This window comes from Sinohyriopsis cumingii, chromosome 17 (genome assembly GCF_028554795.1).
Source record: "Sinohyriopsis cumingii isolate HCF-2022 chromosome 17, ASM2855479v2, whole genome shotgun sequence".
In the NCBI taxonomy this organism is placed as follows: Eukaryota; Metazoa; Mollusca; class Bivalvia; order Unionida; family Unionidae; genus Sinohyriopsis; species Sinohyriopsis cumingii.
The window spans coordinates 61,871,038-62,015,216 of NC_142977.1; the positions used below are offsets into that span (position 1 = coordinate 61,871,038).

The 144,179-nt window shown below is 36.8% G+C and overlaps 2 protein-coding genes across 3 annotated transcripts; both read left to right on the forward strand.

The window, feature by feature from the left end:
• The first annotated feature begins 2,540 nt into the window (after positions 1-2,540).
• Positions 2,541-81,371, forward strand: LOC149779078 (ral guanine nucleotide dissociation stimulator-like 1). Its single transcript, XM_089939630.1, has 16 exons — positions 2,541-2,691; positions 6,207-6,299; positions 12,585-12,790; positions 15,757-15,819; positions 26,907-27,091; positions 31,572-31,702; positions 32,371-32,592; positions 34,978-35,081; positions 39,834-39,918; positions 45,577-45,666; positions 50,998-51,239; positions 56,534-56,602; positions 58,355-58,493; positions 60,899-61,042; positions 62,192-62,300; positions 71,518-81,371. Exons 1-16 carry the CDS (start codon positions 2,665-2,667, stop codon positions 71,664-71,666), a joined length of 2,058 nt encoding a protein of 685 aa, XP_089795756.1. The 5' UTR covers positions 2,541-2,664; the 3' UTR covers positions 71,667-81,371.
• Positions 81,372-111,798: 30,427 nt separating this feature from the next.
• On the forward strand, positions 111,799-122,304 carry LOC149779079 (uncharacterized). Of its 2 annotated transcripts, XM_089938557.1 has the most exons (6): positions 111,799-111,969; positions 113,148-113,200; positions 114,864-115,036; positions 115,654-115,713; positions 120,414-120,596; positions 121,994-122,304. In XM_089938557.1, the coding sequence occupies exons 3-6, from the start codon at positions 114,877-114,879 to the stop codon at positions 122,221-122,223; spliced, it is 633 nt and encodes a 210-aa protein (XP_089794683.1). In that variant the 5' UTR covers positions 111,799-111,969; positions 113,148-113,200; positions 114,864-114,876; the 3' UTR covers positions 122,224-122,304. The 2 variants fall into 2 exon arrangements, with proteins under 2 accessions (XP_089794683.1, XP_089794684.1); XM_089938558.1 differs by lacking the exon at positions 113,148-113,200.
• Positions 122,305-144,179: the final 21,875 nt, after the last annotated feature.

Consider the following 144,179-nt stretch of genomic DNA (forward strand, 5'->3'; position numbering starts at 1 on the left):
TTTTTTGTTTTCCAGCATCTTTTCGTTGTGTTGGTATATTTATTTTTGTGACCGCGCTAATGGGTTTCATGTTGGTTGTTCGTGTGATCTCATTATTTAATGCAGCTATCACGCCTGGTAATCTTGCAACCCATTCGCGAGATCTTTTATCCTGAATAAATTCCCTCGCGTATTGATATCCAAATAACCGTTCAGCAAGTGTTCGATTAAATCGCTCAACAATTGCTTGATCACGGTGAATTGCAGTATGACCTCGTCGTATTTTGGTATTATGTTGTTTCATCAACGATGATACTGGACCAAGAAATTCCTTACCAGGATCAACCTGTAGTAGCTGTGGCCATCGCAGACCACCTTGTGGTCCAAGTCCTCGTTGATAAATTCGTTCAAACGCATCGGCTACTTCAGATGATGTTTTCGCTGATAGCGGTTCTGCTTCTTTATATCTACTTGCAACATCAACTACGGTTAGCGCGTACTTGTACGTTTTTCCACGCACAGTATCATGCGGTAAAAACAGAATATCAGCTTGATGAACTTCATTAGGAACACTGACATCGAAATACGCGTACTGAATTTGTTTAGGACGTGGTAGATAAATTTGCCATATTGCCTGCCTGGACAACCACGCGCTAGCAGTAGAATGTTTAACCGATGCTGCATCAGCGAGTTTACCAATTGCTGCTTTGCCTCTCCAGTATCCTCTCGGTGAATAATAAATTGATTCCATTATTAATTACCAGCCCCAATCGCTAATTTACCTTTCATCGAGGATCTTACTAACCAATTAGCTAATGATTCTCTAATATTTTTATTTTTTATAGAATTTAATGAATGAATTAATTTTACATCTGCAATATGCCTATCTTGTAGATTTTGACTTTTATAAGCTACATCATGAGCATGACAAGCTCGATCAATAGCATTTATTGGTTCCTCGCCTGGTTTTGGTTGATCTTGATTATCGAGCCTGATATCGAGTCGAGTACCAGGACCGCAATAATTATATCCTGGTAGATGTTTTTCTCCGCTGTATTTAGCCCATGGAGCACCTGGAAACTTTGACATCAAATTAGCAATATCACCACCGCGCTTATTAGGTAAAAATGAAAATTTCTTTCTACAGCACATAGAACATTTTCCACCGTACGCTATTTTTTTGTTTTTTGTTGTAACTGTAGCTAAATCAATAGTTGGAGTTTTAACTCTACAGCGTAAACAATATAAATTCATGTTATAACATATATGGATATAATTGATTTCTCAGCAACTCGGCAGCGAGAACCAGTTAAGCATCATCCTGCGCTACCGAACTCCATCAGAATGATTATCATAGGACCATCTGGATCGGGTAAGACGCAATTATTACTTAATCTGATAATGAGATGGTTGAAATGGGATAAGTTGTATTTAGTAGCACCATCCGTTGATGATCAACGATGTTATGATGTACTTAAAGATTTCAATGAAAACGCGCGATTACTGGATGAAGATAATGATGTTATAGAGTTTATAACCGATATTGATGAAGCACCATCCGTAGATTCCATAGAAGGATTTATTAATAATTTAGTTGTATACGACGATGTGATGCTAGATAAACAATCAAATCCAGCCAGAATATTTTCCCGAGGGAGACATAAAAATACAGACGTGATCTATGTTACTCAACGATATACACAAATACCAAAAGTGATCAGAGACAACTGCAACATTTTAGTTGTGTTTAATGGCGTAGACACACACACGTTGCGAAATATTCATCAAACCTGGTGTGGTGGTGACATGGATATAATTAAATTCAAAAATTTCTTCTCACGAGCGCAAGCTACCCCGCATGGATTTATAACAATAAATTTACATGATCCAAGAACAAGATATCGTGTGGGTATTGATAAAATATTTGGGTAACAGGGGTGATGATAAAATTAAATTGAATTAAACAGATATCATTAATATAATGAACAACTGTGCGTGGTTACGTCAAGGAACCACTAACAATTGTAATAAAAAATGCCGTGGAGAATATTGCAAGAAACATAATTATCTTATAAAGAAAAATCCTCATGCTGGTCCACGAGGTTGTGTTGGTTGTAACAACGGTGTTAGAGGATTATATCAGATTTGTAAAAATTGCGGTGGAGATCGATACAGAAGTTTGATGAACTATTACAGAAAAAGAAAAAACATAAATCCCAAAATAGAAAAACCACCATCAGAACTTGAATATTACTTGAAACATAGAACAAATTCCGAAGATTCAGATGAAGATGAAACAGATGAAGATTCCCATGATTCAGATGATGATTCCCAATATTGATAGCAGCAGAGAGGGGCGTCTACAATTCTGTTTGGGACAAACAATAATCGTAGACGTGGTAATTGACCTCTATGAGTGGTCACTATTTTTTTTGGTAAAACACAAGGGTGACCATTCCCCTAAGTGGTCTGTTCACCCTCTCTGCTGCTAGAGAGTACGCCATTACGGACTGTGATATTTGGGCGGAAATTGTCGAATTGGTCCGAAAACTGACGTTTGCATCTGATTGATGGTGGACCGGAAATAGGCTGATAAAATGTTATCTTGATATTTATGAGAATGAGAAGTGTTTTGTTGTGTTATTGTATATCTGGTAGAAAACAAAATGCGATAATGTTGAAGGAATGGAATTAGGTCGTCAGGACAGTCAGGTAAAGTTGTCAATACTGCTGACTTCGAGTTTATTTATCGACAATATAGGACTACACATTCAATATTGAACTTGACCCACTAAGTATAGATGCATCGACTCGCTATAGCATAGCATAGGCCCCAACAGATCACGATGGCCTCGATAAATTAAAGAGAAATGAGCAATATTTTTAAAATAAACCTCTGTGTGAATTGCCATCTTGCATTCAAAGGTGTAAAACTGGTGTAATAAAAGAAACTGAGTCTCACATAATAACCATCGCTTTTACAAATTACATGCTAACGATCCTGTTGTTGTTATCGGTTTAACGCCATGTTTTTGGCGCGTGAGAGGCTATACATAGCGGCCATTATACCTGAGAGAAAAATGAACCGGCAAAATCCCCGGTAGAAACCACCGACCTACACAAAGCTTCTGGCAAGCTTTCTCACATATCCACATTGGCCCGAGACTCGAACCCATGAGGACATATGTGGGACGGCAGTGATTGGTAACGGCGAGCACTTTAGACCACTCCACCACCCGAATACTCGGACAGAATGTAAAATAAGCTTGGCGCTCAGCATTACGAGGTTAGTGTTAGGACTGGTTGGCCCAGTGTCAAGATAATGTGACTGAGTGCGACATCATGCCACATGTCTGTGACATGATGCCCCAGTGCTAGACATCACTATAATCTGCAGACATAGCGATATGACTGAAAAATTGTTAAAAGCTACAGAGTCTGTTTCATTGATAAATGACTTAAGTTGTGGTGACTTGCGACTCTGTTTTGCTAATTTCAAAGGCTGTTTATGTGATATACAACTATGTTTCAGTGATTTTATAATCAGTTTATGTGATACACAAGTCTGTCAGTGAATTCAGAGTCAATTTATGTGATATCCAACTCTTTCTCAGTGATTTCAGAGCTTTCATAGTTGATACACAATTCTTCTCTGTTAATTAAAGAACATTTAAGAAGAAACTCATTGTCAACATCTTTTAACCTGTCAAGTTATCTATAGTATATTCCTCTCATATACAGTAGAACTTTGATTATCTGGCACCCAGTTAACCATCGGTCTCTGGTAACCATCAGGGTATTGTATGTCAAAATATTAAAAACAGGTACATGTATGTATGTAGACATTATGATTTTTTTATGACCCAGTCTATTATATAATACTTTTAATGTCCATATTATATTATTCATCTATTCTTATATCCATCATGGTCTCAGTCCCATACCCTGATGGATCATTGATGTTCTACTGTAGTAATATAACACACAAAATAGGAAAGATAAATTATGTTACCCAAAGACTTTAAGGATCAGGCATCTTCTGCATTTCCTTCACATAACATTTTCTTCTTTTTAGATTCATGTAATGGCACTCATTATTATATGCTCATTTTTTGCCCCGTTAACTTTACATTGTCAGAATCATTCAGTATTACCCGATGCTGAACTCGCACGGCAATACACATATAGCATTCACTTGCATAAAGGAACTACTTTCTATTGTAAACAAACAATGGACGCAGACGCCAGCACTTTTGATTTGTACACAAATCATGTGCACTCGTGTAAGATGCTCTTTACGTTGTGGTTGTTTAAATTTGTTTCTGAATGAACTAAAACATGTTTCATGGACTGCCACATACCAGCTGCTTTGGCACATTCCACGTTGATACAATGTTATGGATTTAGGCTAGCTACATTATATAACAAAATGCAAGATAAGGTCCTTACAAATAAGATACAAGTGACAAGTCATATACTGTCTTCTTTAGCTGGTGATAAGAATGGCAAAATAAAATATACTTACAGTTTTACATCCTGAATTTCCTCAAAATGTATTTTCTTAATTCTGCAAATCCGAATTACATGAGCCATTCATAGGTTTTCAATCTGGATTACACATTTCGAAATTGTGCTGTAATTTCGATGATAAGTGCAATTGTATCCTCCTTACTGCACTCAAAATGAAATAAGCATTAAATTCCATAGCGTCTTTTTGATAATTGCAATTGAAAGACTTCATATTTTTCCCACATTAAGATTTCAAACATTCAGTGACAGAAACAGAAATACATTTTCAGATGTCAACATGCTTCTCCCTAGCTTATTAAATCTCATGTATTTCATGTGGAATCATCACATTCAAATCCAGTCAATAATCACGAAATTTCCTAGAATCAAGAACAATACCAAAATCTATTCATTCCAGATCAAATGGAAAAGTCGTTGCAATGCACATTCATTCACAATATGACTCCAAATTTCAATTTTAACTAGACACACCATTTTCTTTCGAAAGTTATGTCGAGCGTGCGACTAAGTTTAAATTTATCTGGGTGGAGTTATGTGTGCAGTAATAATGTTGATTTGTGTAATGATGAATATGCGCTTGTGTATTTAGTTTGGAATTCGGCATACATTCATTTACGTTGTTTCTTGTAGTGTATTGTGTTCATATAATTAAACCTTAGGTAGAATAAAAAAAATGAGCATATAATAAAAAGGTTACTGCATTTGTATGGGAAAATATGAACTCATTTTGTTGGAAGGATATACTGCACTTCCAAGGTCTTTCAGTATTCCATCCCAAAACTCGTTCATATTTTCCCATACAAATGCAGTAACCTATAAATACATCCTCACACCTCTCTTAAATTCATATAATAGTACTCAGTGCATCCTCCCTTCTCTTAGATTCATATAATAATAGTGTATCCTCCCTCTCATTTAGATTCATATAATAGTACTCAATATATCCTCCCTTTCTTTTAGAGTCATATAATAGTTCTCAGTGCATATTCCCATCTTTTTTTGATTCATATGATATTGCTAATTGCTTCCTTCCACCTATCTTAGACTTATATACTATTACTCATTGCTTCCTCGCACCTCTTTTAGATTCATATAATAGTACTCAATGCATCCTCCTGTTTCTCCTTTAGATTCACTTGATTACTCATTGCTTCCTCCCACCTTTTTAAGATTCATATAATAGTATTCATTCATCCTCCTACCTCTTTTAGATTCATATATAATAGTGCTAAATATATCCTCCTACCTCTCTTTTAGATTCATATACAATAGTGCCTAATGTATCCTCCTACCTCTCTTTTAGTTTCATATAATAGTAGTCAGTGTATCCTCCCACCTCTCTTAGTTTCATATAATAGTACTCAGTGTATCCTCCCACCTCTTAGTTTCATATAATAGTACTCAATGCATATGCTCACCCCTCTTTTAGATTCATATAATAGTACTCATTGCATCTTTAATAGGTAATTAATAGAAGTGGGAGCCATGGAGTCTTGGTGGTGAGCATGCTCGATGGGTGACCAAAAGTGTCCAGGTTCAGATTCTACTAATGGATCAGCCCAGATAGGCTACCATGGTCTGACCTTGGGCCAGACACTTTACTCCATTTGCCTTGGCAGTAAATAACCTGCTTATTATACTGCTGTGCCATTTAGCACCCGACATATCTTCATCTAATAGCATTTGTTATGTTACAGGATGATGTCACAAGATTTTGGCGAGAGGAACGAGAAGAGGGAGCTGTGTACCATGTTTACCTGAAGAAAGTTACTTATCACACCTTAGTACAGGTATGTACTGCTTACTGGAAGAAAGTTACTTGTCACACCTTAGGACAAGTACATACTCCCTACCTAAAGAAAGCTACTTATCACACCTTAGCACACATACATATATATATATATATATATATATATATATATATATATATATATATATATATATATATATATATATATATATTACTTACCTGAGGAAAGTTACTTATCACACCTTAGCACAGGTATATATTGCTTTCTTAAAGAAAAGTTATTCATCATCCCTTGGCACAGGTATACATTATTTATCTGAAGAAAGTTACTTATCATACTATATCTTAAGTGTACAATACTTACCTGAAGAAATTTACTTTTCACCTTAGTACAGGTATACAGCATTTACCTGAAGAAAGTTACAACACAATAATATCCTTTAGTATACAATACTTACTTAAAATGTGTTATGTATTACACCCTAGCACAGGTATAGAGAGCTCTCACATTATTACAACACTCATGGGAATCATACAAGTGACCCAATTTTAGTTGAATCTCATTATACTAAGCATGTCAGTGATGGTGGCTAACATGCAGATATGCAGATATTGAAGCTTAATAAATTTAAATTAACAACATCAATTCTGTAAAGCTGCAATAATTAAGTTTCAGTCTATAATTATCATCATGTGACACTAATTAAGCAGCAGTCAATAAAAGTGTAATAATTGTAATGGGGTTGGTGTCTGTATTGACTTAAAAGAGGGAGTTTTGCATACTGAGTTGCTTAATAGGAGAACAGTATACTGAAGTATCTTGTACTAAGGGACTGTAATATTCCAAGGTGTGTTATAGAGGAATAGCATTATAATGTGCTTTATTGTGAGGGATGACAGTATATTAAGGAGCATTATAGTGAAGGGACATCAGTATACAAGTATGCTTTATAATGAAGAACAGTAATGTATTAGGTTGCTTTATAGTGAGGGACATCAACATACAAACATGCTTTATAATGAGGAATAGTAATATATTAAGGTGCTTTTTAGTGAGGGATATAACAAGCTTGCTTCATAATGATGAACAGTAGTAAATTAAGGTACTTTAGAGCAAAGGGACATCAACATACAAACATGCTTTACAATGAAGAACATTGATACATTAAGGTGCTATATAGTAAGTAAGGGATGCCAGTATAAAAACATGCTTTATAATGAGAAACAGTAATATATTGAGGTGCTGTATAGTGAGGGACATCAGTTTGCAAATATGCTTTATAATGAGGAACAGTAATATATTAAGGTGCTATATAGTGAGGGACCAGTATACAGACATGCTTATAATGACGAATAATAATATATTGAGGTGCTGTATAGTGAGGAACATCAGTGTTAAAACATACTTTATAATAAGGAACATTAGTATATTAAGGTGTTGTATAGTGAGGGATGTCAGTGTTAAAACATGATTTACAATTAGGAAAAATTAATATATTAAGGTGCTGTATAGTGAGGGACATCAGTGTGGAAACATGCTTTATAATGAGGAACAGTTATATATAAGGTTGCTTTATATGAGGAACATCAGTATACATCCATTTTTTCTAATGAAGATAGTAATATATTTAGGTGTTTTTCAGTGAGAGATATCTCATACAAACATGCTTTATAATGAGGAAGAATTATGTATTAAGGTGCTTTATAGTGAGGGACATCAGCATACAAACATCCTTTAAAATGAGGAACAGTAGTAATACAAGGAGGTGCATTATAGTGAAGAACTATATTTGGATGTATTATGGTGAGGGAAAAGAGTTTAATCATGTGCTTTATAGCAAGGGACCAATTACCTTCATTATTTGGACTTGTCGAGCCCCTATGTCATAACCGTTTACCTAACACTTTGAGTAACATAATTTTGCTTCAGACAGGGAAATATTACTTGGAATAAACAATTGCAGGCTTTTGATTGGTCAGAATATTTCTGAGTAACATTTGGGGTGGAGTAATGTTTTATGATGAAGGGGCTTTTAGACAACGTCCTAGATGTAATGATTTATAATCCATATTATGGTGATAAAGTCGGGTCTCTGTGTGGATGTGTGTGATTTGGAGTTTTAACGTAGCTTTAACAATTTTTCAGTCACATTGTTATGAGGTATGCTGTGTGGCAGTTTATTGTGATGTCTAGCACTGGGGCATCATGTTGTAGACATGTATCATGATGTCCCACCCAGTCACATTTTCCTGACACCAGGCCAACCATTCCTAACACTAACCTCACAATGCTGAGCACCTAGCGAGGCAGCTGTTAGTACCATTTTCATAAGCCTTTGTTATGACTCAGCCGGGGTTCGAACTCACGACCTCCCGCATCCTAGGCAGATGCTCTTACCACTAGGCCACAGCAGCAGTGTTATCTTCAATGCAACCATCAGTTTATCTTGTATCATTTGAGAATGTACAAGAGCTTTCCAAAACATGTTCTAATCCTACACATTTATCGAGACCCATGAACCATAGAGATGTGTCCCCTTTTTCAACCGCGACCAACCATATCCAAGGTGGATGCTCTAACCACTAAGCAACCGGAGCAGTCAAAGTCAGCTGTAACAAGCCAGTCCTGGTTACATTGACTCATGGGTTGATAATTGATGTGGGCAAGCTATATTTTGAAACTGGATTTGTTTGGCAATTTTTATATTGTTTATTTCTCTCTGGTAGTTGTGGCTGCATAAACCATTAAAAAATGTATGCTTTATTCATAGCAATTTTTCTTGGCGTCTGTCTTTAAGTGCTTTATTGATTATCTTTATAATTTATGAGTATTACAGGGCCTCCCTTGTAGATATTTTCTTTGTGAGTTGAAGTTTATCAAATTGGAAAATTTGGAGCCACTTTTCAGCCAAACAAGCCATTTTATGCCATGACACAGGGACTTACATTTATGTGTAATATTATATTGACCCTTTTTTGCCTCTATTAACATGACAATAAAACATGTTTTGCATGTTTTTATTACATTGCAGACCACAAGAATATTATTAATAAATATAACAATACCATTATATACATGTGAAGTTCAATGTAGAGCATATGAAAAGCAAGAATGAATAAGAATGTTTCAAGAATGAATTTATAAATGATAATACAAAATATTGCTTAGTCTTTATGAACAATGTCACTGACACTTAATCAATGTCTGCCTCATTTGTTTAAAAGACCCTTTCTTAAATGCTTTCCTGAAATAAAAATTCTCAACACTGGGCCCATCAGTAGAAATTCTCATTCAATTTTTCAGAGTATATATACAATGCTGTCGGGCATTTCTGCACACCTAATGTTTCCATCACCAGTATTGAAGCGAAACGAATACCGAATTCAACCAGTTTATGCAAATAAAATACTGCAATGCTTACCATTTGAAAAGAGGCAGTTGTCACTAGAATATTCTGGTCAAAATAATATTAATTTTGGACACATGGGATATCACTTCATTGTTTTCATGACATGCAATATGTCGGCCTATTTTGCACACATCTTGGAAAAGATGTAATGTTTATCCATCGGGCTATAGCAATGAAATACATTACTTTGGACTGTTTCTGTCAGCAGTTCAGTTGAGTAATTAGGTCAGGTTTGTTACTCAGGTCAGCTCAGACCACAAAAACTTGTTATCTAAGTAAATAATCCCTAAGCACTAAGCAGTCTAAAGTGTGTCTCACACTCTCATTTGCAATAAACATTAACAACATGTGCAAATGACACTGAATCTTTTTACCGACCTATTCAACAATAGAATATATCCCCCGGCCATTCCTTATTTACTATTAATCACATTTAATTGCTTCTCAAAACTGACGGCTTGCAGTTAGCTGCAATCATGATCGAATAACGTCATAGGTGGCGCTCCACAGTTTCACATTTTGCATAGGGTTAGAATTTTAAAGAAAAAGAATTTCCCTGACTTTCCTCACTGGTTATACTGGCTATTTAAAAAATACCTTGTATATCTTAGGTGTAATTCAAAGAACCTTTAATTCTCTTTATTTTGGTGTATGATTTATGGGTGTAATATGGGTTATAGAGTATACAGCTTGGCCTTACTCCAGATGTGCACCTTTCAAAAAAAGTGCTAGCTCCACTTGGTCATTTTCACTTCCTGAACTTCAGAGGTAAATTGTATAAAAAAGAGCTGATAACTTTTTTACATTTTTTATATTTGGTAATTCACTAATTGCACTTTCAGAAGCTGGTATTGTCTAGTCTGGCAAAATTCATTTTCCCTATTTTAATAGCTGCTATGGATAGTGTATTTAGACTAATTCAGGCTTATTTTTTAGCACAAGGGAGTAGTCATTTTAGTTAGCAGTGTGTTTAGATCATGTATAATTTCCAGAAGTACAATATCCAAAGAAATATCCACGTTACATTAATGTAGTATAGAGGTATGCCAACATTCTCTCCATTGTGCATGTTTTAAATGCAAACAACTTCACCTTACATACGTCACTCTCTCAAAAGTACATAATAACTGGTGAGCGCCCCCTTATTCATCATCTACTGACATGATCCACTGACTGCCGCAGATAGCAAAAACAGGTATTAAGTGATCTGAGTTGTTTATATCAATGAAAAATGAAAAATTTACATTATAAAAATTTGTAGCCTTCACCTTTCACTACTCAGTAAAAAATAGCCCCACTTTAAAAATTCTTTTGCATTTGGTGACAAATGCTATGCCTAGCAGAGGGCATGTATTATAGTGTGTATATTTGTTTATAAATTAAGTGGAATCCAGTTACAGACTGTATGGACCTAGATCAGCCATCAATAAATGAATAATGTGCCAACAGATCTTCTATGCAGTATGTTAGGTGCATCATAGATCCTGATCTGCCAGTGCATTATGCAACATGAGATCATGGTCTGTATTGTTTGCAGTTGGACTTGATCTATGTGCAGTATACATTTATGATTCAGATATATATTTTATATACCTCACACAAAGTTTGTTTGCTGATTATTTCTCAATAACAAGATTGTGCAATAATAGTTTATGGATCTTAAAAATGTAAAAGCAGTAAAGAAGTATCTACAGTTCAGCTTAGTCTATTGTCATATATATTTAGATAAGTATCACTAATTTGGGAAAGTTTTGAAAGTGCAGTGGCAGCTCTGCTGACACATTATGTGGTGGCAGATCTGCTGGCTCATTATGTAGTGGCAGATCTGCTGCCACTTGATGTAGTGACAGATCTGCTGACACTTTTTGTAGTGGCAGCTCTGCTGGCACATTAATTAGCAGCACATTATGTAGTGACAGATCTGCTGGCACGTTATGTAGTTGCAGATCTACTGGCACATTATATAGTGGCAGATCTGCTGGCACATAATGTAGGTGCAGATCTGCTAGCACATAATGTAGGTGCAGATCTACTGGCACATTATTTAGTGGCAGATCTGCTGCCATATTATGTAGTTGCAGATCAACTGGCACATTATGTAGCAGCAGGTCTGCTGGCACATTATGTTGCAGCAGATCTGTTGACACATTATGTAGTGGGAGATCTGTTGGCACATTATATAGTGGCAGATCTGCTGGCACATAATGTAGGTGCAGATCTACTGGCACATTATATAGTGGCAGAACTGTTGACACATTATGTAGTGGGAGATCTGCTGGCATATTATGTAGCAGCAGATCTGTTGACACTTTATGTAGTGGGAGATCTTTTGGCACATTATATAGTGGCAGATCTGCTGGCACATAATGTAGGTGCAGATCTACTGGCACATTATATAGTGGCAGAACTGTTGACACATTATGTAGTGGGAGATCTTTCTGTTGGCACATTATATAGTGGCAGAACTGTTGACACATTATGTAGTGGGAGATCTGCTGGCGTATTATGCATCGACAGATCTGCTGTCATATTATGTAGCAGCAGATCTGCTGGCACATATTTTAGTGACAGATCTGCTGGCACATTATGTAGGTGCAGATCTATTGGCGCATTATGTAGTGGCAGATCTGCTGGCACATTATGTAATGGCAGATCTGCTGGCACATTATGTAGGTGCAGATCTATTGGCGCATTATGTAGTGGCAGATCTGCTGGCACATTATGTAGGTGCAGATCTAATGGCACATTATGTAGTGGCAGATCTGTTGGCACATTATGTAGTAGCAGATCTGTTGGCACATTATGTAGCAGCAGATCGGTGCAGCTTGCAGCTGGACATTATCAGTGGTATATATCATTTCAATAATCTGTTGCATTTACTCATCTGAAATCCTTGTGTTATTTTGCTTTTGTAGCCTGAGTGTGCAGAAGGTAATGAATTCTCTCGTCTGATGTGGGAGACTCAAAAAATAAGAGTGATAAAAGCTGGAAACTTAGAGAGACTGACTGAAAGTCTGATCACAGTCAAGGGGGAGTTGGACTCCACCTATGTAAATGTATTCTTTGCTACATACCGAACTTACACCACCCCAGAAAAAGTTCTACAACTCTTAACTGAAAGGTTAGTATCAATCATATCATGTTGAAACCTGCCTTACCATGATGGAGGACACCTGCTTAGAAAACAAACCATTTTCTTTACTTCCTTACATATATAAGTTCAGTATATAAAAGAAATTGTCTACAAAGGTTGGTTCATTGATTGGCTCTGAAAACATGTTCAACACATTATTGCTATGTCACACAAAGGAAATGGGCACAAAGTGCTTTTACCAAGTTCACCCCATGGAAGCCAGCCCTGAATAGGTGGGTATTGAACCCGTAATTGTTTCTTTATGAGTCCAGTGTTCCACTAACTGAGAACCCTGGCTCCATAGAGTCCAATGCTCCACCAGATGAGCTTCCTTGCTCCATGAAGGGCAAAATGTTTGTCCCTTAAATAACTTTTATTGCAGGGCTGAGCAAAATTTTTTTTCAACCACTAGTCCAGGACAAGTGGTTTCAGAAAATTCACTAGTCCCACCTTTCTCTTCACTAGTCCCACCTTACTCTTCACTAGTCCCACCTTACTTTTCACTGGTTGCAAAATGGTAATCACTTGCCAAGATTTGATGAGACGTATGTACTTAATCCATAGAAAAAAACAAACGAATAATATACAACATAATTATTTCTTAAAAGAATTTGATTTTTCAAAAGCATTGGTTGTTATACATTTGGCTTCTTCAGTTTCATGAAAATATTGTATGTGCATAAAGGTAAAAACCTGCTTTATACTACTCACGTGAGCCAAGGGCATGTCAAGTATATCTGAAATTGCCTTCACTTCTCGTCGTCTCTTGGGGCTGTAGTGATAAAACAGGAAAATCCCCTTTACAGTCTCCTCAGACTTTTTCAGATATAAACTAGCTTTGGCGGCATCCAGAGCTGCAAGTTCTAACTTATGAGCAACACAATGCATAGGAAATATCCATGGAGCACAGTCTAATAAATATTTCATAGTTACACTTTTTAATCCCTGCATCACATTGGCACCGTCAAAATTGGCACATACAGTGGTTGGTTTCCGGCTAGTAACATTACTAAGATCGGCCAAAGTAAGACCCACTTTCTCCAAACCCATTTCAGTGCCTTCCTTTACTCCCAAGGCATCAGCTGATTTCAACCCCTCATTGCTGACAAATGAGGTTTTCAGTTTTCCATTGTCCAGGTATCTTACATGCACAATTTCTTGCTCTGATATGGTATCATCACTACTTCCGTCAGCAAGAATGGAAAGCAAGAATGGAAAGGAATTTACTGGAATTCAGTATTTCCCTAACTTCTTCTCTCAAGACTTGACTGATTGATAGAACAAAGTCTCATGCCCTGAATCTGTTCTTATAATTGACACCAAGTTCAACACCATTATTCTCCTGGAGTGCACACATCATTTCCATATCAGAAAATGGTTTTCCATAACGGGCTAGGATGTAGGATGTGTTAAAGAGAGCTCTCATTTTTTCCATTTCAGTCTCATTTAATTTTGAAAGGGCCTTTCCTAGTGGAGTGTCAGCAACTCTGACTTTACTGATTTTATGCACATGCTGGATAGTGTCATGCATATATTGTGCTACACAGGCCTTGTGGGGTCCAGACATGTCATGAGACTTGATTTGTTCAATCCCGAAATTGTCACTTCCACTGACAAATACACTGGGTTAATTTTCTAGTTGTGCCATTTTGGGATATTGTTTGCAGTAACTGCAAAACATCTTTCCTTCCGAGCCAGGGATAACAATCAACCCAATGCGGCTGAAAATTTCTGTCTCTTAGTAGTGTCATATTTTACATTTTTTGCTGTCACGGATTGTTGCTTATGTTTTGAAGATACTGCACACTCAGTATCCATCTTACGTTATATCCCCCCATTTTCAAACAAATTTACCTTCTCCGAATCGCCATTATTACCTTCCTTGCGAAAATAGTTTAGCAAACTCATTTTATCCACAGAGTAACTATCAGCTTGCTTGACAACTACTTCTAAAGTGATCATAACATCAATTTTCTCTTTTAAATATGAACTGAAACAGCTCATTAATTAGTGTAATTGTTTCGCTTCAAACATGATGATGTCGGTAAAGTACCTTTCATTAATTTAATTACACTGACTCGCTGGATTAAACTCATAGTGAGCCGCTCGTTATGATCTAGATTGAGTAAACTCATTGCAACAAAACCGCTTACAACACTGCTAATTGATCATACTGGCTTTCTTTTGTTTTGCGTGTTTTGATTTGCCGATAATTTGGTCGCTTAGCCCAATATGCAGTCAAGCGGTAACAGGATGTAAATGTATACATGAAGAGGGATAGAATCAAGTATTCAGTACACCTGGAGGGTATGATTGGCCAAATAAAAGTTGATATAGTGATTAAAGCATGAAAATAATGACTAGCCCGACTTTTTTTAAAAGCACTTTTCCCGGACTAGTGACTTGGGTAATTTTACTTGCCCGACTTCAGAAATGACTAGTCCAGGATGTCGGGCTATGGGATTTGCTCAGCCCTGTATTGGCAGGTTTCATTCAACATATTATGCGTTCATAAATCTGAATTTTTAAAAAAATATTTCCTAATCAGCTAATAGCTGTATGACACATAACTTATACTTAGTTTGGTATAATCTGTCTTCATTTGCTATACTGCACTGTATAACTTTGCATTGATGCATCATCATGAAAGTGGAAGGGACATAATATTGTGTTACGGAAGTCCCTCATTATAATGCTGTCTATGGGAGCAATTGATTATGCCACCTTATAGTGAGACTGCCTTTAATGAAGTACATATAATTTTACTGCTACATATTAAAACCGGATCCAAGACAATACCCACTTATAATGTGCTACAGTGAAGGGCCTTATAGCGAGAGTGTGCTTTACTTTATCAGCTGATATATCTGCATTGTTGAGTTTTGCAGTTAGGTTTCTGTGGTGGTACATTCATGTTCTCTGAGTGAATTTCTAGTCAGTATTTTTCTTTGCAGATACAAGTCTTTGAAAAATGGCAAGAAAGATGCTGACTCTGAGTTGAATGCCATTCGACAAAGGTACATAGTCATATTTTGTCTGTATGCTGTGGCCAGTGAACATTGGTTTCACATTTCCATAGCAGTATTGTCAGCTCATTTCAGAGTTGGATTTAATATGTATAACTAGATAAATCATCTCCCCCAAACTGGTACTGATACTGTTAGATGGTTTTTGCTTCTGAGCTCTCCAGTTCATTAAATTGTGCAATTTGTGCAGACAGATGTGTACGTTTTAGAAACTTGATAGTATATCTTGCTGCTGTTGAGTTACAGTCAGTTGAAGGTCCTTTCAATGATATGTGCAGAAAATTTCCGGGTTTTATCCTGTGTTTAACAACTTGTAAATCCATACAATTTATGGCTACACACTGTTCTATCAGATACAGCAAAAGGTTGCATGCGACTTAAGCTGTTATACTCATTTGAATGTTTTTGTTTCTTTGGTCATGTGACTTGACCTGAGTGTCCTGGTTTGGGGACTGATTTATCAGCTATGTTATGGGTACAGCATGGCAAACACAATGTTTTGTGGTACTCATGTTTTTCATATAGGAGGAGCACATAACATCATGGTACGATGAACTGGCAAGACACTCTGCTGCAGAAACCTTTTTTCCTTCAAATATGTTAGCTGATCACATTAGGGATATGACCCTACTACCTCCCGATTCCAGCCCATCAAAAAAAAAGTTTGTTGTTTCTGTCCCTCATATAGACAAAGGGCAATAACTCTTGCACTTTACCTCCCCTTGCCACCACCAAGTATCACTAGTTTTTAAACTTCATTTCAGTACATCAACATTGTACAAAACACCCATAAATCCGAGGTCAAATTTGTGATAAATTTGAATGATCCATACAGGGTTTTGGTTTTATATGGATTAATATTCACTCCTAAAAAGGTGGTAAATATTATTTTTAAATTTTGCGAATATTTTCGGTACAAAACACTATCATTGATGCATGTTGCTATTCTTGGTTTCGTGCACACTACCTATTGCTCGCTCACCCAATTAGTAACAGGTGTCATTTTAGTGACTTAATAACATGCTGAATCATTAATATATATATTTTTGTTGTGTATTCTTTTATCTTGTAGTTTCAGTAAAGCCTGTCATTGAAGTTTAATAAATGTAACAAGTTTGAAGCCATGAAAGACACCCATGAGTCTGTCTACAAATCGTACTTCGCTGGTACCATGCAGTGTGTGCAGCATACAGACCAAGAGTGTGTAGGCTACTTTTTTGCAAAACTTGACCAAGGCAAAGAAAGAGTGTGACATTGATGCAAAATTTAAAATTCCACAAGTCATTATGATACCTTTGGGAAGTGTATCCCAATTTTTTTTTTATGGCAGCACTTCATGGCATAAGTGCCCACTGTATGTTGTAGCATGACCTTCAGGCCTTTAAGTCTATGCATGGGGATAAATGGATCCAACAGATCTACTGTTACATGTATCTTCGTCATGTGTATTTTGTTTACAATATAGTTTTTATTAGAGTAATTTATTTAATGACATATGTAATTCTAAGATCCTATGAATGGCTTATGTACTATAAGATGAGTACATGTATAATATATGTACTATTTTCGTTCATGAAATTTCAAGGTCAAAGTACCAGGTTCAACTAAACACCATCACTTGGTCCAGATAGGTTGTTAGGTGAATTGATGTCAAAATAAAATCACATGATCTTAGGAGGGCATTGGTACTGTAGGTAGGTCAGATTGCCCTAGTTTGTGACTGGATAAAACTTTAACAGCAGTTGTTGACTTAGTCATTCAAAAAGTATTTTACTAAACGATTAATTCGGGAAATTCCAAGTATTGTTTTTCTACTGTGTATTAGGTGGTTGTTTTAAGTGATTTGTTTGCAGCATTGTTCATTTTTAGCATAACATCTGACCTGGAAGAAATAGTTGGGAAGTTTGAATTGTTTATTGGAATTAATTCAGTTTTGATGAAATTGAGTGCAGAAAATAAAAATTTATTTAAAGACTGGGAAATTAATAGCTGAACAGAATTATATCTGAAAAGGATTTAATGTGAAATATTCAGAAACATTGTTTGGACTTGTATTCTAAAAGATCTAACCAGACACAATTATTCAAAGATACTTTTGAAATTTTAAAGCATAGTGATTACTTGTGTAGTTTTGGTATATAAGCATACTGACCACAGTTATCATTTGGAATATCTTTTGACTAATACATATTACTTGGAATTGATAGAACATTTAGAAATTTTAGGAATTCACACCCAACTGTAAGTTATTTTTAAAAAAATTCACTTGTATTTTAGGGAAATAGATTTATCTTTTAAATTATCTTTTAAATTATAGAATACCTTTTTGTTTGCTCTTTCTTGTTACATAGTTTAAGCCCCGAGGATGTAAGACTATCTTTAACTACAATATAGCCATTTGAAGCCATCCACTATCATCCAGTCAGAGCTGGCCATCCAACCATTCCAGCCATCTCAATCAGCAGATAATAGTACTGAAAGATCCATCCATGTCAACAGGCCTGTTACAGAGATCTTAATCATAGATTTTCCATCCTAACATGCATATAATTATATGCAGTTACAGTTACTGTCTCGCTGGGTATACAGTTTCATCTCTGGACAGTTACATTCTTGATGATAGATTTGTCTATCCTAATGTGCATATGGCCTCAATAACATTTTCATATTTCTACAATTAAGGAGATCTTAGTGATAAATCCATATGTCTCCACAGGTCTATGGCTTCATATGTCTACAATTAAGGAGATCTTAGTGATAGATCAGTCTGTCTCCACAGGTCTATGCCTTAAAATGTCTACAATTAAGGAGATCTTAGTGATAGATCCATCTGTCTCCACAGGTCTGTGCCTTCATATGTCTACAATTAAGGAGATTTTAGTGATAGATCAGTCTGTCTCCACAGGTCTATGGCTTCATATGTCTACAATTAAGGAGATCTTAGTGATAAATCCATATGTCTCCACAGGTCTATGGCTTCATATGTCTACAATTAAGGAGATCTTAGTGATAGATCAGTCTGTCTCCACAGGTCTATGCCTTAAAATGTCTACAATTAAGGAGATCTTAGTGATAGATCCATCTGTCTCCACAGGTCTATGCCTTAAAATGTCTACAGTTAAGGAGATTTTAGTGATAGATCCATGTCTCCACAGGTCTATGGCTTCATATGTCTACAATTAAGGAAATCTTAGTGATAGATCAGTCTGTCTCCACAGGTCTACATCTTGGCAGGTCTGAAATTAAGGAGATCTTAGTGATAAATCCATATATCTCCACAGGTCTACGCCTTAAAATGTCTACAATTAAGGAGATCTTAGTGATAGATCCGTCTGTCTTCACAGGTCTATGGCTTCATATGTCTACAATTAAGGAGATCTTAGTGATAGATCCATCTGTCTCCATAGTTCTATGCCTTCATATGTCTACAATTAAGGAGATCTTAGTGATAGATCTGTCTGTCTCCACAGGTCTATGGCTTCATATGTCTACAATTAAGGAGATCTTAGTGATAGATCTGTCTGTCTCCACAGGTCTATGGCTTCATATGTCTACAATTAAGGAGATCTTAGTGATAGATCCGTCTGTCTCCACAGGTCTATGCCTTCATATGTCTACAATTAAGGAGATCTTAGTGATAGATCCGTCTGTCTCCACAGTTCTATGCCTTCATATGTCTACAATTAAGGAGATCTTAGTGATAGATCCGTCTGTCTCCACAGGTCTATGGCTTCATTTGTCTACAATTAAGGAGATCTTAGTGATATATCCATTGATCTCCACAGGTCTACGCCATCATATGTCTACAATTAAGGAGATCTTAGTGATAGATCTGTTCGTTTCCCCAGGTATATGCCTTCATATGTCTACAATTACAAGAGATCTTAGTGATAGATCCATATGTTTCCCCAGGTCTACGGCTTCATACATCTACAGCTTAGGAGATCATATTGATGGTTTTTCTGTTGTAACATCCAACAGCTACCATATAAACACATGTATAAGCCAAATAATTTAGGAAAAAATAAAGGGCTGTAAGAAGGGGTGGTGGTGTCGGCTTATCCGCAGGCCAATGTCTAAACTTGAGTTTTCAGGTCTTTTTGTTGACTACTGTAATGGCTGTAAATCTTGGGACAGAAACAACAGTTTTTTCCGTGTCCTAAGACATAGGCATGTAAAAAAGAGTAACTTTTGGTGACCCAACAATTATTAAACTGTTACACCGTACTGTGATGGATTTTGTTATTATTTTGCATGTGCATATTTTCTGATATCTCCAACACGAAGTTAAATAAAGGTAAATACAGACTTCATAATTCGCAGGCCGTTTGAGTTTACCAGGGAGACCATGCTGAACTATTATGTAAAGTACTGACACAGTGTAAAGCATGCATAGCGTCACTTAAATCCTTACTTATTCCCAAACATTTTAGATGCAGATTTTACTTTATTCATCGTTTCAACCAAACTGCATTCTTCCAGATAACATTTCAGCAAGTCCGTAATAACTTTCATTTACGCTGAATGATACACTCATGAGTTACTCATTTTCAATTATAAAAGCAATCTTACAAATTGAGGTAATATTTTTAAAAAGGTACGCACGTTTAATTGTACAAGGCACATAACCATCATAATTTAGATGTTCACAAAGAGTGGTAATAATAAAGGCTAAAATTCTCATATAGTTAACTAAGATCAGCATCAATCAATTTTAGTTCTGTGGTTTAGCTGAACAAACATCGTAACTTTCCACACAATGGAAAGCTTGATGTTTCAGCGTCTCCTATGTTGATAGTTGGCAAATTTCGTTTGTTTTGTGACAGCAGTACAGGCCAGTTCATGATTAAAACCCTGAAACTGGCTTGTGATAAGAGTGAATTTTGACCGGTAACTATACATGTACATTGATGTGTAATTACCTTTTATTCCTTAATATTAGCACGATTACCGGTTTCGTAAAACTGGGTCGAAGGCATACCTATGAACTTTTCAAAAGCCAAGTAGGGAGACTAAATAAAAGAAATAGAGGTTGGGACCTAAAATAGGGAGGTTTTTCTTGGCATTTTTAAAGCCTTGTTTTCACTAAATATTGATCAATCTTCCTGGTCCAATATGCGTGAAATTCGCAAAAAGACTTGCCGTTTCTCCTTGTGATGTGCCGTATTTTCCCCCAGGAAGTGTCCTATTCATATATTCTGGTCAGCTGTGGTCAGATTGCACAATAGCTAAATATTTGTCTTAAATAAACAAGCAAGAAAGCCAACACGACTAATTAAGTGTTAATTCTTATCCATGCAACTATTTTGTGAAAATGATTGGCCCTCTGCTATAATTCAAAGAAACCACATTCTACACCATTGTGTGTTAGGCAAGTACCAGCAATTGATTGGCAAATAAAGGATTCCCAAGTTTGTTGAACTAAAGTTACAAGGTACCAAAATAGCCAGCCATGTGGTACCGTACATGTGGCAACTATTTTCCCCTCTTTGTACATCCAACCATATTCCCTTATTGTCAGCTTGTAAAGCATTTTGTATTGTTTATTATAAAACATGTATTCTGAATTAGTTTTTTGAGGACACATTTGCTGCATGGTATGTATTTTTTTATAATGATGGTAATTATCATTGGTATATATGTTATAAAAATGCCAGGTGTAAGTTTCTTTTGTGGGAATGGCGCTATAGCAGATGGAGTTACAGCATTCATAGTGATCATTCTTGAGATTGAAATTAATTGTGGACAAATTTATTGTTGTGGTTACTTTTTTGTTCAGGTTTATTATTTTATTATTGTATTATTATAGAGGTAAAAATAAATCATTAGTTTATGTGAATAATGTTTAAACTTAACATTATATTTAGTGAAGAAGCGAATTTTTTATAGTAAAGTAAATATTTCATCACAACAGTAATTCACAGAACATGTGGGACTTTTCTTGCTTAGAAAAGATGCAAATTGAAGACATATTATAATAGTCAGGAGTTCTCTGCAAAAAATCGGGAGATATTATGAAATCGGCAGTTAGGCGTGGAGCAACCCAAATTTTGTTTTCTTCCTGCGACATGAAAGTTCACAGGTATGGTGTAAGGTCGCTTACATCAAAGCAAACTACAACTCAGCTTGTACGGTGTTAGCATCGAACCGTATTGTTTGTTCATTGTGTTGTCATGCTGGGATTACATTTTAATGAGTTAGGTATTTACAATTTCAAAGCAATATGTCCAATGCAGTAATGCATAAACAAACAATAATCGAGTCTGAAGGGAGAGGTAGTGTTACAGCAACTCGCAAATGCTAAAAACAATTCATTGCTTAATCAAATTATACACAAATCTAAATTAGTCAGAAACAGTAAGAAAACAGAAAATTAAATAAATTACTTTTCAAACAAGTTTATATCATTTCTTTTCAATAACCATGCACGCCAACCTCGAGATAAGTATAAATGTATTTTTTTAGATTAAAAATATAAATTTGCCAAAATAAATGCATTTAGAACTTACCTTGCACATCTTGAGATGTTTCGGAGTTGTAGGTCGGCTTATGCGTGGGTCATGCACTTTTTAGTGTTTATATCAGTTTAGTTTGGGGGTCGGCTTATACGTGAATGGGCTTTTACATGATTATTTACAGTACATACAATAACAATTATGGGGTTCTTGTTAATTGATCCAGCCATCTTCATATCCCTACAGTTGTGAAGATATTAATGATAAATCTTTCCGTCATAAAATGTCTACCGCAAAATACAATTACTGTAATCTTAATATCTGTCTTGCCTGACATAAGGCTACCCAAGCACTTCATGTTTGCGATTTTAGTAATGAATCTGTCCAAGCCTGTGGTATGGCCAGTACCAGCACAAACCACCTTCCACATGACTGGTAACTATGTCATCCATACTTCCTTTGTTCACTGCTAACCTGTAGGATATTGGCAGTAAATTGTATGGGGACAATGGTATCGTGTCATTGTTTCCACAGGGAATGGTTTATCTTGAAGTGGAAGAAGTCCATTAGCAATCTCTTACAAAATCTATCTCTTATCATACTGAACTTCAAGCATGAGATAAAAATTCAGTGGCGATTAACATATTTGCACCTACTTTTTATAAAGTAGATTAAAAATAAAAAGTCCCATTAAATCAGAGTTGGTTCAGAACATTTTCATCAGATCTTCAATGTTAGATTTGGCCTCCTTGGCAATTTTCTGACGGGGGGAAAAAAGTGAGTCAACCAATATGATTGGGAGTTGATGGCCCAAATTGCTCTGGTCAGTAACATAGCAGCTCACCATTTGCTGGTGAAGTTCTTGATTGCTTCTGCCAATTTTTAACTTGATATGTTCCACTTCCCAAGGAAACAAATGCTCTGGCTTTAAGGATGACTCTGTCTGGTTTGTCTTTGCCTTTTTGGAGCAGATTTGAAGTTTTGAGGCATGCAGCTCCAGAACTAACCATCCAACTTGCTGCTTCTCCTGTATCCTTGTTTTAGAACCAGCCCTCCCTACCACATTTGATGGAAGATTGGCAAGCCAAACAAAGTGGCTTTTTACATTCCAAGTGTCCATCAGATCTCTTCCTTATGCCATCAGACAACAGCTGACAGAACCAGTTTAGGAGGCACCCTTTCAGAGGAGGCAAGAAACTAAGTTTCCCCACCCCCAAGCCTCCTGTCTCCTGCCGGTGACTTAACACCTCCACTACCTGCATATAATATGTTTGGGGGTAACATATTCCTGCTATGCCAGCCACATTGGATCCACCTGTTGCTGCAAAATGAACCAGTGATCCAAGTCATTTTGGAGTTGCATCATATTTTGTTTATTCACTCTTCTTCCTCTCCCCTTTTAATGGGTTTGCTATTAGACAGAGAAAAGACAAAAATTCTTCAGCTGGTTAAACAGCACTCTTCAACAAATGGGAGGTGCAGATTGTATGAAAATCACGATCCTTGGTTTCTGTTCTATTCTTAACCAAAACAAAAAGGTCAAGTTGAGGTCAATCATAGTCTTCAGTCACTTCAATGAATTCCTTTCTCTGCCAAGATTCAAAATAGAGATCAGACTCGGTCTTACAGATGCCTACTTTCATGTCCCTATTTGCCCGGCTTCACAAAAGTTTCTTTTGTTTGGTTAATGTGACAAGTTTACTGATTTACAGTTCTCTATTCAGTTGAAATATCAATTTCTAGATCTTTACCAACCTATGGTTGGCATTATCACTGTTCCATTCGACTACCTCAGTGGCAACAGTGATGTATTTGGACAAATCTCAGAAGGTATGGCAAGTTCTGTTTTCCTTCGAGGCAAAATTGATGTCTAGCTCTTTTGAGTCATCTCAGTTTTCTTGTGAATTAAGGAAAAATGCATCCAAGTATTTTGTCTACCTGGTCATGGAGGTTATAACCAGTCTCAATCATGTACATCTCCTTCATGTCTGCATCATGCGGATTGTCAAACTCGCACATTCATTTACAACATGACAGGAGTTTCCAGAGAAGATTTCTTGCAACTCTTGGGTCATTAAATGCAGCACAAATTGATCCAGCTTGTTTGCCTCTATGTGCACCCATTACAAATGAATTTGCTGGCCTATTGGTTCACTTTACCAGTCCACTCAGCATGTCATTATCACTGACATGTATGATAATACTGTGTCAGTGATGCAACCACAGGAAGCCCTTTGGATGAGCCTCAACTGGAAGTAACACACAGGTACATTTTTAAAAAGGAATTGGCCGTCGTTTAGACTATTCTAGTTATTGTCCCTCCATGCCTACTGAATAAACCAATAAGTAAGATGTATTTTTTTTTTTACATTTGTGATAGCAATGTGATGCTACCTTTCACGCATGCATCTGAAAATTAACAAAGGGTCAACAAACGATAGAGATGCAGGTGTTCTGATGACAGGGATTATTACAGAAAACATGAGTGAAAAGAAGAGGAATTTTACTTACCATCCACATACAAATGTCAGTCTTTGTAAAAATATTAATTACTAGCGAGCGGCCGAAAATCTGATGAAAGATAGATTACGAGACAATGCCTCGTCCCCTTAATCTCCATTACCAGAAATGGCAACAACAAAAAAGTGGATATTTCACAACATACAGAACTCATGCTACCCGGTAGATGTAAAGAAAAGCGGAGTATGATATATTAATGCACTGTTTAGATGGTTTGTCAGTATGGACAAAGAATTTGTTTATGTAACAATAGATAAATTTCAGTGAATTTTATATCCAGTTTGTGGCTTCCTTTCATGGGGCCTCTGAATTTCTGCACTCCAAACCTATATAAAAGTTTAAACAGCCAACAATGTCGCCAATAAATAAAAAGCCACATGGTATGTTTAGCAGCCAGCAAGGAAAAACAATCCAAATTTGCAACATTGGCGAATACCTACACTATCCCAGAATAAACTTTTTATGCGTTTTTTTCTTCTTACTTTTAAGGAGAAAACATACTTTTTCGTGTACGAGAAAAATGCATATAACATTTCAGGAGCCAAGCCACGATCGTCTTGTATTATTCATATGCGATCTCTTCCCCAAAATGATAAGCAACTTGTTACGATTTTTTCGTACTTTTTAAGATTTTTTTTTTTGTGCACAAGAAAAATTCATGTATATGAAATTTCGGGAGCCACGTCATGACTGCATTATATCCAAATTCACGTTATAACTGAGCGCACTATAGCGGGGTCACTGTATATTGCTGGTGGTGTTAAGGGCAGCTAATGAGCAAGAGTTATTGTTCTTTATTTTTAGTAGGGCAGATTCAGGCTTATATCTCATTGTTAATGTGATCAGGTAAGTATTCTCATAGAAACATAATTTAATTAAATATTTTCTTTCTTACAGTAATACATGGTCTTGTTTTTACTTATTTTTTAAGGAATTCTCAAAAATAGTGGAAAATATAGAACTTTTAAGACTTTACCCAGAAATTGTTTTAAAAATTCACCCCCAAAATGTCATATTAAAAATAAGGCTGTCCCCAGGGTCAAATGGTCTATGCAGGCAGTGGTGTTTATTGGTATGACTGGAAAACAGATTGAATTAGAATATATGCATGGTTCATTGTTAGAAAATACTGGAAGACCTAAATGAAAATTCTTGACTTTAGGTGTAAAAAAGAGTAATGAAATTACAAAAATTACTGTTACCTTAATATCTTTTGTTTGATTCTAATTAACATGAATTTTTTGTCACCACAATATATGTAAAGACCTAGTGAGCTAAGATCCATCTTTACTTAGAAAGAATAGGACCCATTACCAAAGCCTGGATTTTAATACGAACAGAAATGCCTTCTTTAAACAAAAAACCATAAAAAGATTTACTCTGTAAAAGAAATAAATTCACAGTACCTGGACGTTATATAAATATCATTGAATTTAGTAATTGTTAATAAATTACTTCACACTGCCATGTATTCATTATTCTCATAGTTATCCTGCCAGTCCATGCCGGTGTGCATAATGCTGTATAACTCCTACATTGCGTAAGATAAAAACATCAAAGTTTGTGATATGATTTATGTAATTTTTAGATGTGGTTGCCAAATTTTGATCTTTTCCCTAAGATTAGAGATTGGGAGATGGGTTACTTGTATGTATTACCCTGAAATGGGTTGGAGTGTGTGATTTGTATGTGATTTGTTTTTTTCAACGTAACTTTAAAAAATGTTCAGTCATATTGCTACAATGTGTGCACCCAGCCACACTATCCTGACACATTTTCTGAGGTGGACAGTCTTACCACTTAGGCCAGTGTAGTGGTTGAAAGGGTTGGAGATAACTTTTATGTGTATGTGTATTACCAGGAAAAGGGATAGAGATAACTGTTGTATATATGCATATTAACATAATAGACAGATAGGATGTGGAATTAACTTTAGAATGTGTGTGTGTATGTGTATATATGTGTAGAAAGAAAGGTGGTAGAGATAATTGCGAAAAACTTGGGGATTGTGATACCTTGAAATTTTTCGTTGTATCTGTGTTTATACCAAGAGCTGATCATGGCATGAATTTTGGTAATGATATGAAGCAAAATCTATTTCAGAGCAATAAAGTCTGTGATATCTGTATGGTTTGACACGTATCCTGAGGACTTTCGAGAACCTCCTGATTATCCTTGTCTCCATACACTGGAACAGTTTGCCAAGAATTACATACCTGACTCTGATCTGGCCATCAGAGCACAACACAAAATTGAGAAATTCCAGAGAGAGTTGGCTGGTAAAAGAGGTAATGTCAGTTGTGCTGCATAGCCACTAGAGAAAACTTTACTAAGGCTGAGATAATTAATTGGGTTAATTGATTTATCTTTGTCATATAAACAATTATCTGTATATATATATTTGGTAAACTGTGTTTTGCAATGACATTTTACAGCCGTTACAGTTACTCTTTTATGTTAAATTTAGAACTGTCTAATATAATTTAGCCTTGAGTTTGACCTGCTGATGGTTACAGCAGTAATGTTTAATTATGTTACATGGAAAGAATGATGGTCAGTATTACAGTCTACCAGTACATAAAAATCATAATGTATACACTCATTTATATGCTGGATCGAACTGCAGACTGCCAAGACTCTGATCTGCAGTCACATAATGTGTTGACAGATCTGGTTCTTTGCAATTCATTAGGAGTAATGAGCAAAACAAACAGCATAGATCCTGTTCTGTTGGCACTTTATGTAACAACTGATCAGGGTCTATGTTGTTTGCAGTTTTACCCAACTTGTAAACTTGTACAAGAGTATATAAGGTATGAGTAAAACTGACCAGTGAGATCAGGGGCTTCCATTCAGTCCTTACCGGGAGTTTTCATGTTGGAAACTGGTTCCACTACCTCTGTTACAGACAGTTCTATATTTACTGTGGCATTGTACCAGAGGTCCTGCAAGGGTGCATGATTGCATGAATTATGAGTTTTAAGTCATGCATATAAAATATATTCTGCACAGTTTACAAGTTTTATTCAGCTGTTCACCTGTAAAGTGTTTGTCACTTCTTAAGTCATGTCAGTAGAGGTATCGTAGTACTTGTCATGACATGTCTTTTTTCATAATAATTTAATCTGACGTTCTTCAGCCTGACCTAAATGGTTCTTAAACTTAATTTGATTGGCACATTGGGCCCAGTAAAAAGCATTCTGTTGTAGTTTGGACCTTGCATCAAGGACATTTTCCAAATGTGCGTTTAAAATACAGGCTACAAGAAAAGCCCCAGATGGCTGATTCCCAATGTTGATTATCTTTAGATGGTAATTTCAAACGGTAAATACTGGCTGATGATAGTGATGATGGCAATTTATTTTTAAAGCTATGAAGTGTATCAGATTATTGGAGATGGGAGAGTGTTACTGGGTATTCCAGAGAGTGATTTTGTATCTGAAAAAGGTGTTAAATATGAGTCTGATGTACATGCTGGATAGACAAAAATAGACAGCATGCTAGTCACCCTCTCCCCTTTTTTGTGGTATTTCAAAATTAAGTGTAGAAAAAACAGAATAACAAACCAAATTAAAATACAATTTAAAAATCTATGAAATTATTTCTTGAACAATTTAGCCATTGGGATCTTTTGTTACACAACCATATTTCCCTGGTTAAGATATATTTGATAAATAAGAATCTAATAGTTAAATATGGAAGTAAAGATATTTACTTGGTCAGAATACCTCTGTCAGAACAAGCAGACTTGGGTAGTTATATGAATGAAAAATTGTTAAAGCTACTTTAAAAATCCTAATCACACACTCCTAATCACACACACACACACACACACACATGCACACACACACACACACACACACACACACAAGCAGACTAAGGCATTGAGGGACTTGAATTCCTAATAAGCATTATGGAACAGACAGTAAATCTAGCATTGTAGTCATTAAAATACTGATTGAAGATAGTGAAACATTGTCAGTTAGTGAAAAATCTTATTTTGGGGCAGAAGTATCCAAAAGACAAAAGCTGCAAGCTATGGAAAATTGTACATAAAAACCATTAAGAAAAGTTTCTAAACTTGTTCTAGCTGGCGATTCATACTCAGATAAGAATCAGATTAAGCTCAGATACAATCAGCAGATTAATGCTTATACAAGTAGCTGAGTAGAGTTGACATCTTTTAAAGAGTTTGATTTTAGTAGGGCTCTAACATAGTGGAGCCGGAAGAAAGATGAATATCAAAGTGTTAGGTAAATGTTGAACTAGAGCAATTTCTCCCCCCCCTTCTTTTGTTTCTACTCCTCTTATTTTTGTAAGAAGGTGGAAGCTCTCCTCTTTAAATAAAATCTTGCCAGCATTTGTGATTGTACTATAAATGTTAAATGCATATAATCAGAGCTGCAGATGAGCAGTGTATTCACATATTTTATACAAATAAATTGATTTAAAGCACAAATGAAAATTTTAAGATGCATTACACAAGTCAATTTAATTTTAAATATTTACTCTAACGACGTCACTGTATTGCCCCTAACATGATCATAATCCATAATTGATGAATGTGTATTTAATCTTTGTTAACTTTGCTATTGGAACAGATTCTGGATGTTCTGTGCATGTTTGAAATGATAGTACATGCTAAACAAAATCTTCATTTTGAGCCACATAACTGAAATAGTCATGGTCACTTAACCTTTTAATACATTCTAAAAGGCATGATTCGTTTCTTGATTAATATGACTACATCTTTTATTGTCAATTTGTGTTATGCTGTGCTTGCAAATTACTCCACAAAAGTTAAACAATTGCAGTTATATGCACAGCAGGAATAAAATACACAAATAATAAATATTAAATTCTTACCTAAGTTCATCTTAACAAATACTTAAAGAGTAATACACTAGTTGGATTCATTTATATATCTACTTATCTATGAATATGTTGATGCAGTCACACTATTAAGCAACGGGTGGTGCATGGTCAAAGATAAAGTTAAAGATGGTAGTGATAGGACAGTCAAAAAAGTAATGATAGGAATGGCAGAAGTAAGTCAAAGGGTGTCAGTGTACGTTTTCGTCCCATCATGCTCAGACCAATCTGGTTACTGTAGCAATGGTGAAATAATCAACATGAAGCAGCATAGCCCTGAGAATCACTAGGTCTTACTTGTAGCTGACACATTCACTAGAATGTGACTTTCGAAAGCACGTGATTGTGAGATACCAAGTCAGGAGCTTCTGCAATTATTGGTGGTAATTTGACTCCAGTGGTTGAAAATTGTGTTTATGGTTGTACTGTTAAGGAAAACAATTTGTGTCCATTCCATTTTTATTGCTATTATAATGCAACATATGAATGAAAAATCAGTCGGATATGTTTTTTTGGGGGGGGAAATATTTTTACTAATATGATGCCAGGCTTTCATGAAAAATGATCATGTGGTGTGATGTAGGGTGCTGTAATGTATTTTGCAGGACCACCAATGCAGTAAACATGTACTCTTTTACATTGCTCTAATTTTACCTTTTGTTGGTACCATATATCCACTATTGTGCATAAGTGCCAGAGAATTCTTCTATGTACATACATTCCAAGAGTCCTATTTTTGTACTTGGTTTAATTGATTAAAAATTCAGTTATGTATTAATAGAAGAAAATTCATGATTGATTGTGGATTTGATTAGCCAGTCTTATAATTCATTACCCAGTTGCAGTTCTGTATGGACTGATGCTGGGTGCAGTGCATTATTGTATGGAGTGATGTCGGGTGTAGTGCAGTGTTGTATGGAGTGATGCTGGGTGCAGTACAGTCTTGTATAGTGTGATGCTGGGTGCAGTGCAGTGTTGTATGGAGTGATGCTGGGTGCAGTACAGTGTTGTATGGAGTGATGATGGGTGTAGTGCAGTGTTGTATGCCAGTTGACTTTAAATATGTAATGCAATAACCAGGCCATAAGAGTGCTCTTGAACAGTTAAGTTTCCTACTTCACAGACTTGACCTCTGACAGCTCATATATTGCTTACTGACCTCTGACAGCTCATATATTGCTTACTGACCTCTGACAGCTCATATATTGCTTACTGACCTCTGACAGCTCATATACTGCTTACTGTTTATACTCACTTATAGGACAAGTCCTGCATAAAGCTGCAGAGACCCAGATCTGCCATTGTGTGATGTGCTGGCAGAGATGTGTCCATGCAGTTTGTTAGGAGTAATCAGTAGAAGAAAGAAAATATACCCTGCCTGCACAGTGTGCAATAACATACCAGGGTTTTTGCTATTGGCAGATGGGCATGACTTATCAACAAATATTTAGTAAATTGTATATAAAATACAATATGAGGATGAATTTAGTTCAGAATATGCATATAGTTCACTAAAAAAGAATATTTTTAGAATTCCTTGATGTATGAGCCCCTCACTATTTTCGCTATGTCCCTACTGCTTGCAGTCTTGATTTTATTATTGTCTTTCCATTCTGCTTCGCTTAGATACATCTATCCAACAAAGGCTGTTAGTGCAATTACGCAAGTAAAGCTTACATAGGAAATTTAAATTATTTGAGTGACATTTCTTTTCATATACAGATTACCATACCTGATTTCTGTGTAATTGTAGTGCTTTTTGGGGGAGCTTTATTAGGCTTTGTTATGGTCTTCACGACCTGCAGTGGGAGCATACACACTCTTCAAATCAAATTTAACAGATTTGATGGTGAAAATGATTTTGATCTAATTTTCTTTTTTTATCCTTTTTTTCAGATGCAGGCATAGCATTTAATTCTCTTTGTGAAGAAGTGGATCAATTGATTTTGTCTGATTATCACCAACCCTTGAACTTTGGCGATATCCCAAACCAGCACTTTGCTGAGCAGCTCACATATAGGGATGCAGTAAGTTGTATTCTTAAATAATATTGGACTGCTCCAGTGGCCTAGTGGTTAGAACGTCTGCCTCAGATGCAGGAGGTCGTGGGTTCAAACCCCGGCTGAGTCTTACCAAAGGCTTCTCAAAAATGGTACTAACAGCTGCCTTGCAAAGTACTCTGCATTAAGAGCTTAGTGTTAGGACTGGTCGGCCTGCTGTCAGGATAATGTGACTGGGTGAAACATCATGCTATACGTCTGCGGCCTGATGCCTGAGTGCTAGACATAACTTTAAACTGCCACACTGCAGATATCATAGTGATATGGCTGGAAATTTTTTAAAGCTACGTTAAAAATCTAAATCACACACACACTTACATAATATTGCTTAATACAACTGTTATGAGTTTTGTGATTGCTTGATAATAAAAGTATAGTCATTCAGTGGAGGTTTTGAATATGGAACATTTTATTGTAAGGGAGTTTATTATTTTTAATGGCACTGAAATTTCCAAAACTAAAGACTTCCTCATGGATATCACAGACAACAGTACATTTATAGGAAAGATAACCACTTTTTATGACAATAAGTTCATTAAAAATTACTGTCCTCTAAATTCTCATACAACAATGTCTTTTTAAAATTGTGGAAACTTTAGTTTTTAAAAATAATTTGTTTTCTACTGTTTTGACAGGAGTTATTCAAGAGAGTTGTACCACACCAATGTCTAGGAGCTGTGTGGGCAAGGAGAACAAGGAAAAATGGTAGAGGCGGAACAGTGGCAGGAAGTGTATTAGCAACTATTGAACAATTTAATCGTGTTTCTCTGAGGGTCATAGCCACAGTGCTAAAACATGCAGATCTCAAAACTTCTCAGCGTGCCAAAATAATACAGAAATGGATAGATATTGCTCAAGTAAGTGTTCTGTGGCCTGGTAATTTTCTGTATTTTCCAGATTCAGATTTTCAAGCCTATAACTGGAATATTTTTCTGTGCAAAATGTGCTGGTTAGAAATGTCTTGAGTAATGCTAGAAAAATGATCTTTGTTGGTATCAAAAGAATGAGTTAAGAACAATTGCACATCTTTTTATTCTTTAAAAAAGTTATGGTACAGTAATTTAAAATTTAAAATTTCTGTCCAGTCTCAGGCCAGAGCTCTCTGTAGATCAGATAAAATTAGTTTTAAATATTTATGGAGGAGAGTGCCAGAAATTTTACTCATTTAAAAATTCAGATTATTGGTGTAATATTGATAATTTGTGGTCATTGTAGCGGCAAACCAATTAAATAAATGAACAAAGTTCTCAGCCAAGTTAAATTTTAATGCCTTGATCATGCAGAAAACTTGATGTGGATTGATGTTTTTCTGTGGCGTAAGTTGATGATTTATGCAGAGAGTCTGTATGATATTTTAGAAATTTTTAAAAAGGTGATGTTTATCTAATATTGTTCAATCAACAGCATATTTGTTGATGATCATTTGCCATTGAGATAACTCTTTATGTGCAGATGATTCACTCTTTATTATTTGAAAAATATTCACTTTGTAAATGTAGAAAATATCAGTTTTCTTGGAAAAACTTGTGCTTATGGAAAATAATCAGTTCAAATGTTATGAAAATCTAACATATTTACTATGTCTTGGGCACCACCATATTGCTCATGTAATTATGCTATGAAAGCATCAGAGGATCTTAGGACTACATTACAAGGTTGGACCGCTCCGGTGGCCTAGTGGTTAGAGCATCCACCTCGGAAGCGGGAGGCCGTGGGTTCGAAACCCGGCCAAATCATACTAAAGACTTACAAAAATGGTACTAACAGCTGCCTCCCTAGGCGCTCAGCATTAAGAGGTTAGTGTTAGGACTGGTTGGCCTGGTGTCGGGATAATGTGATTAGGTAGGACATCATGCTACATGTCTGTGGCATGATGCCCCAGTGCTGGACATCACTATAAACTGCCACACTGCAGACATCGTAGTGATATGACTGAAAAATTGTTAAAGCTACGTTAAAAATCATAATCACACACACACACACATATCACAAGCGGGGCCCCGAGTTGCCGAGTGGTCTAAAGTGCTCACCGTTCCGGATCACTGCCATCTCACCTCTGTCTGCGTGAGTTCGAGTCCAAGGCTCGGCTAGCGTGGATACATGGGAAAGCCTGCCAGTAGCTTCTCGTGGGTCGGTGGTTCTTCCCTGGGTTTTCCAGGGTTCTTCCTCCACCAGTTATACTGGCCACCATGTATAGCCTATCTTGTGCTGAAAAATGGCGTTAAAGCCTAGAACAACAACAACAACAACATATCACAAGGTTGCTTTGTGTTCACTGCATTGCATAACTAAGGATGCTGTTAGAAATAAATATTTTCATAAAATTACATACTCATTACATTTACTAAATCGCAAGTTATGTTTGCTTGTAATTTACCTGTACCTTTTCTAATCTATGAGAATTTAGGTTTGTAACAATTTCCAACCAAAGTAAAAGTAAAAAGATGATACTGTTTTTGCTAGATCTATCGCTTGAAAACAGATAAATCATTCTGCATCTGGGCCAAAATTAAAAGCATTTGTTCCTGTCTTTGCCTCAGCATAAAGAATGTCTGATTAGAAATTAAATAGTTTTGTTATATTCATCATGGAAGTACTATAAACATGAATTTCAGCTATAATACATGTAACTGTTGTAAACAAACCAACCTCGTGATTTCTTGGACAGTCACTAATTGAAATTAGCTGTGTTGGCAATATTTTTCACATATTATCACATGAATTTTTTCCATAAAAATACCAAAAAAAAATTTCTTTGATGTGTACATTACATAAAACATATCCCCTACATAATGTTTGCAATAAATAAAACAGAACATACCATATGTTCATTATTTAATGGCAGATCAGGGCATGTAATATTTTAGCTGTGCAAATAAAACAAAGATGTACGATATTTTAATCTTTGAAAAAGGAACTCCTGGATAGTAAACTTAATTTTTATTTTAAAGGTTTTTCTAGAGGTCCCGAGTGGTCGAGTGGTCTAAAGCGCTCTCCGTTATGGATCACTGCCATCTCACCTCTGCCTGCGTGTGTTCGAGTCTCAGATTCAGCCAATGTCGGTATGTGAGAAAGCTTGCCAGTAGCTTCTCATGGGTTGGTGGTTCTTCTGGGGCTTTTCCTGGGTTCTTCCTCCACCATTAATACTGCCGCTATGTATAGCCTATCGTGTGCTGAAAAATGGCGTTAAACACTACAACAACAACAACAACAACAACAATAAAGGTTTTTCTCTTTTACAGGAACTTCGAAATTTAAAAAATTTCTCTTCCCTGAAAGCCATTATATCAGGATTGCAGGCCCACTCAGTGTATAGGTTGAGAAAAACATGGTTAGCATTATCAAAGTAAGTCAATTTTGTTTTTATTTTTTTTCCATACAGTATACTCTTTCTCCTTAAATTGACAAACAAGTCGCTAAGAAATTTCAGGATCATGTACTTGGGTGAGCTACTAGAAAATAATCTGGTATCACAGAGAAGTCTGTCAGCTTCAAGAATGTGCCATTTCCTTGCCATTAGTCATTAATAATTTGTAACTAATTCCTATTAACACATTAACCCCTGGTGACGAGTTAACGTGTCCAGAAGTAGTAGCATGATACACTAACATGGGTGGTATTATAGAAAGGTAGACAGATGTAGCTCTACAATGATATCAAATAATCTGGAATTTCTAGTTGCACTACAAAATATAGACGGAAAAACCTCAATTTTTAGCATCAATTTTTTTTTCTATCCAAAATTGGCCTGTGGTCAGAATCAGATTTTGTGTCAGGACTTTAGACTTTTTGGTCGCATATCTAAGGCAAACTAGTATGAACTGCAAACAGACAGATGAACCTTTGTAAAAAATAGGATAAGATGGGCATTAGGAATAAAGAGTGGTGTTGATACAAAAATAATGGGTCTGCTTAGCAAAAAAAATAATAAAAAAATAAAAAAATAACTTTTACCCTTCTGCTCATGCGCAAGCCAAATGGCAAATTAAAAATGATGTTTCTAGCACAACTAGACAGTATGTTATTGAAAGATCACCTGGGATTTGGTGTTTTCGGATGCATTCAGAAATAGTGTTCAAAATGTGTTTTCTACTCGAATTTCAGGCGAAAACGACAAAAACCTTCAGGGGTTAATGTGTTAAGTAGAGACTAAAACAGATATTTAACAAGGCATGGAATGTTGTTGTATCCCACATTGCTACCTGACTTAAGCAAATGGAAACCCATACACAGCATTATAGTACTGTACATGTAGTGTCTGAGGTCCATCAGGGCACAACACTGATCAGACCTGATAGATTTGTTAAGAGACTTGATAACTTATATAATATCTGAGGTGATATAGTAATTGGATAATGAGAGAAAAAGAACTTAATTAGTTGTTGTAAGTTAGGGACAGTAGCTGACGCCTAGTTGTGTTAGAAACATCGTTTTTCATTAGCTATTTGCCTCGCGCATGAGCATAAGGGTAAAAGTTTGAGTTCTTTTTTTTTTGCTAAACGGAGCCATTATTTTTGTATGGAATCATTATTCCAAATGCCCATCTTATCCTACCTTTTGCAAAGGCTCATCTGTCTGTTTGCAGTTAATACCGGTTTGACTTAGATCTGAGGCCAATACGTCTAAAATCCATACACAAATTTGGATTCCGACCACGAGCGAATTTTGGGTTAAAAAAGTCTGGTCCAAAAAATGAGGTTTTTTAATCTGTATTTTGTAGTGCAACTAGATATTCCAGATTATATGGTATCATTGTAGAGCTGCGTCTGTCTACCTTTCTATAATACCACCCACTTTAGTGTATCATGCATGACCATGATGGGGCCCCGAGTGGCCAAGTGGTTTAAAGCCCTCAACATTACGGATCACTGCCATCTCACCTCTGTCTGCGTGGGTTCAAGTCCAAGGCTCGGCTAGTGTGGGTATGTGGGAAAGCCTGCCAGTAACTTCTCGTGGTTTGGTGGTTTTTCCATTGGTTTTCCAGGGTTCTTCATCTACCAGTTATACTGGCCGCCATTTATAGCCTATCTTGTGCTGAAACTGGCGTTAAACCCTACAACAACAACAACAACAACAACATGACCATGATGCTACAGAGCTTGGCAGTAGGCTACTACCTCCTGCCCTGTTAAGTCATCGCTAGGGGTTAATGTGTTAAGAATGACAGGCAAAATAATGCTACAAATATATTTACAGTGTTGTTGATCTAGGCAACTAGAATTATTAGTGATGGCACATGAAGGGCCCTGCTCACTGCAAATTGCTGCATAGGGCTTTAAATAGAACTTGTGTTGGAAAACCAGTGTTATGAAGATGGGCATTCAGGGGCTATAACGCTTCTGAATGAGGTTGATTGCTGAAAATCCATCAGATTCACGGCCATATCAGAATAAAATTGCATGCTATATTTTTTAAAATCCAACAATCCTTGGTAAAATATTGCTGCAGTAACCGTAGTCAGTTCAGGTGGCATAACATCAGTAAAGTGATCAATAAGGGGCATAACTCATGTTGGAAAGGAACTCATTCAGGGTCTCATAAGAGCAAAGTTACATGAGAGATTTATTTGAATTACTACAATCCTGTTATTCTGTGAAAAACAAAGTCAGGTCGATGGATGATGAAGGGCTATACCTTTTCTAAAGGAAAACATTGAAGGTTGGAAATTTAACTCTTTTGAGGTCTTATCAGAATACATCTCTATACCAGATCTGTTTAAAATTCACCAATTTGTAGCAAAGTTATCTTGTGGAAACCAAATTGTTGATGGAAAGACAGACATACAAATAGCTCTCTGTCAGGACAGCATGAATACCATAGGACCCCACAGACTTTTTGAAGAAGAGTTCTGACATATGACAGGATAACAGATTTGATTCTCACACAGTGACTAAAAATCTTTTTGTGCCTTCATCAGCATTATTATACCCACCTTTATGAAGTGTTACAGTTATGTCTGTCATGGTGTGGAGTGGCTGAGTGGTCCAAAGTGCTCATTGTACCAGATCACTGCCATCTCACCTCTGTCTGCGTGGGTTTGAGTCTCAGGCTCGGCTAACATGGGTACGTGAGAAAGCTTGCCAGTAGCTTCTCGTGGGCTGGTGTTTGTTCCCAGGGTTTTCCACGGTTCATTCTCCAGCACTTAAACTGGCCGCCATGTATAGCCTATCTTGTGCTGAAAAATGACGTTAAACCCTACAACAACTGCAACAAATAATATTTATGGATTCCAGGAAATTGAATTTGCATTCACAATGAATCACACTTTACCTTCTTTCCAGACATGTCTTAAGACATTTCTGGCTTGTCATGGTTACCATAAAATCTTAGCACAAGATTTACATGCGTCATTGTTATTCTGTATTTTTTGTGTTGATGGTTTGTTGATTCATTCATTGCTGGGTTTCGTTATACTTTTTTCCCATTCTTTTAAATGCACACCATAAGGCAGATCATATTTTGCTACAATGTAGTCTGTCAGTTCATCAGTCTGTTACCAATTTTGTTTCCACACAAAACTTCAGGTTATCAAAAATCAACTTTTACCAAACTTTACAGCTGGCTTGTACTTGAAATCAGATTCCTATCATCGTTGAATAAAAAGAATAAAGATGAAGGTCATTAGGATACAGAAATACAATGATTTCTGCATAATAACTCAAGTTATGCACTATGTGCAGTTAAAATATTTATGGATGACTTGCATTTGGGAAAGGAAGAAACCTGTTTCTTGATGAATTCATTTAATTGCAGGAAAAACTTGAAATTTCATCAGGTTAACCAGTTTTATTCTGGATCAACAAGTTAGTGAAATTGAAATGACCATTTAGTTGATTGATAATTCTCGAATTGATTTTATTTTGTTTGACATTCAGTTTCACATCTTTCCTGCTCTGTCAGAATGTGATTAGTGTGAAAATACCCTGGTTTTGACAAGAAATAACATGGACAAATGGATCAGGTATTGATAGATTATTGCTAGGTCAGCAGAAACTGTCAATCTGTTTCAAAACTTTCAATCCATTCCCATCAAATTATATTTCATTAGAGTTCATGATATTGTGACTCTAATGTAATCTTTGGTGCCTGTTGAATGTTTAGTGAAAAAAATATTGTTGCTGATCAAGAAACTAGAAAGATATAATAAATGAAACATCTCAGCTTGAAGAAAATTGAAGATACTGAATGTAAGAAGGACTAGTTCATTCTTTATAATCTTTCTGAATATACAGCTCTCCATCATTATAACAACCTCCATTATGACATGGTTCCTTTTCTAAAGGGCATGCAGGGTTATGGATCTTCTAGTAAAATTAATATGTATCATGTGCTTCCTTATAAGAGGGTTCCACTATAATGCTCCTCATTACAACACTTCATTTCATAAGACAATTAGGATCATGGATTGTCTTTAAAAGGTAGTAAATTTATTCATGCACCTCATTGTAAAGGTTGTCTCACTATAAGGCCTATCATTTCAACACTTTCGTTTATAAAGCAAGTATCATCATGGATTCCATTTCATTAATTGGTAGTAACATTATATGTATCATGTACCTGATTGTAAGGTTGTCTCACTATAAAGCCCATCATTACAACACTGTTCCTTTTATAAGGCAGTTATGATCATGGATTGCAATTAGGTAAGTACTTTGTTATTAGACATTCTCAGTATAAGGCACATCATTGCAACACTGTTCCTTTTATAAGCAGTCATAGTCATGGATTCCATTTCATTAAGTGGTAGTAAAATTATGTTATCATGTACTTGGTTATAAACAGACATTTTCGCCATTATACGCCATGGTTCATATATAATATAATATGATATAATATAATATAATATATCATATCATACCATGTCATATTATATCATATCATATATCATATCATATATCATATCATATCATATCATATCATATCATATCATATCTCATCTCGTCTCAAAGGGATTGCTGTATTTGTACCAAATGTAATGTAGTAAAATACATGTAAATACAGTCAGATGTGACTTGATAATCCACATATTTCTAGATGTTATTTTAGTGCCCATTATTTCTATCAAGATTAAGTAATCATATTTTATACCCTATTTCAGAGAAAGTCTTGACTTGTTTGAAGAGTTGTCAGGAATTTTTTCAAATGAAAACAATCAAATGGTGTCCAGAAACCTTTTAATGAAGGTGAGAAATTCTTCCCTATTGCACTTTCTTTTCAGTTTTAAAATGTAAGTATAATATAATATAATATAATATAATATAATATAATATAATATAATATAATATAATATAATATAGTATAATATAATATAACGAGTATAATGAATGTAACTTGGCTCAAAAATGGATAATGAAATTGTGGGGTTGGGATAAGGTGGTAATACCATACTTAATAAAACAGACTTGTTGCTTATATTACTGATGGAAAAGTATGTGTTGCTGTGCATTTTATTATTTTAATTTCTCTTTCAAACACATTATGTTAGTGATATTAGCCTGCTACATCAGGAATCTGACCCCTCTTCTGTCTATCTCATGTTGACAAAGGGCAATAACTTTTGCCTATTATTTATCCTTGCCACTGCCAGATGTCGCTATCTTTCTAGCTTCACTGCTCTACTGATAACATCATGCATATTACCTTCAACAATCCGCATGCCATCTTAGTGTTAAATTGGATCATCCAACTTTCATTATGCAATTATTGTGTTGGACAATCATTCTTCTACAGGTTGTGTACATTATTTTTAGAATTTCTTACAAATTTGAGTGACTTTGTCACCCTTTTGGACTTAACTTATTTAAGACCATGTGTCAACATGCTATCATTGAACTTGTAAACTCTATTAGTAATGGGCATGGTATTAATAACAGAAAGTCTGGGCTACAGTATTAGTGAATTAGTAGCATGCTGAATTACTAATTTATGCTTTGTTTTCTCTTCTTGTGCCATTTCCATAGAAATGTCAACCAAATGCATGAAATGCAAAGTTCAAAGCAGCAGTCCAGAAGGCATCATAGGGATGGAAAGATGGAATAAGTCAAGGAATAAGAAGTTGATATCCTCAGTGTACATCCAAAAACAACCTACATTTTGGGTCAAGGTCCTCTCCCCCTCCAATTTTAGGCAGTCCAGCAAACATAAGTCCCCCCACATTTCCATGTATGGCCTTCGGACTTGTAAGTCCAGATGCATATGGTTTGTACTGGATCCATTGGATCCATTTCCATGACATGACAGAGCTAGTCCGGAATGTGGTCACTACATTTTGATGTTAGATTTAAAGTCCAGCGTATTGACTGCTTCACCCTGCTGCAACCTGATACGACATGATACATGTCTGGGTCCACATCACTCAAGTCTTATCATACCCTAGCTTTACAGATGACCCCGCTCAACTCACACAGGCATTTCGAAGTAATCAGCCCCCATCTGGAGGGAAGATAAGGAGGCCGGGTACAAGGGATCTTTTCAGTCAAATGTGCCATATAGATCCTAGCTGAATGCCAGGAGACAACATTCCTTAGAATGATTTGGTGATCAAGGTCATTTCAGAGTGGCTTTGGATTTAATTTGTCAAACCCCCTCCCCTTTCTGCTTCTTCCCTCATCATGGACGAACTGTCAGATCAGGAAAATGATATCTTTCAACAACAGGAGATATGGTCACTTATAAAAAAAAACAAGCAGTGGTGATTGTGCAACAACCACAATTGCTGGGGTTTTATTTAAGGTTGTTTCTTATTTGGAAGGTGAATGGCAAGTTGAGGCCAGTCACTGATCTGAACCAATTCATTTTGCCACCAAAATTCAGAATGGACATGGCGAGATGAATCCATCTTTCCATCTTAGTCTTAATCTGACCATCGCATATTTTGACATCTCTATCCACTCCGCAAGTTGGAAATTTCTTGGTTTAGCTTACCACTACATGGTTTATCAGTTTAAAGTCCTACCCTTTGGCTTCAACATCATCCCTTGAGTTTTTACCAAGGTTTTGGCTTGCATCATTACCCTGTTTCAATCAGCTTCATCTACAATTATAGTAGCTTACCTGGATGACATCCTCTTGAAGCATATGGTAAATTCTGCTCCAAAGCACAAGCGATCTTCTCTCACTTTTAGATCATCTAGGATTACTAGTGAACTGGAAAAATTCTAACCTCCATCCATCCCATCTTCTTGTCCATCTAGATATGGAGTTTATTGCCAGCCTGAATCTGGTATGGCATCCAAGTAATCAGGCTCATCAAGCTCATCGAGTCCATTTCCAACAAGACTTGGATTTCAGTGAGAGAGTTCTTGCAACTCCTTGGTTTGTACAATGCAGTGATGTACTTGATCCTGCTCCACCATCTTTTTTATGCACCCCTTACAAATGATGTTGCTGGAACAATGGTGCCCCTTTTCAAGTCCCGTCGATCATACAGTTATAATGATACCTGAGCTCATTCCTGTGTAGGTGGTGCAACAGAGGTTGGCAGACCATGGGGATCCCACTGGAGAAGCCCCAGGTGGAAATAATGGTATGTACTGACACCAGCACATCTGGTTGGGGTGTCTGCTTGTTGCATAACTTTTCTACCATCATTGGCATGTGGGAGCTGGGGCAGTGACCTCTCCATATTAACATTTTATAAATGAAGGCTGTCATCAATCCTTTCACTTCTGGCAGGATCCTCATTATGCCCAACAACTCAGTGGTGGTAACCTACCTCCTCTAATGGGGGTGGGGAGAGGCACCAAATCACCTGAGGTGTGCACGTTGGGGGAATCCAATGGTTCATCCTTCTGTGATAAGGTGGAATCACAAGTTTCCCACCTTTTTCTTGACACTTCCAGACTGAGAAGCTTGGGCTGAGGATGCTATGTCAATCAGTTGAGAGGGGTTGTGGGGACTTCCCTCCCCTTCCACGGTCTTGGTACCAGAAATAATCCAGAGGTTATGGGGTCAGAAATGCAAGATGATTATGATGGCCCATCTTACATGGGACAAGTCCTGGGTTACGGATCTACTCATTCTAGTGATAGATCTGCCCAGGAAGATTCTGGCTCAAGCCAAGATGGTCATGTCTGTTCCATCCCTGCCTGGATCATCTTCTGCTCCATGGTTAGCTCTTGTCTGGACAACCATGTGAGACAATCAGTTTAAAACTTCATTTGTGGAGAGAGTCTGAGAGCAAGAATGCTCTCCACTCTGAAGGCTTACAAGGGTCAGGAACTGGTTCCATGTCAATAACATTTTTCCGCTGAGTGTCTCAATCCTTCAACTGGATGCCTCTTTTTTCGCTGTCACTTCCAGATGAACCAGTTGGTCCCATTTGCTATCATGTTTTTGCTTCGTGATATCCGACACATTCCAGCATCATGGTAGGCATGATATTGGGCACGATAAAGATTTATTTCATCTTTTGCCAATTTTTATCACAATTGACCAAAAATCCTTCATTGTTTCCAAAATGGAATCTGTCCTAGGTTTAAACATGGTTAAGTTCAAATAAATTCAAGCCTTTAGCCTTCATTTCATCTGAAGTTACTATCATACAAAATGTGTTTCATGATAGCTTTAGCTTCAGCATGCAGGGTGAACGAGCTACATGCCCTTTCCATCAACATGATCTATCTTCAGTTCAGATTGGATGGTTAGGTGGTCCTATTGACACAACCAGGCTTTGGTAATCAAAGAGTCATCATTCACTTCCTTTCTTCTTTAGATAGGTCAAGAGCAGTGGCCATGCAAGATCCTGTTTGCGCACTCAAGCACTGCTTGAAACACAGAGAGACAAGTTGTGGCACTGGCTAATGCCACTTTCTTTCAGTGAAAACCAGGAAACAGGATATCTGCTCTCAAGCCCTTGCTTCATGGTTGAAGTGGGTAAATTGCCGTGCCTAATCAGCGACCTCACAAGATGCGAGTCGCCTCTTGAAGATTACTGCTCATTTGAGTGATCTCTGTGAGCCTCATGTTAAAATGTAATGCTTCTGTCCAAGTTACAATGAAAGCTATTAGCTGGCATGCAATGTCAACCTTCTTGAATTTTGATCTTGGAGATTTAGCTTTGTAGAGGCAAATCTTGAATCTGGAACTCCACTGGTGGCAGCCCAGATGGCCACCTGACTCACTGAAAACATTCAACAATCAACACAGCCTGTCAGTTTCAATGGATTTGCCAGTGAAATTTTGTAGGTAAGAAGATTTCAGTAATTATCTTCTTACACATATGGAGGGATCAAAGATCAAGTGACCCTGGGCTGTGATGCTTATGTAATTAGGAGAATGGGATATTGTTCGCATGGGGAATCCAGACATCATTCCCTGGAACGATACCGAAGGTAGAGGTCAGATGCTCAGCATTCCCTTCTCCTATTACCAAAAAAACCTGTCCAAGTACCCTATCATTTGAGCCTTCTCCTTAGTATATTGCTGAATTGAAAAAACTAGTTACACCTAGTGCTGGCAAAGGGAGGTAATGGGCAAGAGTTATATTTCATTGGCGGTCTGAGATGGGCAGAAAAAGATGATTTTTGTCTTTAAGTAAAGTTGGATTTGTAAGATAGCAGGCTGAAATCCCTAACATAATGTGTTTGGTTTATTATTCTTGTAGAAACAATATACTTAAAAAATTTGCTTTTTTTAACATTTGAAAAATTTCATTTAATTAATGATTTTGAATCGAAAAACCTTTATGTCTTTGTTTGACAAGACATAAGCGCATAAGCTAATTAACTAATTTTGTGGAATTAATAATTTTAAAAAAATGCAAACTTTTAAATTAATTAAGTAAACACCAAGACAGAAATATATTTTTTATCACTAGTAATTCAAATAAAAAAGAAAACTTAAAGTAAGAAACATTTCAAAGGGGGAAAAGCTGGGTCTATCAATGCAAAGATTTTCATACACAATCCATCCCCTCTCTGAATGATGTTAAATAACCAAATACAATACAGATTTACATTACCTTTTATAATAAGTGCTTTGCCAGGGTCTCTCTTCATGATCTAAAATAACCAAGGTCAATACCAGTTTGCTTAACTTTATGAGGGCATTGCTATGGCCTCTCTGCATGATGTTGGATAACTAGGTTCAGTATGGATTTACTTTTCATAGCAAGTGCTTTGCCAGGAGGAGCTTGCCAGTAGCTTCTCATGGGTCAGTGGTTCTTTCCGGGGTTTTCCCGGGTTCTTCCTCCACATTAATACTGGCCGCCATGTATAGCCTATCATGTGCTGAAAAATGTCATTAAACCCTACAACAATAACAACAACTTAGACTGAAAGAAGAAAAAATGGTTCCTTCATAATAGCTTATGAAGTATAATAAAACTATTTACCACTTGGTGGTCATATAATGTACTCTTGCATTCAGATGGGCAGAGTTGGGGATTTTAAGTTGTAGAACAGACACTGCTTTGTAAGACTTTCAGTCATTTAATACAATTGATGCCTCATTTTGCAACAAGGGAAATGACCAGTGCAGAACAATTCCACAATTTTGTTTAATTACCCTAATGCATGACAGCAATCAAAGTTGGTACTACAAAGAAGATAAAAACATGTATTGTTTGTTTGCTTACTTAACATTGATATTGAATACACAGAATGTTTTGCCATTAGATTTATTTATATGATGGTAATATGTTTTGCTGCATGTGAGAAGATCATAAAATGTCTTCTTTGTATGGCCACGACATCAAGCATTTAAAAAGGAGGTACATTGACTGTCTGCTTTTTGTAGGACCAGATTAGTTGCTTCCTTTCTAATTCTTAGTTGCTACCTTTCTAAGTGGACAATGTAAAACATAATTCATGCATGTTTAACTGTGCTTTTTTCAATTTCAGGAAGCAACTGCAAAGTTCCCCGAAGTTGATTCAAGTAACAAGATCTTGCGTAGAAGAAACATTCAGAAACGACAATCATGGATTGAACATGTGAGCTTGTTAAAACAGATATTTTTGTTATGAAGCTAAATTAATATTTTCCTTTGAATCTGATTCATACCATCCTATTAAAAATGCTGGAGTATTTTGTCTTTTGGGTGAATGGGTATGTTTTTAGACAACAAGCAGTACAGTTTTTCCTTAGATTAAAAAAAAATGATAAGTATAAAATTGGAATCATGACATTAGGGTACTCTGTTTCCATTAATTTTCATTGTCTGCTAATTTTCTTTGATTTTGTCTTTACAACAAGCCATGAATTAAAAAAAAAAACATATTCCTTCTCAGCAACCCATTCCCCAACTCACAAATTTTATATATGGAATTCTAAAGTGACCCTTTTGTGGTTGTTTGATCATGATCTTTCCCAGTTGTTTAAACACCCATAGCCTCAAAGCACAAGACAAATAGAGATAAGCCAAATTATGTCTTGGACTTACTAGAAGCTTATAATTGAATGATTGCCACAGGGTTTGCGTGATAGTCATTAGATCAGTTCCTCACGACATGTGCTTTTTATACACTCACCATACCGTGTCATAGTATGATATTGTCTGGCCATCCATCAATCTGTTGCACATTTGGTTTCTGCACTATAACTTTGTTCTCCAGCATCTAGAGTTACCAAACTTTGTTGTCGAGCATCTAGAGTTACCAAAATGTTTGGGATGGCTTACACTTGAGATAAGGAAGAACCCAATATATTTTTGGCTGAGAAGCTGAAAGGTCAAGGTGAAAGAAGAAAACTTGTTTCCCCAAAATAACTGGAAGAAAGTTATTGACCTTGGGGTATAAAATGGCCAAAGGTCAAGTTCACTGAACAAACGAAGAGAAATGGTTTCTGCACAATTGTATAAACTTGACGTTGTATACAAAACCTCAAACAAACGTTGTGCATGGCTTGCAATTAGGGTAAGGAAGAAGTCTATTAATTTTAGAGTCAAAATGACCAAAGTTAAGGCCATCTTACTGCAAGATGAAACATGGTTTCTACACAAAAATTGTATGTATCGACTCAAGAGAACTATTAAACATGCGGCATGCATGTAATATGATATTCACAGTACTCAATTTAATTTTACAGTGATGTGCCAGAATTGATGCAACATCTGCTGACTTACAAGTGTACTTCACCAACTAACTAATCAATAAGATATTCATTTGTTTTATGTATATCTTTGTCTGAAACATAAAGGTTTTGTGTGTAGACAAATGTTTTCCTATGAATGCACCTGTAAAAAGAGGATGGTCTGCTCTTGAAAGATCTTTAATGTTACATTGTATCAATTCTGTGAACTGGGTAATGACAGAATGGTTATGGAATTTTATAAGAGAGATAGTCTGAGAAATCTTTCCAAAAATTCATTGTTCTTAAGTCAATCATTTCATATCTCATGCACAAACTTGAACAACAGGGAATTACAAATCCATATTACTGAAAACCTTTGGAAAGTGCTATACTTTATGAGTTGTTATGTTTAATTTTTCACATTAAGTATTCATGACGTTGACACAGTTGGCTTGAGTTACATCATTTGTGACAGGTCATTATATTGTGTACTTGTTAAAAATGAGGATGACATCTGGCTTGTATTATCATTTTCCAGCACTTGTATATGGATTTGGTCAAATTCAAATGTACTGTTGGACTTGCCCAGAAATGCCCAGTAGTTAAGCGTTAAATATTTTGAAGGCTGCAATTAATCTAGGTGTCAATTAATAGGTCATTTTGATAAATAGTGGAGTGGCAGAAAATACTTTGTTGGTGAAATTAAGATGTAATTTTCTAAAGAAAACAAAACATTTTTATTAATAAAAGTTTTGGGAGAACACTGGTGAAGCCGGAATGGATAACACTAAAACTGAAACCACAGCAAATCTGGAACTGAAAATGACACATTTTCTGGTACATTTAATGATTAAGCATGGGGCAGTTTTTTTTCTTGTTATAAATTCTTGGACCTGCTTTGAATTCTTTTAATATTAAATTTCACAACTATCTGACCACCATGTTTTCCGGACTACCTCGTTTTTGTCACCATTACTCTTTAGAAGAAAAATTTAAGAAGTCCAGAGGCAAGCACCTCAGGAACTGCTCCTCCAGTTTACTGCTCAACCAACACAAGTGCTTTGAAACAATCAGCCCCCGCCACTGCAGAGGGATGATAAGTGGACTATGGCATGGGATCTTTTCAGTCAGATGTGCCATATAGATCCCAGACCAATGCCAGGAGATAAGTCTAACTGAACTAGGAGGCTACCACACAGAGGCAGTGGTAAACCAAGTTTCTCTGCCTTCAAAACTCCTAACTATGAACTTTGACTTACCCTCCACATCGCCTGCAGACAGCCTACCTGTGGGCCACTGCTTCCTGCAATTTCAGGTTCACTGGATCACCCTGTTCCTTCAGAACAATTAGGTATCCAGGTCATTGTGGAGAGGCTTTGGATTTCATTTAGCCAACCCCTTCCCCATTCCTCCTCTCCCTTCTTCATGGACATACCATCAAATTGGGAGAAGGATGCTTTTCTGCGACAGGAGATACTGTCCCTCATTGGAAAACAGGCAGTGGAGTTTGTGCAAAAGTGATGAGTTGGCAGGGTTTTATTCTGGCTGTTTCGTATTTGGGAGGCAAACAGTAAGTTGAGGCCAATCATTGACCTGAGTATTAATGGCCAGCTCAGTTTCTTCTTTAGGAGAACTATTACTACTGCCTCACAAAATCCAGCCCTCCCAGTCTAAAATGTTTTTGGCCAACTCATTATCAATTGCTCATAAAGAGTTGCAGATCCAACATTTCTTTTTCATGTTTCCCTCTACCCCAGAAGAATGGGCCATACCTGCTTTATTTAATCAGCTGTGAGGTGATAAGGGCATACAAATTTCCTGTCATTTTTTATTATAAATATAATTGGGAAATGAGGAGCACAGACTGCAGTTATTGCTCTTATTGCCCTATTAAGATGAAATATCCATGATCAGTGATCTCGATTTAGCAACAGACATACCGAGACAAGACATAGAGGTCTCCACTCTGCTTATCTATGTCCAGAGAACTCCTCGCTTTTTTCAGGGATGCCCTGTTTGAAAAGGAGTATGGAGTTTCAGTGATGTAGAGGATTGCAACAGCTGAAGATTCTCTGCTTTGCGGACATACAAGTGGAGATCGGGTGTTGTCAGTGACTGGTGTTACATCAGTGACATCACACCACTCTCAACACCCATTTTTCTGTGGCGAAGTTCTTTTTTCTTTCTCCTGAAGACAAGGAGTTAGCCATTATCACAATCAAGGGATACAGTAACATAATCTCAGACATGTTCATATTTCATGGAAGAGATAATTTTGACCTCAAAATGGTAATCTCCAAATTTTGTCCAATTTTGACATACTCACATCATTCCCCATCAGAATCTCTGTTAAGTTTTGACACAACCAGATTCACATAAGCTTGAGCCATCATCTTTCCCCTTCACTGAAGCAGTATTGTACATGACTTTCTATTTATGATAAAACAAACGTCAGCATGCAGAGTGGGTGAGCTACATATGATATCCCTACATCCATTGTGATGATTCTATCATTGACACAACTTAGTATCTATTTAAGAACATCATGCTGTCACTAGTCAACCATCAAGAACTATTTGTTCCATCTCCTTCATCAGTCTGTCAAGAGAAGCAAAGCTTAAGGACCCTGTATGTACCCTCTGGTGATACCTAAGATGCATGGACATTATTCACATCAACTATAAAAGACTATTCCTACTGCTTAAGGCAGGGATGCAAGGCATAACCCCACAAGTGCAGGCCACTTGGCTAAATGGAGTTGTTAAATCTGTTTACTCTTAACTCTCACATGATTAGGTACACTAATGAACATTTCAGCTCACAAAATATGAGCAACTACCATGAGCCTGGCCTTGAATATAATGTCTCAGTTTGCAATTTCCAGTCTGTCTTCTCTAGCTTCCATTTACATGAAGTGGTCTCGAAGGAGAGAAGTGAATCTTGTTTGGTTAGTGGTTACTGCACAGACAGTGATTATTCCCCATTCATAAAAGCACAATCTTTGACCCAGGCATGGATTTGCCATGCTGGATTCAATTGGGAGACTTGTGGTGATGATAGCAATAATGAAGTGTGGAATCCCACAGGAAATCTCGTGCATATGTGTATAAACAAATTGTTGTGCTATTCTAACATTAGGAGAAGTTCATCGTTTTAGTACAGCAATCATGCTCTACTGGATGACACAGGTAGAGGTAGGATGCTCTTTTCCTCAATCTCTTACTCATTCTCCTAATGCAATGTGGTCAGGTAATTATTTGATCATGAAAGCAAATTTGTTAGTAAATTATCTTTCTCCAATGATACTCACCTGATCACATTACAAATAATTCCTCTCACCCTTTCCCATAATGTGGGCATCCTTTAAGTTTTCGCTAAAGTAATAAACAGGCATCTGGGTATAATGATGGCCACCTAAAATAGTAGAAAGGGGAGATAATCTGAATGAGTTGCTTTCCTTTGTCAATATTATGTAAAGATAGAAGGACCTAATCTTTCTGGGAGAGCTGGATTCAGAGGTAGCAGAAAGTTTTCATAATGTAATATGATCAGGTAAGTTTTGTTAGGGAAACATAATTTACTGAATAAATCTGCTTTCTCGGTATTCAGTTAATAAGCTATAATTATTGGCCTGCAATACATAATTTGGACTAATTGTCATGTAAAACTAGATAGGGATTTAAAGTGTTTGGTCCAAATTCAAGTCTTCCACTGCAGTTGCTTAAGGAGACTCCATTTGTCATAGACAAATAGACTTGTTTGATTATAGGGTATACCAGAAAATGGCTACAGTTTTGGGATTGTCCACTCTGGATCTCTTATTAAACTTTAGTCTTCACCAGTAAACTGATAAATGTATTAGTGTTTTCTTTCACAGTAAAGAAAATTAATACAAACTAATAGTTTTTAATTTAAAGCTCAAGGGAGCATTTCTTTGGGGTGTATTCTTAAGATATATAGTCCTTGATAATAATTATACATAGACTACAGAAACCTTTGGGCAAAATTTGATATTTGTTGGACAATCATCAACAATATTAATTGCCGAATAAATTAGTTGCATTGACATGAATCACCATCTGAACATTTTGATCGTCTTCAATAATTTTGGTGACTGTTAACACCACTATATAAATTAAGTACTAGGTGTCCTATTTGGGAGTCACATCGATCCCCTCATAAGAAATTTTGTTGTATTAATTCCTATTTTTAAAGTCTGTTAGGTATATTTTCTATTGCTTTTTCTCTTTCAGGGTATTGTACAGGGAACAGTACCCTATTTGGGGACTTTTCTAACAGATCTCACAATGATCGACACTGCGTTACCAGATATGACTGAGGACAACCTCATTAATTTTGACAAGAGGCGCAAGGAGTTTGAAGTGCTAGCTCAAATCAAACTGCTTCAATCAGCCTCACAGATCTATCATTTGGAAGAAGATCGGCACTTCTGGATGTGGTTTGATTCTGTACGGGTCTATGATGAAAATGAAAGGTTAGTCATTCAGCCTTTACCCACACTTACATGAAAATCAGACTTTTAATCAATTTTTAGAGAGCAAATGTTAGAGATATCTCTTCTGGACCAGAAAGTCAAGTAACAAACATTTTTAGAAAATTATAATTTAGACGTTTCTGTTGTAAAGTAGTGGCTTATTTCGTAAGGAAGGTACACACAGATAAAAGTATGAAGAGCTGATTTAGAAAAGTAAAATTGTCTAAAGAAAATAAAGATAGGAAAGGAGTCAAATGATCTACATTTGTATAAGGAGACATGTACAAGCACAGATCACCTTAGGCAGACCTACATAACTCAACCAGCCCTGGCAGTGTTACCACTATAATTGTTGCCTGTGGGTGGTAATTTCTCACTCTATATAAGACGAAATACTGTTCTGAGACAGAATTTTGTTTTCACCTGCTATGTTAATGTTTTTGAAAAGTATGTGTTCTCTGTATCAGTGGCTGTATTCAGCTGCATTATTTGAATGGTACATGTTCTGTGTATCAGGGCTGTATTCAGCTGCTTGATTTGAAAGGTACATGTTCTCTGTATCAGTGGCTGTATTCAGCTGCTTGATTTGAAAGGTATATGCTCTCTCTATCAGTGGCTGTATCCAGCTGATTGGTTTGAATAGTACATGTTCTGTGTATCAGGGGCTGTATTCAGCTGCTTCATTTGAAAGCTATATGCTCTATCAGTGGCTCTATCCAGCTGATTGGTTTGAATAGTATATGCTGTCTGTATCAGTGGCTGTATTCAGCTACTTGATTTGAAAGGTACGTTTTCTCTCCGTCAGTGGCTGTATTCAGCAAAGACAAACTGATCTGGGCTACAAGCTCATTACATAACACAACATATCTGTGTACAATGCACAGGATGATCTTTACAAGAGATGGACATTATTTATTGCATTTTACAAAAGACAAAACAGAGAGAAAAAAAGGAGAATGTTGCTTCTTGTACTGAACATTTGTATGATGTGTGTTTTGATGTGAAATTTGTTAATATTTGCATATATCCCCCCCTGCCTTTTCCTGTGTCTTATTGATAGTTTGATTATGTCCTTGTTTTCTGACTCAAATTGACTAATTGAGCCTATCTATTGCATAGCACTGTGATGGCTCCACTTCTCATTATCGTCAGCACTCTTAAGGAACATAACCCCTTTGTTTGTCTATGTACAATATTATCTATTTAGCTTAGGTTTAGGTTTTTCTGGTTTTCTTGGATGCAGGTTTTGTTATTTATTATATAAGCATACATGTTCACCTCTGATTGGGGTGTGTGGATATTGGATATTACATGTAATTTTAGGGGTAGGGTTGCTTTAAGCACCACTATCATCCTTAGTGTGAAAGATATACCCCATTCCTGCCTTTCCAGTGGCTGTACATCATTTCTCTCCCATGTTACATTAGCATAGTTCCTATCTTGAAGTTACTATATATATATATATATATATATATATATATAGCTTAGCATTTATATTACATATTAAATATATGTGCTTTTTCTGCCTAGGAATCTGGGACAACAAAGAAACGTTTACATATACATGTACATTAGTTCCCTCTTATAAGGCCCCCCATTGCAGCTGGGAAGTGGCCTTATAATGAGGGTGGCCTTTCTAGAGAGGGATGACAAATGTAAATAGTAAATACATATGAAGAAAATCACAACTACATTTAATTCTAAAACATTTAATATTTTCATTTAAAAATCACATGCATGTTGTGAAATCAGTATGAAACAATGGTTTCATCATTTTCAAAAGAATGTTATGAATAACCATTGATATAGTTTTAAAACTGTCTTTATAATAATGTTACAGATTACATCATCAGTCACCAGCAGACATTTAAATACAATGCAAATGTTCCTAAGAATTCTTGTGATTGAAAAATTTATCCAGTGTCATTTGTTCCATGCTTTCTACAGCTTTTCTTTTATCTTTTTTAAGAATGTCTTGTGTTTTCATAATTATGTCCACAAGTTCAACATTGTTGCGAGGCCATAATCCATCAATTCTGTGGAATGTATCCATGCTTTATGTAATGCACTGTTTGGCTGGGTTTGGATTGTCATATGTTGTGTCACTGTCACAGTCACAGTCACTTTCCTCATCCTGGCATGTTTCACTAGAATTTTTAGCACCTTCTGTCATGAATGACTCCCAGTCATCACTGATTGTGTTCTTTGTAGCTAATTCATCATCATATTGCAGTCCTGCCAACCCTGATGAGTCCGTGTCAGTAAGGCATTTGATTTTTTTCTGTAAGACTAACAAGTTTTCAGTAAGGTGTAACAAATTATCAATAACTGCAATTGTAAAGATGGAAAATGTAATTAAACGTTTGAGGACAGTTGCACAAACTCTAGTTCCAAACCCTATGCATCTCAGTGGCTTGTTGCTATCTCTCAGCTTGATGTAATTCTTGGAAATCCTTTTCCATCTCACATGACAACGGCAATCCTATCTCCTGCCATGAGACATACTCAAATTGGCATGTGATGTCCACTAAATGTAATTGTGTCCTATCCAGCTTTTATTCACAAAAATCTGAATACTCTTTTTTTATTCTTCTTTGTTGATTATTAATACTTTCCTGGAAGCTTTTTTTCCCTATCATCTAAATCATGTATTGCTTTCTTGATGCCATTTTTAAAAATTCTATAATCAACAGTATGATCATGCAGATGCTTTGCATGAACAAATAGCTGCAGTTTAAAGCATCTGAGTTGCTGCTGTAAAGTTAGTTTGGTTCCCTGACTAATTTCATTAATTCTAAGATGAAACCCGATCCAAATAAAACAATGATTAACCAATTATCCAGATTTTTCTGCACCAATTGTTTTTCTGTAGTTTTTGCTAGTTTGCCGTAAGTCTGTATTTTAAAGGTAATTTTCATAAGACTTATGGCAAAATCATAAGAGTTGGCAGGTCTGACACTGAACATAATCCTTAAGGGTTGTTCCAGGTGGTAGAAGGAGAAGATAGTCCTCTTCATCCTAGTTTTCCTCCTCCGACTCTGGTACACCCAATATCTCTTGGAAAAACCCACATTTCCGAAAGCACTTTTGAATTATCTCAGCTGTGAGGATATCCCATGCTGATGTCAGCCATGTGATTACATCCAGCAGAGTCACCTTTTGTATGTCCGATGCAACTGTTATATTATCCATCAGGAATAAAACATGTCTCAGAAGCTTTTTCATGTAGTTCCTTGACATTTGACAAATCCAGTTTTTGTGTGTGCAGCACAGTTGTCGAGGAAAAGCAGGATCTTCCTGTTCTGCACTTTCATCTGCTTATAAAGTTTTTCGATCCATGACTCAAATATCTGTCCCGTCATCCATGCTTTTCTGTTTGCCTCATATATAACTCTCAAATTTGTCCATCTATATCCCATAAAGTACCTTGGATTTTGCGATTTTCCAATCACCTTTGGCTTCAGTTTCTCACCAGAACAAATGGCGCAGAGCAAAACTGTAAATCTCTCCTTTGCTTTTTTCCCACCTTTACATGAATCCCCTTTTTGTACCAGTGACTTTGTTGGTAACAGCTTAAAAAACAAACCAGTCTCATCACAATTAAAAATATCCTTGCTGCCATATCTCCTGCATACATCATTCAGTCTTTAGTTCCACTCTTCGACAACTTCATTATTAACATCAGTTGATACTCCTCTAATTACAGAACACTTAATATTGTGTGGACTTGAAATCTGTGCAACCATCCATTAGTTGTGGTAAAGTTGTCATATCCCATTTCAACTCAAAATTGTTGCTTTTTCTTGCATCATTTGACTGGTTAGTGGAATTTTCTTTGCACATACAGTGAAAAACCATTCAAAAACCTTGTCATTCATGTCAGGATTGAAACATCTCCTGGCTCTAATAATCTTCCTTTCTCCGTCCATTCCATCTTCCCATTTCTGCATAATTGTTTCCCTGTCTGTCATGATATTGTTTATCTAAGTCTTTCTGACATCAAATTTTTCTGTATGGATCCCCCTTTTTGGTCAGTTGAATTACTTTCACTTTCTTTTCTAAACTCAGAATATTTCTATTCCTTGATGACATGTTGACCGTTTGCAATAACTTATTCCAATTTTGCCAACTACAAGACTGATAAAACAATTTTTCTGCATTTAAATAAATTGCCATGTGTGATCTTGTCACGTGATTCATTAGCTGCAGGCTGTTACCCTATTGTTTTTATACATTTCTTAACACTAAGTGAGAGAAGCTAAAACGACTTTGATGTGTACCATTAACATCACGCAGATCTGACCACACGGCCGTTAGGATTTGTGATCTTGATAATTATTTTCAGTAGTAATAGCCACTACTTATCAAAGTGAACAAGCTCAGCATCTTACTAAGGGAAGCCATAAAGGCTATCAAACCATTTTCCAGCTGACTTTTATATTGTACATTGATACAGCCACTTCTCAACTGTTACTACTGTTCAGTAGTTGTAATCTTAATTATCAGAGTGACTAAACTGGACATCTCTTGATAACACAGCAGTAAGGCTAATTGGATTACATGTACTTGCCCGTTTGTATGGATTAAAATTTGAGTCTTTCTTGGCTTTATGGAATAAATGTTGCTTCTGGTTGGGCGTAATGATATTATTATTAACCTTTATGGTACATGTACTTTAGGCAACACTTCTTTCAGTAATAAAAAACTGACATCGGGAAACAGAAATCGGATTACTTAACACACATTATGAATAAAATACTGGTTCTGGATACATATTAAAATAAACTGTGGCCACTTGTGAGGGGTAAATTTTATATTATTGCACAAGTATGCTGGTAGTGTTAGCGGGGTAGACTTTTGTAAAGGGTACTTTTGAACACAAACTTGTCGGTGCAAAGGATTCTGGCTGTAAGGAGTGGGTGGCTGCTGGTCAGGGGGACCATTCAGGAGGGGGACTACTGTATATGCATACAACCATACATTCACATAGACATTTCAATACACCTAAACATTTATATATATATATATATATATATATATATATATATATATATATATATATATATATATATTTATGGAGATATACAACTTTTGTTTGTTCTTATAAATATTTTTTTATTTAGGGTACATGTTTTCCAGCATATGTCAGTGTAGGTTAGGAAGATTCAACATTCTGCACAAAGCTTTTTCTGGTCTTTAGAAATACTGTTTAATATCTGTTTGATTGTGACTTTCTGAACCAAGTGAGAGTTATAAATATTTTGATTGAATGTTATGCAATTTATATTTTTCAGCTGTGAATTATCTATTGCTATTGAACCAATACCAGATAGTGCTGGTAAATTGAAGAAGAAATCTGCTACGTAAGTTGATGCTTTTTATTTGGTTGCAATCATCTAAGAAATTTGCTTTATATTTAATATTGTTCTTGGGGGACTAATAAATTTGGGGTATTTATTTTATGGTTGCTTGAAGCAACACATTTAATGATTGCTCACTAACTGATCCTTTTGTAGAAACAATTAAGGACCTCTTTTTTAATTAATGATCCTTCTGTAGAAACAATTAAGGATCTCTTTTTTAATGAATGATCCTTCTGTAGAAACAATTAAGGATCTCTTTTTTAATGAATGATCCTTCTGTAGAAACAATTAAGGACCCCTTAATTAAGGACCCCTTTTTTAATGAATGATCCTTCTTTAGAAACAATTAAGGACCCCTTAATTAAGGACCCCTTTTTAATGAATGATCTTTCTGTAGAAACAATTAAGGACCCCTCTTGTAATGAATGATCCATTTGTAGAAACAATTAAGGACCCCTTATTTAATGAGTGATCCTTCTGTAGAAACAAACAAGGATTCCTTTTTTTAGTCAATTATCCTTCTGTAAAAACAATTAATAACTACATTTTAATCAATGGACCTTCTGTAGAAACAGTTTTGGTTACCTTTTGTAATTAATAATCCTTCTGTAAAAACAGTGATACCTTTTTAATCAATGATCCTTGTGTAGAAACAATTAGGGATGCACCTCATTTGCATTGCAATTTCTGGTTTCATCAGTCAGGGTAAAATGTCGTACATGGTAGTACTAAGCATTTTCATTAAGCAAAGCCCAATGATGAAATAAATAATGGCATGAAGCTTGTTGTGTTGTGCAACATACAAGTAGTTGAATTTATGGTTGTTCCACATAGGCTCTGTGCATTTACCTTTAATCAGAACACATTTGTTCTGGATAATGGGAATTCTGGATTTAACAAATAGTTTTAAATAACGATGAGGATACTCTGTTCATAATGATTGTTTTTGGGAATCTTTTTAATATTTTTAGATAAATGAAGGTTGGCATATTTAAAACAATAAACATAATTTTCATAACTTACTGTGAATAAAAAAATTATTTTTAATGTACTAGTTTTTGTGGGTGCCAGTTTTCTTGGGGTAGCAGTACCTGTTTTCATGTAGGATTAGTTTTCTTTTGATACCAATTTTTTGGGGGGTGTCAGTTTTCTTGAAGTTCCATTTTTATTTGGTACCAATCTTCATGCAGAATAGGTATTCATAGTGAATAAACTGTTCATGGAGTACCAAGTTTCATGCATTTTTTGGTCTTATCTTGGATTCATGGAAATTCTTTTCAGCTAGTAGAAGATTAGTCCCTTCGAGGACTCTAGACTTGTTGTTGATTATGTGACAGCTACAAAGGACAAATTTAAATGTCCCAAACAAAATGTATTGGCTATAACAGTAATGCTATTGCAGTCACATATTTAAGCTCCAAAGAAAATGTAAAGTTTTAATTACAGTCAGTCCCATCAGCAAGGTTGGGTGGACTGCTGGGTCAATTGTCCAGGGGTCGAGTGATTTCTAGGGGCCTGCCCTCAACACAGTTATAAACAAAAAATTAATCTTTGCAGCGAATATTAATATTTGTTCCTTGCAAGAGTCCAAATCATTGAAGATTACCACAGGTTTTTTATGCAGTAATGTAAACAAGTGTTTATGTAGGGAAAATTAAACTAGGTATGGGGTCTGTGGCTGCTCAGTTCAGGGGCCTATCATTTATGTTAGATGACCTGATTACAGTATTACATGTGTGCTGTCTTTTCTAGTATGGGTCATCGACCATCAAAAGTGGACACAAACAGGTTCTCACTATTCATGTGTGGGGGAATGAATTTTGAAGACAAGTCAGGTTTGAGTAGTGGAGCTTCAACATTAGGGGATTCCCCTGTTTCACCCACACCAGGAGTAAGTTGTAAATTAAGGAACCATCTTATACCTTTTTGTTTTCATCACGTTATCATTTCCTTGATTAAAATTATCTGTCTATAGATTTAAAATATCAACAAAATGAATCAATTCATAAATTTGACAGGAACACAGTTTCATTTTAGTAGTATATATGATATTTAGTACTATTAGTACATAGTACAATGTACAGAATAATGAAATTTATGCATTAATTTAACAAAAGCACATACATTTGAATTATAATACTAATTTTCTAGTTACCAGTTGGACAGTCACTCCCACTGTTCCCATATCAACATAAATCTTTCTTTCCTTTCAGACGTAATTGAAATATAATTTTCCAAAGTATAGTGATCTTTAAAAAAAACTTTAAACCCTTCTAATGAAGGCACAAACATTTTCATTTTACAACTTATATATGTAATATTTGGCCAGAAGAAAACAGTTATACAAAGGTTGCTCATATATTCCATCTGCACTTTAATCTCCAGTATTATAGTATAGTCTTTGCACTTGGCACAATATATTATGTTCACTTTGTTATTATTAGTACAGTTTGGTCCAGATCATCTTGGCACTTTTTTCCCTAATATTATAGTATAGTCTTTGCACTTGGCACAATATCTATGTTCACTTTGTTATTATTAGTAAAATCTGGTCCAGATCATCCTGACACTAAGGCTTGTACACTTGCCATTTAAGAAGTCTGCCATTGAAGATGGCTATCATTACTGTGAACAAAAAGAAAAACCATAACAAAAATTGTTCAAATAGATATATATATATATATATATATATATATATATATATATAGAGAGAGAGAGAGAGAGAGAGAGAGAGAGAGAGAGAGCTCTTTTTCTTCCATACATTTTATTCACTTTTCTTAGCTCATACAAAGTGAGGTTAAAATATTCAGCATTTTCTTCCACTTTTCTTCATGGTTCTTCATTCATCCATGAACAATTCCTGTTTTAAACTTCTTTTCAAACTCCTCTTGACCATTCTTAAGCAAATGTGGCAGAGAACACCCACACGAAAAGTTTCCAAGATTTTACAAATGATGCCAATCTACCATCATATATTGCCACACTGACCAAAAATGTTGAAATGACATCTCAGGAACTTCTGAACATAATTTGAGCAAATTTGACATTATCCCAGCATGAAGGTCATTTGACTTTTGTACAGATAGTGTCAGTCTATCTTAAAATGTGGCCAGCTCACTACAAATATATAAAATACGGTACACAATTTCTACTCAAAAACTGCTCAGCATAATTTGAACAGGGCTTTGAAGTTTGTATGAATGATTCAAATCTGCCATCAGTTAAAACCACCATTGCTAACAATAGAACAACCTTTAAATGGTTTATTGTTGAAAACCTCTCAGCAGAATTCACCAAATTTGAACAGAATTTCCTGAATAGCACTCAGAATTGTACAGAAGGTGCTGATCTGCCATGAAATGTAGCCACCAATACTAAACATTGAAAATTTTTTAACAGTTTCTTCTTGGCCTCAACATAATTGCTTTGGCTTCCAAAATTGTATGAAATGATGCTGATCTGGCTTCAAAGATGGTTGCCAGTACTAAAAATAGAAAAATATTTACATGACTCCCCAGAAAAACTGCTCCTCAAAATGTGACCAAATTTAACACATATCACCCTAGTGTTAAGGGCATACAAATATGTGCAAATAATGCATATTCACCACCAAATATGGCATCCATTACAAATATTATAAAAACATACCTTGAAAATATTTAAAATATTTAAAAATTGATGCAGATCCTCCATCAGCTATGAATACATCACAAAAAGATAGAATAAAAATGCAGTTACAACTTTAAAAAAAACAAAATCCACAACAGAATTTGACTGAAAGCATTTGGACATAAGGCCTTTCCGTTTTTAGACAAATGATGTTGAGGAGCTGAAAATATAAAATATAGGCATCTGCGTCGGATGTGGGAAGTCATGGGTTCGAACCCTGGCCAAGTCATTCCAAAGACTTATAAAAATGGTACTAACAGCTCCCTCGCTAAGCGCTCAGCATTAAGAGGTTAGTGTTAGGACTGGTCGGCCTAGTGTCAGGTTAATGTGACTGGGTGGGACATCATACTACATGCCTGTGGCATGATGCCCCAGTGTTAGACATCACTATAAACTGCCAGATTGCAGACATCATAGCGATATGACTGAAAAAATGTTAAAGCTTTTTTATAAATACAAATCACATATACACAAAATATAGAGAAGAACTTTGAAACAAATATTTTTTATAAATTTCAGTCAACAGCATTGGAAAAAGTTTCTTAGAAAGCATCCTAAGGAGAGTGATCCCAGGACCTCTTGGCTTGTTGAAGTGCATGAATTTAATTTTTCAGTATTTTTTTCCAGATGTCTCATTCATCATCTACCTCATCACTGTTGTCATATGACAGTGATTACTCCTCACCTTTTAAATCATCTGATGGCTGTGTTATTAAGGTTGGACTGGAATCTAGCCCTGGACCCAGCACACATGTGTACAAAAGTATCATGGTAAAATAGTGTAAATCACAGACACTTCTCATGCATAATATTTATGCAGATTTAATAAGAAAATTAAGTTGCACAAAATGTTTTTCATTATATAGTAGCATATCCATACAATTTTCTAAGTGAGAAAAGTGCATAACTTCCATGTTACAAATACTATATTTGTTATGCTTAACAAAGACATTTTTGCTCTCTTTAGTATAAATCTTGATTTTTGTAACAGTGATCACAGAATGTTTAATTTTCCAAGCTTGAAAACTGTCATATCATATCAACAAGGGTTGGGGTATAAGTTTTAATAAATCAGTACAGAAAAGAGAATGTTTTTCTTTTCTATTTTGTTTTCTCCTGTTTGTTCTCCAAACTTGGTACATTGATTTTCCCATATGACAACAATCTGCAGAAGGAGAAGGGTTCTTGTCTCCCTTCCCTGGGGTCCCTTAGAGGGATCGGAGGTCAAGTATAAAAAATTCAAAATTATAATGATACTTCTGAATATGCCTAAATTTATATGTGCATTAATAAATGGAGAACACATTATGTATGTAATAGATCTGGAGATTTTGACCCTTGGGTCATGGTTCATTCAGGGTTGGTTGTGGAAGGGGTATGAAATATAAAGTATGGCAATTAACCATGGTGAGTCATGGAAGTAGCTACAGCTACATGTACATGTCATATATATATATATATATATATATATATATATATATATATATATATATATATATATATATATATATATATAACCTAATGTAACAATTACCTGAGAATGGCTGTTGTTACCATATGATTTAATCTTCTGTTCTCAGAAGGAAAAGATTCATCAGTGTTCATTACCTCTTTTCAATATTCTGCATCCTTCATAAGGTAGACAAATTTAATTTGTTTCTTAGACTTGATGATTTAATGTTTACTGCTTGTATTCACACCTGCAAACTGGATTGATTCAGCCATGCCATTGCATTATGTATGTACCACAGATTTGGGTATATGCAGTTTATTAGGACTATTCAGTAAAGTAGTCAACACAGACCCTGATATATCTGTGCATTATGTATTGGCATATCGGAGTCTGTTTTATGTTGTTGGACCTGATTTATAAGCGAGTGATATGTCTGCTACTAGCTTTTTACTTTATCTTTTTTACAGCTGCATAACACAGATCATACCCATACTGTGATCAAGCGTGTACTGGACAAATATGACTGCAAGGAAAGGCCAGAAGATTTCAGTCTTCTTCAGATACTTTCGGATGGTGGTACGTATATCTCACGTCAGTACCAAAAAAGTCATTAAGGACCAAGTCATGATGTTAGTGGAGCCCAATGTTATCCATCAGTCCATCCAGTTGTATGTCCTACAGCAGTCAGTCTAGCAACAGTTTGGTTTCCACCTAAACATTTCCAAGCAATTGCTGGATTTCAGCCAGATTTGGTTTCCAGCTACATATTGATCAGACATCAAAAGAGTTCCAATTTCAGACTTCTCTCTCATCATTTATAGTAGTTGTAGTCCCAGATTGCTTCTCCAACAAACTTTCATTTTCTTCAGCTTAATTTTGCTGAAAGATTGTTGAATTTCAACCAAATTTAAAAAGTGCACCTTTGAAGTTGATTACCAGCATTCCATGACTTAATTTACAAAAGTTATGCCCCATGACTGCTTTTTCTTCTGACTTCCTTAGCATGACATTATCGAGGATTTGTGGATTTCAGTCAGATTTGGACTCTATGTGGCTTTATATTAAAAACCTCTGTCAGCATGGGTTTGAGTCTTTGTTCCGGCTGACGTGGGTATGTCAGAAAGCTTGCCAGTAGCTTCCCATGGGTTGCTGGTTCTTCCGGAGTTGTTCCTCCACCAAATATACTCGCCACCATGTAAAACTTGTCATGTGCTGAAAAATGTCATTAAACACACAAAACAACAAACATTATATTGATGAGACCTTGAATACATTCAATTTCAAGTGTTCCATTACATTTCTTACAGGAATTATGCCCCTTCATTGCCTGTCTTGCTGCCTTTGGTTTCTATGGCATAATTGTCCAAGGCGTTTTGGATTTAAAATAAACGTATTATTTTGCTTGAAAAGGCCATGTGATGGTGTGGTATGGTACTATGTGTAGGGTTTGAAAGTCATATGCTGTGTGTTGACAACTGCTATTTTCACCTTCTCAGAAAACACGTCAGATTTCTACCAAACTTTGTAAAGAGCATCCAGAAATGAAGGTCTTTAACATTTGTACAAATGACGGTAATCTGATTTCAAAACAAAGAAACTTTATAAAAGCATCCTTTTAAGAAAGCCTTTCAATTTTATGTAAATGGCGCCTAAAAGCTGTTATTTATGGACAGTGTTACTAAAAATATAAAACACCTTTAAATGACTTAAGTAAATGCATGATATAATTTGATGAAAAGCATCATGAATTAGGGACTTTAAAATTTGTACAGAGGATACTCATTTTAAACCAAATATGGCCACCACTACTAAAAATAGAAAAATCTTTGAACATTTTCTCTAAAGATGTGCAAGGCTGTTCCAGTGAAACATACATGTGACCCAGGGAAGGCAATTTTAATGTGAGATACTCACCCATAGATGCAATTTAGAATTTTCTTATCACCTTAATATGAACTGTGTGAAATCAAAGTACCCTGGCATATATTTTTTTTAAACTGCCTTCCCTGGGTGCCATGTATTTTTAAATGGAACATCCCTCAACAGAATTTGATAGAAAGCATTCTTCACAAAGTCCTTTCAGGTTTATGATGATCTGCCATCAAATATTGCATTCATAACTCGATGTAGAAAAAATATTAAATGGCTTTTTCACAAAACTCTCAAGAAAATATGATCAGAATTTAGAGAAAGTATCTTAGCATGTGGGGCTAAGATGCAAAGATGCTAGTCAACCATTAAATATGGCCACAGTGCCAATTATAGAGATATATTTGCAACATCTCAGCAGGATTTGACCATGTCTGTGCAGAAAGCATCCTAGCATAAAGGCCTTTTGTTGACAAATGATGCTAATGTTCCATTAATAAGATAAAATATAAAAATGAAACCCTGAAAAAAATTGTTTTCATAGTCTATGCAGTCAGCAATGTTGATAGGACTATCTACATAAAGCATCCTGTTGAACTGCTCCGGTGGCCTAGTGGTTAGAGCGTCCACCTCGAATGCAGGAGGTTGTGGTTTCGATCCCCGGCCAAGTCATCCCGGTGTCAGGATAATGTGACTGGGTGGGACATCATGCTACATGTCTTTGGTGTGATGCCCCATGCTAGACATCACTATAAACTGCAACACTGCAGACATCATAGTGATATGACTGAAAAATTGTTAAAGCTACGTTAAAAAATCCAAATCACACACACACACATCCTGTTGACCCAGATTTCTTCTTTAAATACATTACCCAATCATAATACCTTTGGAGAACTGTTACCATCTTGCAAATCCAGCCCTCCCAGGCTAAAAACCTTTAGCTAGTAAATCCATGAATATATCAGTTACTACTTTTGCTTGTGAGAAGTAACATGCTGTCATCAATTGTGACCTTGCAAAAATCCTCTGCCAAGTTTCCGTCCTACACTCACAAGTTGGAGGAGTCTGCAGTAAATGGGAAGTATACTCATTCTTTATTTCCAACATTTCTTTTTTCCTATGACAACAAAGTTCTGCCTTAACATTAAGGAACTTTGCTGTCACTTGCTGCTATTTATGTACTTGCACTTGTAGCCTATGTGACTTCACCATAGTTTTGGCAATAGTTTTAATTTGTATGTGTATTCCGCTAAGAATTCAGTCATAGCTTGATAGACAAAACCATTGCTTGTACCCAAGGGTAGCAAGATTGAGAGCAGCAACAAGCATCAGTCACAGTCTCTTATATGAATTTTGGACCAGATATATGGATTAAACATCCCATAATCTGTCCCAACCTCAAGAACTGCACTATATCATGCCAGCCAGGATGGCCATTTTCCTTCATGACTAGACTTGGCCATATAGCTGATGGTAATGGGCCACGACCACAATTAATCATACAGTATCAGCCAATAGAAAACAACTTGTCTACATCCACAATTTGCATAGCTCTTCCAGAGTATACAGGCACTCTCATGGATCAGCCTAACCACATGGTGCTACTAAACACTTCCTGTGGAAGACATACACTTTATATAGACACCCTCATGGATCAATCTTACCTGCACTATTACCTCAAAACACATCTCACATCCAATGTCCATCTTGGGGTCTCTGTTTTCAAGGGATGCCTCTTCACTTGCCCTCAAGCCTCTATTTCCCAAGAGATTCTACTTAAAAAGTGACACTTTAGAAGTAATGGGATCTGACTCATAAGTACTGCAAACGTAGTGGGCCACTGTCGTCAACATTCTTTTCCAGCTACTTAGCAGGTAGTGCAAGAGACATCAACTTCACTGCCACAGTCTATGGATGATGAAACTGGCATTTCATTTCCCTTATCATTATTAGATCTTACTTGGATGAGTTTTATCCTAGTTTTCTACATCACCTGCTGGGTCTAAAGTTCTGACATCAGGTGAGAATTATTTAGAGAAGATTCTGTTTTCAATTTTTTCCACAATCTAAACAGTTTTTGACATTTCAGGGCTGAGTCCATAGTCAATTATAAGTTCCAAGCATCTGTAGGTACATTGTGTCATAAATGCGTCCTGTATTCCATCTGAATGCTCATGAGTTGATTCACAAAAATGTGACCATGATATTAATCTTGTATCCTATATTTTCATGATCCTCAATATGCTGACCACAGCTTATATCCTTCCACCATGAATCGCAATAGAATAATCAGGGGCATATTCATAGGATGGTCTGCTTCATAACATAGAGGTACAGTGTCTGGTGCATATTCATAGGATGGTCTGCTTCATAATATGGAGGTATGGTGTCTAGTGCATATTCATAGGATAGTCCACTTCATAACATGGAGGTACGGTGTCTGGTGCATATTCATAGGATGGTCCACTTCATAATACGGAAGTACGGTGTCTGGTGCATATTCATAGGATAGTCCACTTCATAATATGGAGGTACAGTGTCTGGTGCATATTCATAGGATAGTCCACTTCATAATATGGAGGTATGGTGTCTGGTGCATATTCATAGAATAGTCCACTTCATAACATGGAGGTAAAGTGTCTGGTGCATATTCATAGAATAGTCCACTTCATAATATGGAGGTACGGTGTCTGGTGCATATTCATAGGATGGTCCACTTCATAATATGGAGGTACAGTGTCTGGTGCATATTCATAGAATAGTCCACTTTATAACATGGAGGTAAAGTGTCTGGTGCATATTCATAGAATAGTCCACTTCATAATATGGAGGTACAGTGTCTGGTGCATATTCATAGAATAGTCCACTTCATAACATGGAGGTAAAGTGTCTGGTGCATATTCATAGAATAGTCCACTTCATAACATGGAAGTACGGTGTCTGGTGCATATTCATAGGATGGTCCACTTCATAATATGGAGGTAGGGTGTCTGGTGCATATTCATAGGATAGTCCACTTCATAATATGGAGGTACGGTGTCTGGTGCATATTCATAGGATAGTCCACTTCATAACATGGAGGTATGGTGTCTGGTGCATATTCATAGGATGGTCCACTTCATAATATGGAGGTATGGTGTCTGGTGCATATTCATAGAATAGTCCACTTCATAACATGGAAGTATGGTGTCTGGTGCATATTCATAGGATAGTCCACTTCATAATATGGAGGTACAGTGTCTGGTGCATATTCATAGGATAGTCAACTTCATAATATGGAGGTATGGTGTCTGGTGCATATTCATAGAATAGTCCACTTCATAATATGGAGGTACGGTGTCTGGTGCATATTCATAGGATGGTCCACTTCATAATATGGAGGTACAGTGTCTGGTGCATATTCATAGAATAGTCCACTTTATAACATGGAGGTAAAGTGTCTGGTGCATATTCATAGAATAGTCCACTTCATAATATGGAGGTACAGTGTCTGGTGCATATTCATAGAATAGTCCACTTCATAACATGGAGGTAAAGTGTCTGGTGCATATTCATAGAATAGTCCACTTCATAACATGGAAGTACGGTGTCTGGTGCATATTCATAGGATGGTCCACTTCATAATATGGAGGTAGGGTGTCTGGTGCATATTCATAGGATAGTCCACTTCATAATATGGAGGTACGGTGTCTGGTGCATATTCATAGGATAGTCCACTTCATAACATGGAGGTATGGTGTCTGGTGCATATTCATAGGATGGTCCACTTCATAATATGGAGGTATGGTGTCTGGTGCATATTCATAGAATAGTCCACTTCATAACATGGAAGTACGGTGTCTGGTGCATATTCATAGGATAGTCCACTTCATAACATGGAAGTACGGTGTCTGGTGCATATTCATAGGATGGTCCACTTCATAACATGGAGGTATGATGTCTGGTGCATATTCATAGAATAGTCCACTTCATAACATGGAGGTACGGTGTCTGGTGCATATTCATAGGATGGTCCACTTAATAACATAAAGGTACAGTGTCTGGTGCATATTCATAGGATGGTCCACTTCATAATAATATGGTACTACAGTGTCTGGTGCATATTCATAGGATAGTCCACTTCATAACATGGAGGTACGGTGTCTGGTGCATATTCATAGGATGGTCCACTTCATAATATGGAGGTATGGTGTCTGGTGCATATTCATAGGATTTTCCACTTCATAACACAGAGGTACAGTGTCTGGTGCATATTCATAGGATGGTCCACTTCATAACATAGAGGTACATCATCCTATAGCCATAATAGCAACTGTGAACTTATACCAGACGGAAGAGATTCAAAGCTCTTTACTCCCTCCTTATAGACCTATCTTTGCCCAAGGTGCACTTGCATCCTCCATCTTCCATTCCCCATTCTTAATGATCAGGTTGACAGAATTCACTACAAACTACAGTCCCTCTCAGTCTCAGTTAAAATGGAGGGATTTATGAGGCAACCAACAAGGTCACAGGGTCATCCCTAAAGAGCATGCTGCTGGGAAACAGTCCTGAACTAGGTGGAAGAGTCAGAGGAGGTCGAACATTTCCACCAGTATTTCCACAAGACCATGCCTATTTCAATGACATACATACAGACCCTACACCCTACCCTTATCTCTGATGCTGATAGGAAGAAGATTCCAATTTTTAATGGCTGATTGGAGAAGATTGACCATAATGACATGGGGATCGAACAGTAGTTCCTGGGAATTTGTTATCATGTTCTGCATATATACATAGCTTGGCACTCAGCATTATGAGGTTAATATTGAAACTGATTGACCTGGTGTCAGGACAATGTGACTGGGTGGGACATGATGTCACATGTCTGTGGCATGATGCCCTTTTGCTAGAAATCACTATAACTTGCCACACTGCAGACATCATAGTGACATGATTCAAATTGTTAAAGCTATGTCAATTATCCAAACACACACACACACACATATTTTCGAGAAAAATTTGATTTTATATGTTACTTTCCTTTTATTCTCAATCTCTTATCAGCAAGAACTTCTTCGACCATTCAACGTTGTACCTTTCAAGATTTGGCTGACTAGGTCTGAGCTCTATGTTCAAGTTAGAAGAATGTGTTCCCCAGAAAAAGAAATTTGAATTCATTCTCTGGTAAGCTCTATGCCACTTTGGAGCAATCCATCTACTAGAGTATTCCTTCTCTGGCAGAGTGTTCCTTATTATGGAAGTGGATGTCTTAGTCACTGGTCACTTCATTGGACTTTTATCACAATGATTACATGGTCCAGCTGGAGGCCAATCCTTGACAACTGGACCAGATCTCTCAATCAGCAACCATTTGAGGTTGTATCAAAAGGCACTTTGGACTTGCATCAGCAATACTTCTGCAAACACATCCTTTGACAATCATGATTGCTATGGATGCAAACTCAGAGGGCTGGAGGGAGGGAGCAAGTCTCCTAACTTCTTGCATTGACATAGTACTCTCAGGATCATTATTTATAGGTCCACATCATCAAAATGGATGCCCTTTGTGAAAGTCTGTCATTGGTGGCTGGCAAACCTACTCATTCTGCCCAGTAACTTCACTGTGATGCCTGATCTCAAACAGCAAAGCAGAACAAATATTTGGGCCATTGTTTTCTTGTTTAGGATTTTCTAATGTGGTGTTCTTAATGACAATCCACGTTTCAGTTCAACATATCCTAAGCTGGCTAATGAATTGCAGACTCATATTTCTGCTTGCAGGAACTCGTACCAACTGAATGGCCTTTGCTTCCCTCAGTTTCACAGAATGCATGCTGAATGGGATTGACTGATGATCAGTGACATCAGTGACAACATGGAATTGCAATAGTCCCAAACTTTGTCACACCAATCCTGGTCCCAAGGATTTGGCTAATTGCTGCTCCCTATACACTAGAATTGCTGAATGTATGCACATCTAAACACCATAGAAGAGAGGATATCACAGGAAACAAAGATTTGTCTGATCTTCTATTTATTTGGATTTTGCCTGCCCAATGGCACTGGATGCTTCCTCAAGTGGACTGTTTCATGGCAATTAACCTAGCTGAAGAAGACACCAATTGAATTACTCTCCAGAGCTTAATTGCTGACTTTGGCAGTCCGCAGGCAAAATCAGCAATACATTTTTTGGTGGACACATCTACTTACAGTTCCAGTATGATGATGGATCAGTATTACTAATGAAGACTCCCCACTTGCAAAGGGATCATTGACTCACCTTTGATACAGGACCTGCTTTCTCATTGACATTAATGATGGCAGGCAGAACCAGTGTGATACATGCCTTATCAGTGGACCCCAACAAGATAGGTCAGTTTCACTCATGACTGTACCCTCTTACATTGCCAAGAACGGGCTCCCATTCATGCATAAACAGATATTTTTAATGAAATTGTTTACTCAGGACACTTAAGCTCGATACCACCTACATGATCTAGTATGAGCTTTTAAGTGGTATCTTAAAATACCAGGAATTGCATTGAGGGAGATCGTGCCTATTTTTACCTCTCAAACAGGGACAGGATGATATAACATCACAGACCCTTTCATCCTGGATTAAGTGGGCTATTCGTTCTGCGTATCAAGAAATAACTCCAGCTCAGTGTATTTGTTAAGAGTTTAGGCTCACAGTCGCCACAAGCATAGCCCTTGACTGGAACTGTTCTGATGTTAAAATTATTCATGCCATGGGATGGAGACTGGAATCCACATTCTCCAGATTTTACTTTCAAGATCTTATATCCCAGCTAGTGGGACCTATAGCCATAGTGCAACACCTTTCCAAGTCATTTGATAGGTTCATATAACATGGCTTCACAACTTCTGCAGGATTTGCGGGAGGGAAAATTTTTCGTTTTGGAAGTTGCTTTCCAACAGATACAGTCTTCTCCATTTGGGTTACACAGAAGCTGTCTCACATACCTTAGGAGACTGAAGATGGCATCCCTCCATCTCTTACTTATTCTCCTAATGTATTTTGATTGGTAACATATTTATAGAAGAAACCAGTTTTCTTTGTGAATACTTACTCAGTCAAAATAATTTAGGAGAATGACTATTGCCTCGCAAATTCAGCCCTAGGTTCCCAGGTTAAAAACTATTAGCGAACATGCTTAAAGTTATCTGCCCACCTGGGTGGAAGTCAGGCCAAGTGGTCTCCCCTTGGTACAGGGATTGGCACCAAATCCCATGAATATATCAGTTACCACTGGAGTGGAAGGCATGCTTTATACATGGACGTAACTCTGGTGCGGCTGGATGGGTGTATGTGTAATATGATAGGGTAAGTAATCACAAAGAAACATATTTTACCAGAAAAAAAATAGTTTCTTGGCCAGTAGCTCTCATATTTGCATTTGAACATTTGGTAGATGTCAGCCAGGTGGGTGATCGTAGGCCTACATGTTATAACCTGATAATGTGTAGAACATCTTTGTTAAGAAAGAATTTTGCACATGTAAGTTGACCATGTATGTTACACCTATCCCACATAGCCGTCAACAACTTGGAATGAGGTTTAAAGTCCTTGTTATTTTATATATATCTGATCTTTTATTAGTGGTTTGGAAAATATTGAAAGAAACATTTTAATGGGTTATAAACAAGATAAGTTAAAATGAATGTTTCTTTATGTACTCTTGTTAATGCTAAATGCTGTAAAACACCAAACCAAGCCAATTTAACCTCATTGTAATAGAATAACAAGACTTTTTATCAATTTTTGACAACTTTTGCACTTCAGGCAAAAGATTATTACTTGTATCATTTCAGTGTCCAGATTTTAAATTGCCTTAATCAGATATTCTTTCCTTTGTTTATATTTTTCTGAAGATTAGTGTCTAAGATTGCTAAAACATTTGTTTTAAATTTTCAGAATTCCTTATCCCAGAATCAGCAAATGTGTTTTATGCCATGAACAATTCCGGAGATGTCAGTTTTATTGTGCGAAGCAAGAAAGCTCAAGAAACCATGAATTCTCACAGAAAACACGGAAAGATACGTTTGAAAAAATTAAGCTTGTGACTTTGTTTTCCTTTTCTTGTTATTCTACATAATTTATAGAAATTTATATATGTTCTTCAGTTTTTGAATTCATAGAAGAGCAAGATGAAATTCAAACAACTTCTACAACTTGTGACTTTTTACTTCCAACATTACAGTGGGTAAATTATTACTATAATTAATTGTTTCTAATTGTTTTTGTACAGTTTTCTTTTTGTTTAGGTTGTTATTATCATCAACAATTCATCTTTTATCTTCACATTTGGTGATCTCATGTCTGATTAAGCACAAGTGTTAACATTTCCTTTCATGAGACAAATATTATACACCGATCAACATGCTTTCTGAAATAGTTTAAATTTTTTAAAAATTTTGACACTTAGACCTTGTACAAAGAACTATTCAGTTGTGAAAAGTTGTTCTCCATAGAACTAGAAAGTGGACTTGCATGCATTATGTTCAACCTACTTGTGCCATATTTTCTGATACCAGGACAGTCTAAAGAATTATTCTCCAAATTTAAAGAATAACTATAAAAAATTTTTTTTGATATTGTGGAACCCGTTTGTAATGAACTCAGGGCTAACTAATCTCCTTTAACACAAAGCACAGTTTTGGTCTGACTTTACACATAATTTGTGTTCAGCGAATGCTAGATATAATGAAACCCAAGAGACAACCATAATTGTATGGTTATACCACAATTCTGCTGTAGGAAAGGTATCATTGTTTTTAAAACATTGGAAGGAACCTTTCAATGCACTTTCTAATTTCCAGTATTTTTCTACATCCAATTTTGTTTGTAAAAAGTTTTACCTGTATTTTTTAATTTAATGATTTACAATAAATATTTTGTCAATTCAATTAGTTTCATTTTAAATGAGTTTTGGTAGCTAATTTTATTTGTGAATCAGATATATTTTATAGTCATTTTGTTACATGATGTGATATTCTTTACATCTTCATAGTGAAATTATGTTACCACTGTTGATAGATGGTGAATATTTCTTTTAATATAATGGACATTATAAAACTCTTTGATACACATGTACACTTTTTTCAACATTACTGACTGATGAAGCAACATATTTATCACTTGGAAATGTTAGCAAGGGTAATTGTGCTGGGACTGAACAAAAATCATCTACAATAAAATGTTCTAGAGAAATGGAGATAGTAGGAATGATTTAATATTTCAAGTTATTGTTATTGTTTATTACTCACTATTCAGTTCTTCTGCTTTATTTATTCTGTTATAAAGGGAGCCAATGTAGCGCAGTTCAAAGGGTGTTGGGCCTACAATTCATGGGCCTGGGTTGGCTTGTCTCAGTGTATGTTGGAAAATGTACTGAGCGCCAATTTCCTCTGCATGTTTTAACCAATAATCTGCTTCAAATGGCCTTAAAATCAACATAAAAAGCCAATGCAGAACTTATATGTAAAAGGCATCGTCTTAATGGAGCAACTTGATTTGTGGTAGGAAGTTACATATTAGAAAATGATTGCTATCTCCATGACAAAACCATGGAAAAACTTCAGACATGCATTAAGTTTTGACAGTATATGATATTAGGCAAGTTCCCACTTCCATTAGTTACAGGTACTTTTATGGGACAACATAGTCTGGAAAAGCTGTTCAGCTCCCATCTGATTAAAATCAGACACTAACGATATGTTGATATATGTTGTCAGGATTTGAAATAGTCTTCTTGGATGTCACATCAGAATGACATTTCAATTAGCAAATCAGAATGTTGCCGTCAGGCTTGAAACGGACAATATAGTTCCTGTTGAAAAATGGTTGATTATGATTAGCTGGATGAGTATTCAAAACAACTTAGGTTAGTTTGCATTGTAATTTTGAAGTAGATCTGTCTATCAAACAATCAAAAACAATCTGGTTCAAAATTTAACCATCAGGTGCTAGTTCAAACATCCTGCTTACTGCTACAACCATCAGGTACCTATTCAAACATCCTGCTTACTGCTACAACCATCAGGTACCTATTCAAACATCCTGCTTACTGCTACAACCATCAGGTACCTATTCAAACATCCTGCTTACTGCTGCAACCATCAGATGCCTATTCAAACATCCTGCTTACTACTACACCTATTCAAACATCCTGCTTACTGCTACAACCATCAGGTACCTATTCAAACATCCTGCTTACTGCTGCAACCATCAGATGCCTATTCAAACATCCTGCTTTCTTCTACAACCATCAGGTGCCTATTCAAACATCCTGCTTACTGTACAACTATCAGGTGCTTGTTCAAACATCCTGCTTACTGTACAACCATTAGGTACCTATTCAAACATCCTGCTTACTGCTACATCAAGAAAGAAAAAGTACAATGAATTCTCCTTGTGTTCAGCAATGAAAATGTATCATTGGCTATGTACTGTTTTTCTGAGTATCTTCTTGCACATCACAACAGTCAGTCACAATTCATGTTCTTTTAGCAAATATAGTTTATGTACTTAACTGGTTCTAATTGATATCTTAATTGCTTTGCGTGTTGATACATTTTTTACAGTCTATTCTGTTCAGGATTATTAGTATTTGTTTTCATTGAAGGAAGTATTTAGATTTCTGTTTAAAAAAATGTGCTGTCCAACATTTGTTTGTCCTGTTGCAATTCATGACCTTGTCATAGACATTTTTTGAAAATGCATTTTATTATGCTCATAGTTTTACAGTTGTTTGTAAATGAAATGTATTATATTTACTTTACAAAACAGCCATTAGAAAATTTTAGTAATCACAAAAGTACAATTTTTAACTTTTTGCTCATGTGCAATATATTTTAAGATTGGTAAAACACTTTTTTTAAAGTTATTATTAGTGGGAGAAAATGGAAGACAAATTCATATTGTTGTCTCCCCTCTTTCTGGTCTCAGCATATACATGTACTATATGTTAAAATTATTGCATGTCAGTCCATACAGGAAAACCTACTTTCGAAATGAATTCTAATGTATCATATATATTAATACTACAGGATTAAGTCTTATCATAAATAAAATTGTGATTATTATGGAATTTTTAAATTTTGATTCAAACAACGAGCCTGATATGGTCAATACCAGTGCTCTAAAATGTGTGCTACTGACTGTGCTTGTATCATATCTTGTTTTAGTCTTGTATCTCATCTTTACACTATGAAATTGGAGGCAATAACAGGCACCCAGATCATCTTGCTATAATGATAGTCTACATGTACTGCTTAAGTGATTGAATCGCCTTTATTCAGCAATGTACTTTATATTTGATAGTTTCCATCAATGCATATATAGGAAAGTTTAATCTCCAGGTGACTGCATCCTCCCTTAGTTTTGCTTATAATTTGTTCTTTCATAAAAGAAATCCTAGGAATTTTGATAGAACTTTGTATCATTTAATTTTTTGAATATGATTGATCAGCAGTTAAAACGTTTGGTGCAGTTTTGGGTTTTTTAATGTACATCTTTTAATCTTTGTATATATCAGACCAGGTTTCATTAGGACTGGATCTTGTTGCAGTACTGCATTTTACTTTAATATCCATTTATAACTTTCAAACATGGCCACCTTTGATTCACAGAAACAAATTTCTTCTGATCAGTATATTATCACAAATGCCTTAGTATTATAAAAAACCATAATAGATCATATCAATCGAACATTTGTTCTTATAGCTAACAGCAGCTACTGTATAAGTTAGGTTGAAATTTGCATAGTGTATTAGGCACTTATAAGTCCAAATCAACCTCTAAAAGCACAGACCATATCTGTTGTTGCAAAATGTGCATGCAGATCATGGTGTATGCTGTTTGTTAGGAGTATTCAGTAAATACAAACAACATATACTCAGATCAATGAGTGCAAATGTGATGGAAGATCATGGTCTATATTGTCTGCATTTGGACAAGACTGATTTGTGTGATTTGGATTTTTGTAACATAGCTTTAACAATTTTTCAGTCATATCGCTACGATGTCTGCACTGTGGCAGTTTATAGTGATGCTTAGCACTGGGCATCATGCCTCAGACATGTAGCATGATGTCCCACCTAGTCACATTATCCTGACACCATGCCAACCAGTCCTAACACTTATCTCATAATGCTGAGCACCAAGTGAGGCAGCTGTTAGTACAATCTTTTTAGAAGTCTTTGTTGTGACCCAGATGAGGTGGATGCTCTAACTACTAGACCACCAGAGTGGTCTGGATAAGACTGATAATCAAATGATTGATATATAGGTGGTCTTGTCATTCATTTGATTCCATCTCATGTGTCATTAACGTCAGTTTATTCTCATAATCTTTCCAGTCATCCCTTTTTTCTTTCCCCTGATCATATTTTATTGTTAATAACATGTACTCTGAGCAGTGTCATGTACTGTGAGCAGTGTCAACTCAGATCTGTCAGTGTGCAGTGTCAACTCATATCTGTCAGTGCATAATGAGCCAGTAGATCGGACAATATTAACCAGGATGAGTAATGTCCATGATGGCTTGGTGGTTAAGACATTGAACTTGTGACCAGAATGATACAGTTTTATTCCTACCAACTGAGAGCTGCCATGGTGTATACTTGGACAGGACACTGTGCTTGAGTTTCCTATGTATATTATAACCTTCATGGTGTTGCACTGCCCCAAAACGTATGCTCAACCCATCACCTTCATCTGCCTGTTCATTAAGCGGAACTCAATATGCATTGTGTTATACACATATAATTGCAAATTTTTCCTATTTTTTTTAGTCCATCATGGTGGAAGCATGACATATTGGTCACTTTTGTGTATATGTTTGCATTGATTTCATACCCTAGTTTAAACCCATTATTAAGATAACTCAATGTTAATATTTATCACTTCCTTTCATCTTTTCTGGCTGAAAAAAGAAGTCTGGCTTTAGAGAAAGGTGGCCTCTTGTTAAATTATCTGGCTTTTTTCCATAGTTTTTGAAAAATATTTTAAAATTACTTCTAGGCCAAATCTTAGCATATAGGCTGGCTTTTTTACTTTCTGATATTTAAGTAGAGTACTTTATGTACATGCTTTTAAGTCCTGTCAAATGCAAATAATATAGACCTTGATTTGCCACTGCATAATGTGCCAGCAGATTGAGGACTATGCTTTCTGTCCTACTGGTTATTCCAAATAAGCAGCATAGGCCCAGATCTGCCAGAACATGTTGCAATTTCAGACCTTGGTCTTTGTGGTTTCACCTGACTTATAAGCAGGTGTGTACAATAGTGCATTAAAGCAGAAACTGGATTTGAGAGGTTCCTAGCATTTTTGAAAAAAATATGAGGTAGGACTTAAACTTGTATTGATTTCTTATCTAATATTCAGATATAGTTTGTACCTCAATTTTATATGCAGGACACATTTTTTCACTTTTTTCTCCCCTCCCCCCAATTGTTTGCACTGTAATAAACCTGCTTTCATAAAGGAGTGTTGGAAAGACTGTTCACAAACAATAAACTCATTTCTCATATCAAAACATATAACTGGATTAATATATTTTCAATGGTATTATTTGTAACTTGTTTTGTTGCTTTATTTTGATGACTTTGTGAATACATTTGCTTAATTTTAAGATAGGTCCAGGAGGTCTGTTCTCTTTAAAGGCAGAACTCTATTCGTTTATGGCTTGAAGCAGCTATGAAAAAGTGTACACTTAATGAAAATGATTTAACAGTGTGACCATTATGATTGGCACAAAATCAAGTTAAATAAATTTAGTACCACCTGTATATGTAGACAAAAACAGATTATTGGCAGATTTTACAAAATTTGAGCAATAAGGCATGTAATTTTAAGCCCCCACTATAAGTTTCTTACTTAAATAATATGTGTACATTGTATTATTTTGTCAGATTTCAACACACTTGTAAGATGTATTCACCTCATCATAGTCATTTATTGATTTGATTGTGACAGTGTTAAGCAATCTAAGTAATTTGTGATAATCTAATGAAAACTTTTGTATAGCATATACCATATCTAGCCATGTTTGGCATAAACCTACCTACAGCAAACACCCAGATGTTTCATCGTTTAATGCAGCTGCAGATGAGAGTCAGTGTATGGCATACATTCATCTGCAAACAGCAGAAACCCACACCTGGCATCAGCTAATGCACTGACAGATCAAAACGTGTTTTCACTTCCTGCTCTGAGACATAAGCCTCTGATGTGAATTTGGCTTAAGTTTTATAATGATGTACCATGAAGGGAAACCTTGGACTTCTGTTGATATAACAAATTTTGACCCTTTATTTTAAGGATTTTATAGTTTGTACCTCCTTCTGTATTAGGATTTTTAATCATGAGACCACTATTGTGCTGATGTGCCATTAAGCCCTAATACATACATACATACATGCACACACATACATACATACATCTACACACACACACAGACACATTCTTCCCTCCCTCCCTAAATAGGGGGCTTCAAGTGGCCGCTAGGTCTAAAGTGCTCACCGTTACAGATTACTGTCGTCTCACCTCTGTCTGCATGTCTTTGAGTCTCAGGCTCGGCCAGTGTGGGTACTTGAGAAATACATACATATATGCATACATGCATACTTTGCACACTTTGTAATAGCAATATCAGAACATTAAAACTTAACAGATTTATTAAATTACAAGCCCACAAACAAGCAATTAAGGATTTGAAACTATTTCAGAATCTTAAACTACATCCATGATGGCTTTCGTGGGACACACAGTAAATAAATGACACTGTTTTTATAAGATATAAGAATGGGTGGAGAAAGACATGATTTGCAGCCCATGGTTTGATTCTTCATTAATAAGTGTTTAGAGAAAACATTATAAAACACAAGTTTTTATTTATAAAGTATTATGCTGTAGTATGGAGAACACATTTGTATTTATTGTTATACCATAATATTAAGAACATATGTATTACTTATTGTTCTGTAATACTGTTAACTCACAATATTCATTAAGTGTTTTATTTTAATACTGAGAACGTACAATATCCATTCAGTATTATTCTGTAATACTGAAAACACACAATATCCATTCAGTATTTTGCTATTAAAATGAAAACACACAGTATCCATTCAGTGTTTTACTGTAATACTGAGAATGCATGATATACATTTTATGATATACTGTAATACACAGAACCCATGATATGCATTTAAACCATTCATTATTTTAGATATTGCTCTGTTTGGATATGCTGAATGTTTTATTTTTTTTAAAACTTTTGCATTATACTGGCATGTGCCCCTAATCACTATGTTGGCTACCAATTTTTCAGAATCATTTGGGTCAATTCTCACATTTACCAAATCCTAGATGCAGCCCTGATGGGCAAAACAGCTTGGGTTGATTGGTTATTTGCCTGGTCATCTGTTATTAGCCTTGTTCACCTGTTAGTCATGGTTATCTGATCCCGCTTCAGAAAGCCAACCAATATATAGGGAAAAGCAAAATGAATCCAATGTATATCTAAATTCTCTTGGCAGTAAGGACAGACCAAGACTAATCTGTGATCATCCAATGAAAAAATGTACACCTTGTCTGATCTACACATAGGATAATGATATTGTACTTATTTAGTAATATGAAATATTTATTAGTGTGTGATTTAGAAGATGTTAAATAGTTTTTCTTTTTTATCAAACTTTTATGTACAGATATATGCTTTGAAATTTTCAATGCAGTTTTAAATTATGCATGGGTAGCTTAAGCAATAATGTTAGAATTTTTTAAATTGTAATGCTTAAATGTACACACACACACACACACACACACACACACATATATATACACTACTGATTCTGTCAGCATTGTGCTAATGTAATAATCTGAAGAAATACTCCGATATATATAGATTGTTTTAGTTGTTTATATTCATATGCATTATTAGACAATGAATATACTGAATAATAGATTTACACAAAGTTTTATTTTAACATGGTTTTACTTGCTGAAAAAATGGAATTGTTTTCAGTGATGAATAATTGTTTGCGCGCATATTTTAGTCATAAATTATTTGCTTTCTCAGTCATAGTAACATATTTTCGAAAGCAGGTTCGTTTGGCCAACTTTCCTGTGTTATGTGCTTCAAGGTTGTTTTCAGTTGATGCACATTAAACCAAAAAGTCATTTTTCTGATGGACTAATAAGTATTAAAAATATAACAAACAATTAATTGAAAAAACCCCAGTAAAATAGTCTACAGCTTAAACCCAGTAAAATAGTCTACAGCTTCAAGAGCAAGGACGAAGAGAAAAAACTCTGGAGATTTTTAAGGGCAAGTCATTAGCTCTTAGAACAAAACAGTTTTAGACATTTCCAGTTTATATTTTATGGACTGAAATGTCTGTTAAATTTATATTTAGGTTAACAGTTATTTATATGGACAATTACTGGTTTTATTAATATTACCTGTTATGTATGAAAGGTACTTGAAAAACGAAGTAGAACTACCACTAAATAAGTCAAATTACTTAGGAGTACTGCAAATGGAATTATTATAAATATCTTTTTATACATTTTTAAGAATTTTTTTTTTTTTTATGATTTCATTATTTCCAGAACCTAAAAAAATCCACAAACATATCAGTTGTGGATAATAGTTTTGTATCCAGCAATTTGCCTATAATTTATTCATAATTCCCAGCAGTCATCACACTTTATGGGTTAAAAATTGTATCCAAAATAATTCATGAGGATTTCATTTCAGAGAACTTTAAGTGAGTCATACAAACTCAACCATGGTGCTTAATCATCTTAAATATAAACCCTTTACTTTCAACTTAAGTTTACAGTTACTTATGTCATGTACAACTGTGATAAACCTTACAAATACACATGCTTTTTTTCCCTTCAAAATATTCTTATAGTTAGACAAAAAATGCTTCAGGTTTGTTTGTCTTTTTTTAAGGCCTTTGTTATTCTCTACAAAACATGTTGACTTTGGTTGTTTACAGATGTTTCACCAATATTCAAAAGAAGTTTTGCATCAATTTGTATAGATGTGGCTGCTATAATTCTGATATGCTAAATGCAAAAACAATCATTTTTTTAAATTTAACATCAATGTTTAGATAACATTAGGTGAAATAATGAAAAAAAATGAAATCAAATTTGTTTATGCATCTGTACTTGAATGCGAGTCAAGTCAGACTGCATGTTGCGCAGACCTAGATCTACCATTGCAAAATGTACTGACAGATCTGGTACAATGCAGTTTGTTAAGAGTAAACAGTAGTGTAAACAACATACACCCTGATCTTCCTTCCCATCATGGCAGATCAGAATGTATGTAGTTGTGCAGTTGGACTCAATTTAAAAGCAAGGATATATGGTAAGCAACACTTAAAGTGATGCAAAATTTCTTTTAATTACGACTGTTTATCCTAAAGGTGCTATTGTAAAATAAATCTTTGTTCAGTTATAGATTTATGGATGATATATTTGTGTCTGATTTGTCAAAATCATAGCCATACATGTACAAGAAATTACCAGTTATTCTTTAAATATATTTGTATATGTCTGAAAGATGTAATTGTGTGTAGTAATATGTATATATTCTACAAGTAAACACTGAAATAATGCTTTCTGATGATCAATGCTGTATGTAAAATTATATAGGGGTAATCTGTAAGAATCAAGTGCTATTTAGGGACGTCAAACTGTTTTACATCAGCCATACATATTAGTAAATGCAGTATGACAAAGAATGTAGTATGAGTTGGTCCTTTTTTTTTACAGAATTACTGTCTCTTTACTCAGAACTTGCAACTTATGTTATTTTCCCTGTTCCCCCCCCCCCATGTACAACATCCATACAATTGCAGACAATACAACCCCCAATCAACTGTATTCCCCATGTACAACATCCATACAATTGCAGACGATACAACCCCCAATCAACTGTACCCCCCCATGTGCAACATCCATACAATTGCAGATGATACAACCCCCAATCAACTGTACCCCCCATGTACAACATACAATTGCAGATGATACAACCCCCAATTAACTGTACCTCCCATGTACAACATCCATACAATTGCAGACAATACAACCCCCAATCAACTGTACTGCATCATATGTAAAACATCCATACAATTGCAGATGATACAACCCCCAATCAACTGTACCTCCCCCCATATGTACAGCATCCATACAATTGCAGGTGACACAACCCCCAGTCAACCATAGTTTAATATGTTGGTAGATAATTAAAGGGTAATGGATATGTACTATCATGTCTATTGTGTGAACTTGTTTGTTTAGTGGCAAATGATAATTAAAGTTTAATCGATATATACTTCTTAATATCTTAGATGAACTAGTTGGTCTGGCAGTGTTCAGTTATAATTAACGTTTAACTGATATGTAATATTTTATATATTTTATATCTTATGTGGACTATTTAGTTTGGCAATTGACAATGAGCTTGTGAATTATCTCAAATCTAGGCCAGTAATGATGTCATGCCATATATGTATATTGACCTGTTTATGATTTACTTGAACTTATAATTTGCAAGAGTCACCAGGTCTTTATGCAGGAAAAATTACAAATCTTAAAATAAATATGCTCTTCACTCTTTGGATTTTCCCTTTAAAATGTTACTTAAAATCTTGTGTGCTGATTCATTCTGACAGTCAGAATACCTTAACTTTATTCATAATCACTGCATTTGATACGTTTCCTTTATATGTGCATCCGCAAAGTTTGATCCACTTCCGGAAGACAAAATCAGCCATAAGGGGAGTAAAATTTCTGATTATTTTCAGCGTCAAGTCGGTGTTGGCAGTAACGTGGAAAGTGAACGGGACAATTAAAAATGTAGCAGAGTTTCATCGCAAAACGGATATTCAAAAAATAATGTCAGATGAGTTAGATGTATTGCCAAAAACAAAAGCAAATGTGCTGCAAAGTTGAAAAATTCTTGGTTGTAAATTCTTACATAAAAGCTCCTAGACAGGATATATGTTCTGTGATATTTGCAAAAGGTGTGTGAAAATTAATCCTGATCAGTTGTTTTATTTTTTTAAAATTTAATTTGTATTTGTATTTGTTTATTTTTATAGATCTATAACCAAGTGGAGTGGGAAGAAAGAGAGACGGGTATTTAAATATTCGGTAAATATTGACCTATATCAGTTCCTCCCTCCCTTTTATTTTCTACTACCCGCTTATTTTGGTGACCAGGAGGTGGAGAATCCCCCTTAATATAAAATCCTAGGAGTATCCATGTTATAGTTTTTTCGATTTCAGTACTTTGGGTGGCAAACTCGTGGTTTAATAGCCGTGTGACCCGATGACCACAGTACGGTGAAGGTACTCAACAATTGATTGCCCATAGTGAACATTCTTGTATTTGGCAGGCAGTTTCGATTTGTTGTCCATGAACTTACGGCCATGATCGATTTTAAGAAGTTTTAGCCACCTTAAAGGCTCGTGCTTGTATCCTTTAGCTTTCGTGTTGGTGACACTGGAAGAGTTTTTCGTAGTGATGGGATCCGTGTTCTTTTATCTGTTGGGACTATGTACCATTATTAGCGTTTACCTCAAGCTTATGACGTAATCTTATGGAAGAAATTGTTTGCCGTGCTGGTGTACATAATTAGGCACACATATATTGGCTGTCCCTGCAATCGCGCTTGGCTTAGGAATATTATGCAGGTTAGAAAATATAGTTGCCACAGTGCATGGTTTGTTAGCCCTCCACACCGACCCGATGCCTTTTCAATAGCCGTAAAGTAAGAAATGGATGCAAGCCAGGCCGCAAAGTGATGTTTCGGTGTCCCAGGGCTGGCTTACACCATCAATGTTACATTTACAGAAGAAAATATGTAATGGTTGGAAGTTGAGGTTCGTGATCTAAGGCTTATCGTCAGTAATGGGAACACACTTATAGGCGACCTTTGCCCAGAAAACTTAAGCAAATTTTCAGCACGCCTAATACAAAGTCGTAGTCAGACTGCCTAGGTCCTTCTCGTATGCTGCCGTTCGCACGTCGGGTCCTGCTCATATCAGACGGCGTTATATCATTCCATGTGAAAGGGTTCAATTTATTGTAAATGATTGTCCCCACCGAAACTAGGAAGCTTGTTCCAGGCAGGACGCAGGCTGCCAGCGCTGTGTGCAAGTGTGTGTGAAAGAGAGGAGGAGGGGGACTGGAGATGAAATTGCTGCGACTTGTGTTTTGCTGCCAGACTCGAGAAGACGACTGGAACCGCCCACCCCGGCAAACAAATGCAATGAAACCTGTTAGCGCACAACAAAATGGTTAACTGTGGCAAGTGACCCCGGTTGGTACTTGGTCAAGATTTTGTGCAGTATTTGGCCAAGTTTTGTGCATGTTATTTTATAGGTTTATGCGTTAAGTCCACATATACATGTGGAAGTACTGGGTTATTCATTTTTGTCTGTACAGTTGTTTTAATCTTTGCGCATGCTGATGGATCAGCGATTTACTGAATCTAGTTTCTTGTCGGTAGCCATTGCACTGGGCGAGAACATCACTGTTGTGGCCACTTTATTCGGCGAAGGTGCTTTGCAACATCGAATTTTACTTGGCAATGCTTCCGCGAAACATCGTTTGCTAACATGCTAAGGTGCATACAAACTACAACAGCAATACATCTGATAGCATGCATAAAACCGAAACAGAGTGGCGACGACAACAGCCGAGTGTTGTCCATCTACACAGCTGCTCTTGTCAGTGTGACGCCTGCTGAACGTTGTAAGAAACTGGCAGTTCTGTCTTCATAAGAATCTTGCCATAGCTTCGGGTCGATAAAAATGTTTTGGGCCTCCTCCCACGTTCCATCATCACGTGGGCTTACAACGAAGCATACTGAGTAATTCCCTGATACTTTCACAGCCATTCAATTCGACCCGTCAATATTAATTCATCTCATGACCCAGATATATCACAATTTTTGAAGGTTTCATCGGTCAGGGGCCCATGTGCATACTTGTCTTTGCATAAAAGAAGTTAGCAGCTGGAAGTGTACAATGACATCATGAGAGATTTAACATCTGCACTGAACGGGACAGGATGGATGAAAGCTGGATTCCTTTGAGGGGATGGCAATTTGCATGGCAAACTGGAACAGACGTAATAGGTAGCGTTTGTCTTTTCTGTCATATGATTTTAGTGTCTCAACATATCAAAGAACATAACAAGGGATACCTTCAACTTCAACTTGAATGAAAATGCATCAACCAAGCTGATCAGGTTTTGAATATTTCATGTGCAATAAAATCTTGTTGAACTTATGGTAAACATTCAAAAACTGCAGTATTTTTTCAGGAAGTTTATGATGAAATAATAACCTGGTGACCCGCATGAAGCTAAAGAAAGCAAAAAGATGAGTTGTGCGAAAAAAGTAAAAACTTGTATGATTATAGCATATTCCGTGCAATGAACATGTAAATTTATTCAATATTTCCAATGACACATGCAAACATGGATTCACATGCGTTTTTAAACCGAGAAAGCCATTGATAAATTATTTAACTAGAAAAGTAGCGGTTGGGTTAGGCCAAGTTCGACTGTTATTTTCATATGCTATGGCTGATGAATAGGTTGCCCATGTCGTTACGACTCTATGGTCACAACTTAAGTAACAGAAAAGAAGCGAAACCAACAAGTTTTATAAAACTTAAACAATTTAATTATCAAAGTTATAAATAAAACATTAATAGAGGAATTTACAATATTATCAAGTGGATCCAAATTAACCTCTTTAAAGGTCTATAAAATCCTGAGAATGAAAAGTTCCTTATGAATTTCAATACCAGAAATGGACTCGTCCTCTAAGAACCATGACATTTGTCAAGATGGTGTTGTCCAGAATTCCTTCGAATAATTTATAACAGTTCTAGAACAATATTTTGTCCAAATATTGAGCAGTTTCTATTTCCACAGGACAGTATAAACAAATATTTTTCCTCTCGAATAATGTCTAAGTACAACATAAAACATGTCTGCATATTTACAACAGAAACACAATAAGTGTGAATATCTCCGATGATCAGAACCAATCTGATTACCTAAATTGTTCCATATATACACCTTATATCGAGACTGTACTTCGCAATATACCCCAAGTGACGGCATGCACTATTGATTGAACTTCGAATTAAGCATATTCACGTGACCTAGCACAACCAACGGAAAACCACAATTATTCTCGAACATCGATATCACACCCTTCACCGGGAAACTACACCATAAGGACCATTTTCAATCGTACTATTAAGATAACTGTTCCTAATTGTCAACACATCGATAAACATCTATTTATAGATCCTATGCAATATTGTACTAAAGACGTGTAGACCAAGCTGAAATAAAGCTATTCGGCACACATTACAGCCATGAATAAGAGTTATAAAATTAGATAAAATAATGCACCAGGAGTTGCAATGATTTTAGATATACATAACAATGTGATATGATACAAACCTTGACTGAACAAATATGAAATAATCCACACTAACTGATCGGTGCTGGTTATATACATTGCAACCCCATATTTTGCCGGACGTTTGCAAATGAATTTATATATGTTGCATATATTAATCGAGTATTATTGTCAAGGGTAGCACTTAACTTGTTTGCTGTTCTTTGAATATCACTCCAACTTCACTTGATATAATTGTCGAAACTGGTCCGGCGGCCTAGTGGTTATAGCGGTCGCCTCGGAAGCTGAACGTCGCAGGTTCAAACCTCAGACGAGTCATACTAAAAACATATTTTTTTAAAAAAATGGTACCAACAGCTGCCTCGCTAGGCGCTCAGTGTTAAGAGGTTAGTGTTAGTACTCGCCATTCTGGTGTCAGGATAATGTGACTGAGTGGGACATCATGTTACATATCTGCGGCATGATGCCCCAGTGCTAGACATCACTATAAACTGCCACACTGCAGACATCGTAGCGATATGACTGAAAATTGTTAAAGCTACGTTAAAAATCCAAATAACGCACATGCACACACAAATGTCCATATCTTGTCGGCAACGGGTGCTCACTGGAAATTTCTGCAACAGAAAACGATACAAACTGTCTAAACATTTCTCGACCCTGACATATGTTCAGGTCGAAACAGTATTGGTTTTTTTTTATTTTTTATAACAACATAAGGTAATCTGAGGAGAACCAATGCGTTGTCACATTTTGAAGAAAGGGTATTAATAATCTGACAAACGGCTTTATTGCCACATAGAAATTGTGTCTTCTAGTTCTCTAACTCAGAACTTCATATAGTAAGAGAAAAAAGGATGGTGAAATATTTCATAATGGTCATGCTTTGTTAGACCAGCAATCATCCGCTCATATGGTCATTGTGTGCAGGTTTATTATCTTTGAAAAGTATACATAAATCGTGCTTACGGCCGAAGTGTTTTATGTATGAAGGTTTATGCTAGCATTGGTGGCCCATATGTTATTCTTCCTCCACCATTAATACTGGCCGCCATGTATAGCCTATCGTGTGCTGAAAATGGCGTTAAACCCTCTACAAACAACAACAACAAGACTCAATTCCGTTGTTAAAACCATTGCAGTGACATTATGAATTCAGATTCCATATCATTGTTAACCCTGATATGATGATGTAGCTTGTCAAGTCCTTTTGAAACAATATTCGCAAGAATAGTTTACCAGAGTAATTGCGCTACATGCAAAATTTGTCTACAATTTCTGCAATATTTGATGGTGAAACATTTACTACCATATCAAGTTAGACAACTTCAGCACTTTATAAATAGGCGATAGTCTTTTAGTTTTGTCCTCTGAAAATATCGCATAAAGACAATGGCAGGTCTGCAGAAATGTTTAGAGTGCAACTGAACATTGGGTACCGTTCGTCCTACCTGCAAAGAAAAATCACCAATGTGTTGAACATATAATTTAAAGTTCATTTTTGCTTTACCTCTCTCTCAATAAAGGTAGTGAAATTTTAGAATGTCGCAGATGAAATAGAGCTTTGTCATTGTAATAATACTCATCAAAATTTGACCCCAGCTGATCGTATTCAATAGATGCCACTGGCTACAAGCGAGCAGGTGACTGGATATCGACCATGACCATAAGAGCACTCCTTCCCAATTGTTTAGTAACAACATTAAACTTCAGCACATCGTAGTTAGGATAGATTTGGGTATATTAGATCAGTGACAGTGTGCGATTCAGTTAAAATAAGATGGATTAATCTATTTTCTACCATAGCCTTTCATAGAAACAAGGCCTTAAGGGGATGTATAGTGTCCTGCTACTCTAAACAATTAAATATTTAATATAACAATATGTTTGTTTCCTCTGGTAGATTGTAAATTAGGTGCTTCATAATGAATCCCAGCTTTAATGCAGTGTTGACGAAGTTTAGACCTTACATTCATTCACATTGTCTTGTCTACATATCGTGTTGGAGATAGTAAGACTGTTCAGCACATTTGCTCAGGAGAAGCAGACCATTACTGTTCATTTTCCCAACCATACGATTCCTTATCACACCAATCCACCTAGCTTGTCCATGCCAACTCTGGCGTTGAAATCACACAGTAAAATCATCTTGTCATTGGCTGGAACAGGGGTGAGGATAGAGTCCAAGTCAGTATGGAACTGTTCCAATGATTCATCTGGGCATGACATGGTTTGGGTCTAGGCATTTATAATTGTCATAAGGCGTTTGCCACTCAAATGGAGACGATGTTTCATGATTCTCACGTTGATGATTAGTATGCCTGAGAGGTGACTCAGTAGGCTTGCCCTAATGGCAAATCTCACTCCATGGATACTGTTCTCTGTTTCTGTTTTTTCTCTTTCCAGAAAAGATGTACCCACCTCATATCTCCGTCAGCGATCACTCCCCAGCAAGTCGGTTCTCGCTGAGTGATGCCATGTCGATATTGTGTCGTGATTCGTTTCTGGAGATAAGGGCTGGTCGTCTTTAGGGTCTTTCCCGGTGTCTTTATCCGTGAAAGCACGGACATTCCATATTCATATAATAAGTTTATTTTTTCACAGTGTCTTTGTTTTGGTAGGTTCAGCGTTTCGACTGCATTTGAGGATGATCTGCTTGTCGCGGTGAACTGGCCAGACTATATAGGGCTTACACTGTTTAGGTCACTTTTTCCCTGTATTGGGTGACCAGTGTTGTCGTCTTTCTTTCTTTTACCTACATTTCCATCTCTCATTCTCTCCTTCTTTTTCCTGCATTTGCATTTTCAATTTCATCTCGTCATCGTCTTTTTTAATTTCTCCCTCTCTTTCCTCCTTTTCAATTTGTTTATCTTTCCACCTTTTCAAGTTCAAGTTTCTTAACTTCCTTTCATTCTTATAGTTTAATTTCAGTTCAGTAAGTTGCAAGTTTTTTTTTTCTTGCTTTAAGAAAGATGGATTTGCCTCCGAGAGATCATATTGTCTGGCAAGTCATAGTTTTTCAAGGATACTAACAACTCCTTGGCAGGATTTAAAATCAAGTTTTCCACTTTTTTTCACATTGTTAAACCTTGTTGCATTTCATATTGTAAAATCAAAAGATTTGGAACTATGAAAATTTCGAAATAAAATGAATTTAAATGTCTAAACAATTTCGAATTTTGAAATTTCGAAATTCGTATCTCGGACGAGCCTGAAATTTTCCGTTATGACTCTACGGTCACAAATTAGGTTAAAGAAAATGTTAAAACCAACAAGTTTTGTAAAATTTAACATATATTTAATTATCAAAGTTATAAACGAAAATGTGAGAGGAAATACAGCATTATAAAGTAATTCCAAACTAATCTTTTTCAAGGTTTATAAAAATCCTAAATGAAATAGAAGTTCCTTAGGAATTTAAGACCGGGAATATACTGGTCCTCCAAGATCCGTGACGTTGTCAAGATGTCGTTGTCCATAAGTCCTAAGAATAAATTATAACAGTTCCGGAATAACAGTATAGTCCAAGTGACATGATAGAATATTCACATCCACTTTCAATTCAGCAACTCCATGCTTGTACGCATTGTCGACGTGGACTTGATGCAAGCTGACAAAAGGGAACACATAATTAACAATACCTGTGTTAGTTGTTGAAAATGTATTAAGTGTGGTCTTAGTAACCTCTACTAGAAACTCTATATCGCCAACATTAGGTTGATCCAGGTGATGCTTGTATTTTCGAGGCTGGTCTTAATTATATCTAGCTGGATGTGAAGCAAATAAAATCCCCCATTCAAAACATCAATCGTCAGCATTTTGATATTGGTTATTGACGTGGTGGAGGACACTTTGGTGTTGGAATATAATGAAACGGTTTATATGGGATTATATGCACCTCCACTTGAAGACATTTGTCAAGGTATTGTGATGCTGAATCAATCATTGTCATGGTTAAGCAGCATAATTAAATGTGCATTAAGAACAATGTATACTTTTACTTCTGAGGTTGTTGTTGTAGAGTTTAACGTCATTATTCAGCACACGATAGGTTATACATGGCGGCCAGTATTAATGGTGGAGGAAGAACCCATGAAATCCCAGGAGAGAACCACCGACCCTCGAGAAGCTACAGGCAAGGTTTCTCACATATTACCCCTGAGAGAATTGGAATTACATTTGATTGAAGTCGTCTACATTCGAAATAAATACAAAATATAAGCGTAGTAACGATAAACCAAAAGTTTTACCGAGAGTATCTCTAATTGGGTTAGTTTATTTGTTACTTTTTTGTCGTTTGTGTTTTTCTAAATTTGTATGTGTGTTTTGTTTACCGCGGGAACGTTTCATGGAGGTTGCACCCTCTCTGCTGCTGTAATTATATCATGATTATATCAATAATGACACTGGGCATGGAACCTTATACAACTAGATTAGCTCGAGAAAGATAAGAAGCAATTAGAAAATTTCTCTGACAAAAAAATACTGCAAGAACGACAATGCTGACAGGTTGAAAATGCAGAAGATACAGAATAACTATTTAAGCCAGTTACAAAAGTTACTGAAATAGTTGCAGAGGCTACAAAAGGACTTCGTCCGACGTTAGAGCAAAAATGCTAGAGATGCTAAATAAATAGCAAGAAGAACTAAACAAACAAAAAAGATTTTACGAGACTTCCAATTGAAATAGCTGCTGCTCAACATTTTGACATAGCTAATACTCAGCTTATTGGTGTATATGAAGAAGCACTTGAAGATATTGAACAAGCTCGTATTGAAAAGGGTGATACATCAGAAAAACACGAAAGAGCTTATGCAATTGATAAATTTAGCGATGGTGGTATTCTCCACATAAGGAATCTTAAAGAGGTAAATTTATCTCTATGCCTTGGATAGTCAAAATGATTGAAAAGCATTTTTAAAACCTAAATACTCTGATAAATATGTAAAAGGTGAAGCTGATACACAGGAAAACTGATACAATCGATAGAAAAGATGCAAGATATAATGATTTTATTGATAGAGTAGATATCTATAATAAAAACTATAAAGGCTAGAATCAGTACAAATATTAACATTACAAGAGCAAGAATCTCCAACAATAAGTGATACAGAAGCTGAACAAAAAATAAAACAAATGAAAAGAACCTAAACATTAGTGAGAAAAAGCAAAAGACCCGGAATTAAAGAGTACTAGACTAATGTGGGAATTACGTTCTTCGCCAGGTATGAAAGAAGCAGAAGAAACAACTGGAAGTGGTTTTTCTTTTCTGACTGCACGAGGAGGAAGCGGCCTTATTACTTGTCCTAACAGTGTTCTTGCCGATGTTGACCGACTAGAAATTCTGATCGGATAAAACGTGCAGGAAATAATTCTCCAGAACTTATTCATCAAATATGATATGTGTCGAAGATTATTTACAGGTGGTGTATATATTGTAACATTTACCACTCTCTTATTAATGAAATCACTGATGATTATCACAGCGACTAAATCAATTAAGTAACTAGCATGTAATTTAAAAATGATTATAAATAATGCTCAAAGTGGGGCTGTATTAGTTGGGGTGGTAAATTCACGATTGCCGACATACAACCCGATTTACGGATATGGACTCGGTGATGTTGTTCAATGTTTATTAAGAAGGATAGGCCCAAAGGCAATAACGATAACAAAACAATGAGGAATGAAAGCTATTGATGTTATTCGCAATAAAGGTATTGTTGCTGTTAATGATGTTGCTGGTAAAGCATTCTTTTCAATCAAAGAAAGACTATCTCGACCAGTATGAAGAAAACCACAACCAGTAAAATTACCCAGTACTGATGTCATGCAAATTTGTAAAATTTTAAATCAAACTGAAAATAAACCTAACAGAGTTGGCTGATATACCCCAGTCAAAAAAACAAACAAACAAACAAACAAAACAAGCATATAACGGCAATTTTAACAGCAGCAATTTGTCTTCTTGTTAGACGTTAATAATTAAAATACAATGTTCAAATGTATATCTTGCGTTCGATATGAACGCACGAATTCTCAAAGATGAATCCATACGCGACTATCAGTATTATTCTTATGACGCACGACAACCAGATCAGCGTGGTCGAATTGAATTACAAGTTCAAGATACAATTATATATTTCTTACCTGCTGAAGCATTTATTGAAGTAGAAGGGTACGTTTGAAAGTTGATCAGAATACAATGATATAATTAGTTTCGGTAATAACGGCATTGTAGAGTTGTTTGACAGTGCTACATACATGATTGATGGGGAAAATATTGAAAATATTCAAAACGTCGCCAATGTTGCTACAACAATAATAGGTTTTGCAAGATATTCTGATGATTATACAAGATCACCTGGCCCGTCAATGATGTGTGCTAAAGACACTGCTGACTTTCCTGACAACAGACAATATATGAAAGAACAACCAAGAATAGCTGCCAACACATGTGATGTTGATTCCCAACCTGTAACGATTAGTGTAAATGCACGCTTCAACTTAGGTTTTACAACACGTTGATCGATGTTATGAGGTAATAGATTTTCTTGCGTGATTCCACTGTCTCACATCGTTGGATTTTGTAGAAATGTTATAAAGTTTATTTTTTGAGCCAAGCATACAGTTGTATTCGTAAGAAAGGCTACTGATGATGATGCTATGTGGCGAGAGGATTTTGGCGTTAATTCTGGTAAAGAATTACTAACAAAACATTCGTTGTGAATACCAACTATTGCCGAAGGACAAACATTATCTTTTTATGGCTTCAGGCGGTACATCATTATTATCATGGTTGCCAGTGACCATTAATAGTGTTCAGAGTAATATTAATGGTTTATTCACGTGACATATAGCATCTCAGCAAGGTGTTTCTGCGCCAGGCATGCATTTATTGTTTTTCAAAATACTGAGTAAATAAACTCGCAATAAGACAGTCATATGATATGTGAAAAACTTGGAGTTTCTGAAGTTTCACTGAGGATAAATTGACATACAAAACCAGCTGAAGATATATTATCAAATTTTGAACTATATCATGTAGCACGTGCATATCGTGGATTAATGACTTTTATGGGACGTAATCAAGATATAGATACTGGTTTGCAAATATCAGAACTAGATTTTGCAAAGCTGTATCCGATTTATTACTTTTCGCTGGGTCATCTTAATTTATCTAGACGATATGTCGTTGCTATTCACTTTCGAACTAGAATAAATAGAGACGCTGGAGCTGTTCCTAATGACAGAGCAGTTGCTGTTATACTCAGCTGCAAAGCAATGTTACTTGAAGATGATGGTGGACGAAGGCGAGTTATTGACGCACCAGTAGAAAACATGTAATTAAATCACTTATCATATTATAAAAATGTCATAGGGTCACGTTAATATCACTCTGACTTCAGATCAGGGGAAACAATTACAATAAAAAAATTGCAAGTAAATGCGGAACAAAAATAACACTAAAAACGTTCAAATTTTTAATATCGGTTCAAACAAATTACCATTAAACAAGACTCAACTCAAACTTTTTATTAAGGCTTTAGAATATAAAAAAAAACGGATTTCAACTTCATCTTTTTCTGAGTTCCATTAAAGAATCAATTAAAGCAGTTTGTATATTTCCACTTCTTGCGGCTATACCAGTGTTAATGGTCAATGCAGCTCCAGCTGTAGCAAGAGCAACTGCACTTGGTGCTGTTGGAACCGCCGCTGCAATGGCATTAAAGAAAGCAGCAGGTCATGGAATTAAGAAAGGGGAAAAGGTCTAATATTACCAGGAACCCCTTATCGGTACGGGAAAGGTCGGAGACTGCCAGGAATACTTCGTTCAGTCTTCCAGTCTCAAATTTCGATTTACGTGATGCTGCTAAAATTTGTATATCAAACATTTTAGAGGTGTTTTATGATCAGTTACCTTTCAAACCAAACAATGTTGAAACATGTATTATTAATCTCGATAATCGTTCTGGTTCCGGAACTGATTGTGTGGCATACGCAATTGATCCACGTGGAATTGTTTATTTCGATTTGTATGGATTGGCTCCACCAAAAGAATTTATAAATTATGTTAACACAATAAAACTCCAGTTTGGTATTCAACATTGCCAACACTAACACTAACTGATCCGCCATGATGTGGTCGTGAAGTAATTAATGTACTCAGTGCTATATCTTCATCAACATTACCACCCCATACATTTGTTGACGATTACACAAGTAACCGCGTCGTTTTAAACAGATCTTAAAGTATAATGGTTGATATTTACGGAAGATCTTTTACCAGTGTTATCACTGATGGCAAGAAAGAAAAAAAAGAAATTGATTTGTCAAATTACGCGATATTATGAGCCTCTCTTGAGTTAACAGAGATGAAGTTGTTATTTTTCATGATAAACGCTGTGTTTTAAAAACGAGCAAAATCAAATGGAATGACATAATTCGAAGAGTTCTCGGCGCTACTATGGATACTATTCCATTATATACTAATGATGGAAACATCAGAGACTCAGATATATCAATCGCAACTATTAGGAATGAAATTGCAAGAAGTGTTGCTGATCGGTTACGACCTACCGGTGGTACAATGAAATATGAACACAGTATGAATGGAAATAGTTGTTTTAAGATATCCAACATCTGATGAAGAGGCTGAAACAACATACAATATGTAGACACAGTATATACTAAATTAACCACGCTGCTGATTGAGTATGACGGTCACGTAAATACGTTTACAAATCTTCGAAGATATTTTAGAAAAATTAATGTAACTGTAGGGGAATTCGTTGGAAGTCCGTTGACTGCTGACGTAAAACTCATTGATATTAACATGAAACTCGTCGTTATTAAAACAGATATGTTAGACATTGAAACGATTAATAACCAATTAGGTGTTATCAGATATCCTTAATCATTTTCAGAGCTAATCACGATAGCGCAGAGTAATATTGATGATATTAGAAAAAGACTAGATGTTATAAATGGAATTCCTGATATCGTAAAAACAATTAATTCGATTACAATTCCTCAGATTATTAACCTGGTATATACAGTAGCGTCTGACCAAGCATTATGTTCACCACTCAATAAAACCATTGAACGTCGCGCTGAGGTTACCGGTATATATATATGCTCTCAGTACTTGGTGTAGTAACCATTATAATATAAACCACGTTGTAACGGCGTTATCCACCAACTCCGTCAGGCGGATTTCCTGGAGCTACGTTAGTGATGTTAGATCAAAACGACGAGGTAACATTTACTATGGAACCCGAAGAAGAAAATAAATCGGCTTAATTTATTATTGGTGCTTTGAATTAGTAGGTAAATTCCCTCCTAATTTAAATATGATGAGTATTCCGATCAATGTTCAACGTGATGTTGCAGCGCAACATTATATATACAATCAAGCACGAGAATTGCAAACAAAATTGAAATATTTCGTTCAAAAGTATACAGTAAAAGTGAAAAAATATCGTAGACGTGTAGTTATTGTTGAAATAAATGTTTATTCAGCCTCTGCTGTTTTTGCAGGAACTGGCGTTTCATTATCAATAATAATACCATCACTAGTGATGGAACCAGTAGTTATAATTATTTGTGTTTCAGCTGCAATAACGATTGCCGGTATTATTTATATCATCGCAAAAGAAATATGTACGTGCACAAATGCAAATTGCATGCTAATATAATACAATTACACACAGGGACGTTAGCGTACTCCAAATTATTCTCGTTATTATCAAAAAAGTCTTATCGATGGAAAAATATCAGATTTTGTGTTCACGTGTATGATAAAAAGTCTGCAAAGAAGCAATGACTGTGATTGATTTAGAAAATCAGGATTTAAATAAGAATGTCAACTCCGAAGGAGTTACTTCAGCAGATTGTCGTCAATACAACTCCGTCAATAACTACGATGATATCAGTGAACTTAACTAATGCATAATTTACTGTTAACCTTCCAACTGCAATTCCAGTGTAAGAAATCGCACTAGCACAATTACAAGAATAACACGTTTGGCAACATATAAGATCAAATTCATTTGGTGGATTACAGGCACAAAATTCGTTTGTATTTGCAAATAAAGAATAAAGATGATGGAACACCAGACTGGAATGATGTCGCTATTCCAACAAGTGCTTATCAAATTGAACAAATCAGTGATGAATTACAACGTAGAATGAAATCAATGATGTGAAAAGAATCTTTTTTTAGCTATAACAGCTCACCAACCAACTATATCAGCTGCAATTGAAATATATTTTCCAGATTACGTTGTAGATATATATCAGTCACCAGATATATCTGTTTTAGGTTGGCTTGAACTTTCACCAGAATATAAAAGATTGCAGGAACCTCAATGAGATGATATTTCAACTAACGAAATTTTTTGATAACAAATCTAGAATATCGAAATACATGGTCATGACGTCATTATACAGATAATCGTATTATACTTTCTGATGATGGAATATTTCCTATAACACCGTTTTCAATAATTGATGCTGATAGAACACATTTCACTAAAATTGTTTATGAAAAAAGTCAGGTCACTGGCCGATGAAATTAAATGTGAACATATAGCTATGTCCTCGACATTAGTGCAATTATTTAAAATGTATATCCAGGAGTATCCTGATAACGATCTAAGAAGAAAATCATTGAAACTAAAACAGCGATTAAATCAAATTGTATCAGACCTATACATCGATTATTATAAAATAGCTCATCAGATTTACTAAATTTTATATTACCAGGATTTAGCGCCGACTAACTAATACTATCACTCAATCATATTATCATGGAGAAAATTATCCCCACCAGCAGGTATTCTCAAACATTTCAATGATCCATACGGTGGCGCAGACATATTTCGCCAGGAATTATAAATATAACACCAACAATCTCAGTCAGTCTTGTGATGCATTTTATGGTAGCTATCATATAGATCTTGAAAAATAAAATCAAGCTCAACAAGGATATATTTTATATACTTTTACACCTCAAGTACCTCCTGGATATTTGATTGTACAAGAACCTATTGATCCTTTTTATCTACAATGTTATAATAATTTATTGTCAAGAATACATTTCAAACTCACTGACCAATCCGGACACTTAATTGACTTACATGGAGAATTATAAAATACTATTCTATACGTAAAATCTTAACGAAATATTTTGTGTAGTTTTACAATTAATTGCTTAATCAAGAGGTATTATATAATGTACCAACATGTGAGAGTTTCATACACGATAAAGAGGAGGTACATGAAAATGCCCTCAGAACAATAACGACACAGCACCAAGTCAATACAGAACAATATAGTGTTAATACAGTTTTTGATGAACACAGCAAGAAAGACTTTTTGTTGAAGCAGGAATAATTAGATGAACTGCGGTGAGAACATATGATTATGATATCGTGTGATAGGGATCAGATTATGAATTATGTATTCCTGCGTTAAATTTGATCAGCTTAAACAAAATATTGTGTAATTCGGAATTTAAAAAATCTGATTTCATTAAATTAACATATATATTATCTAGATATTTAAAAAGAATTACAGATATATTTTTTATATTTCTCAGGTAGAATAGAAGTCAGTAGATAATTAATCAGGACATTGCCGTAACTTTCACTTTCACAATTACTGGTCACGGCAGGGACTCCATTTGCTATAATTTCATTTCATAACTACTTTTACTCTCACTTTTGTAAGTGGCAGGCAGCGTTTTCGTTTTTACGATCTGATTGAATCTTTTTCAGTTGTCTTTTTTGTTTTGTATTCGTCAGAAAATTTTGATATAAAGTTTTGAATCGTGATTGAATGTGGGACGAGTTTCTCCACTTCTGTATCTTTAACTGTTGATAAATACTGTAGGATAACTTGTAGGATGATCTTAATCAATTCATATTCCGCTGGTAGTATATATCCACCTTCAAATTTCCGTTGATGGAATGATTCAAAATCGCAAATAATTTTTTCATGATCAAGTTGAATTTACATACCGTCATGTTTTAACGCTTTAATTGCAGAATTAATAGCATTAATATTTTCAAAATTCATTTGTATATATTTATTATATAAATTAAAATATATATTTAAAATACAATATATTAGGTCATTAATGACCGTTTTATAAGCCAGCATCGACCGTTGAGGACGGCACAACTTATAATTGTTGTTTAAAGGACGGCACAAATACATACAGCGAATATTTACAGCCCATATAAAATATTAATTCTAAGAACGACACAACACATATAGTAGCATATTTACAGCATTGTATTAAGCTATTTACAACACTATATACAATTTTCATTCTAATTCAGTCAGGTATACAACATAGTGCCATGTCAATGGTTCAGTCAGAAAGATACCACATAGTGTCACGATGATGGTGTAGCTATTATATTCAGTCATGTCTATGGTTCAGTCAGAAATATACCCCATAGTGTCATGACAATGGTTCAATTATGGTTAAGTCATGACAATGGTTTAGTCAGGAATACCAAATATTGTCATGAAAATTGTTCAGTCATGACAATGTTTCAGTCAGGAATACCACATAGTGTCATTACATATAATCTTAATTCTAAGGGACGGCAAAATACATATAATCTTAATTCTAAAGTCGGAAAAATACATATAAAGAAGGCCTCTCTACGTTCAACATATGTTTGCACACCCACCCCATGATCAACCCCGAGAGGATGCAAAAGAGTACCCACTAAGTGGTGATATAGTGGGAAGGGTAGTTTTTGTCTGTTGAAGTTCGAGCTTTGGAATGGACCCCAATCTCACATAGAACAATCGCGATTTATTTCTGTTAAGAAATTCGTTGTATAAAATAACTATAAAGGTATTTCTGTCTTGACAAAGGTTTACTTTGTACATCAAGAAATGATCTAAAAAGGGTCAGAAAATGGTGTGGCTTAATCTAGCTGTTTTTTCTTCTTCTTAATTATAATTTTTGAAGATATCTATATGAAGCAAGAAACCTGACTGATTTAGTATAAAAAAGGGATATTGTTTCTTAAAACACAACCAAGAAAACTAACATTCATCAATACATAAAATATAGAGTCTCTTCTTTCGTTGACAGTGAAGAGGAATAATTAGGGAGTTTTGTCATCAACCAAGTCATGAAAACATTAAATTACTCTATCTTACGATAGAGTTATTCCCTTAATTAATATACCTTTGCATTTATTTGCAAATACCGATTTGGTTTTATCATTTGCAACACGATGAGGAAAGAAAAAACTCAACGGAGAAAGAAAGGTACAGAGTTTTATCCTTTCTTGAGGTCATTGGCAATAACAAGGGAGTCACTACTGAATTACATTACCAAAGAGATAAGATTTATCCCCCATTAATAACAGAAATCTCCCTTGAAATGTCAATAATGATGAAATAACTGTACAAGATGGCCGCTATCGTTAAACAGGCTTGAAGCAGCTTTTCCTGTTTATTTTGCCGTTGTTCATGAAAAATGTGCTTGATGCCTGTCTTCGTCTACATTATTGTGTTCATCATGCATTGGCTGTTCAGTTCATATGTGTTTCTTTATCTTCTTGTTTTGGAAACGAGAACAATTAGACTTTTTCTCAGCTGTCTTGTTCCACTGTTGCAACTTGCTTTGTTGTTGAACAAACCACCATCACGTGATACTCGCCAGTCAACACGTTTATACTATGATCGACCCTCATTATATGCTTTAAATGACCACTTCTTGGCTCTCTACACTACTTTGTGCTCTAGACTAAACGAGCTGGGAAAGCATTCATCATTCGCACTGCTAAAAGAGACCGCCGTACAGCTGAGAGGCTTTGGCTTTCCACCAGACTCAATATTCATAATCAAATCTAGGAAGCCGCTAAGAAGAACGTCACAAACATAGTCCATGCAGCGAAATCAGCCCACTACAGTAGTAAGATCATGGAAGGTTCCAGCTGAAAACAACACTTCGAGATTACTAACAAGCTCATGTCAAGGAACAAATGTACACCACGTCCAACCTCCTTCTCTATAGTCGACATTCCAGACATGTTTGCAAATTTCTTCCGTGACAAAGTACAAACCATTGGAGATACGCGTGCCAACAAGATTACAATAATCTCACATTGCATCAACATGTCATGAACATATGCAAGGCTACATATCTTGAGCTGAGACGCAAACGGTTCATTCGCAAATATCTGTAATTTGATGCCACTCATACAGTTGTGTTTTTATTAGTACTTTCAAGACTGGATTATTGTAACTCAATTCTGTCTGTTTCATCCCAATATCTACTTAAGAAACTGCAAAATCTTCAATCCAGAGCTGCTCGGACCATACTTAGAATACCATTATCAGAGAACACCTCCCCGCAGCTCTGTACCATACAATGGCTATCCATTCGTTCAAGAATGAAACACAAAAAAATCTTCTCTGTGCCACGTTTCACTGACGGACTCCAGTCCAATTAACCTACCCGACCTCACCCACGTGTACACACCAGAAGGAAACTTACGCCTTTCTTCTGAAAATCGTATTCTCATTATTCCACTACGAAAACGAAGTCATATGGACAATGTTCTTTTGCATACCAGGGCCCAGCAGCGTGGAATGAATTGCCCACTGAACTTAGACACACAGACACAGTGATCCCATTCAAGAGTGCTCATAAAACTCACTTATTTCGACTGGAAGAACAAACTTAAATACCTGACAATGTTCCCTACCTTAACTATATGAAGCATGTTTCTTCTTGTTTTTTTAAAATAATTTCATGGTGTATGTTTTTTTTGTAATAATACTATTATCATGTTTTTTATGTTATAGATGTTGTCTAATGTTGTAAAGCTCTCAGAGCTTCTAAAGATAAGGCGTTACACAGAGTCCTCATTATTATTAATTATTATTATATCATGAATAATTATTAACTTAATGATGCCAAGAACCAAAAAATTGATAATATAATCGAGATATTACTTAATTACTCTACCAGAAATAACTTAGCTTGACAGCAATCTAACCTAAGAATAAAGGAAAATTATTTTTTATTTATATTTTTTTTGAAAATGCTGAACTGGTTACATTATTTGCGATAAATGTATAGTACACTTCAAATATAAAAATATGTTCCAGCTGCATACATCGATTGAAATAGTATTTCTTCACCAGTCTCTATATTTGTAGAATCAGCTGATTTTGAGTTCCTATTATTATAATCGACATTTTCGTATTTGGTATTTTGACAATGTGTAACAATTCTTTAATTACTCAAATTAGTATCAATATTTATACAGTTATTATAAGTGATCACAGGACCGTCTTCGATTAATCCAGTGAAACCTTCAAATATGAACCTTTGACAAAGATACATTTTCCCCTTTATTAAATATGAGATAACAAGTATTAATGACAGAACCGACTGTTCTCTTTATTCGACAGTTCCTGATTACACCATCACCAGATGCTTCGTAATTCTTGATGATAGGATGTCTCACAAATTCTTTTTGTTCCATTTATATATAATAACATTTGTTTAAATTGTTATTTTTAAAATCTGACCAGATTATCTTATGACCTGATCATTATTGTCTAGGCTATTTTTTAACATAATATCGTTTCATCTCTCTGTATTCGTTACCACCAAATTGCACATGCAAACGCGTTTCTCCTCTGACTCCAACACCCCATTTAAGACACGGTTTTGTTCATAGACTTCCATTACGAACGCTTTGTAAATGGCATCCGCAGAATTAGTTTACGCAGGCTTTGTTACAAGGAGTCGTAGAACATATCATTAGCCATTTGCATTTGTCTTTGGTTTATCATATTATATACATATATAATATTTCAAGTTAAATATTTGTCTTAATTATAATATGGATGAATTTGATAAATTATCTAAGCTAAAGCCTTCTAACGACAAATTTAATCTTGACATAATATCTATCGATTTACCGATGCGAGTCATGGATGGCTCGACGAATAAAAGTGTTATTAATATTCATGGTGCCAATGAAGAATTTAGTGAAGATTGTGCATCTCATGCCTGGTCAACGTTTAAAATGATATTCAACACCAAAGGTGTCGATCGAAAATATATTTTTTAAGTAAAATTTATTGCATTAGTATTAACAGACAATAATACATGAATTATTTGTGACAAACATGACCCTGTCCTTCATAATGAAAGCATTGCCATGTTCTGTAAAAATTCGAAACCAGGACTGCCCAATGTTTTTGCCAAAACATATTATGAACGTTCTTATTGTGTAACCGCGGTTATCTACGCGTTATATCCGATAAATGATAAATCCAGCGCTAATAATTTGAAACCAATGAAGTTGTCAAAGCTAAATTGTGTAGCCGAACTAGTAACGGAACATTTTACAAACGCGATGCGTGGAAACGGTCTAATGGATAAAAGACGAAATATAATAAGCAAATGGTGAGAAATAGTTAAAGAAGCTGAGCTAGGAAAGAAACTAAAATTCCCGATACAAGTAAAAACGATTACTGCACGAGATTTTATACGAATCAAAGTATAAATCGAAAGGTGCTACGATTGAAATTATTGATCATATTGTGCGTGCGTGGACTAACGCAGCAACAATATTTCCACGAAATCGAACTGTTATATTTTACCTTGTAGATATATTCGATTTCATAACGAAATAAGTAAGAATGATCCTGTATCCTTGTGGCTGTTTCAAAGATCTGATGAGAAAAACTATGATCAGTTTGTACGAACCAACGGCGTTGTTTATCGCACAGAATGTCGCCACGAAGACATGAGAAATATTGCGTTGAAATATACCGATGATGCTGAACAATTACTCAGTAATTGTTTTACTGTTCCGTCGTATCTAAATTTTCTAGAGAGAAGAATTAGTTGAAATCAACTCGGTCTAATTTTCTCAATGATATAATATCAAGTTGTGTCGAGTACATACGATGTTATTTCGGTTGATATGGCTGCATGTTATCAAGTTTTCTTGTATGAGATAAAAGGAGCCCTGAACAAATATGACAGAAATATATTCCAAGGATTATCGTTTCGGATGAAATATGCACTGTTTCATTGGGAACATTAAAAATATTTGTTGATTGGTTACTGACAAAAAATACTGCTGAATAATGTGCGGCGATCATGGTCAACCACCACCTTTTGTTGTATTGTCTCCACATAAATGGTTGAGGAATTTTGGTGCTCTCTTCATCACGAGTGTACGTACGAAATCCATAAAGACAGGTTCAAATGCTGCTAGTGGTTGCCGCTCAAATTCTGTATTCCAACTGTATGGTGACGACGAATCAATTGAAATTTTTGTGTCAAGCTTATCTCTAATGGTTTGTACTTTGTCACGGTAGAAATTTAAAAACATGTCCGGAAGGTCGACTGAAGAGAAGGTAGATGGAAGTGGTGTTGATTTGTTCCTTGACATTAGCTTGTTAGTAATCTCGAAGAACTCTTTGCAGCTGGAACTTTCATGATCTTAGTAGTGTAAAGGGCTGATTTCGCTGCATGGACTATATTTGTGACATTCTTCTTAGCGACTTCATAGATTTGCTTATGAATAGTGAGTCTGGTGGAAAGCCAGAGCCTCTCAGCTTTACGGCGGTCTCTTTTAGCAGTGCGAAGCTGGTCCCTAACACTGCTATACCATGGATAACACTTTTGAATTGATACTCTGTACTTGGTAGCTTGGGCATGTTTGTCAAGTAATGAATACAGACAGTTACAGAGTTGTTCTGTGGTAGGAGGTAAGCAAGTTGTTAGGTTATCTTGGATGTTATGCATTATTTTGGTTCTATTTATCATAAGGAGGTTTCTCTTAGTAGCAGATAAAGGTGGAGGGTTAGGGACTGATACGTCAAGATGGCATATAATGCAAGAGTGATCAGATGCAAGGTCATGGGAGACCAGGGAGGACCGTATAATGTTATCATCAGGTCTATGAAAGAATCGAGTCTAAAATGTGACCATATTTATGGGTAGATTGGTGAACTGAATGTTTGAGGTTGAAAACATTAATGGAATCTATGAGTTTTAATGAGTTTGAGTTTCTGGGACAGTCAAAGTGAAAGTTGAAATCTCCAAGAATAATCAGGTTGCCACCTATCGCATTTCCATAGTCCAGAAGATTCGGAAACTGCTCCAAAGAGAGAGAGAGAGAGCCAGCCAGCTTGTTTTTTCTACTAGTTGGAGGGCGGTATATGCAGAAATAATGGACTGACCTTTGCTCCAGTGTGAGTGGGGTTTGGACTAGTTCAAACGATGTGTGGTCGAAACTGAATGTTGTTGTGTAGTTAAGATGTTATATGCTCCAAATGCAAATGCACGTTACTACACGCAATTTAAGAAACAAAATCATAACGACGCTACACGCTGAGTACGGACACAAATATACACACAACATATGGTTATCTACAGAGAAATCTATGCCATATCAGTGCTCCTGCTCATGAAATCGGCGCCTGCGTTCTCGGTTCCTTTTACGTATATGATTTGTATCTGGTAGTGCTGTAACAACAACGCTCATCGCATCAAGCATTCAGTCGACAATTGCGTGAAATTCCTCTTCGATAGGGAGTCGTTCTCGGCAGCAGACAGTTTCCGGCTACCGAACGCGACAGAAAAAAACGTCCCCTCGTACCCTGGCAGTAGTACTGCTCCCAAGCCTGTGTCAAATGTGTCAGTGCGGAGCCCACAGTCTTTGGATTGATCCGGTAGACGGACAACATCATATCCTTCAGCGTTAGTAAAGCGTGCTCACACGCATCCGTCCTAATAAATTACTCAGGACCAGTTTCCTGATCAGGTCAGACAATGGCCTTGCAAGTGTTCTGAAATTGGCCACATACCGCCGGTAATACCCGGCCAATCCTGGAATAACCTCGTATCAGTTTTTGTCGTGGGCCGTGTGGTGTTTCGTAGCTGCTCCATCGTCGACTTTGCCAGTAGCTTCTCGTGGGTCGGTGGTTCTTCTCGGGGTTTTCCCGGGTTCTTCCTCCACCATTAATACTGGCCGCCATATATAGCCTATCATGTGCTGAAAAATGGCGTTAAACCCTACAACAACAACAACAACAACATCGTCGACTTCTCTGGGGAAAGCTTGCCTTCAATCATGGTGTGTACCTAATAGTCCAACGTCCGGAACCAAAGGCTAAATTTGGAAGGTCGAGCCTTGACGTAGCCGCTCCAAAACGTTAACTAACGCAGTAAATTGCTAACCCCACGTTCTGTAGCTAGGAAGAGATCATAAATGAAGTTGTGAACATCCCTATCGCGCAAGGCCTCCAACGACTTCTGCATCATTCTAGTGAAGACGCTGGGCGCATTCTGGACTCCAAATGGCATGACTAACCATTGTGAAGCTCAACGGGAGTAGCAAAAGCGAGCTTTACCCTATCCTTCTCCCTTGCAGGAATTTGCCAATAGCTCTCGGACAAATGCATCTTCGAAAAATATGTTCTGGTTAAGGTAGCATTTCGACTTGAAATTGCGTCACATGATGAGGATTTGGATTGTTGACACAAAACAGATATGTGGCATCCATCTTATGCACTAAGAATACATGAGAAATGTACGGAGAATCGGCGGCTTCGATTACTCCTAAAGCGGTCTCTTCTCTTATGACTTGTCGTTTTGTTTGGTGCAAAGTGTAGGGTTTCTGCTGAACTAGCCCGTCGTCTACTAGTTTTAACCTAACTCGACAAGTGACGCTCTTCCGCATATTTCCATAAGCACATCGGAGTGCCCTGAGAGCAATGTCTCTATCTTTTGCCGCTGCTCCACATTCAACATGGGGCCATATTCTACGTCTGAGGGTGTCTCATCTCGCGTTAATGGACAGCTGGGGACAGTGTTCGCCCCTTCAGTATCGCCCCTGGCCTCCTCAGTGACGATCGTGGCGACAAACAAAACCGCTACTGGTCTCTTTCGCGGTATCTCTTACGGAAATGGGCATGGTACAGCTTCTCAGTCGGTAGCCGTTTCCGATAAGTTTGACCTCCGACCTTCCCGTTAACGTCGTACGACCCCACCAAAAAACTTGCAGTTTGTTGTGTTCTTGGGGCAACAGCAACACCATGTCTCCTATCTCATACTGGCGTGGTTTTGCGCGGTTGTTGTAATGATTCGCCTGACATGACTTCGCTCGCTTGAGGTTCTCCTGTGCGAAGGAACAAACTTCCTCCAACTTGTTTTGCAAATCATCCACAACGTACTAATAGGTAGTACGTACCTCTTCGTCAGCGTGATCGTCCGTCTACAGCTTTCTCAGCACGGCGATTGGGTCACGTTCGGTCCTCCCAGAGAATAGTTCAAAGGGAGATAACCCCAAACTCGCTTGTGGTACTCCTCGATAAACGAAAAGCAAGGAAGGAATGTACCGATCACAATCATTCGGGCGGCCTTCACACAGCTTCTTAAGCGCGTTTTTCAGAGTCCAGCTTCTTAAGCGTGTTTTTCAGAGTACAGTTTAACCACTCGACCAGTCCGTTACATTGAGGGTGATACTTTGTAGTCGTGAGGTGCTTAATCGACATCAGTCGGTTCACTTCTGCCATCACGCTACTCATGAAATGTGTCTCTTGATCGGTCAGAATCACGTCAGATACTCCGACACGTTTGGGTATAGAGTCCATATGAAGACTCCTACTCTTGTTTGTATGTGATAGTTTGGTCGTTTGGATGTAAGTATAGCGTGTTAATGAACATTCCTACCCACCTTGTGTGTAATCATATGTTTGCAAGTAGAACGTCTATATGAATGCCCCTAGCCTGTTTGTTTGATAGTATGGTGTGTGTTGCGCAGTATATCAAAACGTATATATTTGATAGTATATCAAAAAGCGTGTGTTGGATATGAAATCAAACATTTTGTGTTGGATATGATATTTAAAAGCATGTGTTGGACAGTATGTGTTGTGTATCAACCTGTTCGTGTTGGGGAATGACTACAAATTGTAAATAGTCCTAAATTGACTCCAGCGTGTTAAACTTCTGATTATCTTTAACACAGGATTTCCCCTAACCCGCTATTCACTTTGTCATGATAAAAACAACCTATATTGGTTCATAACTTAAACGTACGTTTCCCGTAGATCCCTATAATGGATCCTGCATATTATAGATATTTCAGCATAGTATTTCCCATAGACTCTATGCATTTTTCAACATGGAAAAGACTTATAACAGTCCTCCACTTAACATTACATTTCTAATAGAGCCCTATAGCAGCTCCAAAATGTTAATTTTACAGTGAAATTTCAACATTATTATGTTAGAGCAAAACGTAAGGAAGCAACGGTCAATTATGTTTTGATCTCAGAAGTTCCATCACATTGTAATCATGTTTAACTATTTACACCATGACAAAGTATAACCATGTTTACAAAATCATGGAAAACATTAGGCAATAAGGGACACAACAGGCCGGGTAGAAAATGTCACTCTTTTATTCCTCGTTTAGAACGATGTATGTTTGAATCAAATTATAATTTGTTTAAATTGTACATAGGGATATTTTTGGTGGAGGGGATTATTACGAAATTAATCATCCAGTGTGTTGTGTAAGTCAAGCACTTTTCTTTTACCTTGACTGAGAATTCTAAATAAAATATATTGGTATATGATATTTTGGGACTTTCTGACGTTCTAACTGTGTGCACAATTTTCTAGCCAGGTACAAAAGAACACGTCGAAATAAAACAAAAATCCAATATATCTTCTTCATACTTCATGCCGACTTCATATGACACGCGTTGACTGTTTTCTTCGATACAAAATCTGGGATATCTTAACAGTATCATGCGAGATATTTACATGAATGTAAATTAAGGGTAGTTGAGGATTTCTCTATTCCAAATGCAGTTAGAATTAATTCAGAAACCAAATAAATTTACGGACAGTTAGATACTGCTTACAGTAGGAAGAAATAGTTCGTGGCAGTGTCTTTGAGGAAAATGATCATTGTTACTTAGGTAAACATTTTGAAATTTAGGAGAAAAACAGACAAAAAAACTGGTAACGGCGGAAGCACTAATAGTTTCGAAAAAAGCAATGTTTCCGAAAGAGACACAAAGGGCCATCACAAACAATTTAAAACTATAAGCCATAAAATTAAAGAAGATAAAAAATAGATAGTGACTGAAGATTTTGCAACATTCAGGTAGATTAAAACAAGGAATAAAATGTAAACGCAATGTCCAGAAGGTAACGATTTCCTCTCTTAACGAATGTATTTTAAACAAATCAAGGAAAGGGAATGATAAACTACAGAATGTTAGACATGATAGAAATGTAAGAAGTGTAAGTATCAGACATGATAGAAAGGTAAGAAGTATAAGTATCAGACATGATAGAAAGGTAATAAGTGTATCAGGCATGACAGAAAGGTAAGACGTGTAAATATCAGGCACGACAGAAAGGTAAGACGTGTAAATATCAGACATGATAGAAAGTTAAGACGTGTAAGTATCAGACATGATAGAAAGTTAAGACGTGTAAATATCAGATATGATAGAAAGTTAAGACGTGTAAGTATCAGACATGATAGAAAGTTAAGACGTGTAAATATCAGATATGATAGAAAGGTAAGAAGTGTATCAGACATGACAGAAAGGTAAGTCGTGTAAGTATCATGCATGATAGAAGGTTAAGACGTGTAAATATCAGACATGACAGAAAGGTAAGACGTGTAAATATCAGACATGATACAAAGTTAAGACGTGTAAGTATCAGACATGATAGAAAGTTAAGACGTGTAAGTATCAGACATGATAGAAAGTTAAGACGTGTAAATATCAGACATGATAGAAAGTTAAGACGTGTAAGTATCAGACATGATAGAAAGTTAAGACGTGTAAGTATCAGACATGGTAGAAAGTTAAGACGTGTAAGTATCAGACATGATAGAAAGTTAAGACGTGTAAGTATCAGACATGGTAGAAAGTTAAGACGTGTAAATATCAGACATGATAGAAAGGTAAGAAGTGTATCAGACATGACAGAAAGGTAAGTCGTGTAAGTATCATGCATGATAGAAGGTTAAGACGTGTAAATATCAGACATGACAGAAAGGTAAGACGTGTAAATATCAGACATGATAGAAAGTTAAGACGTGTAAGTATCAGACATGATAGAAAGTTAAGACGTGTAAGTGTCAGACATTAAGGAAAGTTAAGAAATGTAAGTATCAGACATGGTAGAAAGTTAAAAAGTGGTAAGTATCAGATACGACATGATGTTGAAAGTTAAGTAGTGTAAATATCATACATGATGACAAGTTAGGAAGTGTATCAGACATGATAGAACGTTAAGAAATGTAAGTATCAGTCATGATAGAAAGTTAACAAGTGTAAGTATCAGACATGCCAGAAAGTTACGAAGTGTATCAGACATGATAGAATGGGAAGAAGTTTAAGTACCAGACATGGTGGAAAGTTAAGTGTAAATATCAGACATGATGAAAGTTAAGAAGCGTAAGTAGCAAACATGCATCAACTCTCTCCCAGTAAACGTATATTATTGAATGTTAGCTAGCTCATTATATACGCATTATCATTGAGCTACCACGAGTTGTATAAAATTGTCATTAAATGAAAAATGTATGCAACGAGCGGTATGTCGAACATAATTGTACATCCCATACATATATTTTATTTATATGCCATACAAAAACACATGCTTGCATTTCCAATGCAGTTAAGATTGACTGCAAGGAAATGTGTTTTGATGGAATGAACGGAATGAATGAACTCTGCACAGCCAATGTCCAGTATGCCCGCTACAAAGTCTAGTTAATAACACTTTTAGAATAATCACATTCTCGTTAGCAAATTGATGTTTCTTCTTTTAGTTTTGGAAATTTTATCCTCATTGATATTGATAAAATAAATATAAGACCCTACCTTTTTAAACAAGAAAGATGGTTTAAATCTAGAAAGTAGAGAACGACAGACACAGCACGGTTAACTCTTTGAAACACTGAACGCGCTGGAGTTCACGTACCGGAAAGCTACTTTAAACAACTTGGAAACATAAACTAAGCTAAATGAGAAACCGGCAAGAGGTAATTAAAACGTTTCAATGTATTTACAATTCGTATATGTCAGTATTATGATTTGATTAACATTGCTACCAACATAAACTTGTTTCTGTCCTCCGTTTCTAACTTTCCCCTTTCCGTTGCTTCGCGTTGTTACACGTTTCCACAATTTTTAGGTCTAGAGGCATCCTTGCATGACACAGGCAAAAATCCGCCACGCTTTTTGTAACGGAGTTTTGCTGGTATCATTCATCGAGGGTCCAGAGAGAGAGAGAGAGAGTTAAACTTATTCTTCGCATCACAATGTACCTTTTTAGCCTGCTGCCTTACCAATCCACAGAGATAGGGAAAGGTTGATCGAGGGTAGATTGACTTTCGGACATTTCAATATTAAATAATGTTTTTAGCCCTATATTAATTGGTAGTGTAAAGCATGAAGTAAGAAATAAGAGTAAGGAAAAGCATTAAATAGATTACAGTATCAGCATTCCTCCTCGCAAATAAATATACCAGGGTGTTCCCCCTTTTGCACGTCAGAAAGGAAAACAGAGAGGAAGACGATGAAATTCTGAACTATGCTTCTGCATGTAAAAGAGTGGAATTAGTATTGTTATTTCAACTCTAATGATTAATCCGTGGAAATTCATCGCAGATTTAGACAAGTGTAAGCCTACTGTTGAAATATAACCTAATGATGAAACACTATTTATATTTTTATACATACATATTAATATATTAATGCACCAAGGGCGGGCCGGATTATAATTTAATATAACAATATTATTGATATATCAAACTGCTTTAAAGCAACACTTTAAAAGCCATGTTATTTTAACACACACACACACACCTATATATATTTGAATTGTGACTCTTAGTGCATTTGAAACTCCCCGCTTTCCATTACAAAGGTATTGACAATTGACATTGTGGGTAGGCTGGGTTGCTTAGTCCTATATATTTAAAAAAATGAATACGTTATGTTACACACACACACACACACACACACACACACATATATATATATATATATATATATATATATATATATATATATATATATATATATATATATATATATATACAGAGAGAGAGAGAGAGAGAGATGGAGAGAGAGAGAGATGGTTTACCCGTATAGACGAGCAGAGGCGTAGCTGGGGAGGGGCAGGGGGGTACATATGTCCCCGGGCGCCAAGGTACAGGGGCGCCAAAATGAGGCTTACAACGTTACATTATAATAAGTAAACAAGGGTAATATTCAAAGATGTGATTAAACGGGGAGGGGGCTGGGGCGCCAATTTTATAGTTCGTCCCCGGGCGCAAAATATCATAGCTACGCCTCTGTAGACGAGGATCTTATCGAGGACGAAGTAATCTAGGAAATTTCATCAAATCTCAAATCTTGTCAGCAGAAATCTTATCTAAGAAGTAGGTTACGGTAATAAGTACCGAATTATATAACTTATAATTTTTTACTTCCGCTAAACATGTTGTCTTAAGGAAAGTTAAGTTAGTGCAACATGTTTTATATGCCCCTTATTGCATGTATATGACATAAGTTTCCATAGGGTCATCATGACATTTATATCCAGATAGGAATGCATACTGTATAAGCTGACTTCTTCGCGTATAATGTACTGAAACCTACTTTGATAACATTTCACCTGACAAGTCTTGATGAATCGTAGCTAAATTTCCTGGAATACGTTTCCTCATTTCGTCGCCTTTAGCTCCACCTAAGGTGGTAGTCTTGAATATATATACGTCGGCATTATTGTATATGCAACAAACGACGGACTGATCAAACTGCGATCAGGTGAGTTCAGGTTCTATACAAATGTGATAATTTTATAAGGAACAAAGTCCAGAAATTGGTGATAAATGTAAAACTGGCATCTCATATATATATATATATATATATATATATATATATATATATATATATATATAACGTGAAAAGGCTGTTTGCGTGCTAGAGCAAGAAACCGTAATTTGCATATGCTAAACTTGCATATGCTAAACTTGCATATTTCTGGATATTCGTCATCGCGGTGAATAATCATCTACTAAGACCATATCTATGAAATCAAGAATAGATTATGTCTTTTGTTTACGTTATATGCATTCGTTCACGTCATTGTTATGGTCGGCATTATATTCCTCTTCATATTAATAAGATAGATAATCAGTGAACACCACACTGCGAACTTACAAGACTATTAAATGTAATTGTGTAAAATTAAAGTAAAAAGCATAGCCACCAATAAGCTGTAATTTTATTTTAACAAAATATATATCATTTTACCACATATAGAAAAAAATCATTTCGAAAGTAAATCATAATTAAATCCCCTAAAATACAGAGCAGTAGTTGTCTTTCTTTCATGGACTAACATTTAATTTCAATTTTAGAAAATAATATAATACGAAAGTAGCTTTAAAATTCCATAAGTGGGGTGTTTGTACGTCAATGTTTTCTTCTTTGTTATGTCTTTGGAGCAAAATACGTAGGGACTGTAAAATTGTGTTATTTTATTTCGCACGGTTTCGAGAAAATACGCTCGTCTATTAAAAACTCATAATTCATCAAAGTGTCATGAAATACAGGATAGTCTTCCCAATGTTATCATCACTGGACAAAATTATTCGCTGACGTTGGACAAGCTAATACCATGTTACGCATGTAGAGACGTGTGCGTTTCATTACACGGCAAATGTAGAGGTAAGTGTTAGACTAATTGGAACAATCAAAATTTGAACCCTGATTAACATAAAAGGTAATGAATTAGCATTGAGCCTAAAAGCCAAAAGATAAATGTTAATTCAGTTAATGCAAATTATATTATCAGAAACAAAATATATTTACAATCAAACCAAGCTCGCATTTTTATACATTTCACATTTCATTCTCTTTGATTCGTTTGGCCAATAGTTAGGTTTTACTGGTAGAAAAAGCTATGCACAAGAAATTACATTTTTGCGGTTCTTCTTTAGTTTCAGGAAAAGTGGAGATTATTGTTTTTCTGAGTTATAATTCCAGAAAACAGGTACGTTTAATTTCACGTCCATAACTTTATTTCACAAGGTAAAGTAATTAAATATTTGTATCATGCCAGGCATTTTCACAGACTATCTTTCACTATTGTGGCTTCTGTAATTGCTTCGGTTTCGTATTCCAACGAGGCAAAAATGATTAGGGACAAGTGCTAAAGAAAAAAAAACGTAAACAAAACGGTGAAGGTTTATGGAGAGACCTGATTTAAAGCAAAACACAGTATTGAAAACAATGCATAATTTTTACATGGTTACTGAGAGAATAATGTTGCAGTTTATATGCTACTCAATCGTGCATTTGAAATGAGTAAACTCCTAATATTCAAAACCGATTGATCGAATACATTTATTTATGGTCAGCACCGAACTAGATACAAGTTTAACACATTATGAATGCGGTGTTTCTTTCAAAGACATGACATGAAATTTATGAAAAATCACTTTTGTTGGATGATAATGACAATTTCCCTATCTATTTCTCGTGATGCTTCCGTAGTCGCATTAGTTTCAATTTCGAAGAAGACAATACTATCTTGGAATGTGTATAAGGAAAAGAAAAGCAAACAAAACATTGTTGAAGTTTCGAACGAGAGACCTGATCAAAAATAAAATGTAATGTAACAATATAAATTATCAAACAAATACTTAAAGGCAAACATTATATTTTATATTTTTCATAATCATTTGCATGAAAGATTAAGCTCTTAACATTCAAGGAAATTCATCGAGTATATCCATCTATAATCCGACAAATCGTTCTTTCTATCTGTCCGTCTGTTGGTGGCGTGGGCACTGGTCTAACTTATTAATGAGTCATTCGAGTATTGCATACAGTTTTCTCCCTAAACATCAGTGGATATATCGACCAGTTTTAGAGACATACTGGGATTTTTCGAGGTTCGTGAGTTTTGTTGTGATGAAGGGGTCTTAGGAGATTTGTATAGCATATTTCCACAGGTGTATTGAAGTTTGCATCAAGAAGTCCATTAGCTAGTTTCAGAGACAAGCACCGGCTACAAATATTAGTATCTTGCTGTGGTTTCTTTCAAACATATGACGATAAATTTATGACGAATCACTTTTCTGATAATAGAATCACTGAGGCAGATGTGAGCAACATTTCAGCATTGTATCATCTGACTTTATTGTTTAAACGATATTGTCAGGAAGGTGTGACTTATACAATGTCACGACTCAGGAAATTATCGATGTTGAAACAATCAGATAAACTGTTGTCACCAGTGTATTCCAGTACATACAGTATTCGGATATTTACACCCCTGATTCATTGGTCACTGTGCAAATATACACGGGCACTAACCGGGACTCTCGCCTTGTTGGAACCATCATTTGCATAGGAAAAATCTGCAAACAAACATGAAATGAAAATCAAGGTTTTGCATATCTTAGTGTTAAAAAGATATTCGGATATATAATTAACATTTTAAACGGTTCGATACAGACCGAATGATCAGACAATATAAATCATATTCCAGTAACGTATAAATCAGACCCAGGGAGAAGCAATATTTCAAGCAGGGCTGCCCCTTCTCTGACCAATTAATATAGAGGTCAGTTTTCTAATTATGCCACTAGACGATAGATATATAGATAAATAGTAGACGACAATTTAATTTATTCTGTCTTTTCTTAAAGAAGGAAGACAACCATGAGATTCATCGTCTTCTTCTGTCTGATTGTGCTGCTTTGTACTACTCGTGTTACCAGCTTCAATCTAGGGCAAGCAATAATCAAAGTACCACCACGACCTGCTCTAGTACCTGTGGGTGTATCTCATTCTGGATATGGAGCTAATTTCGGAGTGTTAGGTCTCTCTCTCTCCCACTGTCGCCGCTCTCACTCCTGCCCCCTATATCTATTATTCTCCCCTACTACTATTCCTCTCCCATCCTCCTCTCTCTCACTTTCTCTCACATACACAGACTCTCTCTTTCTCTCACACATTCTATCTCTCTTTCTCTATGTATGTATGTATGTATGTATGTATGTATGTATGTATGCATGTATGTATGTAGAGTTCATTCTAGTATACAGTATAGCGCAAGAAACATGATATAAGCCTCATTTTCATTAAACGTCAGGGATTTTTTAAAATGTCTTAAATTAATGTTTGGTTCGGCTATTTATTGTAAAAAAAATAACGTTCTGACAATTATTGTGTTTTACGTTAACATATTTGGCTCCTTTTAGTTATCTTTTGTTTTATCTGTTGTTTTGTTTTTGTGGGAAACACAAATGTTAACACGTATACACGTGCATCATGTTCATTGCTGTTGTATGTATGCATTAATAATGTAAAAATGTTTTATGTTTTTAATTTAATTTAGCTGCTTTGTTTTCATCCTTAATAGATCTTGCCAGCATGAACGTTATCTATTTTTAGAATTATATTTGCAAATAAAGAAACCTTTCATTATTGTTTCAGCACTGGCCGCTCTTATTTTCAACAGTTTACGCCAAAGCCAGATTACTACTACGGTTTCAGGTGACGTAGAAGTCTTCTCTGTCTCACATCTTACACACTTACGTGCACCAACCCTATTCGTTGTTTACAAATGTTGCATTTCTAATGTAAACTCTTGTACATATCTCATGCTAAATTCAACGAGATTATTTCTTGCCAGCTCATCGTTAAAATAATTATCTCCTGCTCCGATGAAACTTGTTTTGAAGCAAGATTTAAACATTTCACAAGTGGTGAATGCAATACTTAAAGAGATATAATCAGGATAAAATTGAATTACGTAGGTGGATCTTCCATATTCGTGACTTATCTACTTCAAAATCAATTCCATATGCTGTGCATAATGTGAACAAAGTGTTTATAAATGTCAAGATTATCTTCTTTAAACTGATCATCCGTCCTTTATTCTAATTTGGGGAGTGTAAGCTATGGCTCTTATGCTTCATTACAAATGTTATTGTTTTGTATAAACCGTTTAGAGATTGACTGTTTAATTCTTTTTACATTTAACGAAGTATGAACTGAAGAAGAAAAAAAAAACGATTTACAAGTCTGCACAGAATTGTTCAGTTCATACTTCGTTGAACTTAAAACAAAATAATCCTTATATATATATTCAGCAAAAAAAATTTAAATCAATTCATAGTTTAATAACATTTTTGCATTTTCATTTTCAATCATACGGCGCAACAATCATACAGCCAGTTAGGGACAAGCGTCATTTTTTAAGCCACGCCCAATTCTAAGATGAAGACGTGGCCACCACTTCAGTTGAAAACTCAAAGTCCATATTTGCACGATAGAACTCATCGTCCACAAAGACTGTTTCGTTCTTTTCCGGCAAACCACGAAATTGTTATTCAGTTTCATCAATGTTTAGGACATTTGTTTACACAAAGCTAGCTCGATTATTTGAGATAATGTCAAGTATTTGGTTCATGATTAAAGTCTTAGGTAAAAGTTGATGGATCTTATATTCTAAATAGAGTCCTCATAGAGCATTGTGTACAGAACAGAAAAGTAGTGCAGGTGGGTGTGGCTTAAACAAATTGGGTTCATACACGTTTGAACCAAAATAATTCAAAAGGGGCTGGGCAATCAGATTACCGTAAAACGCAATGACAAAATATTGTATTACTCTAAATTTATCTTTCTCTGTTTCTTTACTTTTTCCTAACTTTTTGAAGTCCTCATTTGATATTATGCTGCTACTCTCTACTTACACTTGTTAAATTTATCTCATATCTAATATTTACACATTCTAACTTAATAATAAGTCTAATACTTGCATTTGTCAATTTACTATCAGTTCTAATACGTACACTTGTTAATTTACTATCATGCCTAATACGTACACTTGTTAATTTACTATCATGCCTAATACGTACACTTGTTAATTTACTGTCATGCCTAATACGTACACTTGTTAATTTACTGTCATGCCTAATACGTACACTTGTTAATTTACTGTCATGCCTAATACTTACACTTGTTAATTTACTGTCATGCCTAATACTTACACTTGTTAATTTACTATCATGCCTAATATTTACACTTTTTAATTTACTGTCATGCCTAATACGTACACTTGTTAATTTACTATCATGCCTAATACGTACACTTGTTAATTTACTGTCATGCCTAATACGTACACTTGTTAATTTACTATCATGCCTAATATTTACACTTTTTAATTTACTATCATGCCTAATACTTACACTTGTTAATTTACTATCATGCCTAATACTTACACTTGTTAATTTATTGTCATGCCTAATACTTACACTTGTTAATTTACTATCATGCCTAATACTTACACTTGTTAATTTACTGTCATGCCTAATACTTGCACTTGTTAATTTGCTGTCATGCCTAATACTTACACTTGTTAATTTACTGTCATGCCTAATACTAACACTTGTTAATTTACTATCATGCCTAATATTTACACTTGTTAATTTACTGTCATGCCTAATACTTACACTTGTTAATTTACTGTCATGCCTAATACTTACACTTGTTAATTTACTATCATGCCTAATACTTACACTTGTTAATATACTATCATGCCTGATATTTACACTTGTTAATTTACTGTCATGCCTAATACTTACACTTGTTAATTTACTATCATGCCTAATACTTACACTTGTTAATTTACTATCATGCCTAATACTTACACTTATTAATTTACTATCATGCCTAATACTTACACTTGTTAATTTACTATCATGCCTAATAATTACACTTGTTAATTTATTATCATGCCTAATATTTGCACTTGTTAATTTACTATCATGTCTAATACTTACACTTGTTAATTTACTGTCATGCCTAATACTTACACTTGTTAATTTACTATCATGCCTGATATTTACACTTGTTAATTTACTGTCATGCCTAATACTTACACTTGTTAATTTACTGTCATGCCTAATACTTACACTTGTTAATTTACTATCATGCCTAATATTTACACTTGTTAATTTACTATCATGCCTAATACTTACACTTGTTAATTTACTATCATGCCTAATACGTACACTTGTTAATTTACTATCATGCCTAATACTTACACTTGTTAATTTACTATCATGCCTAATACTTACACTTGTTAATTAACTATCATGCCTAATATTTACACTTGTTAATTTACTATCATGCCTAATACTTACACTTGTTAATTTACTATAATGCCTAATACTTACACTTGTTAATTTACTATCATGCCTAATACTTACACTTGTTAATTTACTATCATGCCTAATACTTAAACTTGTTAATTTACTATCATGCCTAATAATATTAACTAAGGTATTTATTATAGGAATAAGACAAACTAAGCTGTAAGAGCTTATGTCTGATCCTTTTGGTTGATTTAAATAAGGCAATGTGAAATGTTCAAAAGAAACTAGTTACGATATATAACTGATATTTTTATACTTTCATTTTAACATTTATTTCAATGTTTTAAAGTTTTCAGTCATTATATTTAATTACTTTTGTTTTATGGCTTGTATTTTTGCTTCTCAGTGTGCCATGTGTCCCTGTTGAAAACATTGCCTGTCTCGATGATATTAGTACTTCCACCTTTACAAGTTTTCGTTTATATCTTTTACTTGTTAGCAAAAATGATTACTTAAGTGACAACGAACATGTTTCCCCATCCGGAACGCGCTGTGCCATTAACTGTTCTTCTACTGTAAGATGTATGTGGCCTAATTTCTGGAAACATTTTTTGACTAGTGCCTAACGGTCTGGAAATCTCCGTGTTATGTATATGAAATATAATTCTTTGTTAGGTTTAAGATTCTTGCTATTCCGTTACATGCTATTGTAATGGAATATTGTTTACTGGATTTTATATTGTCCAGAATAGTGTTCAGTTTTGTTTTACCTGATGATTGTTTTCATTTTTTTTTATCGTTGTAAATAACTAATAATAGAAACAATTAATCTAGTTCCTGGCCTTGTCTCAAAATCAGTGACAGTTTTAGTAAACAACTTTTTATGTTTTTTTTATTATCCTTGTCAGACCAGCAATCATTAATTTGGGTCAAGGTAATACTTGGACTGCGTTACATCAACCAAGTTTCAATTCATAAACAAACTTCTATTTTTGCCAGAATAATGAACTCTTTTTCCCCCATCCGGAAATCTATTTCACCTTTTATTTAGTTGCATGACTGATGTTATGATACAAATTCGATCTTTCGTGCTTTAAAACTTGAGATGTCAAGTTGTTTTATGTTGTGTCCAGTTAGAGATGAGCTTTTATTTTCTTCAAATTATTGACTTTCAAGTGATTATTTTCCCTAGAAATACAAATGCGCTCGGATAATTCTTTGACAAAGACTTTTACTGGAATTTATAAGGAATTCAAGAACTAGAATAATATTTTATGCGATTCAACAAGAGACTGCTGACACATCAGTACAACACTGACTATTACAGATGTCATTGCCTTCCAATTGGATTTTCAACGGGATTTGAACTTTGATTCACTTAGAACTTTTCATTGATAGGACATGTACTTTTTTTTAAAATATAAAATCTTGGATTATTTTTGGATTTAATTCGTAATACGGGAAGCTCAATTTTCTCATTTTTCACTTTGTAGCCTAGAGAAATATATTAGTTGTTAAATCTGACAATGCTTTTTGTCTTCATTCTTCTCTGTTACCGTTTTTAAGAGCACATACTCGTAACACTCCGTCCTTCAGTTAAATGCTAATTACATTAGTAATAAAACAATGGATAACTAACTGTTCAGCTAGATTTATGAATATCAACTGCGAATTATTGCTCTACAGTTAGAAAGTTTATAACAAAGATTGGTCAAAACGTGGCACATGAAATCAGCCTGAGTCAGAACGAAGAATGGAAACACGATCTCTGCAGTATATTTGATTAGCGCTATACTTAGATTGTTTTTAAAATTTAAAGATGGAATGGATTTGTGCCAAACCTAGAACGTTGAACATTTCCCTAAATATTGCAGCATGTTTTGCTTGGCACTCATAGGTATGCTAAAAGAGAAGCACATAATTCACACCCCAAAATCTACATTCAATTTCGCCAAGATTTCTGTTCGCCAACAGTACCCGATATACGGTATACATAGAATATTGTTTAGTTAGGAGAAAGTCCCTCTAGGGTTACATACATATTCCGCAATCTAATCTATAACTAAAACGATCGTTTTTCAAATTTTACTTCAGTATGTCCGACGAGATATAGATTTCACTCGACCAGGTGTGGAAACTTCTGTTATCGAGTCGAAAACCAAAACTGCCGTAACTTTACTGATGCCCAGGCATCGTGTGTAGCTGATGGAGGAGATCTTATGAATGTTGACGTATGCTACTACGACTTTGTCGTGGATGTTGCAAAAAGTAGCCAAGGTAAAAGACCGACATTGTGTTCAATCTAATACAGAAAACATGCCGAAATGGCAGAATAACGAGCGATCCACTAATCAGATGAAGTCAATCGTCTGTATCCAATTCATTATCCCGACCACTAGGGAGTAGTATAAATGTGTGTGTGCATATATGCGTTTTTATTTAAATGAATAATAAGTATTTTGAATTTTTAATGTTTGGAGATCGTTAGTCTATACCTCTTAGTTATGTTTTAGTATTTGTGTTATGAACAACAAACTACGTAGACCGCTTTGGTGGCCTATGTTACTAGAGCGTTCGCCATGGATGCCGTATGTCTCGGGTTTGATCCTCAGCCGGATCATCTCAAAGACTTATCAAAATGTTACGAGCAGCTGCATTGCTTTGCGCTCATCATTAAGAGGTTAGTATTTAAACTGGTCTTCCTGGTGTACAGCTAATGTGACTGGTTGGGATATGACGCTACATGTATGTAGCATGATGCCCCAATGCTAAACATCACTATAAAGTGCCACACTGCAGACATTATAGCGACAAGTATAACATTGTTCCTTTAAAAATCTAAATCACACACACCAACACGTACTACGTATGCTGTTAGCTTCCGGTATTCCGATGAAAATTCAAACCAAAATGTATATCGATAGGATGGAATCGTTATCACCCAGATGAATCAGAAAGACAGCATTGTAGTTATTACAACGTTTTAGATGAGTAATTTCCTGTTGTGATCGCGGTTTGAATCGTAAGAGGCTCATCTACTCGGCGATGTAGTCAATAGAACTAGTATCCTCTTTTTCTGTACAAAATAAGCATTAAGATAGACTAGACGAATAGACAGCAATAACAAAGACCTTAGGACATGAAAGCTTCACGAGACTTGCCGATCATAAAAGAAGTGACAATATTAGTAGTGAGATACTGTATAGCTCAACCAGCCGAAACCGAGAACATTTGTCGCGAATAAATAACTATTTTATATGTACTAACAATATTGCTCGATAATGATTATGGTTTCACCCGCTCGTAGCTTTTGGTTTCAGATCGTATTTTATCTTGAATATATGGTACATTGAATCACTAACAAAGTAGGTTGCGACATAATGAATATATGTTAATTGCAGTAAAGGTTAATACTTTCAATGGAAAATGTTATTTCAGCTTGACCCAAAACAGGCAGACATTAAGCAAGCATATTAAACTTCTGCATTCTATCTTGGCACAAACAATTACATCTCGATACATTACTGCCAGTAAAGTAAAGATTTACTTGCCTATAAATTTGTTAAAACTTCAATTCCAATGATATAATGGTCGTAAAGTTAAAGATTGATTAATACCGAATTAAATTTCCAGACCAAAACACGGAACTGACAGTCATGCGTGTTTCATTTCAGGGGGATGCGATCGAGATTTCTGGGTAGGAGCTACTCGAGCGAATCCTGCATCCCCTTTCGTGACAGTGAGAGGGGACGTTATTTCACCACGGTCGGTAGTATGGGCGCTAAACGAACCCAATCCTAGTCCTCGTCGTAATTGTGCAGAAACCGAAGAGACTCTCGATTTTCGGCTTCAAGCTGAGAACTGTGCTTTAGATGAATCGTATATTTGTCAGATATTCATATAACTGTGGTAACAGTGGAGAACAGATTGGTACAAATTAATAAGAGGACCAAAAGAGGAGAAATAAACCTAATTTCACCCTAAAGTTTTCTTCCTTATTGTAAATTCTCTCTCTCTCTCTCTCTCTCTCTCTCTCTCTCTCCTGTATTTCTGGATGGACGAGTATGTTTATGTATGTATTGACCATATTGTTTATTTCTATATCTTATTTCCATCTTACTAAATAGAGGTGACCAGACCCAAGAAAACTAGACACATAATTCCTAGCATTGATTATATGTGCAATTGCATTTTTGCAGGAAAAACATGTGGCAATACACCATTCAGTTTAGCAACTCAATTTGTAAACTGTTGAAGGCGATTAAAATTATTGTGGAAGAACCACTTTTGTCTCTTGAAAATATGTCGGCTAATACATGAATTATATAAAATGTGATGACAATCATTTGTATAGACTTTTATTCTCGGTAAATCTCTAATCAGTATTAAATATTGACTCCTATATATTAGCACATAGTAACAATTATGTTAAGATTATTATATATATATATATATATATATATATATATATATATATATATATATATATATATATATATATATATACGTTGTTTTGTTGCCAACCATATTACTTTATTACCAACAGAATTGCCCTGTTGACAACTACGTTGCTTTATTACCAACAATATTGCCCTGATGACAGCCATGTTGCTTTATTACAACCAATATATTCTGTTGGCAAGTATGTTGCTTTCTTACCAACAATATTGCCATGTAGCTATGAAGTCCTGCTGCCACCCAAGTTAGTAGTAGTAGGGGACAATATAGGGTCTTATTAGCTTATATTAGGAAATGGGGGTTTGCACTATGTAGTCAAAATTTGTAGGGTCAAAATATATTGGGACTGTATTTGGTGAAATCAAAATTTATAGAGCCTATTCATGGTCAAGGGTTGATGGGGACAAACAAAGTATCGACATATATGTATATACATACCAACAAATACACACTTAACAGACAAACAAAATATGGCAAGATAGTAAAACTCTTTTCGAGGCAATGCAATGGCCATGAATGGGTCGTTTAGTTTCTGCAAATTTCTATCCTTCCTTCTTCTCCACCAACTTCTCATCTTCTAAGTGACATTTCTCTTCTTCTTCTTCATTTTCTGGTCATCTTTATCCTCCCCTCCTCTTTTTTCTTCTTTCATTCTCTTCCTCTTTCCTCTCCTTATCCATCTTCTCATTTGTCTCCTTTAGATCTTTTTCCTGCTTGAAGAAATCTTTCAACAATCCTTTTATTTTTCTAAAATTATGCAGCTCTGTTGTCACTCTCCTGAGGCTGTAGAAGCCAACCTCCACTTTTTCTATCAATTGTTCAACCATGACTAGAGCATCTAGCACCTCTTATAAATTTTCCATTTTGTTACTGCTGGCTACCCTTTACTCTTAGATGTTGATAGGCACGACTTCTTACTTACTTATTTGGGTTATAGTCACTTGCTCACTTAGTTTAAGTGTGACTAGTTAATTGCCACAATGGCAGAATCTTTAATTGATCGTAGTTGAAGGAAAAAGTCTCATCACCCACGCGTCAATGCAAACAAAATTTGCCTTTTAATTAAGACACAGATGGCGGTACAGTAAAGTCCCAAACGATCTGCTTAGTGGCTGAAATGAGTGGGAATAGATCCAAGACACATTCATTATTTCCAGTCAGTAGATTTCGTGGAGCAAAGGGACTCTGTATAAGAGGCAAAGCTTCAGTGGGGACTGCCTGAAACGCCTAGAAAAACTGTTTAACCCAGTTATACTAATGTGTATTCCATATTGCTAATTCTGTGTTTACCACAATCGTAATTAGAGTCACCCATAAAGTAAAGCAAGCCAATATTCCTATTTTTCCTAAAATGTTTTATATGTTGACTACGAAGCGTACATAAAAGGTTTAATACTAGCAGAATCAAATACAAGTCAAAGCGACTATAATACCTTTCTGTCTGTATTAGTATATTAAGGTGAAATTTTGAACGTTCACCAAAGGACCGAATTCGTGACAAAAGTTCAATCTAATTGGTTTTCGAAGCCAAAGTTGAAACCCTTGACATAACATTCATTTGTTTAATAATTGCCCTTACAGTAGTGTTTGGTCTGCATTCCAAAGGTGCGAACGTGGTCTTCCTTTTTCTTTATTTACGATGCACTCTGTGGTTCGTCGAGCCGCTGTTCCGTGAATGCCTCAAACCCGTGTAGTTCAGTCAATTGTTCAGCGGTCTCTATCATGGTGGTTACTGGATGATGGTGGTATGCCTTGTTGTAACACTGGGTGAGGATGCGCACCTCGAACTGCCACTGATTGGGTCACGGTTTCCTGGTTTCCTGGTCTCCAAGCGATACATTTTACTGCTCTGAAAAATAAACGATACGAAACTAACTTTAGTGATAGAATAAACTATCATACGATAAAAGTAACGTTATATTTAAGTAGCTGCAAGAAAAAACTAAACAATATCAGTAACAAATTGTTAGTTGCTGAACTAGCAAAACAACACAATTTAGAATTAAATTTTTTCTGGCCAGGCATAAATTACTACCATAGTTTGACGTAGTCCGGGGCAACAAATGGCCAAACACGTGGAAATATCGAAATTAGGTCTAAATTATGAGGAACTGAGATTAAGAACATAACTCATTAACCAACAAGAAAAAGACAAGTACCCACAAGGAAAACAAGAACTACAAAGACAAATCAAGACACCAAGATAGAAGTTTCAAAAAGAGAAAATTATAGTCGACCACCGACAGGATTCATAGCAATGCTGAAACTAAAATGACCCCACATATATTTAACCACTGCAGACATAGGTAAGGGACATGTGTATTATGAAGCGACATTAACAGCGCAACAAGATTAAGAATTGGACAAAGACCAGAAACGTCCCTGTCCTAAAAGACTTTTTCACACCACCACTATTATTGAAGATGCTAGGACCACGTGGAACATTCTACCCACTTAAGGGATATAAAACTAAACCCAACTGCAAAACACAGTGTAACAAAAATACTTGTAAAATCGATCATTGTTATTGATGTCTCGGACGTTGGGGGGCAATTCGATGTCTGCACACATGTCAAAAAGTTGGGATGAAAAGTGATGGACAAAGTTTTGGCATCCAACAATATCATCAGCTGGCGACGAGCTATGTTGTGGTACTCGATATTGAAACTTCGATTCATTTTTTACAGGGCATTGCCAAATTGATTCTCGAAAATAGCACCAATAGTTTGCACCAAATATTGTGCACTAAAATAATAGCCTGCCGAAATTGTGTATGCTATAGAAAATTGCAATGCACAGCGTCACACTCGACTTTTTCATCACTGAACCTAAATCTCTTGTTGCCTTGATTCTATTTGAAAGAATTCATCTTTCTCGCTTGACGCTTGATGTCAAAATGACCTATCGGTCTTGGAAGTGTTTCGCTTTATGGGTTGTGCAATAACAGCATTTTCGTAAGGAAATGTGAAGCGGTTGGGAAGCTGCACTCGCTTCTGAGACACTATTTGATACACTGTTTCTAACAAATGGTCGACTTACGATTTGGTGAGTGGCTAAACGTATAGGTTTCTGAGGTTCGTAGGCGGTCATTTTAAAAGTTGGATCCTTTCCAGACTGCAGAGCTTCTTTCAACACAATAAAGTTCTCTGCTTGACTCGTGAGATGATTTAGAGTCAATTATTTTACTTTACACTCGGTGTGGAATTCTCCTTGTTTGTCTCGGTATTCGTATCCGTATTCTTTGGACTGCCGCTAGCAAAACTTAGAATCTTGTCTTCGGGGTTCTCGGCCGTCCAGGCTCCCAAACGGTCTCCATCGATTGAAGGATGACGGTGACCAAGGCGATCGATGTAGATACAACTGTCCTTATCAAAATACAAGAGACGCGATCTTCTAATTTGTGTATGGCTTTGTATAGTTTTAAATAAACATGGACTGTCACGTAGGCAACAATGATAACATGTCCGAAATCGTCGGCCTGTACAAACTCAAGTTCTTCTCCGTAATTGACCAGGATCAAACCTTCACCAATGACGTTCACTGTTTCATGTATTTACTTTTGTCTTCTTAATATAGCTGGAGGTAACGGGAAGGTTCTGTCCAATACTCCGTCTTGGGTAAAATGTTGTGCCATTTTCACTTTGGCAAACAATCGCAGTCGTTCTTTTTTCCACGTAGTCTAAAGTGATGCCTTCATGGTCAAAGTATTTTGCTTTGAATTTCATTTGGTCATGGGGAGTTTGACACCATGAAGGATATCCACTGGCTTCTTGTTTTTATTTCAACAAGCATCCACGTAGTCCACGAAAATGCTTTTCTTAATCTCGTCGCACATGTGGTACTGTTCTGTCTTAGGAAAGTGGTAAATGTACATTTCTAACTGTTGGCATTACAGGTCCAGAGCATTAAACAATTCGACGCTTATCCACCTCCCCGTCAATTCTCGTTCTTCTTGTGTGTGATAACATGATTGGCCTTTGTTACAATTTTAGCACAAGTGCGGCAAAAAAGAAACATCAGCTTTACTTGGCAATTGTAAAGTAAAATGGGATGATACCAGTCCGTGCGAGCCAAGACTTTTTACTTTTCACTTCGTATTTTCAAATGTTTTGTAAGTCCATGTGTTCCGTCAGCAATTGTGAGTGCAATGCTACAAGTGTCAATATTTGTGTAGCAGTAGTATGTATTTTATAATTGTATATATTCATGTTTTAATTAGGCAGAAGTAGGTATTTTATTATTTTATGTGGTTATTGTTTGTCAAGGACTGAAATAAAGTCATGAGGTTCAATTATTGTGTTATTCTCAATTTACACATATATAGCCATTTAGGTAACCTTGAACCAGGGTTACCTGTTCGAGTTGTGTTCACTGAGCAATTAAGCTACCCTGATTACTGTTCATGCTGGATTGTTAAATTGTAAGACAATTGGTAAGTAACTTTCTGCTTGGCTACTTTGCTAGTAGTAAGGTGGGCCACTTTACCGTCAGTGGGAATTAGCATTACAGAGACCCCTGGGTCAGATTAGCGTCAAGGGAAATTTAACATGGAGAAAAATCGTGGGTCAGATTAGCGTCAAGGGAAATTTAACATGGCGAAAAATCGTGGGACACTCTACGTACAAGGGGAATTTAACATGGAACTATAGTGTGGGTCTGTCTAGCGACAAGGGGAAATTAACATGGGGAATAGAGTTTGGGCTTTTGGGATTTATTTTTTTTAAATTTTTTAAAATTTAAATTTAAATTTAAATTTAAATTTAAAAAAAGGGTAGGCAATGGAAAGGCTGTCTCTTTTCGAGAAATATGGCTGGCCCTGAAAAGGGCCTTTGGCTTTCTTCTGCTTCTTCTTCTATTTCCTCCATTTTCTCATCCACCACCTAATCTTTCCCAAAATTCCTTTGTTCTTCCTTTTTTCTTTTTCTGGTAACCAGTCTGGGTGACCCATAGCCCTGAACTTCTCTTGTATCTTGATCCAATTGTTGTTGAGTTTGTCAAAGGCCTCTTTTTTCTTTAAGTTTTCTTTCTCCTTTCGTTCTTTATTCCACTTGTCTTTGATCTTTTTCACTTCTTCGTCCATTACTTTTCTCATAAGTTGTTCCGATTTCTTAAGCTGGTCTAGGCCTTTTTTGGCAAAGGACCACTCTGTCCATTCCATTACGTCTTCCAAAAAGCACCTGACTTCTATCACATTATCCATGGCTTCCTTTAAGTGACCAGTCTTTACATACTCTGGATCTGTAAAGCCTCTTAGTCTTTTTACTTCTTCTTCTATCATCTCTGCCACCAGATCCATGGCTAATTTTAGGTTTGTCACTTGCCTTCTTACAAACTCCCTGGTTACTTCATACTTCCATTCTCGTTCAATCCTTTCCACTGCATAAGCTCCATCCACCATCCAGTACCAAATGTCTTTCAACTGGTTAAACAATTCTGTTACAGCTACCATCTTCCTTGTATCTTATTCCGTAGAATGGTTTGAACGACGAATACTGTGGGTTCTTATACGAAAAGCGCGGACGTGAAGGAAAACATCCCCCTAAAACATAAAATTGATATTACCTAGATCATGACCTAACATCGTGCAGACGTGAAAGAAAACATCCCTACTTTTCTCATTTCATATAATATACTATCCACATAAGTGAAGCAACAATAAACAAACCCCAACTCTACTATTTACACACGCAAATCATTAAAACAAAATCCATAATCTACTATCCACACAATCGTACGTGAGCGCTTACAAAACCCAAACTATACTCTCCACATACGCTAAGAAACAATAAACAAAATCCATAATCTACTATCCACACAATCGTACGTGAGCGCTTACAAAACCCCAACTATACTCTTCACATACGCTAAGAAACAATAAACAAAATCCATAATCTACTATCCACATAATCGTACGTGAGCGCTTACAGAACCCTAACTATACTCTCCACCTACGCTAAGAAACAATAAAGAAACCCATAATCTACTATTCACACAATCATACCTTAGCTCTTACAAGCACCAACACACAAACACATACCCTCACACTATCTTAAAAAAGAGTTAGTGTTTATTTTCACACTACTCTACCTACACACATTGGCAAATCGATGGTTATTTCTTTTCTAGAGTATTGGGTAACCCTGAAAAGGGCTGTTTTTTTGTTTTGCTATGCATTCTTTTTAGTTTCTAAGAATGCGATGTCCTCTGAGGATAGACTTTCTGGCGATAGGTCTGCTTCTTCGGAAAGAAAAGAAGAACTCTTTGGTGTCGATACGACAATCGACAAAGCCTCTGTCAGCTTCAGGTTGCTGTTGCTGCTCTTGTTGTTGTTGTTGCTGCTGTCTCTGAAGTCTGTACTTCTCTGTCCATTCTTCTTTTTCCCTGTTCATTTCTTCTCTGAAGAGCTCTTCTATCAGGTCTTCAGTGATTTTTAACATTCTCACATTCTCTATTTCTTCTGGCTTCGGTATCAGACTGTGTCTGACCCTATGCAAATTCACGTAGGCTTCGTTGAGTTTAGCTAGTTTGGAGCACATCTTCTTAGGAGGATGAGTCGACAATGGATGGTTAGACTGGAAACAACCCGGTTCTTAAAGTCAAAGCGCGGACGTGAAGGAAAACATCCCCCACACGGTTTTTGAGTCGCAACGTTTAGTGAGTGTCATGAGAGGGATAGTAAGAAATGAAAGAGCATCAATCCAACATTCTTATAGCTAAACAAAAGACAAAGGCATTTTTTTCAAAACACAACAATTTTTATTCAAAAATCATTTAACACTAAACAACAACTCTAACATTTTTTAACAATAATCCAACAATATAACATCAAACAATTTTTTCAAAACACAACATTTTTTATTCAAAAATCACTTAACACTAAACAACAGCTCTAACATTTTTAACAACAATGCAACACTAAAAGTTTCTCCACTAGGTAAAGAGGGATAACAGTCTTCCATGGTTTCTAGTAATCTAGGATGACTTCTCTCAAACTGTTGATTTCTATGGTATTATCGAATTCTGCATACAGGATGACGGTCACCGTTTCATCAGGGTCTCGGTCTTTAAACTGAATTTCCAAACGAATCTGGCCGGATTTTATAGGGTGGAAATGTCCCTCGTCGCTGCCTTGGTCTGGAGTGAAATCGAAAGCCCACAAAGCGTAGCCTCCTGCATAATCCTCGTACGTAATACCGTGACTGGTATTGGTTCCTAACTGTCCGGTGGCTTCGTACAGGGACAAGTACGATCTCAAGTAATTCTTCTTTTTAAAGTCAGGTTCGAAAGGTCGGGTACACAAGGTCTTGCCATCGCGACTGACTTCGATTTTGGACACGCCAAAGTGTTGAAAGTAGAAAGGATTTTTTTCGGCAGCTCTGTTGAAGGCTGTATTCTCGACGATACCAACGATCAAACGTTTGGGTAACTGTCCTTGGAACAGATGATCTTCGATCATGGATCGCTGTCCCTTGGGAATGGTGAAGGTTTTCACTTCCACGCGTCGTATGGGATACTTGGCAGCCGTTCTGCTCAACGTCTGACTGATGTCGTTTCCCACTTTAGGTAACACTTCCACACGGCGTACGTAGAGTCTGGCTTCTAGGATTTTGGTTTTGTAACCGTCACGTTCAGCCATCAAATGGAAAGCGGCACTGCTACGATTCAGTCTCAGGCGGACATCCACCCCGTTCAGCAAATACTTTTCTTGCAACCACATGTCCAAATGCAAACGATCCATCAGTTCTAAACTTGTGTCGGCTCCCGTGATTCTCTTTCTTCGTTCTACAAATCCATCATTGTTGTCTTTCTTTTCATCAGTTTCCAATATTTCAAACTTGGTAGGTTCGTCAGCTTCCCATACCACACAGGCATTGAGATGAGTGTTCTTGGCATCTATTCCGTACGTCAAGAGATTTTCCAGGTAGGCACGATAAGGGTAAGTATCCATGCTGCTACTGACCAGTTTGTTATTCAAATACAAGTCCACTCCACTGAACAAGGAATGCGTGAAATTGTTGACGGGAGCTACTGCTTCATCGTCTATAGCACCTCCAGTCTTATCTAGAATTTTGACTTTCAGGTACAAGTAACTGCTATTCAGATCGCTGTAATCTTCAGGCTGTCCTTTGATTTCAAACTCGATGGGAGCGGAATCGGTCAGTGAGGAGACGGGGTGAAATTCCACCCACTGGGATTCTTGCATCGTCATCATCGTGGGGGGCATGGCAAACAGATCCAGTTCCGACTTGGAACAAGCGCAAGATTCTCGGTGCATCATTTTTTTGTCTCTTTTTTCTCAATAATCGAAAACGTCTAAGTCTCGAACGGTTCTTCTTTTCTTGGCCTTTCTCGCTTGAAGTCTGGTGAAAGGGTGTTTTCTTCGTCGTCTCTTTCTGCCTTGTCCTTGCTGAATGCCTGACTCGGCAGCGTGCAGGGCATTTATAGGTGTTTCTCGTTGGCCTAAAATGTCTTTGCCCGTTTGCAGCAAGACATTTTTGCCTGCCCTCATGAAGGCTTCTTTAGGGTTTTGTTTGTCGATGATGACATTTTGGAGAAATTCTTTGCCTTGCGTCAGTGCCGCATCTTTCAAGGCGTGCAATCCGCGTCTCACCATCGGTTTCAACACCGGGGCCACCGAACGAAAGGCCGATTTTAACATATCTCCTAAGCCGTGTCCTCGCTGTTGAGCAACCCCGCGGTACACTGGATACATGACTTAAGAGTCGTGAGAGAACCGTTTTCGAAAATGGAGTTTCACCGTGACTTTTCCTTTGGTGAATGGAATATTTTGTCCCAGATCTCCTTTTATAGCAATGTTGACCGTGTCCAAATACGACTTACTGACAGGCAAATAGTGAGGATGGACAAATTCGCGGGGACGTGGTAAGTGTTTCCACCTTCCTCGTCAGTGTTCGTGGCAGAATCCACTTTGAAAGGAATGACACGCAGTAACGGTACGGAGGTGTGTCCCACCACATTGTACTCCACCACATCGGAATACACGAACATCAAATTCAGTCCTTGGTTCAGTTCTACCGGGGGCACGAAATAACTTGCTAAAAGACTCGTTGTCGTAAACGATGGGTAATTCGTTTTTCTTGAGCATGGTCTTTCTCATGTCCATGTCTCCGCCCAACATGTCAAACAATTCAGGACAAAATAAAATGGACAGGATTTTACTCCGTTCAAATTTCATCAAGAACCGACGAGCTGCTTGTGGTACTCCATGGTGACATTTTTGTTGACATGCTCCAAAGCTTTCAGAAACACGACATTAAACCTGGAGGTTATGGTGCTGACCAAATGTTGACCACTAAAATAATAGCCTGGGGGAATGAACAAGTGATAGGTGGTGTACTTTTGTGTACGGGTTTTCTTGTTATATTTGACATTGCTATCCATCCACTGTTGCATTTGCTCGTCATGAACTTCCACATCAAACAAATTTTGATTGGGAAGGACATTGAGGACTTGGGTCGGGTGAATCATTTCTACTAAAGCCACTTCCCAATGGGCTTCGTGATCTAACTGGATGGCTTGAGGTAATTTGGCCGTGTAACAGCACAACGTGTTCTTGGGAAACACCTCCATGGAACTGTCACTGGGTAAAGTTAAGTAAAATTGGTTTTGGTGACTCATAATTCCAGAGTTCTGTGGCTGTCCGAGGGGTTACTGGACGTCAGAGGCGTGTCTCCGCCCAAAATGGGGTTCTGGTTGTGATTGAAGTGGTGACTGGCACTGGCACTGGACACAAGGTTCCCGGGGTTCCCGTTCGAGGTGAATTTCAGGGAGGGATTAGGAAGCAGGTAACCGATGCAACTGCTCAATCAAATGGTCCACAATTGTTTGTCTCCTTGTTGCAAACTCAAATTGGCGATGGCTGCCCCGATGACACAATACACCACGAAGATTTGGCAGAAAAAGACGATTTGCGTTTTAGGCACACGTTCTCCACACCACACCCACAAGGGTTGTTTTTGTAAATCTTGCACAGAAGAACTAGGTGAAGGAGGAGTGGTCGACGTAGCTGCGTCTGCTGTGTGAAAGGGCATGATGGTCACTTCTTTTTATAGTCGACGACTTGCGAAGCGTCGATTCAAGAATCGAAACTGGGTGGATATCCTTTCCAACGTACTTTGACTTCTTTGACACGTCGTTTGCCCACTTTACGGGTTCTGCGTTCGAGAATGCTTTCGATGTCGTACACGTCGTCTTCTTTTTTGGTGACACGTTGTAACTCGGGCAAATAAAACGTTCCTTTGAGCACTTCTCCGTTCATGTCTTCCAATTTATAGACGGCAGGATGACGGCCATGCACTCGTCCAGTGACGCGAAACAATTCGGTCGTCCAGTTAGGTAAGTAACCTTTGTCGAAAGTGCGTTTGGTTTTGCCAATGCGCACCCAATCTCCTACGGCCAACATTCCACTTTTCTCGGGGACAGCCCTCGTCGGGGACGTACCAAACAGACGCTCAAACACCAACACTTCGTTGTCGGGAGTCACGTCTTGCGGGGCACGTCCGATGCTTCGATGGTAAGATTGGTTGTACGCTTGCACCAGGTGCGGTAAGATGTCGATGTACTTCAGAGTGTGGTGATGCGTAAAATATTTCCACATGCGTTCTTTCAATGTGCGTTGAAAACATTCCACGATGCTGGCTTTGGTTTCGGGATTCTCGGTGGTAAAAAAATGAATGTCACGTTTCTTTAATTCTTTTTGGAAAGCTTGGTTCAGAAATTCGGTGCCTTTGTCCGTTTGCCATCGAAGAGGGTGACGACCGCTTTGTTTCAACACCCGTTGCAGGGCTCGCACTAACTCGCTGCTCGATTTGGAAGTCAAGGGCACGACCCAGGCAAATTTGGAAAAGACGTCGATGACACAAAACAAATATTTGTAGCCACGATTGTAGCTGGCCAAATGAGAGACATCGGCTAAATCGGCTTGCCATTGATGATCGATGCCTTCCACTCGGGTACGACTTCTGGAAAACTTGCGTCGAATGGGTTTGTGTAAAGTGTAGGTAGCTTGTTCTTGTAACCATCGTTGCACTTGAGGTAAACGGAGACTTTTCAGTCGAGTTTTGGCAGCACGATACAATTTTTGAACTCCTGCGTAACCTGCAGGATGGGAGGGATCGTAGTAAATGCTGGCTAAGACTTTTTGCATTTTCTTGTGTTGGTTGGTGTGTTAATAAGACACCCACTCTTGGAGGATGCTACTCTATTTCTCTTGGGGTATTTTCTTGGATTGCAATGCTTTTCGTGTGCGGCCAGCAATAGGTGTCGAAGAGGAGAAGGATGTCTGAGCGGGGGATATCGGTTCTTGTTTCACTTCTGTCTTCACTTCTGTCTTCACTTTCTTTTTCTCTTGTGAGGAAGAAGGGGTGGCCATCATCTTTTTAATCCATCCAATTCTGGAGGTAGGTGGTGTTGTTAACTTGCGTACTTTTTCCGGTGGAGTTTGAAACCCTTCCTCTTCTTCTCCTTTTTCTGTCTTGGTCACTGGTACTGGTGGTACTGGTACTGGTACTGGTACTGGTGATGGTGCTGGACTTTTCATCAAGGTCTTAAAATCTTTCAGAGTGGGTAGAGCTGTTTCGTCTAAAGCTTTCTGGTGAAAGAGTTGCAGTCGTTGCAAGAGTTGACCGTACTTTTGCGATTTTTCTGTTTCGGACAAATCTTGGCGATCCATCAAGGACTGCAATTCGTGTTGTAACTGGGACATCTCGCTCAAATGGGGATTGGGAGGTAAATGCGGGGTGTGTTGTTCTTGCCACCGATGGTATTCCATCCATCGTTTGTAAGGCACTAAAGCTAGTTTTCGTCCTTCCATGGGGTTGTCAGGGGTCGATTCTGAGATCTTGGAACTTCCGAGGCCTTTTTATCTTGCTCCCACCAGTCCTCCCAACATGGTTCCCAAGACTCCTTTCAGTATGGGGCCTAACAAGAGAGGTAAAATACCTCCACGTTGCACTAACATCTTCTTTTTTTGACGAATGGGAATTTTCTTTTGAACCATTTGGCGAAGAACGTGACGATGTTTGCCTAAGCATTGTTTCTGGTGTTTGGACAAAGGGATCGTGCCTTTCAAAACGTTCAAACAACATTCGCACACGGTATCGATGACCTCTTTGGAGGCTGTTTGAATGAGTTTTTTTCGTAGGGGTGGAGAAGCTTTGGACAGGACAGATAACATGTCCCCATGTTTGGCTAAACGTGGTGGCAGTCCTTTCCTTTTCTTTCCTTGGGATTTTCTGGAGGGTGACATCTTTGAGTCTTCAGGAGCACCAAAAAACACTGATACCCGACTTGGTCACAGGCCTTTTTTATACTGGAACGCGTCGCCACTGATTGTCTTTACGTCGTATCAGTTTGAGGACAGGCATGACACGTCGTGCAGGGGTACGTAACGGACTAAATTGAGCCAGTTCTTGCTTGGACAAATCCAGTAAACTTTGTAACATGCCCGATCTTTCTTGAACTTTGATTTTGGGAGAAGGTACTTTGTGAGCAGCAGCCACTGCCACTAAATTGGAAGGTCCTGCCACTGGGGAAGTTCTTTTGGGGGTCATCAACGGAGAAGTTCTTGGTGTGATCAACGTCTCCAAGTACTCTTCAGTTCTGGGTGTCATTAACGGAGAAGTGGACAAACGTGAGGCTGCCGGAGACGCAGTCACCGCCGTGGCAGGTCGTGGTTTGCGAGTGTAAGGTTGCGTCCTGGCCGAAGTGCCTCTCTTGCGACTAGTTTTCTGTGGACTTTTCTTTTTCTGGGGGCTTCTTTTCTTTTTCCGGGGTGGTGGTGGTGGTGTCTAGTCAGAGGAGGGTCCTGCCACTGGAGAAGTTCTCCTTGGGGACCTGGCGTTTTTCTTCTTGGGGCTTCGTTGGACTTTTGTCTTGGGGATAACTTTGGGGGCATTAGAATCCCATCTTAAGAGTGAGCAAATGATGACCCCTCCTAGAGTACCGCTCCCTCCAGGTTTCAAAATGATTTGTTTTTTGGTTTGAGTGTCGATGCGGGGATCGGCCAGTTGGACCAAAGCGACTTTGTTTCGATCGAAAAAGCGTTTGGTTTGATGAGGAATCTGAATGATTCCTTGGAGTAACTGACGTGCCGTCACCGTGAACCATCGTAAGACTTCTTTGAGACTAGCTTCTAAGACACGAGCTCGTGTTTGTGGATCTTTTTCTCGACTGATGTCATACAAGGCACGAATCAATTTGACGGGAAGATGCGGCTGAAGGGACGTCATGTTCGCACTGGAGTGAGACAGACGAAAAAGGGTCTGAGGTTTTTATAGATTTTTTTATGGGGAGTGAAATGAAGTCGAGGACGGAGACGTGTACAGGACAGGCCCTCCGTCTTGGCACCAGTGGTGAAACAAGTGGGTACGAAATCGCAAATCCTCGGGGGTCGTAGGTTTCAAATCGACGAGTAAATAGGCGTGTGGAGTTTGAGTGGCATCGTCGTACGCCTGAGTCAGCCAAGGCGTTCCTAACTGTTTGGCTAAGACTTGCACTTGCGATTTATCTCGAGGGCTTTTAAACAAGACCACGTAATGCGCATTGAGACTGATGGTGCGATGGGCTTTACTTTGTTGAAACAAATTTTGGGTGATGTAAACGACACTGGCATTACGGTGATGCCCTTTGCGCGTGAACCACAGTTTAATTTCTTCTTCGTCTTCTCCTAACATGTCGTCGAAAATGACCAAATGGGTTAGACGGGAGTCAGAGACGATGCCGTCGTCTTCTTTAGGAATGCCTTCCACAAACACGATGGAATCGCCTTGACTTTCTCGCAAGAGGCTGTACGCCGATTGCCACTCTTTGTAACACCACACGATTCGTTGAGGGGGTCGATCGATCAAATGATGTTTATGTTCGATCAAACGTTTGACGAATTCGGTTTTGCCTGAACCGCTAGGTCCAGCAATGAGCATGTTAAAGGGATGGCGAAGATACAAAGCCTCCCAACTGGCACGATCTAAGTGTTCGTCGATGACTTCGACAGTAGAGGAAGAGGGAGCAGAGACAGCAGAGGTAGCCATGGTGTGAGAAATGTGACTTGTGACACAAAAACAAACAAGACAAGAGTTTATATACTTTTTCAGAACACGTTTATTGAATGTTTTTTTCAAACATGAATACGAAAGACAAAAAATACATAAAAGCCAAAGGCTTAAGTACAAGAATAAAAGGCACACGATAACCATGAACGTGGAATAAACACAAGTGTCTGTACAACATGTTTTGGGTAAAGTTCTAACCAGTTCTATAGTAGGGGTAAGGTCACACAAGTGTCCCCCCGAAAGGGTCTTTCAGGTCTGTCCACGACAGTCCTGTCCTGGGTGACGGGTTCTTCTGGCACCGTCACTAACACAGGCTGAAAAGTAACTTTTTTCCTTGAATAACTCTCGTGCATACTAGGCCACCTCTTGTGTCCAAGCCTCAAAACCCTGGTCTCGGTGATGTCCAACATTTGACTCCTAACCAATCTGGTTTCTTCTTCGTCAACGACATGGTAAGTTACTTCAATGAACAATGAACTATCGATCTTGCCTAGGGTTCCTTTTTATATACAGACCAATACCGACGTGACCGTACGGTAAGGTGAAGTGATTGGGAAGTCGCACTCGCTTCTGGTATACAATTTGATAGACTTTTTCCAAGGGTCGACTGACGATGTGGTGAGTGGGTAAACGTACAATCTTGTTCGGTTGATAGGTGGTCACTTTAAAGTTTCCATCCTCTCCCGATTGCAAGGCTTCTTTCAATAACCCAAAGTTGACCACTCGACTGGTACGATGATTCAGAGTCAGTCCTTTCACTTTGCACGTCGTGTGCATTTCTCCTTGTTTGTCCCGGTATTCGTAGCCGTAATTTTTGGGACCACCACTGACGAAACTTAGAATCTTGTCGTCGGGATGTTCGTCTGTCCAGGCTCCTAAACGGTCTCCTTCGATGTCAGGGTGCTGTTGAATCGGGTGATGGATGTAAATGCAACTGTCCGTGTCAAAGTACAGGACGCGTTCTTCTAACAGTTCTAAAGCTTCGTACAATTTTAAGCGAGCATGAGCTGTCACGTAAGCCGCAATGATGACATTTCCAAAAGGGTCGTCTTGTACAAAGTCCAGATCTTCTTCGTAATTGACCAAGATCAAATCCTCTCGAACGACGTCCACGTGTTTCATGTATTTGGTTTTGTCGTGAATCATCTGGAAGTAGCGGGAAGGTTCTGTCAAATATTCCGTCTTGGGTAAACACGGTCGTTGTGCCATTTTACCCCACAAGCAATTTAACATCACTTTGGCAAACGATCGCCTGCCTTCGTTTTTTTCGATGTGGTCTAAAGAGATGCCTTCTTGTGCGTAGTATTTCTCTTTGAATTGTATTTGGTCTTCGGGAGTGTGACACCAGGAAGGATAGCCGCTGGCTTCTTGTTTCAGTTTCAAAAAGGCATCCACGTAGTCGGCGAAAATGCCTTTCTGAGTAGGGTCACCCTTGTGGTACTGTTGTGTCTTGGGAAAGTGGCAAATTTCGTACACTTCTAACAGTTGGTATCCCATGTCCAGAGCTTTGAACAATTCCACGCTGACCCAGGTTCCCGTCAAGGCACGTTCTTCCTGGCTGTGATGGCAAGGTTGGTCCTGGTTGCACGTTTCGGCACAAGTACGGCACAAGGGAAACATCAGTTTGCCTTGACAATGGTGAGGTAAGACGGGATGGTATAGGTTCGTGGGAGGCAAAACTTTACACTTGATCAAGCCTTCGTATTGTCGAATGTTTTTCAGGTCGATGTGTTCCGTGAACAATTGCGGGTGCCCTACAGGAAAGCGACAATATTTGCACACGTAGGGATACAGCGAACACACGTCCAAGTATTTGATTTCTTCTCCTTTCTCTTCGTCGGCTTGGTACAGCAAACAGGTGCCATTGGTCCTTCCTCCGTACAAACTATCCCTCGGGTTCAGCGGGTCCATGAACTGGTAACTTTCCACGAGGCGTTTAAACTCGGGATCGGTTTTCAAACGGTGATCGTACTCGTGTTCCCACATTTCCACCACTTGGTATCCTTGCTGTTCTAGCTTTAGGCGTCGCTGACAAGTGTCCTGGTACAGGTCTTCCATGGTCCGTTGTAAAAACTGATTTTTAGTGTCACGGTCAGGGTAGCAGACGGGACATCCGTGAAATAAGCAACCGTTAAACTCGTACACGATCTTGGGGTTTTCTAAGTCCCAGCCATCTACCGAATACGTTCCGATGGTCTTTTCGCCTCCTCCTTTGCGGGCATGCTGAATCCACTTGTCTTCCTTGTCGCACAAGTAATGTAACCAACGTAGGGCTTTGACCGAGTATTGACGCTTGACATAGTGTGTCGTTTGAGGACTTATGACAGCCACGATGTTTTCAGGCATGAATCGTTGGCGGTACACTAAGGAACACGCTTTGGCAATGGTGCAAGCTTCTTTCAAAGGATCGACCCCTCCGTGTTCCATGAACAGTTCTCGAAATTTTCCACAGCAACGCCGTAAAATGTCCACGTCGGAACGACAATACTTTAGCATTTCTTCCTGAAAGTCGAAAGGGTCCGAGGCGTGAGCTTGGTACCAAGCGTAGAAAGCTTCTCGTTGTTCGGTACGCATGTTGTCGGGGTCGTAATAGTGAGCCTCAGGCAAATGGGGTAGAACAGCATGTTGATTGGCTTCGGTATTGAAAAAGTGTGGAAAGTACCCTTTAGCCATTTCTGTCATTCCAAACGTTTTAGGCATTCGGCTCAAAGGCATGGCCAAGTAACTCATCGAATCTTTAAACTGTACTTGTCCCACTTGCATGAAAATGATTTTGGTTCCGTTCAAAGTCACTTTAGGACGTTCGGTGCCTTGTTCCGCATAGTACCTCAAAAGAAACTGTGAGCCATCACTGTGGCATGACGATGACAATCTCCGTAACGTTCGATGTCCTCTTGGCTCCACGTCTTGTCGATGGGGTCTAAGACCCATTGGGCAAAATCGGCTAACGTGTTTGGTCCCCGAAAGATTTTTTCACGCCCTCCGGGAATCTTGCTGCAGTGAGGGCAATGACTGAAGATAGGTTCTTGAATGCACTTCTCGCACGCTCGATGAGCCACGCAGAAATTAGGAATGTGAATGCCAGTCTCTTGCATGCATTCGAAATCGAAAAGATGAAATTGCCTTTCTTCTTGTGACCGTCCTCTTTCTCTGGTGGGGGTTGGTATTTTTGCACGTAGCATTGGTGTTCCAAGTCCACGATGTGGTGACAAATGTGACATTTTCTCTTTCCTCGACATACGTGTGCCTTGGCATTGTTGGTACGTATGCCTTGTCTACACGTAGGGCACAATCTCAGGAGTTGACAAGCACATTTCTTCTGTGAACCTTGTGTTTTCAAATGTTGTTGGTAACAGGTAGGGCTGACAAACGTGCGCAGACAAGTCGAACAAGGCACTGGTTCTTCGCTCAGACAGGGTGGAGAGGCCAAACATCCTGGGCATTTCCATCCACAATGCTTGTGTTGCTCTCGATTATTATAACCATAGTCACATTTCTCACAGTAATATCTGTATCCCAGGAATCCGGTGATACTGGTAATGGTATCGAAATGGTCATCGTGATGATAAACATGAATGTATTTTCCGTCCTTAAAGTCTTGGCCTCGAAACAACAGAGACCCGCGCATTTCTTGAGGGTGCACTTTCAAGGTGTAGCGTGGAGCTAGGGCATCTTGCAATTTTTGCATCTCAGGAATGCCACAGGGTGTGTCTTTGGACAGGCCAGCTTGTTGCAACAGGAGTTCTGCTTCATTTCGTTGTTTGGCTCGGTCGGATTGTTGAATAGTGTTCCAGGTTCTTTTCCATTCTACCGTGTCGTTCTTGTTGGCATAGGTTCGTCCCACCACGATGGCCCTGGCTAAACACATCTGGTCTTGAGGGTTGTTAATTCGGACGAGACTCTTTTTGGTGTTGCGAAGGTCGTCCACCAATAACATCTTTTTGCGTCCTGTCCCTTGAGGAGGAGAGACGTGGGCCATTTTCAGTGTGGCTTTACCATCAGTGATGTCAAACTGGTCATTAGATTGTTGTACGTGTTGTATCTTGTCCATGACTTTGGAAGGGGTCAGTTCTGCGGGTCTGCTAAACTCGATCCAAACAGGGGATTTCAAACCGTCGTGATCTATGGATAGTGTTAAGCGATCGTCTTCTTTGGCTTGACATTGTCGCTTGAGTGCGGTGAGCAAAGAATCCCACATCTCGGTGATAAACCCTTCTGCTTTCTCCAAGGGTACGTCGGACTTGAAATCTTTAAACTTCACCGTCTAGGTGTAAGCCGTGGTTCTAAATTTTCTAGAGGAGCGCTTTTCCGTGTCTCGAATGGAATAGTACTTTTCAGGGTTGACTAAGGGTGGTGAACTTGGTTTAGTGGGTTCGGATTCTGGTTCACTCATGTCCTCTTCAAAATCACTGGCATGAATTTGTGCCAAGATTTCAGCCCTGGTACGAGGCGATAGATCACGTTTCTGCCTCTTACTTTCTTCTTCTTCTTTCTTCTCGAATGAATAGGATCGTTTCATCTTGAGTGCAAAACGTCAAATGACTCAAGTTTAAACACCATAGACTAATTTATAGTCATGACAAACCAGCGTATATAAAAGGGTGTGTGTCTTGTCCTTTCACTATTCATTTCACTCTCAAACTGAGCACAACGATGGAAGAGACTACCCAGATGGAACGTTTCGTCAGAGCTTTGCGAGGGGTCATTAGAAAATTCTCTTCAGACCAGCCGACGGACTACTCTCCTTCCTTTCGAGATAAAAGTCAAGATACTTGCTATATCTGTCAGAAGAAAGGGCATTGGTCTTCAGAGTGTCCAGACCGTCAAAAAAGAAGAAAAAAACAGGGGCTAAAAAAGACAAAAGTCAAGATACCTGTTATTATTGTAAAGAAAAAGGACATTGGTCTCCAGATTGCCCAAAAAAGAAATAAGAGGAGTCAGAAGAAAAGAAGGATTCTTCAGAAGAAGAGAGGGATTCTTCGGAAGAAGAGAGGGATTCTTCGGAAGAAGAGAGGGATTCTTCGAAAGAAGAGAGGGATTCTTCAGAGGAAGAAGAGGAAGAAAGAAGACAATTCTATTTAAAAGAGGCAAAGAAACAGGAGAAGAAAAGAAGAAGGGAAGAAAATGAGGAAAAAACGGTGAAGAAATTCAAAAAACAGAGAGACTAAATAATGAGAAAGAAGAAGTGTACGAACTTTTTAAAGTGTTCTGTGGTGAATTGTCAATTGGATTGTAAAAAATGGATAAAAGAATACATTAATGATATAAGGTAAGTGTCTTTGAGTTTTGATTTTAAAATAAGAAGCTACACTCAAGCACTCATACACAGACATGTACTATAAGGGTAAAATGGGTGGGGTTTATTTTTGAGTTATTGGCAAATTGAAATTGTATTTCTTTTCGAGAAATGTGGGTGGCCCTGAAAAGGGCCTTTTTTCTTTATGGTGTAGGAGTGAGTTTAACCAATCAACTTTAACTGCCTTAAGCCTTTGCCACGGCCAAGGCCTACTTCTGATGATTGGGTTGAAATCACTAAGGGTGGTACGACAGGCTTAGTCACAGGGTTGGCGTGTTTAGCTCGGGAAGGTCGTATTCTCTTCGGTCGTGATAAAGAAGTCTGATACATTTGTTTCAGACTTCTTAACTCCGCTAAAATGTCCAACAGTACCGTAGCCGTTTGATTTTCACCCTCTTGTTTCTTTGCTGCTACTTCTTCTTGCTGTTGTTGCTGTTGTTTTTTTCTTACCTCTTCTTGTTGCTGTTGCTGTTGCTGTAGGAGAAAAGCTTGTTCCGCTTCCTTTTGTCGTTGCATAAATTTCTCCAATTCTTCTTTCTGTCTCTGTCTAAAATTCTCCACTTGCGGTAATGAAGAAGGTAACGAAGGTTCCGGAACAAATTCTTGCGAGGTAGGAAAATCCACAAAATCCCAATGTACCTCTTCTGAAAGTAAGTCCGGGTTCCCTTGGGCAGTCTCCCCTGCTGGTGCACCCCAATGGATCGTTTTCTGAGTTTCCGTCATGTTGAATCACTGTTGCACAGACTGACTGCACACAAGCGCTAACGAATCTATATAGACCACGTGACGTCACAGACTGCTCTCTTCGGATTGTATGCGAGCTGACTGAATTTTGTAACGCGTGTTCGGATTGGTGAATGAATTCAATCCGTTTCAATCCTTCCTGTACCTATAAATAAGCGCAGTTCACTGCATTGATTCACCTATTCTCGTCGCTTCAAGATGTGGACCACAGTTGAGTCATCCACCCTTGTGTCTTCCATGATGTTTAGGACGGACATGCTCATGTATGTCAGGTCCAAGTGGACTGTTGTTGATAGGACAGATACTAGTCAATGGATGAGGAGAGTTTACATAGAAAGACAAGGATGTCTCAAGAGGGTACTTGTGTATGGACCGGCAGTTAGAAGGAGTTTAAGAAGAAGAAGAAGAAGATGTGACAGATGCCATCTATGTTAATATTAATATTAACATAAACCCAAAGGCCCTTTTCAGGGCCAGCCATATTTCTCGAAAAGAGATAGCCTTTCCATTGCCTACCCCTTTTTTAAATTTAAATTTAAATTTAAATGTAAATTTTAAAAAATTTAAAAAAAAAATCCCAAAAGCCCAAACTCTATTCCCCATGTTAATTTCCCTTTGTCGCTAGACAGACCCACACTATAGTTCCATGTTAAATTCCCCTTGTACGTAGAGTGTCCCACGATTTTTCGCCATGTTAAATTTCCCTTGACGCTAATCTGACTCACGATTTTTCTCCATGTTAAATTTCCCTTGACGCTAATTTGACCCAGGGGTCTCTGTAATGCTAATTCCCATTGACGGTAAAGTGGCCCACCTTACTACTTTTGCTACTTGTCTGTATAAACAACATAGTATGAACATATTTGTGATGATTATTCCATTGGAGTTTCTGAAGGGTGCTGGTCATGGCATTGCTTTAAGAAAAGTGCCTGATTCTTTTGCTTGAAGGAAAATGTGACTTGACCTTTGTCCCATATGATAAGGTAATTACATTTTTAATATGGTTAATATAACAGTTTATTGTATATGTACTCTGTATATTTCTCTGGAATGCATGATGTATTTTAATACATTTTAACAGATTATCAACCTGCATATTTTTATGAGCCTATCGTTCTGTCCATACGCTTGTCTGCCTGACTGACTGTCTGCTCTCTGCTTTTGCTCTAAACACTGATTGTTGATTAGGTTTAGTTGATCCACTATCTAGATGGATAACTAATAAATATATGGTGTTGTAAGTTATTCGTACAGAATGTACTGTAAACAGAATCAATTTAAACGTGCAGATCA

What these genes read in the sequence shown, in the direction of transcription:
- LOC149779078 (XM_089939630.1), top strand. Translation starts at nt 2,665, where the DNA reads ATGGAATTAGGTCGTCAGGACAGTCAG. An exon ending in CTTATCACACCTTAGTACAG is followed by an intron (nt 6,300 to 12,584) that starts GTATGTACTGCT and finishes TTGCTTTTGTAG; the next exon opens with CCTGAGTGTGCAGAAGGTAA. An exon ending in ATGTGTACAAAAGTATCATG is followed by an intron (nt 61,043 to 62,191) that starts GTAAAATAGTGT and finishes TCTTTTTTACAG; the next exon opens with CTGCATAACACAGATCATAC.
- LOC149779079 (XM_089938557.1), top strand. Translation starts at nt 114,877, where the DNA reads ATGAGATTCATCGTCTTCTTCTGTCTGATTGTGCTGCTTTGTACTACT. An exon ending in AGCTAATTTCGGAGTGTTAG is followed by an intron (nt 115,037 to 115,653) that starts GTCTCTCTCTCT and finishes TTATTGTTTCAG; the next exon opens with CACTGGCCGCTCTTATTTTC. An exon ending in TGTTGCAAAAAGTAGCCAAG is followed by an intron (nt 120,597 to 121,993) that starts GTAAAAGACCGA and finishes GTTTCATTTCAG; the next exon opens with GGGGATGCGATCGAGATTTC.